Source organism: Panicum hallii, chromosome 1 (assembly GCF_002211085.1).
Source record: "Panicum hallii strain FIL2 chromosome 1, PHallii_v3.1, whole genome shotgun sequence".
Lineage (NCBI taxonomy): Eukaryota > Viridiplantae > Streptophyta > Magnoliopsida > Poales > Poaceae > Panicum > Panicum hallii.
Window position 1 is genome coordinate 43965260 of NC_038042.1, and position 140997 is coordinate 44106256.

The 140997-nt window shown below is 45.9% G+C and overlaps 10 protein-coding genes, 1 long non-coding RNA gene and 3 pseudogenes across 18 annotated transcripts; 6 read left to right on the top strand and 8 right to left on the bottom strand.

The window, feature by feature from the left end:
- Positions 1-4718: 4718 nt before the first annotated feature.
- On the bottom strand, positions 4719-6943 carry LOC112874940. Its single transcript, XR_003225070.1, has 4 exons — positions 6727-6943; positions 6427-6479; positions 5467-5757; positions 4719-4851 (listed from the first exon to the last, which is right to left on the bottom strand). It is a non-coding gene; the product is annotated as an uncharacterized LOC112874940 (long non-coding RNA).
- Positions 6944-13029: 6086 nt separating this feature from the next.
- Positions 13030-16363, top strand: LOC112873351 (PLASMODESMATA CALLOSE-BINDING PROTEIN 3-like). 2 transcript variants are annotated; one of them, XM_025936326.1, is made up of 3 exons: positions 13030-13556; positions 14873-14906; positions 15923-16363. In XM_025936326.1, the coding sequence occupies exons 1-3, from the start codon at positions 13214-13216 to the stop codon at positions 16116-16118; spliced, it is 573 nt and encodes a 190-aa protein (XP_025792111.1). In that variant the 5' UTR covers positions 13030-13213; the 3' UTR covers positions 16119-16363. The 2 variants fall into 2 exon arrangements, with proteins under 2 accessions (XP_025792111.1, XP_025792115.1); XM_025936330.1 differs by having other exon boundaries at positions 13030-13560; positions 15923-16117.
- A 1039-nt stretch (positions 16364-17402) lies between these two features.
- LOC112892277 (60S ribosomal protein L35-2) lies at positions 17403-19565 on the top strand. The gene is made up of 4 exons (XM_025959435.1): positions 17403-17522; positions 17624-17759; positions 17870-18026; positions 19257-19565. The coding sequence occupies exons 1-4, from the start codon at positions 17519-17521 to the stop codon at positions 19329-19331; spliced, it is 372 nt and encodes a 123-aa protein (XP_025815220.1). The 5' UTR covers positions 17403-17518; the 3' UTR covers positions 19332-19565.
- Positions 19566-20227: 662 nt separating this feature from the next.
- Positions 20228-26332, bottom strand: LOC112892837 (putative disease resistance RPP13-like protein 3). Its single transcript, XM_025959950.1, has 3 exons — positions 25186-26332; positions 20602-22578; positions 20228-20510 (listed from the first exon to the last, which is right to left on the bottom strand). Exons 1-2 carry the CDS (start codon positions 26022-26024, stop codon positions 20622-20624), a joined length of 2796 nt encoding a protein of 931 aa, XP_025815735.1. The 5' UTR covers positions 26025-26332; the 3' UTR covers positions 20228-20510; positions 20602-20621.
- A 13504-nt stretch (positions 26333-39836) lies between these two features.
- LOC112897196 lies at positions 39837-41926 on the bottom strand. Its single transcript, XM_025965443.1, has 3 exons — positions 41796-41926; positions 40415-41335; positions 39837-40211 (listed from the first exon to the last, which is right to left on the bottom strand). Exons 2-3 carry the CDS (start codon positions 41333-41335, stop codon positions 39837-39839), a joined length of 1296 nt encoding a protein of 431 aa, XP_025821228.1. The 5' UTR covers positions 41796-41926.
- Positions 41927-50358: 8432 nt separating this feature from the next.
- On the bottom strand, positions 50359-56343 carry LOC112882784 (3-oxoacyl-[acyl-carrier-protein] reductase 4-like). Of its 3 annotated transcripts, XR_003226709.1 has the most exons (13): positions 56053-56341; positions 55143-55285; positions 54865-54918; positions 52413-52493; positions 52262-52307; positions 52085-52179; positions 51980-52012; positions 51742-51876; positions 51565-51658; positions 51321-51403; positions 51196-51224; positions 51021-51090; positions 50686-50823 (listed from the first exon to the last, which is right to left on the bottom strand). XR_003226709.1 is itself a non-coding variant. In XM_025947933.1 (12 exons), exons 1-12 carry the CDS (start codon positions 56198-56200, stop codon positions 50667-50669), a joined length of 1098 nt encoding a protein of 365 aa, XP_025803718.1. In that variant the 5' UTR covers positions 56201-56343; the 3' UTR covers positions 50359-50666. The 3 variants fall into 3 exon arrangements, 2 of the variants coding, with proteins under 2 accessions (XP_025803718.1, XP_025803726.1); XM_025947933.1 differs by lacking the exon at positions 51021-51090 and having other exon boundaries at positions 50359-50823; positions 56053-56343; XM_025947941.1 differs by lacking the exon at positions 50686-50823 and having other exon boundaries at positions 50907-51090.
- A 2839-nt stretch (positions 56344-59182) lies between these two features.
- LOC112882801 lies at positions 59183-61926 on the top strand (annotated as a pseudogene).
- Positions 61927-63690: 1764 nt separating this feature from the next.
- On the bottom strand, positions 63691-67340 carry LOC112897206 (annotated as a pseudogene).
- An 836-nt stretch (positions 67341-68176) lies between these two features.
- LOC112898792 (leucine aminopeptidase 2, chloroplastic-like) lies at positions 68177-71414 on the bottom strand. 2 transcript variants are annotated; one of them, XM_025967083.1, is made up of 10 exons: positions 71184-71414; positions 70580-70991; positions 70288-70504; positions 69965-70216; positions 69756-69882; positions 69562-69657; positions 69256-69333; positions 69012-69072; positions 68680-68873; positions 68177-68574 (listed from the first exon to the last, which is right to left on the bottom strand). In XM_025967083.1, exons 1-10 carry the CDS (start codon positions 71250-71252, stop codon positions 68443-68445), a joined length of 1638 nt encoding a protein of 545 aa, XP_025822868.1. In that variant the 5' UTR covers positions 71253-71414; the 3' UTR covers positions 68177-68442. The 2 variants fall into 2 exon arrangements, with proteins under 2 accessions (XP_025822868.1, XP_025822877.1); XM_025967092.1 differs by having other exon boundaries at positions 68178-68574; positions 69965-70190; positions 70310-70504.
- Positions 71415-80482: 9068 nt separating this feature from the next.
- LOC112893795 lies at positions 80483-84210 on the top strand. The gene is made up of 6 exons (XM_025961296.1): positions 80483-81066; positions 81179-81368; positions 81465-81545; positions 82713-82820; positions 82901-83170; positions 83486-84210. The coding sequence occupies exons 1-6, from the start codon at positions 80552-80554 to the stop codon at positions 83579-83581; spliced, it is 1260 nt and encodes a 419-aa protein (XP_025817081.1). The 5' UTR covers positions 80483-80551; the 3' UTR covers positions 83582-84210.
- A 350-nt stretch (positions 84211-84560) lies between these two features.
- LOC112897215 lies at positions 84561-86099 on the top strand. Its single transcript, XM_025965466.1, has 2 exons — positions 84561-84882; positions 85379-86099. Exons 1-2 carry the CDS (start codon positions 84561-84563, stop codon positions 85954-85956), a joined length of 900 nt encoding a protein of 299 aa, XP_025821251.1. The 3' UTR covers positions 85957-86099.
- Positions 86100-98740: 12641 nt separating this feature from the next.
- On the top strand, positions 98741-101996 carry LOC112880786 (annotated as a pseudogene).
- Positions 101997-102937: 941 nt separating this feature from the next.
- On the bottom strand, positions 102938-106127 carry LOC112900519. Of its 4 annotated transcripts, none has more exons than XM_025969386.1 (5): positions 105617-105787; positions 105369-105420; positions 104910-105019; positions 104710-104820; positions 102938-104631 (listed from the first exon to the last, which is right to left on the bottom strand). In XM_025969386.1, exons 1-5 carry the CDS (start codon positions 105749-105751, stop codon positions 104596-104598), a joined length of 444 nt encoding a protein of 147 aa, XP_025825171.1. In that variant the 5' UTR covers positions 105752-105787; the 3' UTR covers positions 102938-104595. The 4 variants fall into 4 exon arrangements, 3 of the variants coding, with proteins under 3 accessions (XP_025825171.1, XP_025825168.1, XP_025825163.1); XM_025969383.1 differs by having other exon boundaries at positions 102938-103411; positions 104667-104820; XM_025969378.1 differs by having other exon boundaries at positions 102938-104820; positions 105617-106127.
- LOC112897225 (FBD-associated F-box protein At5g18780-like) lies at positions 105909-106651 on the bottom strand. Its single transcript, XM_025965477.1, is given in 2 exon segments — positions 105909-106272; positions 106274-106651. Coding segments are annotated over 2 exon segments (519 nt in total). The 3' UTR covers positions 105909-106131.
- Between the last annotated feature and the right edge of the window lie 34346 nt (positions 106652-140997).

Sequence of the window (140997 nt, forward strand, 5' to 3'; positions counted from 1 at the left end):
CTGTTGGGTTACCATTTATTGTTTCGATCCATTTTTGAAATATGAGAAGAATTGCACCAATTCATTCCTACTGAACATGCAAAAACAATGAATTGGTATATGAGGGAACATATGTGTCCGAGAATGCTGCAATGGTCTTGATCATGTGCTGAGATTCGTTCGATTTGGTTGTTCATGTGCTGAGATTTGAGATACTAGGGCGTGCTCAGGATATGGATCTATTTGTAGAGGAGTCAACATATGTGTTCGATTTGGTCTTGAACTTGTTTTATTTGTTCCACGGACTTTGAACGTGATCTCTTTTTTTTTTTCTTGGAGTCAACACTGCTCATGTGCTTATAGGTCATGCCGAAGGTTTTTCTCAAACCAAATTGGTAAGATGTCTTAGATATTCAAGGCAGCAAATAATAGCTCAAAACAGAGGCAATGGTTCATGCTGACATGTTGAGATTCCAGCCATAGGTATGGCTAGTGTCCCCTTTGTTAATGCTACTATTTTAAAGTACATTTCCTCTAACCTCAACTGTATGAGTAAAGCACATTTCATCTTAGGACCACTGTCGATGCACGTAGCTTCACAGGATTTATTATTTTCCCTTTTCTTTTTTGTCGACCTTGCTAAGCTGCAAGAACATGATAAAACCATTTTTGCAGAACCAACCAATCTAGAGATTGGCTCCTATCTTTTGTTTCTCTCTATTTTGTGCTCTGATGGTCTAATACTCTAATGTCTTTCTAATTGCAAGATCTTATCTGGGTTAGAGACCTTGCTTGCGTGTTGGTAGACAAAATGCATGGCCTCTTGGTTACACTGAACAATTCATACTTGCGATGAAATATTTGATTTTTTTTTGTTGGTTCACTACACATGTGGTGTATTTGATTTTTTTTTTTTTTGCTAGTACACTACACAGGTGCCAGATTTTTTTCATAGTGATGAGTTATATGTTATATCCTAGCTAAACCTTTTGAATTGTTTCAAAACAAGAAGCTTTACAGTTCATCGGTATGTATTGTCTAATCATTTGTTTTGAAAACTTCATCTTAATGGCCTTGTCCTGTACAACAACCATACAACTTGCATAAGATATGTGTCGGGTATCACTATATTGTAAATTGAAGAATTCTCACATCAATATCTTCTTTTTTTTCCTTCCCTTCATTTTTTCTCATTTTCTCAGATGAGATAAGTTAATATTGTTTTCAGCAGGTAATGGGTGTTTCTATTACCCAAACACACAGGACTTTGAAGTGCACTACCTCGCTAGCATCTTGAGGGTAAGTATGCTCAAACACTCAAGCTCCTAGTTGACAGTTTGACATATCAATAAGTCTGATAACTATGAAGTTTCATATTTACAGTGCATATACTTGTACCATCAACACCATGATATGATATTATTCAGATACTATTGATTAGAATAAATGCTACTTCACTGTTGCCAATGGGTCTAGAGGATAGAGTTTCTAACTATGCTGCAAGTTTTTTTTTTGCTTAATGTTTCAAAATCTTGATTGCTCTATCACTTTCCATTGCTGTTTGTGGATGCAATGTTGTTTTGGGGCTACTTCCTTTTTAGGTTCATTCAGTATAGATGCCGGCTGCTGCTTATTTTTGTTATCCAATAGATTCAGCATAAGACTGAGTCTTTCTATTGAGCATCTCAATTATAGTTTACACTGGAGTCTAAGAGTTGCATCTTTGCATGTCTTTCTTATTGGAGTCAGCGATGCAATCTGACCTGGAATAGAATGGAACTCTCAAGCTTTCAACATGCCAGAGTCCTATGATAGGAGATGTTGGCCACATGATCTCTTCTTATTTTGTATTTGGATTTAACTGAACATTTGCTCAGTCCGAATTCTGAACCTCTTTCCTTGACTGCTTGCTTGGTGGATTCAATTCTATGATGTAACGATTTTTGTATATTGTATATATAGAGGAAGGAATGGAGGAGAACTATATTAGTACCGATCTTCAAGAACAAGGGTGATGTTCAAAGTTGTACTAACTACCGGGGGATTAAGCTGACGAGCCATACGATGAAGCTTTGGGAGAGGGTTATCGAGCATCGTCTAAGAAGATTGACAAGGGTGACCCAAAACCAGTTTGGGTTCATGCCTGGGAGGTCGACCATGGAGGCGATTTTCTTAGTACGACAGTTGATGGAGAGATATAGAGAGGAGAAGAAGGACTTACACATGGTCTTTATTGATCTAGAGAAGGCGTATGACAAAGTACCGAGAGACGTCATGTGGTGGGCCTTGGTAAAACACAACGTCCCAACTAAGTATATTACCCTCATCAAGGATATGTACAAGGATGCGATGACTTGTGTTCGAACATGTGATGGCGATACCAGTGACTTTCCAATTAAAATAGGACTACATCAGGGGTCAGCATTGAGCCCTTATCTATTTGCTTTGGTGATGGATGAGGTTACAAGGGACATACAGGGTGATATCCCTTGGTGTATGCTCTTTGCTGATGATGTGGTGCTAGTTGACGAGAGTAAGGCAGGGGTTAATATGAAGTTAGAGCTGTGGAGACACACGTTAGAGTCGAGGGGTTTCAGGTTGAGTAGGACCAAGATCGACTAGGCATGAGGATGGGGGCGTTAGCCTCGAAGGTCAAGTGGTGGCCAAGAAGGATATTTTTCGGTATCTAGGATCAATGCTTCAGAAAGATGGAGACATTGATGAAGATGTTAGACATAGAATTTCAGCTGGTTGGTTGAAGTGGCGGCAGGCTTCGGGCGTCCTCTGTGATAAGAAGGTGCCCAGAGGCTAAAAGGTAAGTTCTATAGGACGGCGATTCGTCCGGCGATGTTATACGGTGCCGAATGTTGGCCTACAAAAAGACGACATGTCCAGCAACTGAGTGTAGCAGAGATGCGTATGCTGCGTTGGTTCTGCGGGCATACAAGAAGGGATAGAGTCCGGAACGAAGAGATTCGAGATAGGGTCGGGGTGACACCTATCGAGGAGAAGTTGATCCAACATCGGTTGAGATGGTTTGGACATGTACAACGGAGGCCTCCCGAGGCGCCGGTGCGTAGTGGAGTTTTAAAGCGGGGCGATAATGTTAAGAGAGGTAGAGGTAGACCTAGACTAACTTGGGACGAGACGGTTAAGAGAGACCTTAAGGAGTGGAATATCGCTAAGGAATTAGCTATGGATAGGAACGCTTGGAGATTAGCAATTAACGTATCTGAACCGTGATCTTTGTTACTTTTTGTTTAACTCCTAACTCTTTCTTTAGCTTGTGCCTTTTTGTGTTTCTTATTCTTGTTTTCTGTGGGTTTTATCTCTAGCCTACCCCAACTTGCTTGGGACAAAAGGCTAAGTTGTTGTTATTGTATATATAGAGGAAGGAACTGTGATGATGTATACGTGACATTTCGTGTCCTTTTTTCTTTTTTTTTTTGTTTTTCATTTTCAACACCAGAGACGGGGACATTGGAGACACGTCACTGATGAGGATCATCAGCGACGCATTTTGGTGAAACCTATCACTGATGAGGGTCTCAGTGACGCGTATTTAGCTATCCATGTCACTAATTAGTCTCATTAGTGATGGTGATTTCCGTGTCACTCATGTCTTTGACATCAGTGACGAAAATTTTGTGACGTGAGGATTTACCGTCACTAATTAACTTCTAGAGCCGTCACTAATTATCCATTCTGGTGTAGTGCTATGCCATTCACACATTGGCCACTGCTGAGCTCAAATTTTTCCTGGGTTGGGATGTCCTTATCGGCAACATACCTGCACATATTGGGACAATCGATCATAAACTTTTCCCTTTTAGCACACGTTCATATGTCTAGTACCACCACATGCGTCTAGTACAGGCACATATGCCATGCCGTACTCGTTCACACGCGCCATACGCCATATGTCCACGTCCCTGGCACGCACACGCTCGTGTAACGGTGAAGGTCTAGTTGTAACGCGCCAGTTCTAAATATAGCTTAGTTGTATCGCACGCTGAGTAAAACATGCATTCGCACCAACTCCGCTTACACTTTCATCCTCGCTTCGCGTAAAAGTGTTAACCCAGAGGTTTAAATGCACTTGGCACTTGGGTTTATATATTAGTGAACCTCATCCTCAGCCAATATTATCCTCAACTAGCAAGGTGGGACACATATACCATGCCACTCATACATGGACCACTGCGTTGCTCCATCATCGTAACAAAAGGACAACAAAGGAGCTTCTTTAGGCAGTCGTTGACAACAGTACACGGTAAAGAATATCCCATATGATTCATTATTTATGTTTCGCTCATACATTGGAATTCATATGATGACAGATGGGTAACGCATAGTGTCTGTCGTGCACTACTCGTACCCGCACTAGTAGTAACTAAGGTTTCGTGTAGTTCAAGAGTGAAACAAAACATAGGAAGAACGACGACACAAGGACACAAGCTGTAGCCCAGGCGGTGAGCTTCCCCGAAATTGCTTCCATATGCTCGATCCGGGCGCAGAGCTCGCTCAGCATCTCGGCAATTTCTGTCGTGTTGCCAATTCCGGGTCGAACACCCGTCATCGTTGATGGCGTATTGTTCGCCTTTAGGCTGTGACCCATACCATCCTCGCAATCTGGAGTCTGTCAAAAGCGGCATATATAGCTTCATCCATCAGTTCCCCAAGCATAATCATCGGTCACTTTAGTTATCAGCATAGGCACAAGAAAGCATTAGACTCGCCTTGAGTTTGTGGCGGTTATGGAGACATGGAGGAGGATTATCATTCATTGTAATTGAGCTGTATGCATCCCCGCGTTCTGTGAAGAAGGATCCTCCAACGCGGATGCCTTTGTCAGGCCTACACGGCGGCAAACTGCAGGCATAAATCCCCTAGCCAGTCAGTATTCATGTTTCTTCAGCCAATGAAAATCTTCTAGCCCCTTCCATATTCCAGTAGTACTCAGCCGCAAAAAAGAATGTACTACTACTAGTAGAGTACTACTAGTCATGCGTAATTATCATCATTCCTAAACTTAAAACAATTTCTTTTATGCTGCACCACCCAAAATGTTAAGTGGCGCCATCTAGTTGAGGGCCTAGTACTAGTAGAGTATATGCCAATTAAGTTACAAAAGCTTTAAGTTCAGTTTTTAATGAGATGTCGGAGCTAGGTCCATTTGCCCTCTTCTAAGTGTTGAATGTCCCAAATAGATTTTTTAGTACGTCAACATCAAAAGTTGCAGTTTGAAATCTATAGTTTCAATCATGTGAAAACTAAAACTTTTCAAAATGCCCGATTTATTCTGTGATTTCTATCAAACTAATGTAAATTGGCATCTAATTCCAGTGTGCAGTACAAACATAATTTATTATTTTATACTTAAAATTTAGTACCAAAATAATTTCGAGAAAATTTATGTCAAAACGAGGAAATATAATAAATAGCTTCAAAAGTAGAGGGACTAGTAGTTTCGGAACTCCACAATACCTTATGGCCTATGGGGTCTTGTCCTCATCGGGCGTCCCGGGGCCCTTAGCCCGCAGCTTCCTTCTTGCTCCAGCATTCATGTCAAACCTCACGATATTAAGCAAGTAGCAAAATAGATGATACAATGTAATTATTACTTGACTTCATGTCTACAAAACTAGCGCCCTCATTTCACCAAGGGAAACAAGCTGAGTGTAGGTTTCTTACGATGGAATGGTCTACTTAGGTAAGTTTGATTCCTCAGTTTGGGGGCTCGCTAAGATCTTTATATATAGGGATATGATTGTGTACCTGTATTCATATGGATTGATAGTGTGAGCCAGAAATAGTTGTAGATAGCACCCAAGTAATGTGAAATAAGAAGAGTGAGAAACATCCAGCAGCTTAATTTAGGAAATCACGGGTAGGTATTCGAAGATCCATCGGTAAAATTTGGCATAACTCATAATTTGATTTGCACTGAAATAATTCTTTGTTTGTTATGTTTTAGGCCAATTTTCTGGAGGTCGCATGATGAGCAGCAAGGTTGTCCCAACTATTGAGTATTGACCAATGAGCATCATCAAGGTTGTCCCAAGTAATCATCATGTTTTTCGTATTGCATGCCATATTATGGCTATTTGACATGTATCTGTGTCACAGTGTGCAGTGTGCGTGCCTTGTGTTTCGACTAGTTTTATACTGGCGTAACAACGGTCATGAGGTGACTGAAGCCGGCGAGCAGAAATTAGCCATAGCTCCATGTTCTTTTTCCTTCTTTTATGATGCCACAGTTCTGTCGTCCTTGAATTTAGTTGAGTTGGTATGTTCATTGTTTGTTTCTCAAAATAGATAATTGGTTGTTTCGTTTTGCAAAAAAAAAAGATTGTTTATTTGGGCTATAAAAGTTTGCATTTATATTACAAAAAAAATCATATTATGCTAACAAGTTTTTTTTTCTCGAGGAACAATTTAACTGACCTTGCATCTGAATTTGAATGGTTGCTAAATAATAGCAGTGCTTCTTCCGAGTCCTGTAACAAGATAATGATCTTAAACAGGAATATGACTAGATAGAATATGCAATGGCGCTAAACACAGATTATTAGTTTGAGTAGTAAATACCAATTGCATATTCGACAAAAAAACACGATATGTATTTTCATGGCGATAACGTAATTTAATTAATTTTGCTCTGCATATATCCCACATATATATAGTGTGTGAGCGTGCGAGAGAAAAATCACAGGCCTTTTCATACGGGAGGCATGCAGCTTGTACCTTTGATGGTGTAAATGCACCACCATCAGGGAAGGTAGGTTTCGCAGGACGGGCGCCGTGGACATGGCTCACAAGGGGGATTAGCAACAGGTACGAGTCGATGTCGTCCGCCACATCGCGGAGCTGGCCGGCGTGCCTTCCGCCCATCAGGAAGCGGCACGCGGCGGCGCTGCCCTGGCAGGCGACGACAACTCGCTGCGCCTGGCGGAGGGTCTTTTCCAGCGCCACCAGCGGGCGCCTCGTCTCCAAATGCTGCATAACAGCCGACCCCTGCAGCTGCCGCAGGAGCTCGCCGACCATCTCGGCACGCTCGGCCAGCCTCCGGCACAGCCGCCGGTTCCTGCGCGCCGTCTGCGCTGCCTGCACGATCGCTGCAACGAGGCGGAACGCCTCAGCCGCACCAGGCATGTGGGCGGCGGGGCGGCGCTAGCCACACCAGTCAGATTATTGCTCCGATCCACTAATTACAAGATCAAACATCTCTGGTGCTCTTCAAAGATGCATTGCTCCAGTGCGACGTCCTTGCCTACATATATTTGTACTGCGGCTAGCCAGCTACTGCCACAGCAAGGCTCTGACAACTGACATCGCCAATTGGCAATAGTTAACAAACTGTGACGATGAGCGCCCTTAATAATTGTACTTTCTCTAATATGTTGCTGAGACGACAACTGAACCACTAGGAAATTTCATGGATGAAGCAAGAGTGCAGCCGGTCAACCCGATTAGGTACGGTGTGGCTTATAAACAGCAGGCTCCTCGGTCAACTGCTTAGAGCCAATCAGAGATGTGCCGTATTTGGCATACGGTAGCATCTTGATTTCCTCACAAGAATATAATGGCGACCAATTATTAGATGTAAACTATTGTTATTAGAAGAAAAAGGTCTATTTTACTTCCCTCACCAATTCACTTCGTCCGCTTAACTCCTTAGCAAAATTTAGGCTCGATTTACTCCCCGAACAATTCCAATTGGTCCAATCTATCCCCTAATGATATTTCTCTTTTTTGTTTCTCCACATACAAGTTGAATTTTAAGTTCAAATTTTGCGAATGGATAGATAACATGATTTATGTTAAAAAAATAGATTAAGAACTTTTTATGATTATTTTCATAGTCCAGGAAGATTTAATACGAAATGGATCATAGAGATAAATTCTGCATGAAAAATATTTATGAAAAATTATAATATATTTTTCTAGCATCAGGAACCATATTACAAGTCATGTTGCAAAATTTGAAGTTAAAATTTTACTTGTACATGGAGAAATAAAAAAAACTCAGTAGGATTAGATTATTGAACCAATTGAAATAGTTTAGGAGAATAAATTGAGCCTAAATTTTATTTCGGGGATAACGTGGATCAATCGCAGCTTTCAAGCCACTTAAGTTGCCCGTTGCCAAGCTTAAAAGAATCTTGCGCATGCACTTTTCCAACTCATTGACCCGAGAGACCTAGGATGTGTTTAGTTCGTGAGATGGGACAGGTCGCAAAGGGATGATCAATTACATTTTTCATTGTGGTTTGTTTGGGGGGCTAGTGGAATGGGACGGTCCTGAAATGGAATGAATATCCCCTCGAGATCCTGGGACGACATGGCCGCCCAAAATGGGTACACCAACACCTCACACATGCATAGCATGACGCGTATGTTCCCTCGAGGGCGGGTAAGCGAGCGGTGTGGCTGCATGAGCACGAGCAGCGGCGGGCGAGGCGCGGACTGCTGCTGGCAAGCGGTGTGGGCTGTGGGCTATGCCTGAGCGGCATGGCGAACTGAGGAGCTCTTGAGCACCACACCGGCAAGCGAGGAGAAGGACAACATGATCTCCTGGGCATGGCAAATACTGAAGGAACTATGAGGTGTCACGCAAGTGAGCAACATGTAACTCACAAAGGCACCTTATGTAGTGCCTCTGCAAAACCAGCTAAGCTGGTTTAACAAACTAATCAGGCCGAGTTTTGTTAGGTCCCCTGATGAAACACTAAAGAACGCTCGACATACGGGCAGTGGCGGAGCCAGCATTTTTTACAGGGTATGCCGGAACAAAATTTTCATATGCAATTCAGTAAAATGCATATATAGTTTTGTAAATAATTCGGCAAAAATTCAGTAAATAGCATATAAAGTCTTGCATTCAACAATACGTGCGAAAGTTGCATACATTAGAATAAAATATGGTCTAGGAAAGTGCGAAAGATGCATAAACAAGCTTACACATACCAAAAGACTATGTCTTCTTATTTGACCTACGCTTCCTCAAGTCCATGAAAGTTTGAATTATGTCTTCTTCATCTACTTCAAAGAAAAAGTCCTTCTGTGACAAGACAATCATCCAAAAGACTATCACCCATCTTGTTTCTCAATTTAGATTTCACAAAAGTCAATGCAGAGAATACCCTTTCAACACTTGCTGTTGCCACCGGTAAAAGCAATACCAATTTGAGAAGCAAGTACACAACATCATACACCTTATGTTTTTTTTCAACAAGCTTAACTGAGAGATCAACAAGATTGTGTAGGTCTTTGAAGTCATCATCTTCTCTTAGGACATCAATAAAATTGTCAAGTTGGAAGTCCAGTTTTAGCAAGTCAGTGCTTGATAGAACTCAGCTAGTCTACGTACCTTTTGTGCATCAAATGAAGCAAATGAGTTGGAAGGATCGAAGGCTGCCATACAAGAAAGCAACTCCATATTAACTTCATCAAACCGACTAGCAAGCTCTATGCTAATTTGATCAATGACCCTAATATATATTGCTCTTCTAAAGTGGTCATCATTATTTTGGTCATGAACAAACCGAACAGATCTTCCAAAAGGCACATAATTACCCTCCATAGCAGGAACTTGGACACCATGCTTGTTGCAAAATAAAATGACCCTATCAAGAAATTGATCCCAACCATGATTCCTTAAGTGTTCTATTCTTTTCTTTGCCGCTTTAACAAGTGTGATTGCATTAAGAATATCTTGCTCCTTTCTTTGCAAACACTCTGACAAATCATTTGTGTATCCAAGAATAGTAAACATTAAGTGTAAACAAAAAACAAAGTCAAATGACTCAAATGCACCAAGCATGGTATATATCTTTGTCCAATCAGCTCTAACAGTAGTATCCTCTCCAAGAGTGAAAAGAACTTCACGGATTATAGGATACATAGCAATGATGTTGCATACAGCTTTGTAATGAGAGCTCCACCGAGTGTCTCCGGGACTAGCCAACCCCATCTCTTGATTTAATCCACTTCCAGTTTCAAGTTCACCACAATCAAGTGCTCTCATGAGATTCTCAATCCTAGCATCTCGAAGCATGCCGTGACGCTTACAAGAGACTCCAACAATATTCAGCAAGAGAGACACTTGATCAAAAAACCAAACACAGTCATTATTTCCCTTGGTAACAGCAACAAGAACTAGTTGGAGTTGATGTGCAAAGCAATGGATATAATAGGCAGAAGGTGACTCTTGCATAATCAATGTTTTCAGCCCTTTAATATCTCCTCTCATGTTGCTAGCCCCATCAAAACCTTGATGGGGCTAGCAACACTGAATAATCTGTTTTTGTATCATTGGGCTAGTCAAAGTGCAATTACTTGGAGCATTGTTTAGAACATGCTTGTTCACCTCTTCACTATGTGCAGCAACAAATTTCAAAAGTTCAATGAAGTTACCTCTATTGCTAGACTCTGCACTTTCATCATGTTCACGAAATGCTAATCCTTGATGCAAAAGAAACTTCAAACATCGAAGTGAATAAGTCAGCCTTTTCTTATACAGATAACGATCCTCAGCACTCCACTTCTCAATTTTATCATCAATTGCTACATTAGGATTCAGAAAACCAAAGTATTTCTCTTGGGCTGCCTTATGTGCCTTAGAACGTGCATGTTTCAAAAGTGCATTCTCTCCTATATTCTAGTTTTTCCAACCTTTCACAGTAAATGCATCAGTTCCCTTTCCCTTACTTTCTTTGTTTTTGAACAAGTAGCATACAAAGCAAAACACAACATCTTTCTTGACACTATATTCAACCCAAGGAAAATTGTGAAACCACACAAAATTGAAATGACGTTATCTATCTCCAATCCACCTTTTTGGGAACTCATGTGCATATGGCTGAAATTGACCTCTAAGAATATATGCTCTTCAAATTGCATCATGATTATTAGCATGGAAACTTGCAATGGGTTGTCTTTCACCTGGATCATTTGGAAGACGACTCACATCATAAGTTGGTGGAGCCGATGGTGGTAGCGGTGGTGGCGGTGGAGGTGGTGTAGGATTCACAATTTCTTCAATTACTCTCTCTTCCTCTTGCTCTTGAGTTGCCTCCGGATGTGGTGGCGGTGGAGGTGGCATAGGATTCACATTTTCTTCAATTACTCTCTCTTGTTCTTGAGTTGCTTCCGGAGGTGGCATAGGATTCACATTTTGCCTCTTTGCTGCATGCTTTCGAAAAAGAGATGCAATATCTCCATCTCTCTTCATAATTCAATCACTCTACAATCAAATTTCAAAATTTATAGTGCATCATCCATCAAGTCGTTAACTCGTTATACTAATTAAAAAAGGCCACATCATGTTATAAATTAAGCAATCAAACTATTGGAATCGAAGTTAGGGATTAGCACATTTGTACTGCACAACTAAAATATAATCGAGCAAACTAACAAGACTACAAGAGTTCCTCTAATTGTAATCCTAGTCGCAAGACTGCAAGAGTAACAAAGTTGTACCAGTGTGGCGTCTGCAGACTGCAGGAGGCGGCCAGGACTCAGGAGGCGCGGAGGTGGAGGCGGAGGCCGTCTGGCATCTCACGTCTGCAGGATCCAGCGCCAGCGCGGCAGTGCAGCGCTGGCTGCGGGCTGCCAACACCCAACGGCCGGGCGGCCGGCTGCAGCCTGCAGCGTCTGGCCAAGCGGAGGCGGAGGCGCCGAGGCGCGGAGCTTGGCGTCGTTGGCGAGTAGGCGAGGGCGGGCGCGAGCCGCGAGGCCGTCGAGGCGCGGTGGGACGCGGTGCTGGACCTGGACTACTGGTGGCGGCGGCTGCGGCGCTGGATTGCTGGAAGACCTGCGCCTGGCGGTTGGCCAATGGCCATTGACGAGTGCCTTGGTGCCCTACTGCTGCCAGGTCCTTGCCTCCTTGGTGCTCCTTGGTGGGCTGGCCGGCTGGGCCGCTGGGGACTGGGGTGGTCCTTGGTGGGCTGGGCCTTAGGGTATGCCACGGCCCACCTGGACCACCCTGCAGCTCCGCCACTGCATACGGGGGTGGGGGAGAAGAGAACGCACCTTAATTTATTCTAGGCTCGCCAAGCCACCTAGGACACCCTCAATCTCGGTGGAGACAAAAAGCAGGAACAAAGGTTTAGGGCTCGGAAAAGTTTAGTGCGGATGAAAACATAGCACGCAAAGAAATAAAAATGTATTTTTTTTTATCTTGGATATTCATCTCTCTCGTTTGAAATCCAAACAGAGAGCTATGCATGAAAATACAATTTGTGATTTACATTATTACCTGCTGGTTTCCCTAGCCATACTTTTTTGTTGTCAACATATGTCCCCTGCTTTTTTAGCAAATCTTGAATGCCAAAAAAAATACTCTTTTGGATCAAAACTTTCTAAGGATGATGATGATCAATAAATCGACCACATGTTGCTTCCAAGGGCAATAAAGTATTATTTGCCAAGGTTTCCTTGTTTGCATTGGTCTCCATGCCACTTACTGCTTTTGTGTTGACCTCGCTCATACCATTTCTACTTGTCGCTTCATAGATCCTTGCTTGAGCATCCGTTGTAGCCTTCTTTTATGAGTGTGAGATAAATCTTAGGGACGCAATCTCAGCTGTACATATTTAGATAGTACCATGCTAAGCCCGAGATGGTAGAGATGCAAAGCTGCAGACAGGAAAACAAATGGAGAAACAAGATAATTATCTAATCGTTGGATCAAGATTTAGCAATCGAACAGGCCGTTGAGGTTTAGCAGCTCCCTTAATTTTCAAGCATTTGAAGTGAAATTCCTCCAAATTTCAAAATAGAAAAGATTGGTTCTCCAAAGTTAGGGATGTTTGGTGCCCTAAGTTTAGAATTGGACTTTGAAGTAGATGTGTAGAGAGGATTTATTTGCATGTGATAGTTTTCCCGAATGTGACTTTCTCTCTCCATGTTGGGCTGAAACAAACATGACACCCGCAACAAAAAGGAGGAAAGGCAGCCATACATAATCCAATTCAGCCCAACCCGACCCGACGTCCACCCGTCCACGCAAAGGAAAACCACACGAAGGCAAAAAAGAAAGCAGCTTGTGGAAGGAAGGAGCGGGAGAAGGAGATCCTCCCTGCCGGCTGCCGCCCCCACGGCCACGCCTCTTTCCCATATCCCCACACACGCCCATCGCCCTCCCTCGCACATTCCCTTCTCACCACCTTTGTTTCCTCCCCCCGACCGCCGGCCGTTCCCTACGTTCCGTCCCCTCGGCTCCCACCACATGCTGCGGCGGCGCGGGCGCCTCCCCGCGGCACCGTGGCTCGTCGCCGTGACGCTTTCGGCGCTGCTGCTCGCGGCGGCGCGGCCGGCGGTGGGCGCGGCGGCGTGGTGCATCGCGCGGAGCGGGGCGTCGGAGAAGGCGCTGCAGTCGGCGCTGGACTACGCGTGCGGCCCCGCGGGGGGCGCCGACTGCGCGCCCATCCAGGCCAGCGGCCTCTGCTACCTGCCCAACACCCTCGCCGCGCACGCCTCCTACGCCTTCAACTCCATCTTCCAGCGCTCCCGCGCCGCGCCGGGGGCCTGCGACTTCGCCGGCACCGCCACCGTCACGCTCACCGACCCCAGTCAGTACGCTACGCTTAACCAACCTTACTTTGCCCCGTGTTCATGTTCTTCACTGTGCGGCGCTTCCTGTTGCCGTATCAATCCGTCTCCGTCCCTTTAGCTTTTGCTTTTGTGTTCGGTCTTGGAGTCCTCTGCCTCTTTTGCTTTGCGCAACCATACTCTGATAAACTGCCGGCCAGTTGCTTTTCTTTTTAGGGCTTTTGATGAGTTAATTTGTTTATTTCTCACGTAATTCTTTTCATTCATGTGGCTAATTACTACTAGTTTTTCTTCACTACCTTTTTCTTCCGTTCATATGAGAATAGCATCGGTTCCAGTTTTAGAGGTGCATAATATAAGTATACTGGATACCTTGTGCGGAACGACAGTAAGGAGATGATGAAAGTTGTATTGCTACACTAATGGGAACAGCATTGACATTGTCAATAACCTGTAGATTGGCCTTTTTCGTGTAGCCCATGGCGTGGGTGAGAGCATTGCTGTGAACCCAAATAAGTAAAAACTTCATGCTAAACAGAGAGTGTTTTGTTTCATCTGAGATGTGTTTGGGTTGAGGTAACACATGAAAGTGCATAGAACTGCTGTGCACACTGTACTGAACGTGAGACAAATGTAATTTGGGCACACTGAAGTAGTGCTATGTTCAACTGTTCAAGGACTCACTTGCAAGAGGATAAAAGAAGTATGCACCGTAAATTGTACATAATATTCATTAGGATTCACCTATCTTTTATTGTGGTATATTTGTTATAGTTGGTCTCACTTCCACGTTAGAGGACTTGCAGTGCACCGATTTCTAATAATATATACTTCCATCATGTACATATATATGCTATGTGAATGTGTTTTTGTAGTCATTTGGCTCCTGACTAATGTTTTTCTTGAAAAGAACTTTTCACCGAAAATGTATCCAACTAAATGTAATTCCATCTTGCTCTAAAATACGAAATCTACAAGACGTGCAAAAGGGGATATGACCATCAGATGAGTTAATATATAGCTTGATTCTACATAAAAAAAACGACTTTGCACACATCTCATAGGTGTCTATAGTATGTACATTTATTTATCTTTATTTAAATGCTGTTTTATGTTCATATGTTATTCTCATTTTTTAATGTTAAACCAAAGTTTATTTAGATATATTGGACTTGTGGTTGTATGGCATGTAACCATTATGTGCATTAATGCAGCTAGTTGAACCCTTCTTTGTCTCCTCCCGTCCCAGCTTTTAGTGACGCATTCAACAATATCTTCTCACAAATCTATAAGTATGTGCGGTATCAACTTATTCAGTTTGTTTTTTGCATTTCAGGTTATGGATCATGCACCTACCCTTCATCTCCAAGGTGAATGCATTACATAATACTAGCCTCTATTCCAAAAAGTGCAGAAATAATTCAGGCAATGTGGAACTTCTAGTTATATACATAACTTCATTGATTCACTAGATAACTTATTTTATCTTGTAGAAATTCAATACACCTAAAGTAAATAGGCATGTAGCGTATAAAATCACGAAAGATAATTCACAGGATGGCAGCATCATTCATTTCTGCAGAAGGTTTTAATCCTTCAAAGTATCTGTATTTTGCACCAACCAACTCTTCAACCTGTATTATACTTGGAAATGTCTGCTTAATTTTAAGGAATAGGTTCATCGGCAAGCATAGCACTACTACTACTAATGAATAAACGTGAATTTCAGTGGAAGAAATGGCCATAAATTGTTGGGAGAGAATGATTTGTGCTCTTGTGTCCAATAAATAGTGGCTACATTATATTTGTAGGTTGTTGTCTTACAGATGGATGTAGAATTTGTTATGATACTAAGCAGTAAACATTAGGATATCGTCCAATAAGGACTGATTGCCCTCCCAAGAATCTGTTATGATGCTAAAAAAATGATTTCTTCGATGGCATTAATAGATCAGTTGTTCATGCAAAAGAGAAATAAAAATGAACAAACTACAGAGCATGGATCATGTTTTCATGGTTGTTTTCGTTTCAATTCGGTCCTCGAGACAGATGTCGCTCAACTAGGTAATTGGTCTCTAACAATGTACTCATCATCAATGGCATTACAAAATAAGCTATTAAAATAGATAGATAAATTGTTTGGAGCCTTTCAATGAAGTGTCGATGGCGGGGTGAATCTTGAACCCTTTTATCTACATTAATCGAGAGTTGACAAAAATCTGGATGCGATTTATGTAGCTCTGTGTTTTAATTTTATTTGTCTGATGAACAATTAAATACTTTGTGTATCTCTTTCAGTTTATTATATATGATTTATACATCAGAAGTTATACCGTCATTTCTTGATCAGAATCATATTGTTCATGATGGTAATTGTTGTTTGCAGCACTGCCGGGCAATCAGGAACACCAGGCTCAGCATCCTCCACTCCGAGCTCCACGTTTAAGTCACCACCAGGCACTGGAGGATTGAGCCCACCTGATGTCGATTCGACAGACTCCTATGCTGAAACTCCACCTGCCGCATCCTTCTTGTCTCTTGCTCTGTCCTGTTTCATGTACATGTTCTTGCAGTTGTGGTGATGCAGCCCACCTGATCTAGTTAGAGTGTTAAACTCTGTAGAGCATTGCCATGTTGCATTTGCATCATGATGTAAGAGACACCACAACAGTTTTGTTTCAGGGTTGGTTGGTGGTAGCGGTTGTAACCTGCCTTTCAAGTGGAAGGCAAGAGTGCCGGTCAGTTGGATTCTCTCAACCTATTATGATTCTTTTTTTCCTCGGGGTTCTGATTCTGTTTGTCATAGCTGTTAATTTCCTTTTGCCAATTTCTGTTTCAAAAGTGGATTAGTTTGTCTTCTGAAGTTTTAGGAAAATAGAATTATATTACTAGGAAACTTTGAATGCAAGAGGTTAGTTGAATTGAGACAAAGGACGATGATGACAATGACGTTGGCGGAAAAGCATCAGTGAGACGGATGCGCGGTAGGGTTTGTGTCCTAAATCCTGCCAGAAGACTAGGTTGACAAGGCTCTCCATCGAGCCACCATGACAAGGCAATGGCGCATGAGGCTACTACAGCGAGACACCTTGGGGAAAAGGGCCGACGATGACAAAAGGTCGAAGAAGACCCATCTAACAGTCATGGAATTTGAATGCTTGGGTGCATAGTAGATTGACAAGAAGCTTAGCCAGAAATGAGTTCGATCTGTTCAAGAAAAGATTCCATTTGAGACCCAATGGTAATATATGAACACAACAAAATCTACTATGCATGTGCTAGATTTTGGCTGACTATCAGTTTATGACTAAAAGTTGATTTCATTCAAAAATCTAGCTGAAGTTACAAAATTTTATTTGAAAGTGAATTTCCAAAATGAGAGTTGACTTTTCACTCAAAAGATATTTTCTTCAAAAAATAAGTAAAATCATTTGATACTTGTAACTGAAAATCCAATACATTTTCAGCCGAAGTTCAGATTATGTTACAAACCTTTTTGTTTTCGGTTTCGAGATCTTAAAAAGGAGGGGGGCACAGGGTACTTCTGTGACATGCTCATGGGGTCGAAGCATAAGAGGCACAACTGGGCCGTGAGGATCACACTTCCTAGCAAGGAGGCATGTTTTAATTTGCACGCTGCTTCTGCTGCAGCAGCTCATGGGGAACTAGACTATCATACATGCCCTCTCAATTGCCAAAATTGAAGAACAAAACGTTGTCTGAAAAGGAAAAACAAAGAACAAATCGTAATAAGCTCGCCAAAGCGGCAAAGCCCAACCATGTCTTCATGAGCCCAACTAGGCCCACCCAGCCCATCGCGCGCGGTTCAGCCTAGGGTTTCCCCTCTCCACAGCGTTCCGCCCCATTCTCCTCCCTCTGTTATATATATTCCTTCTCCGCCGCCACCCGTCCTCTTCCCTTCGCGCATCGCTCCACCCCACCCCGCCGCCGCCGCTTCGCCGCCGCAACCGCCACCGTCGCCATGGGTAAGCCCCCGCCATTAGTCCACTCATCAAAGGAGTTATCCATCCTCCCTTGTCTTCTTGCGGATCTGACGCCGCTGCTGTTGTGTGGCGTTGAATTGCAGCCCGGATCAAGGTGCACGAGCTCCGGGGGAAGAACAAGGCGGAGCTGCAGGCGCAGCTCAAGGAGCTCAAGTCCGAGCTCTCCCTCCTCCGCGTCGCCAAGGTCACCGGCGGAGCACCCAACAAGCTCTCCAAGATGTGCGTACCTGCAATCTGTCTTCTCTCCCTGCTCGGCCTTTCTGCCTTTCTCTGCTCTTGGGCTGAGCTGAAGTGAATCGGATTGAACCCGGTTCGTTTGGATTTTGCAGCAAGGTGGTGCGCACCTCGATCGCGCGCGTGCTGACGGTGATCTCGCAGAAGCAGAAGGCGGCGCTGCGGGAGGCGTACAAGAAGAAGAAGCTGCTCCCCCTCGACCTCCGCCCCAAGAAGACCCGTGCCATCCGCCGGCGCCTCACCAAGCACCAGGTATACACATCATCCTACTACGATACCACCATATTGTCACTGCAACTCCTAGGTATTCACTAGTGTTAGGTAGCGTTTTAATTGAAAATACTTGAGATGTTTCTGTTAGAACGTTCGGCCTAACATCATGACAAGTGAAATGGGATGGAACCGAGCCTTTACTACCCAAATGACTGTTATTTCCATGATGTTGTTTCCAATGCCCGATTTGATTAGCTTGTTTCAATAGGTGATATTATAAAATTGTGTTGCTTCCTTGCTGGAGGCATCATTGACTGGCTGACTGGTGATGCCTTTTGTTTATTTGCTTTCCTGAGCTGGTAGCTGGTGTTGTAGCAGTGAAATCTTCTTCATAATGCAATTTAAGAGAATGAATTTGGTTTGTTGCTTGGAGTTGTGATCTCAGTAATCTCTGCTCTTTCGATGCGCACAATCACATCACTGCTGACTCATAATGCTACTAAGGCCCTGTTCGTTTCCTACCCTCTAAACTTTAGACCCATCACATCAAAGAGAATCTTGCTATTTAGAAGTATTAAATAAAATCTGTTTATAAAACTTTTTGCACAGCTGGGTGCTAATTCGCGAGACAAATTTAATGAGACTAATTAATCCATAATCTGCCACAGTGATGCTACAGCAATCATCCACTAATCATGGACTAATATACGTCATTAGATTCGTCTCGCGAATTAGCACTGGGGTTCTGCAATTAGTTTTGTAATTAGACTTTATTTAATACTTCTAAATGACAAGATTCTCTTTGATGTGACCCCTCTAAAATTTAGACCCCAGGAAACGAACACACCCTAAGTTTTGGTGGTCGATGATCGTTTTTCCTTGGTTCTTTTGAGATATTGTAGTATGTTTTTGCTTGCTGGAATGTTCGTTGATTACAGTATGATTCAGAGTTGATGCTGGGTTTGCTGTATGAAATTATCTTGTTGATAGCTTGAGTGTCTACAAGTATTAGCCAGCTGTGTTTTGACAATCATTTTTCAAAGTTGATGTTTTGGCAGTGTGATATGTGAGCAAGTGACAATTGAAACACTATCCTGTTTATAATGTGGCACTGAAATGCCAATCTGATTGGTACTGTTACCATAAAATTTAAAATCATACTTGTGGTTGTCCTTTGTATCTGAAATTGCTTGCCATATTTCTTCCGAGTGATTTCTCTTTTGTTATTAAATTATAGATGCCTGAAATTTTGCGCTGTCTGTCCTGCAGCTTTCTCTGAAGACGGAGAGGGAAAAGAAGCGTGAGAAGTACTTCCCCATGAGGAAGTATGCTATCAAGGCCTAGGTCAGAACTGTGAGATGCTGTGCCTAGCATATCATCGGCTGTTTCTTTGCCTAGGAAGTGTTTTAAGTTTTGATTTGTATGGACCTTTGCTATGGGTTGAAAGTACGGTACATTTCCTCTGTTACCTCAAATACCTAGATGGGTTCAAGGGGCAATTCGTATTGGCACTGGAACCTTGCATGTTTGGTGTGAAATGTCCTGTCTACAGTGATGCTGAAGGATGATTTTTGCGTAGGCCTGCTGGACGCATTATGGCAGATTTTCTCTTCTCTGGTTTTACAAATCACGGTACTCTTACAAACCAGGGAGCATCTCCAACAATGCCCAATACAAACTCCTAGAATCCGAGTTTGCAAACTAACATGAATAGCCTGGCTCCAACATTAGCCTAATCCAGTTCCCAATTCTCCCGCACGTCCAAAAACGACGGTCTCTCGAGCCAGGTTTCCGCCACCGATGGTGCACTCCCAATCGTGAAAATTAACGGAGGAAATATACTCCTGCCTCTAGGCCACACCCATGCGCGCCAATTTTTGTTGCACGACGCTCCTGCCGAAGACAGCTATGCCGCCGGCCGGCCGCAGAAGCTGTCCCTGCCTTCGTTCGCCGAGTCCATGCCCAGGCCCAACAACGGCTTTTGTCTCCCTCTCCGGCAGAGCGTTGGCACGCCAAACTCGCTCGTCTATCCTGGGCAGATCAGGACTGGCGCACTACACTCTTGGAGATGCTCAGTAGTCACGCAGGCAGCAGCATCCCTTGCACTGTCTGTTACAAACCACTTCGGAATCACAGCAGCGTCAAGTTTAGGCAAGTCATACGATAGGACTTTGACAAGTCATAGATTCCTTTTAGTTTCAACTTTAGTGATATCTCCATGTAACTTGTCGACAATTCAGTTGACAGATAGCTGAAAGCTAACATATATTACCAGGCATGATTTACAAAAGTGAACTTACAAACAGGGACCACAATGGATGGCAGAGGTTGAAAATTAAAAACAACATTTGCAGTACTTTCGATCAAGCACAGGAGTAATCCATTTGACCGAAACAATATATGTAAATTAAAAGAAAGCGAGCAAGAAAGCTCTGCGAATGGCAACCAGCGTCCCGCTCCAACGCAGCATTGGTTTTGCCCTCGGCAGCTGTGATCCCTTGCGGCAGAGCTAATGTTGAACAGCTGCACACATGTAATGTCAGAGTCAGGTTAGTCAGATTCATGGAAGACGGAAAAACGTATTCAAGAAGATTTTAGGAATTCGGGTTTGTACCTTGAGAGAGAAGTCTGTGGTCACTGAAGGCCGTATCTCCCCTGAGTGCACATGATGTCGACGCGAGGGCGGTTCGGGTGCAAGCCGATGGCGTCCCTCAGGGCGGACACCGCGGCAGTTCTGCCGGAATCCTCGGTGGCCGCCGGCGCGCCCAAGCCCCCAATAGAAGCATTGACCTCCTCGAGTCCCGACAAGTGCTCGACGCCGGCGAGAGCGTTGCCGCACCACCCTCCCTGCTCCGCCGTCGCTCCGTCGGCGTTGAATTCCAGCTTGAGCTTCTGGAGGCTGGGCATCGCCCCCGCCTCGAAGGTGAGGCACAGCGCCCTGCAGGTGACTATGAGGTGCTTCAGGGCGGGGAACCCTGCGGCGGTGATGACGGTGCTCTCTCTGGGGGCGCCCCGGATCGACAGGTCGAGGCGGACAAGGGCGGGCAGCCCAGCGAGGACGGCGACGCCGTCCCTGGACAGCTCCCCGACGCCGAGCTCCAAGCTGTACAGCTTCTGCAGGCAGCCAATCCACTGGGGAACCCCGGGGAACCACGCCCAGCGGGACCAGGCCGTGAGATAGAGCCTGCAGTCGCCGTGCTCCGGGAGCGAGGAGCACAGGACGTCGACGCGCGCCTCCTCCGCTTCAGCGAAGCACGAGTCTAATGGGAGACGAACGTACAGGTCTTTCAGGTTGCTGAGATGCCGGAGCCCGGTGATGGTGTCCAGCGAGTTCTCCTCCAGAACAAAGGATGCTAGGGAGCGTAGGCACTTCATGGCCCCGATGCCGTGTGGCAGGCTAGTCATGTGCGGCAGGATGCTGAGGACAGACAAGCAGGGAAGCTGAGCAACGTCCGAGGGCAAGTCAATGCCTGATTGGAAGACCGGCCTGGCACCAGATACTTCAAGTGTCTCCAAATGTTGCAGCGCTCGAATTTGAGTTGGGAGCTCAAGCCTAACTTCGCTCCGGATCTTTATATACCGCAGTTGAAACAGCTTGCACATCGCCGTGAGGTCGATTGCCTGATCTTCTTCCTCGCCCGGAGTGGAAGGAATAAACTCGAGGATCAGCACCCGGATAAACTTGAACTTGGACACTGGTGGGACATGGCCCGGGCTGGAGCCCCCCCAGGTTGAAAAAGTTCGAACTTTTGACGGATCAATGCCCACCGCTGGCATTGGCAACGTCCGAGGCCTTCCAGCATCGGAGTGGTGGAACAGCCGGCGGATGTTGTGGGTGGATCCCCTGATCCTGATCCCCTGCGAATTATTTTCTACCACGGTGAGGAAATTCTCCTCTGCAGAGTACTTACGGATGATAAGATCAAGCATCATGTCGTGCACTCTGCAGGACAGAATGTCGCCATTATAGTCAATCGTTACTGGTTGAATCATGCTTCTGTTTACCAGCTCCTTGAAGCAGCTGCCTGCGACGCCGATGGCCTCCAGAAAACCTTCAGCTACCCATTGCCTGACCAGATCATCCCTCCAGACCACAGAATCTTCTGGATATGCGCCAAGATACAGAAAGCATGTCTTGAGATGAGGAGGAAGGTTTTTGTAGCTGAGGTTTAGAATTTGTCTCATCACCTCCAACCGATCTGTGCCGACATTTGAACCTATGGAATTCTGCACATACTCCCAATCTTCCTTCACTTTGTTTGCTTGGCTAGCTAAAAGGCTAGAGATAACAATAATGGCAAGTGGCATGCCACCACATTTCCTTAGAATTTGAGACGAAACTTCTTTCAGTTCACCAGGGCATGCGCCTTCGGAGTCAAATATTCTATGAAAAAATAGTCTTCTCGAAGCTTCTTCATCCAGAGGTTTCATCTTATAGACGTATTCATGGCGATAGTTGCAACATGTAGCCGCTACACTCCAATCTCGTGTAGTTGTTATAACTCTACTGCCTTGATTGTTGTCCGGAAATGCACAGCTAATAAACTCCCATACAAGTGGATCCCATATATCATCGATTATAATGAAGTACCTAGAAAGTGTAACAATACTCGTTAAATCATATATATATAGAGAGAGAGACAGAGATATGCTCTCCTTCCTTTTTAGTAATCATGGAAGAAATAAGAGAAACATTCGCACAGCTTTTTTTTGGGGACCAATATTGTAATGGTTCACTAAATCGATGATTACCCCTAGATATTTGGAGTCAAATATTTGGTTGATTTAACAATACCAGAGATCATGTCAACTGAAACAAGTCATGAATAAATTTATGCAATATTAAAAAAAGTACCCCTTCACCGCAAAATAAGTGTTCATTTAGCATTCAGATTTTATCTTACAAAATATTATTTTAGCTTGTAGTGTGATCCATCTAATTAAATTAATCCCAAATATCAAGAAAATTATATATAGAGAAGTGTATGGAGCCAATCAAATGCTTAGTAGACACTACTTGTTTAGTTCCAATGCACATGCCATTTATTGAGGAACTAAAGTACCAAATAAATAACACGATTTTCAATCGCAATTGCTATAAGTAACTAAGGATAACATGATCATTTCTCACTATTCGTAATGTATGTAGAATTGTTTTTAAAAAAACAGTCTTTTTTGGATGAAAAGAGAAGTTATTATTAATCCAAGGTAATATATTTTGTATCTGTCATAGTCGGTAACATCTTATTAAAAAGGTAAAACAGGAGTTTGGGCACAAAAGAGAAGAAAAGATAAAACACAGGGTCCAGCCATTGCAGTAGACGATGCAAGCAGCAATCTCCTTAGGTCAGGCCCAAAACAACCGGTAGTCTCAACTTAAAAAAGCCAACGCCCGACCCGTGTCTTCCTCAAGCTCCTCTCCACGGTACTACACATCGTACGCAGTAGGAAGGATGACAAGGCCAGCGCCCGGTAGCTTGGAAATCTGGAGGGGAGCCACCAGGCTGGACGAGGAGAGGAGCTTGCAGAGTGGAGCCAGAGGAGGACAGCTTGTGGAGCCGAAGGAGGTGATTTGGAGGACGGGAGGGAGACTGGAAGCAGGGGAGTGGGAAGGGGTGGGGAGTGGTGGACAGCTGGCTGGTGACTAGATGGGAGACGGTCGTCGTTAGTGGGAGAGGGGAGCTAGGGCAGCGGACGTGGGCACGGTACGTATGGATACGATCATTCAAGGCTACATCGGAAGCTAAGGTGAGATATGAGACATGAAGATTTTGTAGTTTAGGGTTTAATAAGATTGACCTTAACTGGACTGCCCTTTAATCGAGACTTGCTGCATCGGTACTACTAGCCGAGGGAGCTACCCAAGCATAACATGAGCCATCATGGGTCATGTCGCGTGCCGTGCTTCAAGACCAAAATAGCGGGCTACATATTGGTCCAAGGGCTCATGCCTTGTGGCCAACTATAGGGTCAAGCCACTAGTTTTCTGGTCCCACCTATCTCTCTCCTCGTACTAATATGTGCTTCCAACTATCTTATATTGGAAGAAATTAGATGGAAAATTTTAAAGAAATTAGATGGAGAATTTTAGGGGATTGATTCTCCACCTAGCTCTCTCATACTAAGATCCGGTTCCAACTATCCTATATTGGAAGAAATTGGAGGAGATGGAGAGTTTTAGGGGATTTACTCTCCATGATCCCATCTCGTACTATGCTCCCTCCAATTCCATATTATATACTATCTCCATCTTAAAATATAGCTATTTCTAGAATTCAAATTTTATCTCATAATATAGGCTACTTTTGAGTTCCCAAGTAGATATTTTTTATAAGAGGTCCAAAATATTTCTCCTTATATGTAAATTAATTATGGCTTGCAGATCTGCATGCAAGCTAAATAGAAAAGTTATAATTATTCTCTTAATTAGTGCATGATAACTAAATAAGGGTAATACAGACTTTTACTCTAAAAACTCTAGAAGTAGCTATATTAGGGACAGAGGGAGTACATTATTTGTCCCTGTTTTACGCGTTTGTTTCACATAAATTATATGTTGAGATTGCTCGTCCATAAGCTTTTATTTCCATCCCTTTGAACATTATGTATAGCCGGCCGGCCGAGATTTATTTTCTTCCAGGTGCCCCCAAAATACTATGCTATGCCTATAATTTTTGTGGTCGAAATGCCGCCTGGAAGGAACTGATGAGGAAGTGAGGAGGAGACAGGGACGAGGAAGACGGACGGAGACAGGGGAGATTATGGAAGGGGAGGAGGAAGGTGACAGGAAACAAGCATCAGCATTAGGAGCTTAGAAAACTATCAATGATGCAGGCTCACGTCGGGTTCGACGACTGCGTTGTACCAATACCTCTTTCAGTAGTGGAACCTACGTACCCATCCGGATTTATTCAAGTTCTCAACTTGGGTGTTCAGACGTGGATTTATTCAAGTCCTCGACTTGCGACATATTTATCTACGTACAGTAAGTAGGGTAACTTCATCAATGTCAAAATTTGATAACTAGTACTATTGGTGTTCATAGGAGTAGAACGTTGATATTTCGTATTAGAAAACAAACATTCACTAAGAGCAAGAGCAAAGTACAATATAAAATCCGTTGAGATTTTTTTTAAGAACGTGCTTTGGCACATATTTAATATTAAGAGAAAGGATAAAGTACGTTGAGATCAAGTACCTCTTGTGAAGCAGATAGCTCTTAAGTTCTTCGATTAGTTCGCTGACGTTGCAGATGCGATGTTGTGATGGCCCCTTCACTTCTGATAGAATCATGGTAAGAATCTTGATGATATCAGGGCTTTGGGACACCTGCACGGTCACCTGGCAGTCAAACTGCCCTCTCAGCTCTCGGCGCACCTCGCAGGCGAGAGTAGTTTTGCCGAGCCCCCCAAACCCCACAATTGAGACCACCTTGAGCTTCTTCCCGATCTCTCCTTCGTCAGCGAGCAGTTTAGTGATTTCCTCCCTTGGTCCATCGATGCCGACAAGGTTCCCCTCCATCCTACTGAGAGCGGGCAGCCGAGGGTCGATGGCCACCGCGGCGGACGCAGTGCCAGCCGAGTAGCTGGCTCCTTCGTAGATGTACCTGCTGCGCCTCTTGCTCACGTCGTCGACGCGAACCTTCAGCTGCCGGATCTTGTCGGCGATGCCGTGGCGAGCCCCTAGCGTCTTGAGTTTGGAGAAGTTCTTGTGGAAGAAGCCCACGTCGGGGCGCTTGTTGCCGTCGTCGTGCTCGACGCGGTGCAGGAAATCGTCGACGCAGTCCTCGACGTCGTAGAAGAGGTCCCTGATCTGGTTCTGCCATTCCTTCTTAAGGACGTCGGGGTCGTCCTCGACGGCGAGCTTCTGGAGCACAGCGTTCATGCTCCTCAGCTCCTCCTGCAGGGAGATGATCTCTTTGCGCACGCTCTTGAGCTGGGCGTACTCCTTCTCCACCAAGGCTGCGAGCTTGCCGAGGAGGGGTCTCAGCACCCCCGTCGCAACGCTCACCATGGCATGCTCCATCATGGGATGCATGCCGTGGTTAATTTGTGCGCGTTAGAGCGTATGGTTCTTGGTGTGTATGTGCAGCAATAGAAGAGGGGAGTGCCGGCAGAGCTATGGATAGATGAAGAAGGTTGCGATGAGAGTACTGCGAGGTGTGCATCTGTGCGGCAGGAGCGTTAACACAAAGTGACAGAGTTGCTTGCTATATAACACTAGCTCCTAGCAAAGAGCTGGGTAATTTATATTTAGAGGCTAAGATCAAACAACAAACTTCAGCAAAATCCCTACTGTGTAGTCGTTATTTTTCAGAGACCTCCAAATTTCTCCCCACACCCCAGGGCTGGGGGGCTCCTAAAGCCCGCATCCACGGGTATTTTGGCGCGGAAGGAAAAAATCCCTACGCCTGCATCCCGCAAATCCCTACGCCTGCATCCCGCGCGTGGCTGTTCGCTCATCTCGAGCAAGCGAACAGCCATTTTTACAACTGAGATGTAACATGAATTCATCCAATATAGGTAGCACATGCCACTAAAACACATTTCACCAAATTCCGCCATGTCGCGACGGCATGGCGGCAGCATCGCTCTGCCCTGCTCTGGCGTGGCTACGACCAATCATGGAGCGCGCTCCCGTCACCCGGTGCGTCGGGGCGACACGCCCGGTGCGCCCGTGCATGCCAGCAAGCAGGTGGCGCCACCAATGTCAGCGGCGGCACTGCGTGTTGGCGTGTTCCGGCAATGGGGCGTCACGCGCGGGTGGAGTTAATTGAGTCCTTATCCAGAGAGTGGTTTTTTTATTCCACCCTTATTCAGAGAGTTAATTTAGTCCATATTCAGAGAGTTAATTTAGTTCTTATTCAGTTAATTGGCATGTTCCACCAAGTTATCGGTCTGCTGGAGCATGATTTTTTTATTCCACCCTTCAAATTCCAAATTTAAGATACTTATTCAAAGAGTCTGCCGGAGTATCTTACCGTCACTATATTAATGTGACAGATCTCATCCTCCACCCTTCAAATTCCAAATTTAAGATACTTATTCAGAGAGTCTGCTGGAGTATCTTACCGTCACTGTATCTTACTTATTCAGATAAACACCTCCAAGAGAATTTACTACTCCTCCATAATCCCTCCTTGAGCTAATCCTTTAGCTAATTCTTTAGTTAGATAAACACCAGTGCACTAACGGCTAGTTTTTAGAACTCGGATATTTATACCCCATCAGCCCCTCCTTTAGTTAATGTGAATTTTAGTTAATGTGAATGTGAAGGGGATGATACTTCTTCTTAAATTAAAAAAAAAGAGTTGCGAATTAATATGGAGGCACGACCCCATTAACTCTCCTGAATAAGGCTTTCTTTAGACTCCAGCAGGCGTAGTATCGAGGAGGGATTGGGGAGGAGTTTATGTCCCAAATTAAATCATGCCGATACATCCAGGCTCCAACCTGTAGCACAGCAGTGTGATTAGGATGGCTCAACAAGATTGCGCGTCTTCGATCATAGCTAGTCTCGCCGCGTTGCACACCTGCTCACTCGTTTTCAGTGACATCTCGGTGCATTGTATAGTCACGCAGGTCAGGTCAGGACAGGGCTCGTGCGAGATCCCTTCGTTCTGATGTGCATTGTATCTGGACGAAACACAGCTGAAAAAGGACAGGCGCGTACCATCACTACCGGACGCGGCTGATTTGCCGAGTGCCCCAGGCACTCGGCAAAGACGTAAAGGCACTCGGCAAACATTTTGCCGAGAGCCCCACTCGGCAAAGGGCTCTCGGGGAAGCCGGGGTCGGCAAAGGATACTTTGCCGAGAGCTTCTCCTCGGGCTCTCGGCAAAATGTTTACCGAGAGCCAAAAGCGGCCCTCGGCAAAGAAAAGTAGCCGTCACGGCGCGCCACCGTGGACGGATCCTTTGCCGAGTGTCGCCGTCAGACTCTCGGCAAAGGACCGCGTCAACGCCCACCCTGGACGCCTTCTTTGCCGAGAGCCCGGTCAATAGCACTCGGCAAAGAGGGCATCCAGAGCTACCCCCAGCGGCTCTCGGCAAAGAGGCAGGATTATATTATGCAGTAACAATCAGGCCTGAGAGTGCCTGGCGGACAGTCCGCCAGGTCTGGCGGACTGTCCGCCAGGCACTCTCAGGCCTGATTGTTCCCGCGAAAACTAGTGACGTCAAGAATTAATCCAATATGGGGCTCAAACTTTGTAGGCACATTCACTGTAGCCAAGTATATCACAAAGTACACAATGAACAATCAAAGTACATGCATTCAGTCTAGCTAAGTCTCAATTGCAAATAACTCCATCATCTATGCCGAAGGTGGCTAGTTGTTCTGGTTGGTCTGATTTGGAGAAATATACGGATCATTGGAGGCCGCCGACTGATTCTGCAACATATAGATGAAATGTATGAGTGAAACGACAAAATAAACGACATATTGAACATTGCATACTCACTGAAGTAGAAAACGGATCGGTGGGTGGTCTAGGTGGGGTGACGAAGGGAGGTGGCGGAGGTAGACCCGTCGCTGCGCCAAGACTCTGAATGTACGCGAACATGCTCGCCATCCTCTGTCGGTCAGCCTCCCGCTCGGCCTCCATCTCCGCCCTCATCCTTGCCTCCAACTCCATACGTTCTCTCCTCTCTTCTTGCAGCTGAGCCTGCAAAATTTTTACCCCAATTTTACAATAATACAAAAGCTAAGTTATGTAATATAATAGATAAAAAACGTATGAACAAGCAACAACCTGGAGTGCCTGGACTTGGCTCGTCGAACTGTCCGGACGAGGTCGGATGCCTGCGCTCGAGCTCGTTTGCCGTGCTTTTATCTGAGATAGAGTCGGAGTAGAAGAGGAGTCGATCGCGCCGTCGCAAATCCAGTACCGTCCATGCTTCTTTCCTCCTCCGACCTTCATGACAATTTCAGCGTCAAGATCCTCCTGGGTCGGATCGTACTCTTGGCCGTGCACCTCCCTCGCCATCGATGTGTACTCATTGAGGCGAGTATAGATGCTCGGGTTGCTGTACGCCTCGGGCCCGTCCTCCGCGTTGTAGCTGACGCTGGATGTCGCTTTACCCTTGTGGGATAGAGCATACGCCATGAATTTGTTGCACTGCTGCCCTCCATGTGCCGCCGACTGCGAGAAACAAGATGATGAGAAATCATGCATAGTTGAATAACCACAAAACAAGTAAAGTCGCGTACCCATGCTTGGGCGTACTCGGTCAGGTTACGGTTGCCTTGGTGGTGTGGCACACCGGCCATAGTCAGACGGTGCTCACGACGCTCCTGGTGCACAGCGTTCCAGTCGTCGGATAACCACTTAGCAACTATCTGCTGCCAGCACTCAGGAAAGTGGGCACACCAATGAGGAACCATCTACATGACATCAAGTAGAAGACATATTAGTAGAGGACATTAAGCCAACTTAATGGTCAAATAAATCAAATTTTGGTATTTACCTGCAAGTACTGCTCCTCAGTCAACGTCATAGTTCTTGCTTGCGCCTTGGTGACCTTCTGTCCAAGGACGACGGCGTGGTAGTTGATGATTGACTGGAGGCGCTGCTCGTAGAACATGTCGGTAACGAGCTTTTTGCAGCGATACTCGGCAACCACATCCGCCTGCGCGTCCATCCCGGCCTGTAGTCTGTAGAAATCCTGCAATAAACACGATATCATTATTTCAATCATATTCTCAAGGATGTGCAACGAATGCGATATATTGATCACTTACCCAAAGCTCGCCCTTCACTCGCTCAGCCAAGTTGGGCCACTGTCTGCCGGCAACATCCTGCATGTCGGGGACGGCCCGGTAGTGCTCCCACGTATAGGCCGGACATGGCTCTCCGGCCAACGTGACCAGGCCAGGGAAGTGATCCCTAACCAGAAGACCCAAGATGCCATTCACATGGCGTCTGTGAGCACCAACGGGCCTCTCCACAACTATCCAGTTCCTGCACAGGTGATTGACAAAAAATTTTAATTTCTACCACAAAATTGAAATTATACCGTGAACATGTACTGAAAACATGTAAATTTACTTACTTATCCCCTTGGGGAGCTATGATCGGGCGTTTTGCTTCAGGAATCGGTCGCTGGGGGAGACTCGCCGGACCTCGCTGGTAGACGGTTGACGAAGCAGAGGCCTCCGTGCCCTCCTCGTCCGCCTGCTCGTCGTCCCCTGGCCCCTCCTGGTGGACCACCTGGTCCGCCTGCTCGTCCTCCCCTCTGGGAGCGCCTGCTCCTCCTCCGGGAGCGCCTGCTCCTCCTCCTCCGGCGGCACCTCCTCCTCCGGGAGGCACCTCCTCCTCCGGGAGCGCATGCTCCTCCTCCGGCGCCGCCTGTGTCATCGCCCTCCTGCCACTCCCCTCCTCCTCTTGTAAGACGGTCCCTCAGCCGCCCCGGACGTCGGCTCACTGCTCCCCCCCGAAAACCTCTTGTGAAGGGCCGCTACACTCTTCTTCATCCCGCGGCCCACCATCTCTGGTGAATCCCCTGCAAATAAAAGAAAATTAATTAGTACAGATAAATATATAACACATACTTAGATAAATACATAAAGAAATAGAACATAATTACATAAGAATTATGTGGATGAAGAGAGATAGAGGAGCTTCATCCAAGATAAACACATAAAGAAAACCGAGTTGTGTTATGTGGATGAATAGAGATAGAGGAGCTTCATCCAAGAGGTATAGGGGGTTTTGGACAGCCTCCCACGGACATAAGACGATGGGCCCACGAAGAGATACTTTGGATGAAAGAAAAATGATCAGTTCTGCTGGCTGATCCCGAGCTGTCCTGGCGGACTGTCCGCCAGTCCTGGCGGACAGTCCGCCAGGACCTCTCAGCCAGCCAAAAAACCTTCTTTAATTCCAAGGGCTATATAATACATACTTAGATAAATACATGAAGAAAATAGAACATCAATACGTAATAATATAGTCTTACATTGACTAAAAATATTCATCGTAGTCGGGATTAGCTGGATCATAGTCCTCATCATCACTATCAATCATGTCGTAACCAATAAGATCAGAAGACTCGGTGTCTTCATTTGCATTGTCTACTTGTAGTCGTTCTAGCATGTGTAAATCCTTAACGCTCTGCACCTCTTCCTCCTCCCCCGCATCATCAACTGCTTCAACTTCCATTTCGTTTGCCTCGATTAATTCTATCTCGAATCGCCCTTGTAGCCCCTCTTCTTGAAAGAACTCTCCGTCATATATGTTTGGATCTAAGTTGTAATCATCATCGTTAGGGACAGGTACTCTACCGTGCGGTGATGTCTTGTACACAATATACCAACCCTTAAGATGCTCTTTGCTTTCACACGCATATGGGAGATAATAAACTTGTATAGCCTGTTGAGCAACAACATAGACATCGTCTATGGTCATGACTGAATCCTGTCGAATTTCGACTAGCCCAACATTAGAATGCGTCCGTCTCATTGCTTGAGGGTCAAACCAATGACATTTGAATATCACGGGATTAAGTCGTTTCGAACCATAGTAGCTGAGTTCGTATATTTCTTCAATTCTTCCATAATACTCAATCCCATCAAGGCCGGGAGTAAACACCCCAGAATTTGTGGTCTTTCGATTGGGTCGACAATCCACGTGACTGCTTGTACAAAAACGATATCCATTCACGTCATAACCAGAATATGACTTGACCTTATATCCAAAGCCACCGGCCACCTGTCTCAACTCGGCACTCAAGGTCGCATCGCTAACGCCCTGCAAGTTCAAGTACGATTGGACAAACTAAGTAAAAACAACTTAGAGTGAAAAGCTAAGTACGGGCTAGATTGGACCGTACCTTCTGTTTGAACCAAGAAATAAAATTGGGTGATCCATTTCCTACACCTTGTTTGAGCAGGGTATCTAATTCCTGCTCCGTGATATCCCTTGATTGACGCCAGAATTCTTGAATAAATTGTTGCATGTACGGTGTCACCTCGTCAAGGTTGGTCAACACATACAGCATGATCCGACACCACTCTTGATGACTCAACCTCTTGGTGGTCGAACCACTTGCAGTTCCAAGCTGACCTTGAAAAAGGCTGAGTCTCGAGTCATTTTCGCTAGCATTGTAACGAGCCGGTGGATTATGCACACTAGGTAGGTTGTCACCATAGTATACTGATGTAAAGTTCGACACCTCCTCCAGAATGTATGCCTCGGCAATGGAACCCTCAATTTTGCTTTTATTTCCACATTTCTTTCGGATAACCTTTAGGCATCTTTCAATTGGATAGCACCACCGACCCTGCACGGGACCCCCCATTCGTGCCTCATACGGGAGATGCAATATCATATGCTCCATCGGATTAAAGAATCCGGGTGGAAAGATCTTCTCCAACTTACATAACAACACTGGTGCGATTCTTTCCAAGTCTGCAACTAAGGTCCGTGACAACTCCTTTGCACAAAGTGTGCGGAAGAAGTAGCTCAACTCTGCAAGTACCAGCCAGACATGCTCAGGGACATAACCTCGAACCATCGCTGGAAGAAGCCGCTCAATCCATATGTGGTAGTCATGACTCTTCATACCTAAGACTCGCAAAGTAGACAAGTTGACTCCTCTACTCAGATTAGCTGCATAGCCATCAGGGAACATCAACGCCTTGATCCATTGTAGTACTTCTATCCTTTGGGGCTTGCTCAAGACATAATCGGCCTTAGGCCTTCTCCATGTCTTTCCTCGTGCAGGAGGCCTCATTTCTAAGTTTGGTCTGTCACACAATATTGCTAGATCCAACCTAGCCTTAACATTGTCCTTTGTCTTCGTGGGAATATCCATGATTGTTGCCCAAAGTGCTTCAGCAACATTCTTTTCAGTGTGCATCACATCAATGTTGTGTGGAAGGAGCAGGTCGTCATAGTACGGGAGCCGAGTCAAGCCCGACTTATGAGTCCACATATGTTGCTCACTATATCCCACAAAGCCACCCTCTGGATTGATCAAGAGACCATCTATCTGCTGACGAATCTCGGCACTAGTCCTCATCGGACTTGCGAGGTCTGTCACTGTAACACCTTTTGTAAAGTTTTTGATGTCTCGTCTGAATGGATGGTCAAGAGGTAGGAACTGTCGATGTTTGTCGAACGCAACATACTTACCACCCTTCTGCAACCAAAGGAACCTAAGACGTTCCTTGCATACCGGACATGGGAATTTGCCGTGAACACACCACCCGCAGAAGACCCCATACGCCAGAAAATCGTGCAGAGAGTATTGATACCAAACATGCATCTTGAAGTTGGTCTTTGTGGCCCGATCATATGTCCATACCCCTTCCTCCCAAGCATGGACCAATTCATCAATCAGCGGCTCCATGAACACACCCATATTTTTCCCCGGGTGTCCAGGAATAATCAACGATAACAACACGTTCTGTCGTTGGAATGCTATGCCTGGGGGGAGATTGAGGGGAATCAGAAACACGGGCCAACATGTGTATGTGGCAGCCATCGCTCCATACGGATTGAATCCATCAGTTGCCAGCGCAATACGAACATTACGAGCCTCACTGGCTTTGTCCCGATGAATGCTATCAAAGTAGGTCCATGCTTCACCATCTGATGCATGTACCATCTTGTGAGGATTGTATCGTTTCCCTTTCTTATGCCATGTCATCTGTTTCGCGGATTCCTCAGTCATGTACAGCCGTTGGATCCTCGGTATGGCCGGCAGGTGACGTAGGATTGTCACGGGGATATCAAGCTGCCTCTTGTTGCCATCACCAGAGTCAACCTCCAGAAACCTAGAGGATTTACACTTCGGACAGTACTTTTCTTCCGCGTATTCTTTCCTGAACAGGACACATCCGTTCGGACAGGCATGTATCTTGTCATACGGCATCTTGAGTGCACGAAGAAGTTTCTGTGACTCGTACATACTCTTTGGCAGGATGTGACCCTCTGGAAGCAGGCTGCCAATAACTGTCACTATACCATCAAAGGTGTCTCTGCTCAGGCTGTACCGCGACTTCAACGCCATTACTCGTCCAATGGCATCCAGCTGAGAAACTTTTGTATGTCCGTGAAGGGGTTTCTGTGCTGAGGCAAACATATCGTAAAACGCCTTTGCGGACCCCTCAGGCTCCTCCTCTACAAGTTCTTCAGCAACGTGTGCCTCATGATAGTCATCTAACATGTCCACTACACCAGCCTCAGCATCACAATCCTCGACACGTGGTCTCACCACGTCCTCTCTCCTACGATGGCCTTCACCATGATGGATCCACCGGGTATAGTTTGGCGTAAATCCATTAAGGAAGAGATGTTCCCCCATGACATCCTGTGTTTGTCTTTTCCTGTTAGCACACTTGCTGCATGGACAGAAAATTCTAGCCGCTCCTTTAGCATTCTCGCCCCACGCCTGTTCCAAGAATTCATTGGTGTTCTTAATCCACTCAGGGCTGACATCTCTCTTACTACGGTGACCAGTGTACATCCACCTACGGTCCTCCATCCTCTACTATAGACAACGAAAACTAGTTAATATCAATTATATATGATCAGATCTGCTGGCTGACCCCGAGATGTCCTGGCGGACTGTCCGCCAGGACTGGCGGACAGTCCGCCAGGACCTGTCAGCCAGCCAAAAAACCTTTAGAGCACCTGAGTCGAGCACTAAAGTAATAGGAGCACTTTAGTCGAGCACCACCACACGGTATACCACAATTCAGGCAATGACAAGAATACAATTAAAGTGTAAGATCTAAACAAGTAATACAAGCATCCATTGTCTATACTAGCATCCATCATATAAATAAAAATCATTTCATTCTCTATATCATAAAAAGGATTTTATAGAAAGGCTTGGAAAGGTAGGATTGCGGCCGTGGGTCATAAAAGGTTAGCTTACCGGTTAGCTCGGTGCGGCGAGCTGGGCGGCGGGCGGGCGGCGTGGGCGGCGGGCGGGCGCGGCGGCGTGGGCGTGGGCGTGGGGGCGCGCGTGCGGCGTGGGCGTGGGCGGCGGGCGCGGCGCGGGCGCGGCGTGGGCGTGGGCGGCGGGCCGGCGCGGGCGTGGGCGTGGGCGGCGTGGGCGGGCGTGGCGGCGTGGGCGTGGGCGGCGGGCGCGGCGCGGGCGCGGCGTGGGCGGCGTGGCGGCGGGCGCGGCGCGGCGGCGTGGGCGTGGGCGTGGGGGCGGGCGCGGCGTGGGCGTGGGCGGGCGGCGGGCGCGGCGCGGGCGGGCGCGGCGGCGTGGGCGGCGGCGCGGCGGCGTGGGCGTGGCCGTGGCGGGCGGGCGCGGCGGCGTGGGCGTGGGCGGCGGGCGGGGCGTGGGCGGCGGGCGGGGCGGGCGGGGCGTGGGCGGCGGCGAGGGCGGGCGGGGCGTGGGCGCGGGCGAGGGCGGGCGGGGGCGTGGGCGGCGGGCGCGGGCGGCGTGGGCGGCGGGCGAGGGCGGGCGGGGGCGTGGGCGGCGGGCGAGGCGGGCGGGCGGGCGGGGGCGTGGCGGGGGCGTGGGCGGCGGCGCGGGCGGCGTGGGCGGCGGGCGAGGGCGGGCGGGCGGGCGCGGCGGGCAGCGGGCGGCGGCGGGCGGCGGCAGTGGGCGTGGGCGGCGGCGGCGGGCGTGCGTGGGCAGGCGTGCGGTGGGCGGGCGAGATAAACAGCGCTTGTTTGCCGAGTGCCCTAGATCTGGCGCTCGGCAAAACCCCATGTTTGCCGAGTGCCTCCGATCCGCGGCACTCGGCAAAGCCCCGCCCCCGGCCCCGCTATCTTTGATTGAGCCGCCGCCCCCGCCCCCGGGCCCGCTGCGCCGCCGCCGCTCCCCGCCCCGCGCCCCGCCCGCGTTCCCGGCCGCCGCCCGCGCCCGCGCCGCGCGCCGCCCGCCCGCGCCCCCGCCCGCCGCCGCCACGCCCACGCCCCCGCCGCGCCCCCGCCCCCCGCCCGCGCCCCCGCCCCCCGCCGCCCCCGCCCCCGCCCCCGGGCCCGCTGCGCCGCCGCCGCTCCCCCGCGCCCCCGCCCCCGGCCGCCCGCGCCCCGCCCCCGCCCGCGCCCCCGCCCCCGCCCGCGCCCCCGCCCCGCGCCCGCGCCCCCGCCCCGCGCCCCCGCCCCCCGCCCGCGCCCCCGCCCGCGTTCCCGGCCGCTCCCCCGCCCGCCGCCGCCCACGCCCGCGCCCCCGCCCGCGTTCCCGGCCGCCCACGCCCGCCGCCCGCGCCCCCGCCCGCGTTCCCGGCCGCCCACGCCCGCCGCCGCCCGCACGCGCCCCCGCCCGCCGCCGCCCCGCCCCCGCCCGTCCCGCGCCCCCGCCGCCCGCGCCCGCGCCGCCCCCGCCCCCCCCCCGCCGCGCCGCACGCGCCCCCGCCGCCCGCGCCCGCGCCGCCCCCGCCGCCCCCGCCGCGCCGCCGCCGCTCCCCCGCCCGCGTTCCCGGCCGCCGCCCGTGCCCCCGCCACCGCCCCCGCCCGCGCCCCCGCCCCCGCCCCCGCCCGGCCCGCGCCGCGGCCCCACCCGGCCCGCACCCCCGCCCGCGTTCCCGGCCGCCGCCCGCGCCGCCGCCGCTCTCCCGCCCCGCGGCCCCGGCCGGCGCCCCCGCCGCAGCCGTGCCCCCGGCCTACGCCCCCGCCGCCGCCGCCCCGCCCCCGGCGTGTGCTGAGAATGTCTGCCTCTAACTTTTCAATGTAGTTGCACACAAGTCATTCATTTTAAAGATCTCGCTACTTGTTTCTCCATTACCACTCGCATCCCACCTTATGCATGTTGATTTCAGGTTGATTATCTAAAAAGGATGATCCAGCAAGAAGCTATATTATTCAGTGAATGATTGGTAACCAAGGCATGTTGATTTTTTTTAATAATCTCCCTATTTTCTCTTTGCTTGATTAGAAGTAACGAAAGAACGGGTGGAGACAAACACAGTATTATGCTGTAACAATCAGAACTGAGAGGGCCTGGCGGACTGTCCGCCAGTCCTGGCGGACTGTCCGCCAGTACCCCTCAGTTCTGACTGACCGCTATTTCTTTGTGCTGTGCAGAGAGTGCTTGTTGTCTGTTACCTTTGGCTGTCATATGCAATTGATATTATTCTCGGCTATGTATTTAGAAAATAAGACATCTCTTTTTTTGTGCATTGATCCATAATGTATATGGATTTTATTTCCTTCTTGGCAGGACTTCGTTCCATCAGTTTCAACAACTAGCCATTGTATGTCCGGTTCAGTGTCAACTGAGGAATCGTGTTCGCCTGTACCGCCGCTCTCAGCTCGAAGGCCCAGTCCAACACAGGTTTGTTTTAGTTGAATTGAGGTGTTCCAAAGTTAATCGGTCCAGTTGGCTTGATTCATGGCGCGACTAAATCAAATATCCAACAAGTTTTTGCATACAAATTTCCCAATGACTTATTGACTCATTCTTTCAGGTGAACACCCGGTCGAAAAGAAGCTCACCTGCAAGGGTTAAGGAAAACACCCAGTCGGAATCATGTGGAAGCTCACCTGCAAGGTTTAGTTGTCCTTATAATTTGTATACGAAATTATTTGCACATTTCCAAATAGTTCTGACGCAAGTTTTTTTTAATATTATTAAGTGGACCGATAGAGCTGGAGTATGAAATGTAAGTTTGTCTGCATCCTTATAATTATTTTTGAACAGGAAAGTCAAAAGTAAACTGGATTACAAATTGTAGGTTTCCAACTGATCCGATGGACACGCGAAAAAGAATCCTTCTTTCTTTGCATAACATAAAGTTTGCGGGTAGTAACGATCAGTGGAGAGCTACTGATCCTGATGTACTGGAAAAAGTTGCACGAACTCTACAAGTTGTGAGTTGCAACTTGAGTATCGATGATATAAAAGAACATGTTACTGCATTGGAAAATGATGTCAAACTCCATTTGGTAAGCATTGCAATCCATATCATAATCCGAAACTTAGCTTAATCTTAATACCCTTGTGTGTAATCCACAAGTTTTTTTTTTGGTTTATGCAGGCGGGTGAGCACTATATTTCAGAGCATTGGCTCACATATGCAGCAGTGTTTGACTACGTTACGCCTGACTATGTCGTCGAGACCCCGCCGGCAACTCTTGTAGACAATGATAATGTAGCCAATGAGCCTAATCCCAGAAAGAAGATGAAGATGAAGATGACATGCAACGCAGAGTCCACCAGCAGTGGCAAGTCAGATTCAAGCTTTGGTGAACGTTTTTCAAACCTGATGGAAGAAAAAGAATTTGCCGCACAACTCTTCATGGGTCGACTGAGTATGGAAAATTGTTGTGACAAAGCTATGAGGTGTGGTTTCAAAGGCAAAGAACTTCGTTCTGTTATAAATTTATGCAGGTTAAATTGGGAGCAGCGTCAGATATTCTTGAAACTTGAAGATTCTGAAGCAAGGGACTATGCCTTAGAAGCTATTTACGGGTTTGTCCCGCCGCCACCACCTCCGCTGCCGCCGCCGACCCAGTGAGTTGTATGAACGTTTCCAAACTTGTATGGACTGTATATGTTCATTTATGCTGGCTCGGGACATTTGAACTTGTATGAACTTTGTATGAATTTGTATGGACTTGTATGAGTATTGTCATGTATGAAATGTGTGTAATGTGTATTGTCATATATATATATAAACTGCATGTGATGTCCGTTGTGATATATATACATATATATATATATATGTATATATATATTATTGGACTGGATACGAGAAAAAAATAGTCATAACTTTGTCACGTGAGCATCCAATTGGCAAGCAAGTTGCACAACACAACATCACACTCTCTATCCAGTCAATGAATAAATATTGTGATAATAAAGCCATAAATGGAGCAGCCCTTTACCCAAAAGCTCTCACGCACAGGAAGCATCTAGCTAACGCGACGTCGATGGAAAAACATGAGCATCTTGGTCGCTGCGGCAGTTCCTGCTGCCCGCGTGCGCGGGGTGCCTGGACGTCCATGGCTACTGAGGCTAAGAAATTTGGACTCCTCATTTGCTGATCAGCCAAAGCGATCACAATGGCTTAAAAAGTGATAACAATCGCTTAAATCTTGCTTGGATCTTGCTCCTTCGGCAAAGCTGGTGAATCTCTTGGGAAAGAACTTGAATCTTGCTTGGATCTTGCTCAAACCCAACCCTAGACTAAGGATTTGGAGTGGGGAAGCTAGGGTTTCACTTTGGGGATTTTTGGAGTGCTTAGAAGGTGCTTGAGGCTAAGCTTATGCAGTTTGGCAGGGTGGATTTCCCGTTGGGGTCGAAGGGATATATACAGAGCCTCACTAAAAACTAGTTTTTAAGTGTCCTGGCGGACTGTCCGCCAGGACTGGCGGACAGTCCGCCAGGACCACTCGGGTTTGCATTTTTCTGTTCAAGGCATGGGTTCCGGATTGGGTTTATTTGTGTTCTACCACACACTTTCCACATCCCCTTTGATAGTACGGTATACCTAGACTAAAGAAAATATAAAACAAAGAATTATCTTCGCTTGAACCACATTTCTTGAACTGGTACCGTTCTCCAATTTTAACGAATCGTCGGGTTTGCATTTTTCTGTTCAAGGCATGGGTTGGCTTCATTTCGTAATGAGCAAACCAAATAAAGTCAAAGCATCATGATGAGATAAAACCAAGATAATGTAATATCACATGATTTCACAAACATAGAAAAGCAATAAGATCACAACCATGCAAACATCATCCATAAAAAGAAATTAGAAATTACAAGCCAACTTAGTTCAAATAGGATACAAGCCAAGTCTCACATAGATCCAAAGTCGCACAACGACTCTAAAGGATGGAAAGATAAGAATGCTAGGAATGCTAGGATACAATCTTCTCCCCCTTTGGCATCAAACACCAAAAAGAGAAAAGACAAATGGAAGCCCGGAGCAGTAATCACTCATCATCCTCATCATCATCATCATCATCATCAGCACCTACATCATAATGCTCCCACGCAGCTGGAAAGTCCCTAGGAGGAGAAGGCGGAAACGAGGGCCAATCCGTCTCCTCAATGCCAAGGTGGCGCTCAATCCTGTTGATACTCTGCTGATTTGCCTGAGCGTGAGCACGAACTACATCGTTGGTGTTGCGGCATACTTTGAAGAGAGCTTTCAAGCCAGAAATAAAGGCATTGCCTTTCCTGCGAGGACGAGTCCTAGAAGAGGAAGGCATCGCCGAGGTGGAGGGCATATCCATAGTGGGCTGGGGTGGAGAGTGAGCTGATGGGGGAGACTCGCCCTCTGGTGGAAACTCTTGCTCCTTGGGAGGCTGTGGGCAGTATGGGGCATGGACCGCATCATATCCAAACTCCATTCCAGTCACGGCATTAATCATCCTTTGAATGTATGGAGCATAGATAACTGGATTACTGCCATGATGGAGCATGTACCTCAACTCCGTCCAGAAAAAGTGAAAGACACTAAAGGGCGGGTGATCAAAGTCCATAGCTAGAAGAAGGTTCTTGACCGTACCATGAATCTTGGTGCGATCACCCTCTTGGGAGTCAAGGTCTCCCGGAATAGCCTGTTCATGATCTCCATATATGGACGTAGTCCATGAGTCGTCGCTATATCCGGATCCTCATCCCGATAGAGAGTCATAAGAGCTTCATCCGTTGGATTGATGTCATCGTGAATTTCCATCTCATCTAGAGTGTCATCAAGCTTAAGGATAGTAGCAAATTGCTTGTATGAAACCCAGAAGGCGCGCCCTTGAAGATTGAAGTGAATAAAGGAATTCTTGCCCTCACCTTCAAACCAAGCAGTGGAGCAAAATTGAGCAACCAACTCATTGTTCCAATCTTGATTGAGGGCCAAGAATTCATAGAGGTGTTTCCTCTCACATTCACGTATGACCAAGTCAAAGGTTGGATTATTTTTCTCACTCATTTCATCCCAATTGATGTACTTGGAGACGGTGATAGCATTCTTCTTCTCAATAAAGACGGATATGTACCAATCAGCTTGAAATTTGCTCCAAAACCTCCTATCCGTGATGTACTTCTCATAATCATAAGGATTTTCCTTTCTTTCCTTAAATGCAGCACCTCTTTGCTTTGTGGTGTAATCCACTCGCTTCACTCCAGGGTCACCGAAGTTGATCCTTGTGTACTCCGGTCTGTGCATGATGTACTTCCGGTAGGGTTGGAGTGGAGGGTACTCATCAAAGATAGGAACCTCCTCTTGAGGCACATCACCTTGTGGTTGAGCAGCTCTTTGGTAGCTACGCCTGGGTGCCGCATGGCTAGGACCGCCCATTTGCCCAGCTCGACTCATTGAAATTTTGGGCGTTGGCTTCCTTTTGCGCTTAGGTGGAGGAACGACTTCAATTTCATCGGAATCGGAGTTGGAGACGGGATCATGCAAGAACTTGGTCCTCCTCTCATGCACCATCTGTACATGTATAGGAAGTATACAGCTTGATTAGAAGTAATGAAAGAACGGGTGGATACAAACAAAGGATTATGCAGTAAAAATAAAGACTGAGAGGTCCTGGCGGACAGTCCGCCAGTACTGGCGGACTGTCCGCCAGGACCTCTCGGTTTTGAATGTTCCCGCGAAAACATGTGATGTCAAGAATTAATCCAATGGGGATCAAACTTTGTAGGCACATTGTAGATGATAATGGAAGCCTAGACTTAAATTTTGAACAACAATGAGTGGATAGATTGGGAGATCGACTTGAATAAAGGTTTAGGTTATGAAATGAACATGAACATGTGAACTAAAGATTTAGCCATCCATTCTTCAAGATTTTCAAGGAATAGCATCCTCTACCTAGCAGGAAACAATAGCTAAAAGCATTTCTCAAGATATGCATCGAGTAGAGAGATCGATGGAGGATTGCATATACCTTGTTCTTGCCCTAGGATGAATGGAAGTGCTTCCAAAGGATTGGAAACGAGGGGAGAAGGTTCTTGCAGCCTGTGGAGGGGCTCCTTCGCCGTGGACCTTGCGGAGGAACCGAATCCTTGGCTCCACGGACAATGGGGGGCAATGGGGGTGTTGTCCGTGGGGAAGGAAGAGAGAGTGAGAGGGGCTAGTTGTGTTATGTGGATGAAGAGAGATAGAGGAGCTTCATCCAAGAGGTGTAGAGGGTTTTGGACAGCCTCCCACGGACATAACACGATGGGCCCACGACGAGATAGTTGGATGGAAGAAAAATGATAAGTTCTGCTGCCTGACCCCGAGAGGTCCTGGCGGACTGTCCGCCAGTACTGGCGGACAGTCCGCCAGGACCTCTCAGCCAGCCAAAAAAATATTTTATTTGCCGAGTGTCGGTCAGCTGACACTCGGCAAACACACCCTTTGCCGAGTGTTAAAAATGTAGCACTCGGCAAAGATAACGTCGTTTAGGGTTTAGGGTTTACGGTATCTGTTTGCCGAGTGTATCTGTTTGCCGAGGGTTAGGCTCTCGGCAAATATTATGTTTGCCGAGTGGTATTTTTTGCCGAGAGCGACACTCGGCAAATAAAATGTTTGCCGAGTGCCCGAAATCTAGCTCTCGGCAAACCTTTCCACCCTCGGCAAATCGGGCCTCTCCGGTAGTGCATGTTCGTCGATGAGCCAGAGACTGATGGGATATTAACATGGTGCGCGGCTATTATGATTCGGTGCGAGTCATAATAGTGCCAGTCATAGTATGCCATCGGCTGACGAGTTGAAAAACAAGAAGTACTGCAAATGGCACAATTCCAACTCTTATAATACGAATAAGTGCAAAGTTTTTCACAGAAGATCTAGTCGGCTATTGAGCAAGGTAGAAAAAGAATTTGTCATATTAGCAGTGCACATTGTTTCAGGGACGAGTTCTCGCTCGAGATGGCCTCCCTGTGGTGCGGCCCCGCCTGCCACCATGTTAATGTGACAGATCTCATCCTCCAACCCTCCTCTGTCTCTGGAGTATCTTTGTGTCTCTATGTTAATGCGACAGATCTCATCCTCCACCCTCCCTTGGTCTCTCCCTGAAGGATCCGAAGTATCTTTCGGTCACCATGTTAATATTTTGGCGGTCACCAAAATATTTTGGTATTGAAAATGGAATGGTAATTTGCTAGAGCACCACCTATCACAAAAATGATAGTTTTTGGTATTGATAAGAGAGATAAGTAATCTGCTGGAGATGCTCTTAGGTTCATGCTGCACACAGGAGAAATCTTAAAGAATAAAACATATTGTTTTATAGAGCAATAAAAGACTAGTAAGCACAAATACAGAAAGGATCTTTGGTTCTGCATATTTGCCCTAGTCAGTATTAGGTCCGAGACTACTGTGGACATTAGTTCCGGATCCAAAAGTTAGGGGCATAGAGAAGACTTTAGTCCCAATTCGTAGCTCCGTCCTGAATTTAGTGCACTCCTTTTAGTTCTGGGTGAAGCCACCACCGGGATAAATAACATTTGTCCCGGTGGTTGGCTCCACCGGGGACTAAAAGAAGTGTATTAATCCCGGGTGGAGACAACCACCGGGACAAAACTGCAACACTTTTTTTTACACGCGTCTCCTTTTACTTATCTCTCTCCTCTCGATCTCCGCCACAAAGTCTAGGCCATCCACTCTTTCTTGGCTGCCTTATCCTCTTTCCTCTCCTCTCCCTCTCCCTCTCCCTCTCTTTTCTTCCTCTAGCTTGGGGATGAGATTGACTATGATGCCAGCCAGTGGCGGCGCGGCCGGGTGGAGCTGCGGTGGCTCGGGCCTGTGGCGAGCTACGCCTATGGAGCAAGGCGGCTGTTCGAGCCTGCGGCGAGCACGGCGGTTCCGGCTTGAGGCAAGCAGCGAGCGGCGGCGGTTCAGGCGGGCTGGCGCACGGTGGCTCGGCCAGAACCCGGTGCAGGCGGCGGCGCGGGCAGGGCCGGCGACCGAGTGGCCTGGGGCAGGACCAGCGTGCGGTGGCTCGACCGTGAGCGCATGGAGGTGGAGATTCATAGTTTTTTTCTTGATTTTTCTGTTGATGGAATTGTTCTGAGCTAATGTGTTTGGAGGAATTTGGGAAAGATTGAATACGGTTAATTTGTGGATTGATGCTGGCTTAATTGTTGTAATTGAATAGGGAATTTGCTGGCGTTGAGATTGATTGGGGAATTTGAGAAAGGCTCGCTGTGTAGGATGAGGACGAGATAGAAGAAGAGGGCGCTGGCCAGCAGCGGCTAAGCCAGCAAGCTATTAGGGTCCCACGCTTTTTTTATTTGCGAAATGTTATCGGTCCAGGTCGGTACATGACCCGTGACTAAAAACACTCTTTAGTCCCAGTTGCCTGACGTGGGACTAAAGGCCGGTACATTTAGTCCCAGATTGACGGTCCGATTGAAAAACCGAGACAACAAGGGTTTCCCAACCAGAACAAATCAAGAATTCTATACTAGTGAAGGTATGATCATTAGACCATTCTCAGCAGAAGATTTTATGGGATGGGTTCCATAACTATACCACATCATCTAAACTAATTTTGGTTGATGAACGAAACTATACCTTCAATCCGTAGTTTCATAGGCAAGTCACATATATTAATTGTGAGGCACCCGATTGGATGAAATTAAATGAAATGAACCCTTGTAGCTCCCAATGGATGTTTCAATACATGTTTTATTTGTCTTAGAAATAGTGTACACCTAGTTTCCATGATGAAACTTATTTCTTCTTCCTTCTCATCAGTACTCTGTCGTATCATCACATTTGCTAATATGACATATCATTTAATAAGGATGAAACATCCACCAAAATAGCGTTGGTATATTATCTTACATAGCGAAAAAGGTACAAGCTGTGAGATGTCGATCACTACAGAATGGAAATGGTACGATAAAGATCATAAATAAGATCATAAATTCATCGAGAACAACCTCAAGTTATACTCCTTCCTTTCCAAATTATTGATCGTTTTGACTTTTCTAGATATATAGCAAGATACATAGCATTTTCTATGCGCCTACATATACGCTATGTCCAGATATATAGAAAAATTATGTATAAAAAAAACAACCCCGATATTCGGTTTCGGTGGAGGATCGAGTATCTGTCTTTTGCTTTTTATAACTCCAAGAGATAGGATTGGCTCCAAAGAAAACAACATAAGTTGAAGTGGAAGTTAGATCATTAGGATCACCAGCCCAATCGGCATCTACAACCTATAATTTAGAGTGGAGGGAGTCTAGCACTACTATATCCGCCTTATCACGGCTGGGTCGAAACTCTGTTCACCGCCAGTTTGGGAGACGCTGATCTGGATCAGCTGTGATGGAGTCGGTCATCACCAACGGTGAAACTCGGCTATACCAACGGTGATAACCTTTTCAGAAAATCTGTAAAAAAATTATAATAATGGTAACAAAATTTTATCCAAAATAGCTACCACATGATTAACCGTGGATGTGAAATGTGCATCCATAGTGATTGGTACCCGCAAACCTCATAAGTCGCATGACAAGTGAATGGATATTATTTTTTTATTGTCTTTTCTAAAGTCTATATTAATTTTTAGACGCTAAAATAATCTCAAATGAAAATGTTGCTAGCTACAAACTATTAGATCTCATCGAGCATTACAACACTGATGTTGGTCTTTTTTTTATGTAAGATCATTTGATAGGTCTAAGAATTTATATAGAATATTAGGTATATAAACAGTTTTAAATGAAAACGTTATCAACTATAAACTTTTAGATATTGTCGAGCTCTATAATTTTATATAAAGTTTGTCTTCATCCGATTTCGTATGAGAATGTTATAATTTTTTCGTGCGAATTGTATGTCTTCAATTTAGAAAGGGGTAGTGATTTTTAGTGTTTGGTTATCACCGTTTGCAGCGATGACTATTTCAACTTCACTACCGTTTTGTATCTTAAACTATCAGCCCAAAACCAAGAGAGTTGGCCCAACCAGGCACACACCCGGAGGAAATCCTGCTACACCCCAAAAGCTAGCCCAAGAGGTGAGAGACTCACCCCACTTTTTATGTTGGTTCAACTCTCCCCCCACAACCAATGTGGGACTAATCCACACAATCTCCCCTGTTACACATTGGTGCCCCTAAGCACTGACCGGGCCCACACCACAGTCCACCAGTGACCGGCTCCACACACGAGCACATATGGGCCTCACACCCGCGGTCCACCACTGACCGGCTCGACACACGAGCACACACGGGCCTCACACCCACGGTTCACTGGGCTTCGGGCCTACACCACCCAAGTGTGCACGGACACAAAAACAAGAGAGTTGGCCCAACCAGGCACACACCCGGAGGAAATCCTGCTACACCCCAAAAGCTAGCCCAAGAGGTGAGAGACTCCCCCCACTTTTTATGTTGGTTCAACTCTCCCCCCACAACCAATGTGGGACTAATCCCAACATAAACTAGTGGTGACAGGGACTTTCAATGCTAGTTCCAACTGTCATTACAGCCACCTACTCTTGTACCAGCGGTAAAAGTCTATCAAAGCCAGTTTGAGCTAAACTAGTGCTGAAGGGATGTTAAGGATGTCCAAATCTGGAGTAGTGTAATATGAAGTTAAAGGTTATTGCTCTTGAACTATCTGCACTATTCATCATGTTTAAGAATCTACGTGTGTCACTTGCTTCCAATAAGATTGCCCATAGTCTCGATAGCCATCTTCACCTTTTAACCTATAATTGAATTAGGACATATAGAAGGAACCATCATGGTCTTGATACATGTGGCTCAACAATCCTTTTGCTCAACCAGTTTAAAATTTGCTAGAAACTGTCCATCATGGTATTTCTTGTAATTCTCTGTATCTCTGACGGCAAATTCAGATTATGTTGGATGCTTTTGCTCTGGCAAATAATATGTTGGAGAACTTTGAGTTAAGAACGACCGTACCCTTGAGCTGGATATTCTGTCGAAAACAAGTGGCCATGCTGTTCATGATCTGCGAATTAAATGTAAAACTTGATAACAGGGAATAGCCATGACCATGCAGGTAAAACAAGTTCATTATAAGTTGTCATCAATGGATCAGGATTCCTTGGTGGAACCTACCCACCTGGTTCGAGTTCTCGACTCGGCACGGATGTTCGTATTTTTCTAGATTTATTACAGGATTTAACCGGCGCTATTTTTCAGTGGTAGACGACGTGCCTGTCGATAGCGAGGCGATTGTGGTGACTTCATCAATCTCGAGAATCTGCCGGCTCAGCCTCTCGAAGCATATGGGTAGGGTGCGTGCGTCTATTTGCAGGGTGAGTGTGCGTGCGTGTACGTGAAGGTATACATCCAAACTGGCCGACTCAGGGCTGTGGTCCATTCGGTTGAAGCGCAGGTAGGAAGGAAAATTCAAACCCTCAGATGGAATGATAGCTACCCCAGCAGCATAAGTCATCATGTTGCTGTCAATAATGAATTAGGAATACAAGTTGCGGTTTGAATGAATAAAATTCCAAACCTAATAACGCGGAATCTGGACTGTATTGACCAAATGCGCAGAGGATCAGTAGTTATCTTGTCTATTCGTCGAAAAACAAGGTACATTTGTCACAGTCATGGCGTGGGCACTAGTCGGCCTGAGTGGTCCAAAGAAAACAAAAGGACAAACAAAAGACAAGCTTACAACATGATGTGGATACATATATTATTGTTGCGATTACTAGAAGTATAGGAAAGCGTACAACAGTTAGATTTTTTGTGGTGGAATCTGTATATCGGGTTTTGAACCTTCCACTTAACGTAGGTGCTTGTATTTAACTTTTCTAGAAATTAAATTAATGGTGCTGTAACAGAAAGTGAGACGACACACGTATGTGACTTTTCTCATTCTTAAAATCTGGCAACTTAGTCTATCGAATGTACTTTATAAAGATAAGGTATGTGTGTGTAAGCGTCTTTGTCGACACCAGTATTTCGCTAAAGAAAAAGGAAGCACGCGGAAGCAAAGGCGTCGTTGTTGTCTTGTCGACTACCTCTCTTTTGACTATGCGATCTGCAGCAGCCACAAAATACTTAGCCGTGTGTTTTGCTTTTCCCCTTGGCCCTTGCGCCACTTCCACAATGCAACTTGTTGTCTTTTGCATTTGCCTAGATACTAAAACCCCCACATTTAATTTGTGAAGAAAATCATTAATTGCCACTCGAAAGGAACTGGACTGGCGATTGATATATCTCTATTTACGAAAGCTGCATCAAAAGAGATCCAGGCAGCGTGGCCACGTCACGGTCCGATTCCTGATCACTTTGCGAAAAATCCCTCGATCTTTATAAAAATCAACCCGCAGTCCAGCCTTCTCTCTCAAATAATTTTGCGAAAAAGCTCTCAACTTTTCCCAAAGTCGACCCACAATCCAACCTTCCAGGTTTAGGAAAATTTGCAAATAAAACCTTAAGTTTTGTTGAATCAACCCGCCATTCTGTTCCTCTCTCAGCAAAGTTTTTAGAAAAACCCTCGCATTTCAATTAAATCAAACCACAACCTGTTACATTCGTTATTTCTACACGAGCAACATTATACGTACAATTTGAACACCAAATCGCGTTGGAATCAAAATTTATTCAATATAAAACTTGATCTAAAATTCAAAAACTACAACTTTATTATAGAGTAAATTTTAAAATTCAAAACTTTCGCAATTCGTTTGCATAAATACTTCCATACGATCCGTTGTATCTAAAATTTGGACACCAAAACATCTTCAAATCAAAAAATAATCAATACAAAAGTTGCTTAGAATTTTAAAATCTACATCTTTACTATATAGTAAAAATTTTAAATTCAAAACGCTTCTAAAAAAACTCAAAATTTTAAAGCTACATAACAAAATTGTAAATTCAAAATATTTTCCTAATTTGTTCAACATAACATCTTAATTTGCTAAAAATATAATATTGTGCTATCGTTCTTCTATAGCTTCTCATGCGACCTCCACAATAACGCGACATATTTTAATATAACCACTACTTTCTTAAAAAACATCACGTGTATTAATTGTCTCATGATTTCGCAAACACATTAAGTATCCGTGCTCCATCCTCCCTATTAAATTATTTTACCCCTTTTTTTACCATAATAAATGCAACAACAAATCTCATACCTCCATTTCGATACTAAAATAATATACTACTTAAATAATATAATAGCGTCACAACAATAGAATGCTCAAAATATATACCAAATGCAACAGCGGGCAAACCATGACACCTATGCGAAAATAAAGAAATGATGAATTTATCTTAACTACGTTGCTTAAATTTTTTTTTACATTCACCTGTATACAACTACTAACATGAACGAACTAAAGTCCGCATCAACTGCAATACTACGACGCAGGATACGGACCCCACGCGGCAAAGCCACGGGTCTTTCTAGTATAGACTGAACTGGATGTCATTTCATGATAGAACGAGGAACCTTTTCCTGGCACAGGAGTCATCACCAAGTCCACCCTAATCAATTCCATCCCCTCGTCCAAGTAGCACAACTAGTCATGAAAGGTGCTCTCCGCCCGCCGGGCCGTAACGTGCGTCAAGTCGTCTTACTGAAATAACAGGTTGATCGTTACTTTGTCGTGTTACCAAGCATTTGCAAATGTCGGAAGACGAAGTAGTGGAGCGCACCCATTTTTTGGCATCCTATTTCTTTATATGTTTGGTTGATTGGTTCAGGGATAAGGGAAATTTTTAGACTAGATAATCTAAGGGCCGAGCTTTAATCTTACATAATTTTAAGCTAAAAATATATAAAGGTCAAATTGAATTGTGAAGAGAGCATTATGATCATGATCCGTTACCACGCTCTTAAAATGGATTCAATAATATTCCCATATGATCCGAGATGATCCCTTCCCTTGGAAACTTGAGGCTGGGATGGGCTCGCCGCATTTGCACGCCATCCATCCTCCGTCTCACGCGCTTGGATTCACGAGCAAGTGCCATGGCTGAGCGGTGGAGTGCCTAGTTTGATGAATGGGGTTGTGAATCACATTCTCATTTCTTAGACTTTTGTTTAGTTGGTTCGAGGAATAAAATGGATTGATAAAGTGATCACATGGTTAGCTTAACAATTAGGAATGGGTTCATCCTATGAAAAATTATCGGAGAAACTTATGATGGACCATTCAATTCCAGATGAGGTGATTGCTGAAACCAAACAATTAATTAGTTTGTGTCAAGCTAGAGTGTTCGTAATTTGAAGTAATAACTGTTTGTGCAGCACGATCTACTTGCATTCTACTTCCTCTGTTCCAAATTGTAGATAGTTTTGGCTTTCTTAGATTTATAGTATTTGTTATATATCTAGATATAATGTATATCTAGGTGTATAGCAAAATCTATGAATTTAGAAAAATTAAAACAACCTACATTTTGATACGGAGAAAGTATGTTGCTTTTCTAAATGCCAACTTAATACGTCTGTTCTAAACTAAGCTAATCTTGCGTGCTATTTGGTCATCTACTGTGCACAATTAAATTAGAAACCCCAGTAATCGTAGGATAAAACCATAGTCCAACAAAAAACTGGACCATGTTATGCAACAAGGTTGAGCACTTGGACTGAAGCACCAGTAGACTCAATCACTCAATGTGCAGTCGGCTACAACAGTTAGATCCCTCTTGCATGGTCTTTCTTGATCAATTAGTCGAAAAGAGGATTTCCCACGTCTATGCTCGATTCAGATCATCCCATGTTACCGCACCGCTCCTGCACCTTGTTTGGCTTCACCTTGTTGCTTGATAAGCCTGCTTGGACAAGGTGCTGGAGCTTCCTCGTTGTTTGGTTCATCCCATGTGAGCCGGACGGTGCGAAACCAGGGCGGATGACAGAGCCTCGAGCGCTTCCTTGGGAGGGCGATAAACAGGAAGCCTCGTCATCTCATACTTCCGGGTCCACAGAAATTTTCCGAGCCAGCGATCTTTGTTCAGATCCAACCCCGTTCTTGCACAGATTCAAATTTCAATCTCGTCAGGCTAACAGTCTGAATAGAACTAAAATACGGGTAGAGTGCAGAAAGCAGAAACTGAGGGGCAGGGCAAAAGAGGACCGAGCTCTTCTGGGTATGAATTAGGAGCATGCCAATGTCAGATGGACATGGACCAAAACGTGGCTGGAAGCAATCGCTCAGAAAGGAATACCTGCAAATCTCTTACATTTCTATCTCCATATTGTCCCACTCTCCCTATAAACTAGATACTAGAAAAATTGCTGCACAGAAAACAAATCGCCCTTTTAAAAGAGGACACATCAAAACTGTTGATTACAGTTTTTTTTTAACAAATGATAGGACGGGTGGGTTTGCCAAAGCCTTACATTACCATCCCACCATCGATGGTGAGGACCTGCACATGACACCACAAGATAAAAGGAGTTCAGTAAGAAGACTTCAAAGTTCAAAGAACCAAGAAAACAAAAAATACACACAGCTGTAACCAGACCTGTCCAGTGATGTAGCTTGCAGCAGGGCTGAGGGCTAAGAATTCCACCAGACCTGCTACATCCTCTGGCCTACCGTATCTCCCTGAAAATTCATGCATGGCAATTAGTGGCAGGAGGGTATATAATAAGGCTTTATCTCAATAATTTCCAATATTCACGAAAATGCTACCCAATTCATCCATTCAAATTAGGCACTTAAGAATATTTACAGCTGAGGATGCCAATGCCAAAGAAACTGCATACCTAAGGGAATATTTGACAGAATTTTCTTCTCGAGCTCTTCTCCAAGTTCAGCAGTCATATCTGATGCAATAAAACCAGGAGCAATAACATTTGCCTGAACAGAAATGTGCATAAATATTTCAGCAACTGGGAAATTGGATAAAAGCTTTGAGTTAATGAATCAAAAGATATTCTCACATTAATATTCCGGCTTGCATATTCCCTAGCAACTGTTTTTGTGAACCCAATAACTCCAGCCTTAGCAGCAGCGTAATTAGCTTGTCCAGCATTGCCAGTTAGACCAACAACTGATGCTATGTTGATAATTCTTCCCTGCATTGTGATGTAAAAAATGAGAGGCTGGTATAGGTAAAATATATGCATTAATGGAAAACAGAAATAGCATAACAATTTGATGAAGCAAAACATCCCATACCTTCTTTTTCTTCATCATTACTTTTGTTGCAGCCTGCAAAGAACATATTGCCGTGAGAAGGACAAAATAATTGTGGTAGCAAAATGGGGAGAATGGGATAAGTACCTGTGTGCAAAGGAAAACACCTGTAAGATTCAGATCAATTACATCTTGCCACTGTGATTTCTTCATCCTCATCAACAATGTGTCCCGTGTGATTCCTGGAATAAGTTTAGTATTTCAATTGTTGTAAGTGAAACAAATTGGAACAATTACAGAAGGCAAAAATGCATTCATCGGTACCTGCATTATTTACCAGTACATCAATTGTTCCCCATGTGTCAACTGCCTGGAAGATTTACACATGTATCTATGTTAGAATTGAAAAGTAGAATAAGTGAATAACTGAAGTAAAACTTAGCAAATCGGTTTATCTCAAGTTAACTCAACTTACTGTTTTTATCATAGATTCAACGTCAGCTTCTTTGGAAACATCTCCGCCAAAGGTAATGGCCTCGCCTCCAGATGCTTCAATCTGTAAAACAGAGGAATATCAGTATCTGCTTGGATACAGTTCCATGCAGAATAAGACAAGACATGAACAACAAAGGCAAAATCTGGACCTCTAAAATACCCTGAAGTGTCTTTGCCCTTTGAGCATATTTCTTGACGAACACTTAAAAGACCAACAGATGTCAAGCCACAGTTTATTAAACTTATTAGGGGCATTTGTGTTTCTGTCCCTACTTTGCAATGCAATTGAAATTTTGCCCTCGTTTTTTCCAACTTTGTGATTTTGCCCTTACTGACAATTCAACGCGATTTTGCCCCTAGTCAACGGTCAAAACAGGGGGGGTAATATTGCGTTGCCTAGGGGTAAAATCGTGTTAACTTGTGAATAGTAAGGGCAAAATTACAATTGCACTGTAAAGTAGGGGCAAGAACACCAATTTCTCAATTTATTATCTCATGTCAACACCTAAAAAGATATTTAGGTATAATCTGCAGTTCAAACAGAAAAATTACCCATTTTTTTTCATTCGTTCTCCATACAGGCAGTCTTCTCCTAGGCGCCTAGCACTAGTCTGATATCAGCTGCACTAAGCAACTGGTCCGAAATTACGAGGCTAGCAGATAGGCAACACCTAGGCAGGGGCTAGGCGACCACCTAGGGGACATTGATTATAACTCATAAACTAAACGCATTGTACGTATTTCTGAAACATAACCTTAGGTGGAACGTTATTCATAGTGGAGTGGATGCTGAGGCATAAGCACTGAAAAATGGTGGCCTAGATAAAATATAACTGCTTAGATAGTTAGATGACATTGTAATCTTAAACAAGTATATTGGACATGGGTGCCCTAAATATAACTTCGTCTTAATGAAATGACACGCAGCTCTCCTGCTCATTAGATAAATAAATATAACTTGTAGAACACCAGTAGGCTTGTGCGAAATACACAATTTTTAGTGGTACACAACGTGTGTGTTAGTGGGCTATTGCTCATCAAGTTAACTCATCTACAGATATGTTACAAATAACCTACCATGTAGAAATAGAGAAGAATACAAGCAGTGAAGTGTCCATTAATTCATTTACCAGTTACCACATTAATGTTGCTAAAAGTATAACCAACACTCAGTGGCGGACCCAGGATTTGAAACTAGGGTAGTCCTGATCAAAAATTTCAAAGCGCAAAGGACCCAGGATTTGAAACTAGGGTAGTCCTGATCAAAAATTTCAAAGCGCAATGCTGTATAATCTAATTGCAATTCAATAAAAATACAGTATATAATAACTAAATTTACAATAAACATAGTTAAAAGGAAATTAAGACAGGGCAGAGAGAAAAAGAACAATATACACAAGTGGATTTTGCCATTGTTGCCTTGCTGATTGCAATTGGGCGATGGGGATTAATTGCCGAATGCCCCTGACGCGTGCCATACTACTGCAGTGGCAATGCTGCGCGTTGGGGAGCATTGCTCGGAGCAGGAGCCAGCAGGCGGCGACGCCGTGGTGGGAGGCGACGAGCGGCGTCACGGTGGCCCACGGCAGCCTGGTCCTGCAGCCAGCACGTCCGCGCAAGGCACAGGCGCTCGACTGCTGCGGCGGCCGGCAGATGGAGCCGCCAGTAGGGTGCTACCGCGCTAGACGGGGGGCAATCTCTGCCAGCTGGTGGAGCTGGGGAGGGGAGGACGATCTCTGCCGGCTGGTGGAGCTGGGGAGGGGAGGGCGATCTCTGCCGGCTGGTGAAGCCACCATGGGAGGCTAGGGCCGGGGGCACCGGGGAGGGGAGGGTGCCCGGCGCGGTTGGCGGTGTGGGCGAGCGGCGCACATGCATCTGCGTCGGGCGGAGGCGAGGGTGGTATGCGGCTGCTGGGTGGAGGCACCAGGCGTGAGGAGCTCAAGTTGGGCTAGGGATAGTTTGTTGGGCCCATTTTTTCAGTTTGGGCTATGAATTTTGAGTATTAAAAAACTTTTGGGCCAAAATTTAGGGTAGTCCTGGGCCTATCTGGACTACCCTTTGGGCCCGCCACTGCCAACACTCATATATCGGATAAATTTATTTCATGATGAAAAGTTTTTAAAGATATTCTTAGAGAAAAATACAAAAGATAATTCAGGATGAATAAGAAAAAAACTTCAATCAAAATCCACAAATTTTGACTGGTTCAGAAGAAGCTTAGCAGGAAATGTAATTTATCAATCACAATATATGGTTAATTTAGATGGTAGCCTGGTAAAATTTAGTTTAAGCACAGCAGCATTTTCTTACTCTTCCAATCTGTTCTCTCCATTTTATTCTTGTCTTACAGGCCTTACCTGAGGAGGAAAAGGAAAGAAAAATAAAGGAAACCGGTTTCCTTGTGTATGAGGCCACTTGCCATTGAAGATTACCTCCTTGGAAACTTCTTCAGCCTCCTTTGAAGATCGGGCATAATTCACCAAGACCTGCAGTTGTTAATCATAGTTTTGTAAAACTCAGAAGATTAAACTTTTATCCATAATGCATAATGCATTAAATTGATAATCTTGCAGCCTACCCTAGCAGTGGCAAACTGGCCACTGCGGAATCAGATGAGCTTAGTCTAGTTATATGCAGTTTATTAAGAGAAGCTAGTATACATTTGATAGAATTTGTATAGATGTATGAGCCGATTATGTAAACTGCTAACCTTGCAACCTGCTTTTCCAAGAGCTAATGCAGTGGCTTTTCCGATTCCCCTTGAAGCACCAGTAACAATAACGACAGGAGCTTCCAACTTTGTAGCATCTGGTACAACAGCTTGCTCAGCAGCCGCGACATGAGTTGTTACACCTGTAAATACCATATACTTAGTAAAATAAAAGAATGTATCAATTATTTTGTTGGTTTACAGGAGTTCAAATGGTGTCATGAATTTTGTTGGTTTACAGGAGTTCAAATGGTGTCATGATCAAAGGACAGTTCTCTTTATCAATCACAAGGCTAGGACATCACATATGCCAAATTCAGATAAGTCCACCAAAGTTTAGATATACCATATACAAACCCTGAGGCATGAACAGTTTTTTGCACCAATTTTACTAAGAAAAGGGGGCAAAAAGGAGGACTGGTTGAGAACCTATGATGCTGGATTTCAAGTTAAAATTCAGCATACACATGGAGTGGCCTGGGAACAAGACCTCAGAGATAGACCTACTGCTAAGCAACTTGGCAAATAGCACCTAGTGACAAGCTAAAAAATTACCGCCAAAGCCCATAACCTTTCTAAACCAGGGATTAGAAATTGGTTTTTCTAGCACTTAAAAAGTTGACAAGATATAGTAAGCATAAAAACAAAATTTCTTCGTCAGCACACACAGCATATATACGCCAATGCAATTACCTGGAAAGCACGGATTCCCACCAAAGCGTTCAGATAATCATCAATCGCCCAACCAAATTTCCATTTCAATCACATAAAGTAAAACTGGATCGCTACCATTCCGATATTAATTGACCGCAACCTTTCGAACGAGAACCTCAAACCCCACAAATCGAACTATCGAAACATGTTTACTAGCACCAACCCACAGAGCACAGATGCCGTCAGCACGCCGTACCGGAGAGCGCGACGGCGCGGGAGCCGGGGCCCGAACGGAGCGCGGGGGCGGCGAAGCTGACGAGGCCCCGGCGCGCCGGCGACACAGAGAGGGCCGCCGGTGAGGCGAGCGCGGCGGCGGCGGTACTGGCGGCGGCAGCGGCGGCCATGAGGGATCGGAGTCGGGGGGAGGAGAGGGTGCGGATGGGGAGGCGGCGGGGCGCCAGCGAGATAGCCGTTTATAGAGAGGATGTCGTTGGGGTTTGGCAGGTTTGGTGTGACTGCGTGCGGTTTGCTTCGGAAGCTCCGATGGCGACGGGGGCAATGGATGCGCTTCGCGCGGATGCAACAAGAATCGACGATGGATGGAGGATCATGGGAAGATGAGGTTGATTGCCTACAAGATGGAGAACATTCTTAGGTCAGTTTTGTCATGTCACATACTGTTTCCAAATTCTAGAAACATAAGCCTGTTACGACTTATTTTCAACTTGTCATGATTTTTATCAGAAATGTATTTTAAGTGTTCGTGATCTAATTTTATACTCTCTCCGTTTCAAGTTTCAAATTATTAGTTGTTTTAATTTTTCTACATGTATAATTTTTACTATGCATCTAGATATGTATGATATCTAGGTGTATAATAGCAAAATTGATGTATCTAAAAAGTCAAAACGACTGATAATTTAAAACGAAGAGAGCAGCTCACAAGTATAATCACAACTAACATAATTTATCACACTTAACATATCATAGCTCACAAGACTTAACATCTCATAGCTCACAAGAATCTACATAATACACACCATTGATACAATGTTAGAAGCCAAGTAAACATAATACTTGGTGAGTAAATAATATGTATTATTTGATAATTAAATAGGAAACAAGCAACTTATCCAAGGTAAAACATTATTTAGATTATGCGGGTGATTAATTGTCCATTGATGTAAATTGTCATCTCATTATCCTAGAGCAAATTTAAAAAAAGTATATATATTGATAAATTTTTCACAAATAAAATTGCATAGTTAGATATTTTATCATAAAACTATAAATTAAATAAAATTCATCGTGTGCAGCTTTATAATCACAAAACTACATATTTAACGTCATTAGTTTAATATAACTACTGATTTTGAGTGTCTCTCTTGGGGAAATCCAGCTAGCCACTGGATTATAGGGATATGGATGTGCTGAGCTCGGAGGCAATAGCTACAATGGTAGAAGTTGTACATCCATGGTTGCTAGTGATTGTACATTTTTTAACCTTGTAATGGCGTGTGCGTCTCGAATATACATAGCATATAAGAATCGATAAATGAACCAACCGTTGCGCTTTTTCATCCGAAATCAAAGCAAGCATCGTACCCTGCTTAGACCTACGGCGTGCAAGGACATATAAAATAGGAGGTGTTTTTTCACGATGGTAAGTTATAGGATTTCTTTAGGACAATAGCGAGTTCTTAAAATCCACTCCACCAATATGGAGTGCATATACTTGGGTGACTTTTTAAGTTCTTTTAGCGCTCTGAGAAGAATAAAAGATAAGGGTATGTTGTATATTATTTTTATAGATTTTGTTGGTCTAGTGTTAGGTTAGACTTTCTATTGTTGCATCTCTGATGAGCATATTGCCTTCTGAAAATAGAGAATTTTATACTTATTTCTTAGAAATTCTATTCTACTTGTTGTTGCAGGAATACTCTACAAAGATTATTTGAGTTATTGCAGCATATTTATAATCTAAACTCTAAATCTCTTTGTCTTTTATCGTCCCTCTGTTTATCTTATTGTTCATATTTGTGTAGTGCCATAGTGCATTCATATGATCCATATATTAGTAATTGGTATAGAGTTTATGTATTTTTTTAATATTTTTTTTCCATTTTCTATTCCAAGATCTAGTAAGCAATAAATATCATATTGCAGTCTGATTTTTTTGTTGCAATCAGAAGTAGTTACTGACGTATGCTATAGTGAAGGGACGAAGGGACCGCCAAATTGCACGATGTTGGTACAACAAAGAATCATTCTACTTTGTTTATAGCCACATTTATGGCTATTTAGGAGGTCAACAATTTTGTAGTGACACTCAAGTTGTACTAGAGTGGAGGGTTGTGTATGGTGATTTGTGTTTTGAGACGTTTTGAGTTCCATGAGAGTGTGTTGGTTCATCTTCATCCTTATTATAAGAATGAGGAGTGAGTATTGTTATATGGTCATAAGAATGAGCATGTTTATAACATTTCTTTTTGTCATCAAGAAGAATTATCCTTCATGATACCATCTCTCTGATAGAAAATATTCACCAATAATGGATCGTAGAGAAATATAGAAGAAAGAGAATGGAGATCAAAGAAATAAGAAATGGGGACACTCACAAAATTAGGGTTAGGGGCTTGTGGTTTCATGTTATTTAGAGGATTTAGTGACTGTTGAGGCTAGAGGGAAAGCCAAAAACTCTTTAATGCCACTCGTGGTAATGAAGGCCGGATGGGTGGCATCGGGCGATAGGGATGACGAAGACGAAGTCACTTGAACAAATATGAGGTGGTGTTAGGGATAAGATTATCACAAGCCCTCTTGCTATATCTCCGTCAACCGAACATCAAGGATGATATTGAATCATGTGTTTCATTGCATTACATTTACGATCCACCTTTCATACAAAACAAAGTTACATCATCATCACTAAGAAGTCAGCACAATTCTATGCCTTGGCCATGTTCAGGGTTAGGCACATAAAGAGTTCTTCATTGCCTTAAATTGTCATGAGTGGAAGCACTGCTCTTTATAGATACCATCTGTATGGGAACTCTGCTCTAATTTTGTAGTATAGCTTATTTGGTTAGATTTTTTATTGAAATCTATCCATAACTTTATCAATCTTGTTATCTATCAATCTAGTCTCTCTAAAGCATTCATATGGAAAGGTGTGCAATTTGTGTATTCAAAGATGCGAGTGCATACGTGTGGGTAAAATTTTTTGGAAAGGAAATAATACCTGTGTAAGTAGGATTTTCAACCTCTTTCTGGGGGAAAGGAATTTTCATCTTCAAATAAAATCCAAAAGGCTGATGGGCCTTGGCAATACAAATGACCGGCGCGTAAGGATGGGCCTGGGCCATCTTTTCATTTCATCCTACATGGGCAGCGGGCGGTTCCAACACAGCAGCAGTGAGCTGCTCGGCTGAGCTCGTCCGCCGTCACCGCCGGCGTCCGTCCTCCTCCCGTGTCGCCGGCGAATCCAGTCATCCATCGAGGTGCGTTTCGCTGGTTTGACTTGTTCTTTGTGGTGGGGCGACATTCCTTCTCTTCTAATGAGCTCGGAGCTGAATCCTTTTTTGTTTTTGGGCGCGGACAGCAATGGCCTAGAATCCGAATCGTCGAAGATGGATGCCGCGCCGCCGCGGCAGAGGCCGCGTCTTCCGTTGCCGGGCGCGGCGGCGGATGTCCTGGAATCCCTCCCTTCGGAGCTCCTCAACGCCATCCTCTCCCGCCTTCCCCTCCGCGACGCCGTCCGCACCTCAGCCCTCGCCCGCGCCTGGCGCCGCCGCTGGGAGTCCGTCCCCTCCCTCAAGTTCAAATGGGACGAGAGCGCGAACCCCGGCGCCGTCACCGGCGTCCTCCGGCGCTACTCATACCCCGTCCGCGAGTTCCGCCACTCAGCCGTCGGGGAGGCGTCGTTCCGCCACTCCGACCGCTGGATCCGCCTCCTGGAGCTCAAGGGGGTCCAAACCCTCCAGCTTGATTTCCACCGATCACATGGAGGTTCGGTCCACACGCTGCATCCTAGCCGCGAGCTCACATTTCTCTATCTCCGAGGCTGCGATATCCCAACCACGGCCCCAGGCTTCACAGGACCCCCAAATCTAACCTCTCTACACCTAAGCTATGTCGGTTTTCCAGAAGGCGCGAGGGAGTTGGAGTTGTTAATTGCTACATGACCTACATCCCCAATGCTTGAAGCACTGTCTCTTACGCTGTTGTGGCTTCCTTATAGCGATGACGGGAATGATCATTGGGTTATTCAGGCTCCCAAACTTCGTTTCTTTTCTATAGCTGACCTTTTTTATTATGGGTGGAGGATTAGTGATCTCCCATCCCTTGAGCAAGTCCGAATCGAGTGTCCCTTTGACCAAGATTTCGTCAAGCATATGGCAGGGTTGGCTCGGGCCAGGTCCCTCCACGTGCAAATACAGGTAAAGTGTTTTCTTCAGTTTGACGAAACATCTTTTCTGCTATTGCGAGGTTTTATATGATGATTAGTAATCACCACTCAAATTGTGAGGTTATATGCACAAGTTTGATTCCCTGCAAATGAATTCCAACGTTAATTTAAACATAGATGTCTTACTTTCACATATAGTTGAGCCAGTCTAAGTTAACTCTGACTTGGATTGTCCAGAATCCATATGGTCCAAAGTCCAAACAGATTTCCATGCTACTGCTTGTGCTGTGGAGCAAAATAATGCATCCGATGGAGTTGCGAGCGCAGAGGGTTTTAAACTGGTAGTCTCAAGTCTCAACCTAGCAGAACTTTAAATACACAGAGACAAGCAAGTTCCCTTAGCGAATGTATTGTGGGCACAACACTCCATTCCATCTTAAGTGCTAGACATTTTTAGACTCAATTACCAAAAGGAACAATAAAAAACCATAAATATTCTGATCATATGTTACGACTTTTCCAAGGACCTATAGGGCAGTCTCACATTGTGCTCCCAAACTTGGTTGAGAACCCGCTCCCAATTCCCATACATCGGACATGTCCCATGGAAAAAAAGAAATTGCACACACTCTCTGCTCTCATCACTCTCCTCTCTGTTCCCCTTCTGGCTCCCTGAGCACATTGGCAATTGAGATGCCACCGTGGGTCAAAGGGGCGCAACTGTAGTTGGAAGCCGTGCGTGGATGTGGAGGCTGCTGCCTGATTGTTTGGTCTCACCGTTAACATGGTCTTTCTTTTGGCAACTGAATAATTCCATGGATGTTTGTTATATGATTTAAATTGCTATGATTATCTCATGGACAAAACATGTAACTATACGAAATAAGAGATCAAGACAAAATACTTTTCATCACCTATGTCTTGGTTTTGTAGTCTAACAGTTTATCTATATTTCAGGTAGAGGATGATAACATTCTGGAGGGACTCTCCTGCCCCTTCAATGATCTGAAGCGTTTAACACTGGATACAAGCCTGAGCCTATTGTCTAGTGTTTTATCCGTATTCTGTCTGCTCAGGAATGCTCCTAAACTTGAAGATTTGTATATTGAGGTAGTTTGAAGTGGTAGTTTGAAAAGCTAATGGTACATTTTTTTAACTTCATTTGTATGCAAGCCTATATAATTTCTCATCTTTGCTGCAGGTCAATGATGTATATTCTGAGCGTGATGAAGTTGAGATTGACTTTCTGAATGCACAATGGACTGGTGATTTGCTCTCCAAACTCATACGTGCTGATGTGGTTGATACGATGTGCACGCTAAGTGAGATGAATTTTATCAAGTTGTATTGTCCAAGGCAAGACGGCTTGAAGAATTCCATGTCTGTATTGCTGAAGACTGTTCAAAATCCAATGAAGCGGTTACAGAGTTGGTAAAATATAGGAGAGCTTCTCCACGAGCCAAGGTCTTCTTCAAATGCATGTCAGATGATTAACCTTTGGAGCATTTTGGGAAATTTGAAGTTGTAAACTTCAGCTTATATGCTCTAGAAGGGCGTGAGTGAGTTAAGCCGTGAGCTCTGTGAACACCGTGAACAATGTAGAACTTAGTTTTTCAGGTGTAAAGTTTCCTTGGACTCTTTTGGCTTAAAACTCATGAAATGTATCTGGGATTGCAATAGAAGCAAACAGTGTGATAATCTATCAGTATTTCTAGATCTTAATGCAGGCCCTTCCCCTTTCTTATTTAGAGGAACTAATTTTGAATTTTTTTAGGACCTGATTTATTTTGAGACAATGATTTTTTATTTCCCAATTGCATAGGTACCATGCACCAAAAGAGCAGGGGATGGTGCACATTCTCAAGTGGTAGATGGGAATGCCTATACAAATACTCTATATTTCTCAAAATATAACTAAGTTTAGAGTTGTCCCTAGTCAAATATTTTTATGTTTGATCAATAATAACTCTAAAAATAACTTATTTCAAAATACAACTATGTTTAACCTTAGTCAAATATTTTTAAGTTCGACCAATCATACCTCTTAAAACTATTTTATTTCAAATAGAAAAACTACATGTTTTGATGGTTTCATAATGAAACTACTAACATCATCTATATGTCGATAGCCTCTATAGTTTTTCTCTTTTTTTTTTTTGCAATTCTTAGTCAACGTCAGGAAGATTTGACTTAGAGTGAACCTAAATGTAGCTATATTTTATGACAATACTGAGTAAGATTTAGAGGAAAAGGAATAGACCGAGCCTATCGAAACTGACATTGCCTCGCCAATTATTGTGCTCCACTTTTCATCATTTATTGTTCTGCAGTGGCAAATTATTAACCAGTTTTATTCAGAATTCTAATTTTGTTTTCTTAAGAGTACCCGTACATGTCCTAGTCCAATTGACGAAAGAAAAAGCTATGCTACTTTGGGTGATTTCTTCCCTTAAACAACATGGAGAGCAGCGTGTCATTTCATTTAGAAGAAGAAAAGAATGCACGGGAGAGAGGCCCACTCCTAATCACACATAACACACGTCAAAACTTAATCAGCACAAAACACTCTGAAATGTCCACTTCTCGCCAAAAAAAAGAAGTAAAAATGACCACGACAACAACCCAAACCTCATACTACGAGTCCGGGGGTGAGCGACCGATGGAGTAGCTCGTCGAGTGCTGAAGCTCCAGCCAAACAACATAAGCGACTCTCATTAGGCACCATCTGTAGCACTGTTTGAACGTATAGCCAGAGGCGGAGCCAGGATTTCGACTTAGAGGGGCTAACAAACTAAATCTTATGGTTATCCTTAAGAACTAATAGTCTAAATTGACAATATAATTAGCACCTCGGACAATGATAAACTTAGCTTCCGTAATATAAGAATTAAGGATTCAAGATTGGTCGGGGTACACGTCGTCATGGCCGCTCCTTGAATGCTTCATGCTTTTTGTGTTTTTATTTACATGTCGTATTAGGTTTGTTCTAAGTCAAATTTGATCAACTTTGGCCAAATTTATAGAAAATATAATAACATTTACAGTACCAAATTTGTTTTATTAAATACATCATGAAGTATACATTGAAAGTTGGATAGCATAGTTGTTGTATATTTTTCTATAAATTTGATCAAAATTGGCTAGCTTTAATTTAGAACAAACCTAATACGATACGATGTAAATAAAAACGGAGGGTAGGCATGGCTGCTCGGATCACTCGATTTTTCATTTTGCTGCGATTCTTTATCTGTCATCGTTACCAACTTGGCCAGCGCGGTGCTCCGGGGTGCCAGAGATTCTACGTTTTACAAATGTCTCTATTTTGCTTGAAGAAACTGGATTTTTTTATACAGTAGTAAATTTTTCTCGTATCTGCATCATGTGAATGCTACGTCTTTCCATACAGACTTGTTCTGTATATGTTGCTAGCTAGTTTATCATCAGCTTGCGAGGAACATGCCATGTTCTGTGCAATCCAAATCCATATAAACAAAATGTCCCTTTTAAGGACACCTTAAAACTGTGGAGTACACAGTTATCTGGGAGAATAAAGGAACAAAAGGGGCAAAACCGCAAAACTGAAGCCTGACGAGTTTACCAAGCCTTACATTACCATCCCTCCATCGATGACAAGGACCTGCATATGAACACAAAAAGATACAGGAGTCCAGCAAGAGTACGGCAACATTCAAGAACCAAGCAAACAGAACCTGCATACAAACTGTAACATCACCTGTCCAGTGATGTAGCTTGCAGCAGGGCTGAGGGCTAAGAATTCCACCAGGCCAGCAACCTCCTCTGGACGGCCGTATCTCCCTGGATATTTAGATCAAGTGGGTGATATACTGAGTCAATATTTAAAGAAAATTCCACTTATCACAAAAGATGAAAAGAATCATCTTCATGTTAGCACCACTAACTAAAATTTTCGAAAACACCACACAGGAACATATCATAGAAAGGATATGCATCTATTCCAATATCGAAGAGATCCAACTCATACAAACAAATCAATCCAATCAGTCACCAATTTTGGTCTCCAATTTTCAAATTCACTGGAAATCTCAGTTTGAAACTTAACTTAATTCAGGCCAAGGGTTCAATGTTTCATGTTTTTTCTTTGGGCCCTTCAGAAAGTTGCTGTCCTAGGAACCAAATACTAGTTTAGGCAGTAAAGTAGGTCTTACCCTGGATGCTTAAATATGGTCAAACCTGTGCAAGGTGTTAGCAGTCAATGACCCATAGCCATGTCGCAAAGGATAGCAATTATTATATTATTAATTTATTATCATATGTAAAATCGCAAATTTGACTGATCCGGAACATCTTGACCATCTATTCACCAGATCTAACCCAGCGCCTATATATTTAAACTAAGTGCTCCATTATTACCATACATTTTAATATATAACGTTCCAGATAAATAAGTCAGTTAGCATTAATTCCACATGTACATCGACTAGTATCATGAAATAATTCAAACATATGGGCTAGCACATGTGGTCAAAAGGAGTAAAAAACAGTAAAGAGAAACTAAACACATTGAAATTAGCTATTAGAGAATATTTGGTTACAGCTGAGGATGCAACATGCAAGTGCAGGAGTAATTGCATACCTAAGGGGATAGTTGTCAGAATTTTCTTCTCTATTGCATCTCCAAGTTCCGCAGTCAGAGCTGATGTAACAAATCCAGGAACAATTACATTTTCCTGAATAGATATCTCCAGAAATATTTCAGCGACGGGAAGACTGGATAAAAGTTTGAGTTGATAAATCAAAAGATGTGCTCACGTTAATATTTCTGCTGGCATATTCCCTAGCAACTGTTTTAGTGAACCCAATAACCCCAGCCTTTGCAGCAGCGTAATTAGCTTGTCCAACATTACCAGTTAGACCAATAACTGGTGCTATGTTGATAATTCTTCCCTTCATTGTTATATTAAAATGAGTGGCTGGTGTACAAAGTGAAATACATGCATATTAAGTAAAACAGGAAGCAAATGTCAATTTGATGAAAAACAAATCCCATACCTTTTTCTTCTTCACCATTATTTTTGTTGCAGCCTGCAATGAATATGTTGCACTGACATGGGCAAAATAATCGTGGTAGCAAGATGGGGTGTGGAGGAAGGAAAGTACCTGTGTACAAAGGAAGACTCCTGTAAGATTCAGATCAATTACGTCTTGCCACTGTGATTTCTTCATTGTCATCAACAATGTGTCCCATGTTATTCCTGTTATCAGTTTTGTACTCCTTTTATTGGAAGCGAAACAAGTTGGAACAGTTTAAAACATAAAAAAGGCATTTGGCAGTACCTGCATTATTTACGAGTACATCAATTATTCCCCATGTATCAACAGTCTGGAAGAACACATGTATCTTTGTCAGAATTGAGGTAAGAACGAACAAATTGGTTACTCATAAGTTAACTTAAATTACTGTTGTTATCATAGATTCCACATCAGCTTCTTTGGAAACATCTCCTCCAAAGATAATGGCCTGGCCTCCAGATGCTTCAATCTGTAAAATATAGGAATATCGGTATCTGCTTGGATAGTCAGATATAGTCTAACGCAGGATAAGACGGACATGAACTAAGCAAAATTTTGTGCGGCATCTGAATAATGACCTGTTCTTTTATTCATTGTCCGTATAAGCAGTTTTATATCTTACCTAGCAGCCTAGCACTAATCTGATGGTATACCAGCACCTAGCAGCCAACCACCTTATATAAGCCGTGAAATGTCCATTTGTTCAGTTACCAAATTAAAGTTGATATTAGTCTTTCAAACAAAATTGATACTACAAGTAGTATATCAACGCTCTTATATCAAATATATTTATTTCCAGATGAAGAAATTTGAATTATTTGCTCAGATAAAAATGGAAAAGAAAATTAAGGATGGATCAATTAAGACCTCATTCAAAATTCACCAGAGTAGATTGGAAAAGAAACTTAGCAAGAAATTTGATAAATCAATCAGGAATTCAGAATATATGGTTAGTTTAGATTTTTTTTTTAGATTAAGGATGAATGTCTACAGCCGAGGTCTTACAAACCTAGCATTTAAGCTGCCAACGGACGCTCAACAACGACACCAATCTCAGCAAATAAGCTGCCAATAAAAGCCCACAACGACACCAAGCTGTTAACATATCATCATGTTATTACTTTAGATGGTTAATTTAGATGGTACCCTGAAAAAAAAATAATTTAACATATCATCAAGTTATTGCTTTTTCAATCCTTTTACACCACTTATTCTTGTCCTACGGGCATTGCTTGGGGACAAAAAACAAAAGTACTAATGCAAAGGAACTAGTCATTGAAGCTTACCTCCTTGGATACCTCTTCAGCCTCCTTTGATGATCGGGAATAATTCACCAAGACCTGCAATGGAATCACCTTTTTGTAAATTTTGGAGACTAAACTTTTATCCAAGATGAACAGTGGTCCTTTTTATTTGATAATCTCGCAGCCTGTTCTATCAATGGCCATTTTGGGAATCAGAGATGAGCTTAGTCAAGGTCAACAAAGTTTAAGACAAGCACCATATACATTTGAGAGAACTTCTGTAGATGCAGAAGCACATAGCTTAAACTGATAACCTTGCAGCGTGCTTTTCCAAGAGCCAAGGCGGTGGCTTTTCCAATTCCCCTCGAAGCACCAGTAACAACAACGACAGGGGCTTCACACTTTGTAGCATCTTGTACAACCGATTGCTCAACAGCCCGAGACACGAGTCCTTACACCTGTAAGTACCATTTACTTAGTATAAAATAAAATAAAGTAACAATTATTTTGTTGGTTAACAAAAGGAGTTTTTTTTTGCGAGGAACAAAAGGAATTAAAACTGCCTCACGATCAAACTACAGTTAAGAAATCGAACTATCGAAGCATGTTACTAGCACGGTAGCACCAAGCCACAAAGCCGAGTACCGGAGAGCGCGACGGCGCGGCGCGGGTGCCGGGGCCGGACCGGAGCGACGGGGCGGCGAAGCTGGCGAGGCCCCGGCGCGTCAGCGACGCGGAGAGGGCCGCCGGGGAGGCGAGCGCGGCGGCGGCGGCGGCGGCCATGAGGGATCGGCCTCGGGGGAAGGAGAGGAGGAGGCGAGGCGCCAGTGAGGTAGCCATTGCCGTTTATAGAGGACGGCGTTGGGGTTTGGGTTTGGCATGTTTGGCGTGCGGCGCGCGTGCTTCTGCTTGCGGTTTGATTTGGACGCTCCGATGGCGACTGGGTGATGGATGGCGTCGAGGATGGATGGATGGTCATGGGAAAAGAGAGCACGATTGCCTGCGAGATGCAAAAAATTCTCCTATTTTGATTTGAATTTGAGAGGGGAGTTTTGTCACAATATTGTCTAGAATAAGATTTATCTCACTTTTATTTTCTTATTTTCAACACGCACTAGCGAGGATTGATGTGCAAATTATGAAGATGGTGAAGTCACTAACCGTAGTAAAAAAAAAGGCATGTAGCTGACCTCCATGGTGAACTGGCTAAGTTTTTTTTTCTGTGTAGACGCTCACACACGCGCGCACACACTCACATGTATAAATACACGTAAGTAATCCTACCTCTATTAGCACCTCCGAGAGATAGATACTCGAGATCAATAAAGTCACCATAGTCATCTCGCCAACCCGGATAGATAGGTTCCACCGTAAAGAATCTTACGAGCTGAGCTACACTCAGTTCGCGTGAGCTGACTAAGATTATTGTAGTAACTACCAGAAACAAGCTTAAATTTGTTGACAATCATAATTCTAGTCTAAGATTATTGCGGTAACTACCCAAAAACAAGCTTAAATTTGTTGACAATCATAATTCCAGTATGCACTTTCAAATGAGTTTAGCGGCCAAGAGTGAAAATAGTACCTGTCTAACCAATAACTAACATTACACGATTTATAGAGATATGTGGTTTGTAGGCAAGTATGTACTCCCTTCGTTAAAAGGTAATTCATGTTTATCTTCAATATAATCTTGGATGAATAATATACTTATAAAATCCAGTTATATAAGACAAATTTAGCTTCCATGTTACATCATTAGCGTAAGGTGCCTTCGCTTATTCTTATGCACTATCATACTACGCCCTGTTTGGACCTGCAGCTTACAAATACAAATAAAATGAGAGTAGTAGCCTAGTAAATAAAAGGAACAGTGGACACCACCGCATCCATTTTGTCCCTGCTTAATTCCTCCAATGTGGAGCATTACTGAAGGATTTCTTCAGGACGACGAGTTCTTGAGAACCCACTCCACCAAGGTGGCGACTCCGAAACCGGTAGCCCCCCGCTTCTTGTGGCTCCATACCGTGCCTGCAATGTCGATGTGCATCCACTGGACCTTCTCGTCAACAAACTGCAACACCCAAGCAGGTGCGCATCAGCGCCGCCATTAGTACAAAATAACTACCATACTACTCGCTACTCGTTAGTAAGATTCGTAGAGCTGTACAGCACGTACCTGTTTGAGGAACAATGCAGCAGTGATAGCACCTCCCTTGGGCTGCATAGGGCCGGTGTTGAGCATATCAGCGATGCCGGACTTCATGTCCTCCCAGTAGCTCTCCTCCATGGGCAGCCTCCAGAACTTCTCCCCGGAAACCTCAGAGGCGCCCACAAATTCCTCGGCTAGCTCGTCGCTTGGTGTGAAGATCCCTGTTTGTGGAAGACGTTAATCTCCTTTGGGTATACAGATGGTGGTCTGGAACTCATAATATATAGTTAATTGGCGGAGAGGAGCATCGTGAGATGAAAATGATGATGAGAGGATTCTGGCCGGCCAAGCTTAATTACCAGCAATGCTAGGCCCAAGTGCAACACGCATGGCGCCGGTCAGTGTTGCCAGATCAATAATCTGAAGAACGAGATTGCAATGAGTCAAGTGCATTGATAGGTTGCAAAGTTGCAAGCATAGAACAAAGTTGCCAGGTCAATATATAGTCGCCAGCAGGATCACTAGGACTTCAGGAGCTCGTATAGCAATTAGCAACTGACATGATGTATAGAAGAACATCCAAAATGATAATTAACTCATTACCTTGTCGACACCTTGATTACAAGCATACACCAAAGCATCAGCAAGTGTAAGCCTTCCCTCTGCATCAGTGTTATCTACCTGCAAGTGTAAGCATACACCAATGATAATTTACATTTATATATGAAGACAAATACGTACTACAAACCAGGGAAAATGATCAATGGACCATGCATAGAAACTAGCAATTAATCATCTTGGAACAAGCAGGATATATGGTTATGCAACTAGATCACTATCATACTATGCTCTTGGATCATCTGGACTCTGATATTTTGATTTCAAACACACTAGAAGAAACGTATTTACCTCGACTGTCTTCCCGTTAGAAGCAGTCACGATGTCACCAGGTCTCATGCCTGTGCCACTAATCATATTTTCACAGGCAGCAGCTATAAAATGGACCTGTCAGAAGGGAATAAAATATTAGCAAATACTAATAAACACTAAAACATACTGTAGACGACAACCAAGCCCAACAGTAACTAATTAATCCGAAGTACCTCTACTCCAGGAGGCTTGATCTGGCCCAAAGCTTTCGCTGCACCAAACACAGCCGCAGAGCCTCCCATGTCCCATTTCATAAGCTCAATTCTGGCGACCGGTACGGCCTTAATGTTGTAGCCACCACTGGGGGGCATAGATCAATGAACCAATCAATCATATGAACAAGTAACCTTTTATTTTTATTTCTGAAAGTAGTACTGCAAACCTGTCAAAAGTTAGACCTTTCCCAACAATAGCCAGCTTTCTCTTGACACTACCACCGGTGGGTTTGTAACACAAGTGGATGAAGTGAGGAGGGTTGGCAGATGCCGCGGCAACCGCCAAGTAGGCGCCCATCTTCAACTCTCTGCATTTCTCCGCATCTAATATTGTAGCTGTGAGAACATCGCTATAAGTCGATGCGATCTTCGACGCCTCCTCCGCGAGAGCAGCTGAAATGGTCAGGGACGAACAAGGACTGTGACAATAAAACAGATACTACCACAAAGGATGCACTACCCTTAATGTTAACTGGAAATTCAGGCTTACTACTGCTGACTGCTGTACTGACCAGGGGTAAGGACATTGGCAGGCGAGTTCACAAGGTCCCTCCCAAGTATGACGCCCGAGGAAACATGGTTGGCATGCTTCAGTTTCTGATCCACCTCCGGACCAGAGCCCAACCCAATGAGGTCTACTTGTTTCAGATGCACCTTTTTCCATTCAGACTTGTATCTGGTGTCCTCGTGCAATCCCAGCACGGTTCCTGCTTGCACTCAAACAGGCAAAAATTAATTCCATCCCAGCAGCATCAACATTCCCGGAGCATTGATCAAAGTACCTGAAGCGATTGTTGCGGCAGCGTGCAGCTTGAACTCTCCTTGGATCACACAGGGGGAGGCAAGAACGATGGCGGCGCTGGTAGCCTTGGCGGCCTTGGCGACGGACGCGACTGACTCGCCGAGGCCCTGCAGGCAACCGGCGTTGTGGGCGACGGAGCCGATCAGAGCCACCCTCTTGAACGCCTGCCCCTGGACGCGGAGCACCACCGACTGCCCGGGTTTGCCGGTGAAATCCTCCTCCGCCGCAGCGGTCGACAGGAGGCCGCCGAGCTGCCCGTCCAGCCTCTTCAGGACGGCGTTCTCGAACTTGGGGTCCGGGGCTCCGGACTGCAGATCCTTCTCGGTGACCGCAACGGCGAGAATGTCCCCGTTCCAGCCGGAGAACTCGACGTCCTTAGCGGCAAAAGTGACCTGCAAGAAAGCAGGAACAAGAGGAGTGCGCAAGCAGGCTGAGCTTACTGAATCTCGCGCGAAGCGTCTAGGCAAATCGATAAGATTAAAAGGAAAAGGAAGATGATCTTTGTTTAGCAGAGCAGTTTACGAATGATTAACGTTTCACAGCAAGGTGAGAGTGAGACCTGATCACAGAAACAGGCGGCGCACCTGAGGCGGGTCGACGGCGTTGGGCCTGGTGAGGCCGAGAGTGGGGGCGGCGGCGGCGGTGTCACCCATCGTCGGAGCGGGCGCGCAGGAGGAGAGGGGTGTGTGTGTCGGACTGCCTGGGGGCGCGCACCGAGAGCGAAGCGAGGACTGCGCCGGGTCAGTTAGGGGCGGCGAAGACGACCCTGCTGCTGCTCGATCACTCGCTGAGTGTGGTGGACTTCCCTCGCTACAAGACGGGGGCGAGGCTTCAATTCTTCTTTGTTTTAGAAAAAAACATTGACGAGGAAGGCATGGTCTCCCATTATCTGGCGGGCAATCCGTTCAGCGTCGGGGCCCACTACGGCGTTTCCCGTTGCAGACCTGAGAACCGAGCTATGGGAGTGCGTTGTTTACACTAGTTTTTTCTACGAAACGCACGAAACTACCGATCGCATTAGACAAAGTAGGGGGGTAAGCACAACAGGAGAAAAGCTACTTCAAGCGTCAGCGCTGACGACACTGAAACCTACTAACGTCGCTACGGCTTCGCTTGGCATGGCTCCACCCAAAACAGCTTCACTAATAAGCTGAATCTGATGAAGCCAAAAAATTAGCTTTACATGTCTTCTAATTCATTTTAGTACGAGCTTATAAAATAGCTTCACGCTATAGTATTTCGATTTGCATGAAATAGGTGAAGCTGAAGCTAAAATAAGCTATGCTAAAAGGAGCGTACAACTAAAGTAGCTCCAAGAGCTAGGTTGTATGACCTTTTTTTAAACATATCAGGCAAGTGAGGGAATGACTGTATTAAAAAGAAAAAGTTCTAATTAGGCAGTACAATAACCAACAGCTTAATATTTTATACCATGCTTGTTCAGTTGTACCGAAATATGATACAAATACATGTAAACCTATTGTTGAAGCGGAAACATGGCGCGTCAAATACCGAGCATGTCACGTGCAGTGCGCAGGGACGCGTCTTGCGTCACCGCTGGGCAGACCGGTCAAACCGGTATCGCCGGGGCAGCCTGACGAGGATCCAACGAACGCCCACCCGAGAAGGACCCGTCGAAGTAGGCGCACCTTGCAGTGTTCTAGGGTCGGCAGGCCACCTAGAACCTCTTTAAATGCCATCGAGATGAAGGAAGAACAACAGATTAGGACTGGAAGAGCTAGGGTTCGAAAAAAGGCAAAAGAAAAAAGATAAAAGATTGTGTTTTGATCAATTGGATGCCCTCATTCAGTCGTAACCCTTTATATTTATAGGGAGGGGAGGTCTTACTCTATTAGAGTCGAAACTCGTACAAATCTCATATTAAAATACAACTCCTAACTCAGACTATATGGCTAGGACCATTTGCCGGTCCACCAACCGGTCTGACATGCTATTCCTGGGTCAAATCTTTCTGATTCCTGAGTCAAATCTTTCTGAAGTCATAGCTCTCTCATCCGAATTTTAAATCGGACGTTCTATATATGTATTTTGATCGCCTTGACGAGGCAACGGTGAAGACAGATTTACACTTTAACAAAGTCACCTACCCGATCAAACCAGTATGGCCAGTTGTGCCAATTTTAGTCATCAACACCTATTATGCAAATTCACTTCATTGCTGTCAATTCATCAATTAGTGCGACCTAGAATAGGAAGCAAAAATAAGAACGAGATACTACATGAAGCAGCAAACGATCAGCAAACTGTCAATCAGATTTGTGCTCCAAGCATTCGTGACACCTAAGGAAGAATCTGAGCTTCACGTAGAACACATTCAGGGACTGATTTAGGGGGAGAGGGAGGGGCTCTAGCACCAAGAACTCCATTGGAATCAAAGGAGGAGGAAGCAAGTGCCCCTAAGTATAAATCTTAACTACCACTGAACACCTTAATCCATGGTCCATGTCGGGTGCTTTCTATGGATAAAGTATAGAAGTGCATTACATGAAGATCATTCTGTTTTTATGAAACAGAACACAATGGAGAAGTCCGGTTCAAATCCGTTAGTCGGCTTTTTTCTCTATCGATGTTCCATAAATGAGAATTTCTCTTTTTCTCTAAATTAAATGGGGAAGACAGGGCTAAGAGCGGAAGATATATGCAATTAATAAAAAAACTCTACATGTGAGCTTATATATACAAAATTCCTCTCTCAAGCACATAGAACTTAATTCATACCATATATCCAAGGGGAACACTTAATTGTAATGTGCAGATTGTTTATTGAGGAATAAAGAGCAGAAGCTCCTATTACATCTTGTATACATATATCTACTTTATGTTTGTATCTATCCTATGAGATAAGTGGGTGGGGATCCAATAGCTAATTCTGCGTTCCCCAAAATAAGAGGCCTCTGAGAAACCTTGAGTCTTTATTCAGTTTTTCTTACCTGGAGTCTTTATTCATTTTTTCTTACTTATGGTTGTATTGCGAAGTTATTACCTTAAAATGCAGAATAAACACGGTCCACCTGCTTGCCCTATATTTTCTTCTCATTAGTTGCATCAAGGTGATAAATCCTATAAAGACAGCATGCATAAAATAAATACGAGACTACATGACAATGTGTATAAACCACTTTTTTTTCCTACTTGATGTATTTTGGTAAATTAAGAGAAGACGAGTAGAAGGAAATATTCTTTCTAAAATAGCTAGCTATAGTTTATATGCTACCCCTCTTACTCAAAATACATATTATTTGGGATATTGGCACAGTCTACTGGGTGAACCTTTCACCAATAATTTATATAAAAAGTATAATATTTTCAATAATCATAATTAAATATATTTAAAATACTTTTAGGGTAAATCTTATAATATCTACTTATGCTATTGCTATTTGTAGAAAAATTATATCAATGTAGAAGGTAAAAAATAAGTTTGACCGGTAGGAATCCTAGAACAACCAATAATTTGAACCAAAGGAAGTTGCTATAGCTATTAGTAACCCTAATGCAAAGAAACAATCAAATTTCTAAATATCACTCCACAAGTTATTGGTCATGGTTTCACTTGAATTTTGACAACTGTAATGTATTGTAGATTGTATAGTTGTTGCTGGAGTTGTACTGTTGGATTGGTTTGTTGGGCCGTTTTTGTGTGCCTCTTTAGTTTAGTTTCTTTCATCTCCTCAATAAGTCAACTATGAGTCTGTCTATTCAGAAAGAATGTTGGTCGCCAGATTTCTCAAATTATCCTATTGCTAATTTGCCACGATAGAAGGTTAAGGTTTCTATTGTAGGCCGTCTATCTAAATTTTGGGGGTTAATTTTGGTGTTGATGATTGTAATTGAGAAGTACTAGATTTGGGTGACTTTAAGATTTTAAGTGTGATATATCTGAGAAGAATAGAAGGCAAGGGGATGTTGTATATTATTTTTTTCATATTCTATTGGTCCGATTTTATGTTAGACTTTATATTACTGCATATATGATGAGCACATTGCTAAAATTTATGATGCATTTTTTCCTTAAATTTCAACCTTCTAAAATTGAGAATTAAATTCTTGTTTCTTAGACATTCTAGAGGATCAATTTTATGTTATTGAGGCATATTATTGTTGTCTTGTATTTGTAATATAAACCTAAATCATTTTTATTTGTTATTGCCTCTATATTTGTCTTATTGTTCATTTTGTGTAGTGCCACAGTGCATTCATATCATCAATACATTGTATAGAGTTTATGCATTTGTTTATGCATTTTATTATGTTCCATTATTCCTTTTTCTAGTCCATGATCTAAGTAGTAATAAATGTCATAGTACAGTTTGATTCTTTTGTTACAATAAGCTCCCTCCATTGCAAATCATATGTCATTTTGGATTTATAGATATGTATATGGTCTTTACTATTAATCATAACAAATATCTAGGTGAATAGTATAAACTATATGCATCGAAAAGTCAAAACAACATATAATTTGGAATGGAGCAGTATGTCTTACTAAATTAATTATAGTGAAGGGATGGTTATAGTTACCACCAAATTGTACGATGTTGTTACATGAAAGAATCAATCTACTTTGTTTACAAGTACTAGTTTATATTTATTTAAATATGAATATGTACCTACCCATCTTTGGCTTCTGAACGAGAAGGGTAAGGTGTAACATTCCGGACTTTTTCGGAATGTTATGAGATGCGAAAATCATGATTTTCAAAAAAATTTATGCAAGTGCTATAGGTAGATCCAATATAAGGTTGATCTCTCTTTCCCTCTCAAAATTCCTAGGAAAATAAAACCAAAAATAATTGAAGGACAATGTTGTTAGCATGAAATGTTTGGAGTTATTCGAGTTTCTTCGAATTTGCTTGTTTAAGATTATTTGAATTTATTTGGTTTTGATTGAAACTGAGTGGGATTCAAACCTGAAGTGTGCCATTCGAATTTAAATTGAAAAGCTAACTAACCTGACCATAGACCTACCCTAGCCGAAGACCAAACCCTAGACCTACCCTAGCCCAAACCAGCCCAGCCTAGCTGGCCGAGCGGCCAAAGGCCAAGCCCGGCCTGCTAACGGCCCACAACCCCTGCGCCCCCGACCTGGCCCGCTTGCAGCCTTGCTCTGCCACACCGCCTACACACCGCCACCCTCCCGCACGGCCCGTTAGCGTAGCCCAACCCAGCGCCTCGCGCTGGCCAGCTGCTCAAGCCAGCCCGCGATCCCGCTGGCCTTATCCCTCCTCCACCACCTGAGCTACTGATGGCTGGGACGCATCCGTCAGCTTTCTCCCTCAACTTCAGCCGCTCCGCCCCGCTCCTCTCCGCCTTGCCTCTGCCCCGCTCTGCTCGCATCAGCGTTGCGCCACACCTACGCCGCGCCTCCCCCGCTCCACGACAAGCAGCACAACTGCCTGCGCGCCCTTTTCCACTTGGCCTTGGCAGCCCCACGACCGAGTCCCTGCGAAACCCTAGCCACGCACGGCCGGATGCACGCCACGTGTCCCAGCCCGCACGCAAAGGTCCGCTGGCCATCCACGCACCCCGACCCCGCGAAACCCTAGCTAGCCGCCTACAAAAGCCCCCAACCGTCGGACCCGAAACCCTAGCCACCTTTGGGGTTTTCCCCTTGTCTGCCACCGCTACCTGAGAGGGAGAAGAACAAGAGGACGAGAAGGAGAAGGCAGGAGGAGGAGGAGAAGGAGGGAGGCACAAGGAGGAGACGCTGCCACCGGAGCCTGCGGATGCCGCCGCCGCCACACCGAGTAGAAGGAGAACGCCGCCACCAAGTCTGCGCCTGATCGATGACCTCTTCGTAGCCGCGCAGCAGTGCACCGCCTCGATGCACCTGCACCACCTCACCACGGCCTCGCCTTGTTCCTCCCCAATCCGACCGGTAGGCCACCATTCCCGATGCCCCTTTCACCTCCTTGCTGCCGGTGTGCTACGGTGAACCCACAGTAACACGGCCCTAGTTTCCCCGTCCCTCGTTCTTCTTGCAGGAGCCTTGCCGTCGCACTTTTGCAGACACGATGTCGCTGCGGCCCGGCTCGCCGGAGCACTGCACACATCACGGCTGTGTTGCGACCTCGGCTCTATCGAGGACCCGCACACGCGCTCGCCTTAGCTACCGTAAACGAGCCGGCCCGCAAGGCCAAGTCTTGGTCTTGCTACGTCGCGCTGACTGCTTCACCCCTGCCTCGTCTTGCCATTCCTCCGCCAGAGCCGAACCCCGCTGCCGTCCAAGCTTGTTGGCGTCGCGTCGCGGCCCTGGAACGCTAGACCGCTGCAAGCACGCACGTGTGCACCCTAAAACTAGCCGCAATATCCCGCCTTTGGCCCTGCCTTGCCTCGCAGCCACCTCATCGGGACTAGGCCACCGTCACGATCACCATGCATGCTGCCACGGCGTCGCGCGCGTGTCACGCCAGCCCTCTCGGGCATTCCATCGAACACCCTGGGCACACCCGCCCACACAGACACACCAAACCCAGACACAAACACACGCACGTGATCCGCACTGGATCGTAGCAGCCACACTTGATCCACCCTAAGGCTGACGAACAGGACCCAGCTGCCAGAGTGGGGATGGAGTTGACACGTGGGCCAGCCTTGCTAGCAAGGAGAAGGAGGAAGAAAGGGACCAGGCCGAGATGTACGGCCCAACGATCGAGCCGAGCCAACCTACGTCGCCGAGCCGGCCTGTTAGCGCAAGCCGGCCTAGCTAGCCGTGACCCTAGCTAGCCTTCCAAGCCACAGCCAGCCTAGCCCAGCAAGCTGAGCCAAGGAGTTGGGCCACTGAGCCGGCCAACGATTTTCGACCCATGACCCCGAGCCAACATCCCGTGTTTCTTTTTGTTTTTCTTAGCTGAAACATGGGCCCCACTTGTCAGCCTCCGGGTGAGGCTGACTAGTGGGACCGCTTACACGTGGACTCGAGACCTCGACCGTTGACCGGTCAGCGTTGACCGGTCAACGCTGACGTTAGCAAGGCCCACTACTGATGTCAGACCCACCTGCTGACGTCACACTCATGCCACGTGGCATGCCTTGGTGCTGACACGTGGCGCTGGCTATGTGCTTTTCTTTTTCAAAATCCTTTTAATAATTTTAGAAATAGATTTAAGCTTAGAAAATTCATAATAAATAACCGCGCTCCCTAAAATTATAAAACCAGTTTCATAATTCTTCTAAAAATATTAACTACCCGTTAGAGTAGGTTTTGGTGTGATTTGGATCTTATTTGCATATGTTTTGTGCATTTTTGCAGTTTGGTCCCGTACATCGACGAGGAGCCAATCGACGTCTCGGACGACCAGAAGACCTAGGAGGCTCAGGAAGACTATGACAAGATGTCAGGTTCATGCCCATCTATGATCTGAATATCTATTAGGCATTTCTTGTTAGATATACTATTGCTTCATGTTCAGCTACTATGAGATGAACCTGCATAGCCTCTTTATTTACCTGAACTCCTTGCTTTTCTATACTTGATATATATATGAGATACCTTGCTACACTTTGCGTGGGTATGTGTGGGAATGGATGGATAGTCTTGGCGTGAGTGGAGATACACTTCCGAGGAGTTGGTGAATAGGGCCTTTAGCAGGGAGCGAGCGAACTTAACTCGATCTTCAGATCGAGGGTTTGGAGTGTGTGTCTTGGCACACTCCACAGAGCACCTGTGGCGGGTGCAAGTTTCGTGGATACATGGTTGAGGAGTTGGAGGCACCTGTAATGGTGCAGTAGCGGACCATTGCGGTGGATACGCATGTAACGAAGATGCTCGCTTCAACAATTGAGGACCGGGTGAGAGTAACTATGACTTATGGGACTATGCTAAGCGTGCACACCACTTAGGCCACCTCCAGAGCTGTTGACGACATCGTCAGCTGACCTGGAGGGGAGAGACAATAAACAAAGGAAAAATGAATTCCTGAACTCCGGCCACCTCACTCACCGCTCCGGGAAGCATGCCAGCAGCTAGCGGTGAGTTACTCTCTTCGCCGGCTCAGAGAAAACTAGCGACGTCGGCGGCCGTTGGAAGAGGCCTTACCCATTATACGGGTGGGCCCGGTCCGAGGCTAGCAAGTGCGGTACCAAGCAGGTAGGAGGATTAAGTATCGGTGCAGAGGGAGGAGGTGCTGACCTCACATTTCCCGAGATGCAAGGGAGGCTTCACAGCCCCAGGATGACCTCTTGCGGAAGGATGTGCCCAAGACTCGGGAAGGCCGGATGGTACCGAGGCTACTAGTTTCTATGTCAGAAGACTGGTGTCTCGTCGTTCAGTTGGGTCACTCCTAGCCGGCTTCAATTTGAGTGGGTCCAGGTGTACAACCCCTGCAGGGTGAAAACTATACGTATAGCCACATTCTCGGTCATGGACAACCATACTCTTCTGTTGCTCTTATTAGTTAGTGTTGCTCTTGATTTCTACCTCCCTCTAGTGATGACTTCCTGCCTGGGGCAGCTGAGGTGCGAAGAGTGGAAGTTCTCGCACCGACTTGGTGGTTTTGCAAGGTGTGTGTTGAATCGGGGGGTTCGGGATGCTGGAATGGCCCGAATTCAGAGTTTGGGTGAGGATATATCTTATGATGCTGCTTGCATAGGAAACTCCAGCTTTCCTCCTTGATTTTCGATATACCTTTAGTATAGACCACTTTAAAACTTGTATACGGATGGTGACGTGAACCTATCCTATTCCTTAGGGATAGATCGGTAAATGCAGGATCTGACCCGAAGTTTGATCCTAACTTTGAAGAATGGTGAGACGATGGCTCGTGCTTCACCCAAGTTTGCCTGTGGAGGAGATTTCAGAAGATGAAGAATGGTTCAGAAGTCTAGTTATCGGTTTTCGCTTCATGTTTATTCGAGTTAGCCCAAGAGCTTCTAGTGGGACCGTACTACAATCCTTTGGATTATGTAATAAATAAACTCATGTATTGACTTTTCGCAATGTATGATTATGATATTTATCTGGAATGAGTTTTGTATGTAATAGCGTTTGATTCAGGTACTATCACAAAGGTACGGTGAGTCGGATTTCCAAAAATGGAAACCCGGTTGATTTCATAAGGGATGTGCTATGCACCTGAAAATTGGGTGCCTACTATAATATTTCTAGGTTCTAGGTTTTCTTTCATTGTTGTGTTTTTATTTATACTTGCATATCATATGATTGGGGCATTTACTATGAGCACATTGGAGTTCAACAATTTGTAGATACACTCAAGCAATACTAAAGAGGAGCTGTGAATAGTGATTTGTGTTGCAAGATGTTGATTTATATGGGAGCGTGGTAGTTCGTCCTCGTAGTAAAAAAATGAGTATTGTTATAAGATGTGAAGTGGGAGCACTGTACGTTTGTACGGCGGTTTAGTCTATTTGTAACCGCTACACTATAGCTAGCTCTTTCCGTTTAATCACCCATTTAATCTATTTAAATGACCGTTCGGTCCAAATAAAACGCTAAATGATAGGTGCCCCACCGTATATCTTAGGATAATATGGAGTAAGAGTGCATGTTTATAATATTACTTTAGGTTATTAAGAAGTATTATATTCGTGATATCATCTTTAGACTTGTTCGAATATAAAATATTGATTATAATGTAACTTTTAATTGTCGAGGGAATATTTTTCCAGCTGCACCAATGTTAATTCCATTTGCAACAGCATATAGCGCAAGGTATCATAAACTCACATATTTAGTGAAATAATGAAGGAATTCCAAAAGTGTTTTCAAATAAAAACTTTAGAGGCACAGCAGGCGAATATGTGACGTTAGGTGCAGTTACAAGAATGTAAAAGGTTCATCAGTATTAAGTGTACGGCAAAACTGAATTTTTTTTTGCCAATAAAGCCAAAGCGGCCAAGCGTCCTTCGTATTCCACCAACTTCCGTTTCCCCTTCTCCCCCCGCCCGCTCCAAAACCTCTTCGCCGGCGGCCATGGCGTACCTCCCGCCCCACAAGCGCCACCCCAGCTCCACCGCATCCGCGCCCACCCCGAATCCGCCCCCTCCGTCCCTCTCCTCCTCCCTCCGCTCGCTCTCCCTCTCCTCCCCGCGCGGCCGCGGCCGTGGCGCCGGCGGGCGCCACTCGCGCCCTTCCAACAAGATCATCCACGCCGCCGGCTGCGTATCCCGCTGGTCCACCCTCCCGCCCTTCTCCTCTGGCCCCGAAGACGGCGACGACGAGGAGCCCACCCTCCGCCTCGAGCCCTTCCCCTGCGACCCCATCGAGCGCAAGACTGGCGCCAAGCCCCTCGCCCTCGTCGCCTCCGCCCCAGGACAAGGCTCCTCCGGCTCCACGGTGGCCGCGGTCACCGCCATCGCCGAGAGGTTCTTGCCCGACCTCCTCGCCGCCGCGGAGAGGGCCAAGGCGAGCTACGTGTCCAATGAGGAAGAGTTGGTGAAGCTGAGTCTCGTGGCCAGGGTGGGAAAGGTGCTCTTCCAGTCCCAGCCGTGAGTCCTCTCTTCATTTGCTCATCCCACTTACCATTTCTTGGACCTGTGCTTTGCGCCATCTTATGATGAATGCTGAATGCAACGACTTGCTGTGGATGATGTCTTGCAGAGGTGGATCGCCCGTCTCCTTGGACACACTACGCAAGGCCGCGAAATCAGGGGAATATGGTTCCAAGAGCCAGTTGCATAAATCGTTCTACACGAATGTGCCTGGTGAGTATCTGAATGATATGGAGCTATCCGTGGTGAAGAGGATGGGGCTGGAGTTTGATTCGTCCAAGGAGCACTATCATGTGAAGGTTTATTGTCCTACAACGCTCCAATGCGATATGAACTATGATTTATTTTGGGTTCAGATAAGTAAATGGATTTTGGGGTCTGCAATTTTGCCACAGGTGTTTGACAAGCACCAAAGTGACTCTACAATATCTTGCAAATGCACCGTGGAAGAAGATGGGAGCCTTGTTATCCATAAGGTGAGCTTATCATGAATCATTGTATCATGCCCTTTGCATTTGCACCTTGTTTGGTTGCTTTGCAGCTCATTTCAACGACTTCAGCTACTTGTTTGCTTCATCAGCTTTGAGCCAATGGCATGTCTTGATTTTTGTCTAAAATAAATAAAATGTGTTGATTGATGTCATCAATTTATTAGTATAACTGCTGGCTCTAATAACTTGTGAATCCTGATGATACTACACGTTTGATATTTTTTAGCACTTGATGATTAGGCACGTCTAATCACATAAGTTGCTGGTATATAAATCATGATTTTGGCTTGTTCCCATAACTCAACTGTAGCTATTCTAAATATTGATATCATGTTCTATACAAAAAATTGATTTCTGACACATTATGAAATGCAATGCATGTTTGCTTTAGACACTGTTATGGATCATTTACTTCTATAGCATTGAAAGTCTATAGTCTCCCCTTGTGTTACTTGAATTATTTTGCTGATGACTCTTTAATGAGCTGTGGGTCTGTCCAAGCTTGTAGATCATTTAGTAGCAAACTGCCGTGCATTACTTTATATCTAGTAGTTAGATTGTGAAAGGTCTGGAGTTGTACATTGTGCTTTACAAAAAAGGGTTTATGCTGCTTTCTTGGAAGCTGCGAGTCAACTGCTTTCTTGGAAGCTGCGAGTCAACCACATCTCTTGTCATTATTTAGGATTGCCATAGATCAAAATTTTCTTCATCAGCCTGTTTGCTCTGAATTTTGATGTTCTTTTTTCTGTTAATTTAAAACCAGGAGTGCCAAATCGAACTCAACCTGACTAACCTTATTTATTGAAAGAACGAAGATTCTCTGTATTTTCCTGTTTCATGACCACATGCTAGCAAAGAATTGAAGGCAGCTATATTACTGAAAACTAACCACCTTATATTTAATTTTTTGTGATTGCAAGTTGCAACTCATTTCCCCCAAATGAATGCTATTGCATGTTGTATTTATTGCAGTATATAGATGAAAAAAATTAGAGAATTTTTATGTTACCTGGTACAGGGGTAGTTAATAAGATTAAAGGATGGGTATACTCTGCATACATGGGACCTTTTATTTTCTTCAAATTCATTTCAATCAGTTACTCAAACCACACTTCAGCTTGTGATTCCTCAGCGCTGACACCTTTTGTGCAGGTTGAATGGAATCAGGTACGGCACTTGGTGGAAGACATTTCCTGTCTTTTCAAAGGTCTTGATCTAAGGCTGATGTTATGTACAAAAAGGATCCTGAAAACCCCAGATGTAAGTTCTTGTTAAGAACACCTTAATCCTTTATTTTAAGATCCATTATATTTGTCAGACTCATCTGATGACACTTGCAGTCTGAAGTGGAAAATGCTTTAAAGAGCTTGGTGTCTTCTGCTGTTATTGATCCTGATGTGAAAGGGGGACTTAGATGGCCACTCGGGAAAGAGTCCATTGGTGAGAGGTTCAGCATAGTTGGGGTGTGGCACACGAACTATAAGGCTTTCAGAAATGAAACCCTGAGGCTCAAGTTGAGGCATGCTGACCGATTTGATCACCGGAGCTCAACTGGTGAAGTTTCCAATGAAGTTACCTTCAAACTAGTCGGCATGTCTCGTAGACTGGAGGTTAGTAAAATCTACTCCAAAGATAGTTGCATTTTACTTTTCCGCGACAAATCTGTGTTTGCTATGCTCGTTTCGCTTTGGTGCCTACAACCTTATTATCTATGTCGCAATCTAATTGAAAAGAGTGTAAACTGCCTGGTTTGAATCTCTTCTGCATCATGTTTTTGTAGTATCCCCTTTTGCTAACATTGTGGTACTCCTAGTTTTTGTCGTGTTATCACAGCCTCTAGTCGGTAATGCAGCTTTAGCTGTCATCAACCAGTTTGACACTGCAGTAATCTGCACACTGATCATGCCATTTTCTTGTTTTCTCAGGATGTTGATCCAGATGAAGCCTCTCTGAAGGAGATGTTGGAGTCTGCGGTTAAAATGGTCTGGGACAATGCTTTGAACTACAAGATTGCGCCTTGAGCACAGCGGCTATGTTGACAAGTAAATGGTTCGATGGTGAAGCTTGACTGTGTCTTGGAGCTCCAACGGGGGTTGATTTCTTTCAGCCCTTCTGTATATATATATATATATATCTTTCGTTCATGGTATGTGACGTTGGCACCCGATTAGGAATGCTACTTGTGAGTTGCAACTTCAGACCCCTGATTCAAGCTTGGCCCTACGATGGGGTTGATAGTTGCATCGCGTGTCGACTGGTTGCTTGCACCATGTCATGTGATTGGTATCGGCAAGTCATGAATCTCCACCGTGTTTTCCCCACCTCGGTTACAAGGAAGATGCGCTTGTGCTCATAGTTCACCCACATGCGAGCATGCATCCTGTCAAATACCTAGATGGCTTTAGTTGGTCACGTCACGCGGAAAGAACAACCTCGCCTTGTAAGAGAGCTCGTAGGCACCATGGAGCCCTATGGGCCCACCTGTCGTTGTAGAGCACACCTGTCGTTGTAGATCTTGCAAAATCCAGCGAGCTCCAGGGATTGGCAAGGATGAGACACGAGAAGCAACAGAAAAAGGGCGGGGGATGGTAAGCGTCGTTGTAACACAGCATCGGATTTTTCTTTTAATCCTTGCCTGTGTGGTTTGCTACTGCTTACTGTAGACACTTCTTCTATTTTTCTTTAGTTAACTTTGACCGAGTTTATAGAAAAATATGGCAACAACTATACTACCCAATGTATACGCTATTAATGTATATTTTAGATGGACTCAATGAAATACATTTGGTACTGTAAATAAATAAAAATAGAGGGAGTACATTGGAGCATAGTATTTTGCGTCGGACACTCGCATTTGCGCGCCAAAACGTGGCCGTAAAAAATGTAATATAAACTAAGAGCCTGTAGTTGGCAGTGAGAACCACACCATCACACAGATCAGCAAGATCTCCAAGAGACCCTGTGCCATGTCAAGCCCAAGCCCCCAAGCAACCCGGGACGATGTGTTCCATGCGCAGCTGTGACTGTGATATAGAGAACTGGCAGCGCGTGGTCAAAGCTGAACGAACCATTGGTCGGCACGCTCGGAACCCTCGACCGACGCCCACCATTTGCTCGACGAAATGCCAAAGAGGGCTGCTGCGACGAGCCGGTAACCGCATCGTCCGCCGGGTGCTCGATGGAATGATCGGCGTGGAGGGACAAACCGCCACAGACCTCCGCCAGCAGGCCGGCCTCGCACCCGCCCGTCGCACGCTGCGTGCGCCCTCCTGTAAAGGCCACAAGCGCGTCCCTTGTCTTCCACCGCCGATTCAAGTTTCTGGTATGCTCGGGCTCCAAATGCAGTGCACCCCCGTCACTATCCTCTCCGCAACATGCTACTCTGTCTCATGCACAAAAGCGTCTTTCTTTCCCTCTCGCTCTGTAAAACTTTAGCTAGGTTTGGTTACTGCAGGATTTATTATTAGTCCCGTCACATTGGATGTTTAGATGCTAATTAGAAGTATTAAATATAGATTAATAATAAAACAAATTCTATAACCCCTAGGTAGCATCACTAAGCAACAAGTGGATAACTAACAAAGGAGAAACCTAGTCAGCTGCTCCTCCGTTCTACTTTTTCTACAACCTAGTTGTGAATATAATAGAAAAACAATGGGCACATAGAGGACCATCGCTTAAATTTAAGACGTGTTGATCTTGTCCACTAGTCCCCAATCAGGATATGCATCTGGGAGGGAGCCTTGCCTTTTTCTAGTTTTCTGCACTGTGTTATACCTTTCTTCAATCTTCCAAAAATCCAACCATGGCTGCTGCAGCTGCAGCTTTTGCAGGAAAAGGTATTGCAACTTCAGTCATCTCCTATATCATCAACAAGGCCTTTGACTACCTGAAGGATAAGAAGAAAGACGCGGGATTGAAAAGTACCAAGAAAAGGCTGGAGGAACTAGTTCCTCAGATCCAAGCTGTGTTTGACGCTGTCGACGAAGATCAGATCAGTTATCAAAGTGGGGCACTAGATGCATGGCGGTGGCAGCTTAGAGATGCCGTTGAGGAAGCTGAGGATGCTCTTGATGAGCTAGAATATTACAAGCTTGAGGAAAAGGTGAAAATGCGAGATAACAAGGTGAGTGGCTCTTTTCATGAGTTCAAGGGCAGGGTTGTCCAGCAATTTAATCATGCATTCACCACTGGGTCGCTGAAGAGGTTGAAAAGTGCTGTCAAAACATTAGATGATGCTGTTTCTGGTGTGGATCGTTTTCTCCATGTTCTCAATCATATTGATAACAATAAGATGAAGAATCACAGACAAGTGGTGGATTTCAGGAACCGGCGCGAAACAAGCTCACTGCCTCCCAGCATGGTACTTGCAGAGAGGAGGAGAGGAAAGTTTTAGTTGACTGGTTGACCAAGGCTGAAAACAGTGCACCTGAACAAATTTTCAACAATATCTCTATATTTTCTATAGTTGGGATAGGTGGATTGGGGAAGACAACACTTGCACAAGTTATATGCAATGATAACGATGTGATAGGGTATTTTGATTTGATAATCTGGGCCTGTGTTTCTTTTGAATTTGATGTTGAAAGATTAATGAGAAAGATCCTTCAAGAGGTAACTGGTGAAAAAATAAACATTGAGGGCCTAAGTTCTCTTCACAAGGTCCTCAAGGAAAAACTGAGTTCCAAAACATTCCTCCTTGTACTGGATGATGTGTGGAATGATCATAGTGTCGAGGATTGGGATAATTTGGTACGTCCATTGAGATATGGGAAGAAAGGAAGTAAGATCTTGATGACAACTCGAATGCAATCAGTAGCTGATCTTGCTGCAAGAGCAACGCAGGAAGAAGGCCAGTTTATGAGATTGAGTGGACTAGAAGAAACTAACCTTCTTGTTATGTTGAACAGTCATGCATTTTTCGGAGTCAATCCTGATGATTACAGAAATCTGCAGCAGATCAGCAAGCAAATGGCCGGCAAACTCTGTGGTTCTCCACTGGCAGCAAAAGTTCTAGGTGGATTGTTGAACAGCAAAAGGGACAGTAGCACTTGGAACAGAATTTTGGCAACAAATATTAATAATACAGAACAGGGTAAGGAAGGGATCATGATGGTGCTAAGGTTAAGTTATCAACATCTACAAACTCATTTGCAGGCATGTTTCAAGTACTGCAGCTTATTTCATAAAGACTATGAGTTCACAAAGAAAGAGTTGGTGTACTTATGGATGGGCTCAGGACTAATCCAATATGTAGCGGATGACATGATGCCCGAGGGTTCGTCGAAAAAAAAACATGATGCCCGAGGATGTTGGAATGGAGTATTTGGATACATTAACCATGAAATCCTTTTTCGACATTGTTATCGCCATAATCTGGACGGGTCAAAAGTGGGACATGGAGCAAGATGGGCCTAGAAGACAGTTACGATAAGCTTGCGAATCGGACCTTGTGCGGGTGATTGGGGCCAGAAAGGCCGTGTAAATTTAGATATAGGCAGTTAAGATTCGTGTCGTGTTTGGTTAGGGTTAGTTAAGGAGGACAAGTCTACGGACTATAAATATGTACCATGAATAAACAAGAGACAGAATCATTCATCAACAACTCTCGGCGCATCGCCTCCCCTATTCTAGGATTTTCATCGGGTAAGTGCCATGCGGCCCCGATCACGCTCTGCGTGATCGGGGTAGCATTACCCTTGCTCGTCTGTTTATGTGTTGCTCGTTCTGAAGCCTTGTAGATGGCGAGTTGTAGATGGCGAGTAGCATTAGTTATCTTAGCACGTATAAAGTAATGTTATCCTTTTTGTGTCTTAATCATGTTCTGTTCGTTGCTCTCGTGTGCTTAATCGTCGTGTTCGATCACAGATGCGATGGTTGCATCTTGTTTTGTCTTTATCAGTAGATCCGATCTGTTATGGCTAGTTTCTGTTTATTTGGAGATTTAGTTCAATATGTGCATGATTAGGCCTTGCAAACGAGTTGAACGTTCCGGCAGTATGCTTTAGTATCGGCTTGTGGCTTGAATAGAGGTTGATTTAGGGATCGGCTTTTTGGTTGTTTCTATGATCTCTGTTTGGGTTGTTTGTTCCGATGCTTTTGTGTATTTGTTAGGCTCAGTCACGTGTAGGATGTTCCGATCGTGCAGTGAGGGCTTAGTTATCGTGGGTTGGATTAGATTGATATTTATGAAGCAAGATTTATTTTGATAAACATATATATATTGCATGTTCCAAAGATCCGATCCGGTATTGATGCAATCGGCTTTCTATAGCCGATACCGGGGAGGAGGTGATGAGCCGATCACGGCTCGGACTAATCTTTACATGTGTCTGTGCATACAGAGGTTTGACACGTCACACCTTCCTGATCAGGTGTAGGATCAGGTGGCACGCCTAGCAACTTCAAGCCAGGGTGCGCGCCGGATCGCTGGGCCGTTGACCGAGGGACCGGGGCCCACCAGTCGTCCCGGAAGCCTCCCGGCTCCTCGTGTTGCCTGTCACTGCTCGCCGGCGGGTTTTGACCGACAACACATTCTGGCACGCCCAGTGGGACGACTTCATCGACTTCGTCATCATCATCGACACCATCTTCATCGACTTCATCATCGTCGATGACTTCGTCAATCGCGGACGGCGGAATGGCAAGAGACGATCTGATTACTTACGAGGAGCTCTCTGCCGAATATAAGCAGAGATATGACGAAATCAAGTCTCAATTTGAAGCCGACCTCATCGGCTCTTTTGAAAGGACTCGCAACCACGGTGTTAGGTGGAGAGGGTTTTCACCCGAAGGTGCTCTTGACGGAGTAGATCTTTCTACCCCATCTGAAGATCGTACCAGAGCTCTGCGGCAGGAAGTAAATTATGCGGTGGTTTATTTATTGCACCGGCATTCTGAAAGTTTGGTTAATGCTTTCGAACGCGTAGCTTTGCGAGTGGTCCAAGAAATTATGAAGCATCAGCATTCTCCAACTGGGCCTACCTTGGGAAGTCATAAGGGAGAATTGCCGTTCCAGACCAGACATCCATTGCCTTATGCGCTCACAGCTGCGGAATCACATGGTGCTCCAGCTTATGTGGTTTATAAAGTGGGAGGTGACCCCATGGATCACCAGTTCTTCAGCGAGCCACCCAAGGAAATCCCACCTGGCTACATGTGTGCATACATACCGGACAGCAATAACCCGGTACATTCCGCACAAAAAGTAGTTGGAGGGATTTCTGGAGCCGACGCAGACAAGCAAGCATGGCTAGCAACTTATGCTACCGGGCCGAGTCACGACAGTATGCACTCGGCCCCTGGGTTACAAACAGCGGAGCAAATCAGCGCCATTCTGAGGGATCAGTTTGGCATATTACCAAAGAGGAGAGCGATCGGCTATACTAAGCCGTATCCAAGTGATTATGATTTAATCCCATTGCCGCCCAAGTATCGGCTCCCTGAGTTTACCAAATTTAGTGGGGCAGAAGGTTCTAGTTGTATCAAACATGTGAGCCGATATTTGGCACAATTGGGTATGATCTCCGTATCGGATCCGTTGCGAGTAAGGTTCTTCTCGCAATCGCTCACAGGACCGGCCTTTGGATAGTATACGTCATTAGGTCCTGACTCTATCCGTACCTGGAAGCAGCTGGAAGAACAATTCCATATTCAGTATGATTCAGAAGCTGCAGAGGCGGGAATTGCCGATCTGGCGCAGGTACTACAGAAGCGTGGAGAGACCGTGGCAGAGTTCGTTCGACGCTTCAGGGAGATGAAAAACAGATGTTATTCAACACGGATCTCTGTAAAGGAAGCTGTTGAATTGGCATCATTAGGATTATTGAAGCCGATCAGAGATCTGGCTTTTCAATTGGAATTTACTTCTTTGGCGCATCTAGTCCAGAAGTTGACGACGCACGAGCAGCGTCACCCTGAGCTGTACCAAGAAAAATTTAAGCGTCAAGTGGCGCTAGCTGATACAGAAGAGGCCGATGACTCCGGGGAAGAAATGGAAGTATCAGTTGCAGAATGGGCTCGCGGCGCAAATCCCGTACCGTGCAAGTGGGTGAAGCAAACTGGGCCTGCAAAGGGGTTTGACTTTGATGTGGGTAAAGTCGAATAAATTTTCAACTTATTATTAAAAGAAAAGCAGTTGAAGTTTCCAGAAGGACACAAACCTCCCACGACGCAGGAGTTAAAAGGAAGATCATATTGTAAATGGCATGACTCCTTTACCCACAGCACGAGTAATTGCAAGGAGCTCCGTCGGCAAATCCAATCGGCTATTGAGTAGGGCTGATTGATCCTAGGCCAGACCGCCATGAAGGTTGATACTCAACCTTTCCCTGGTGTGAACATGGTAGAAAATTACAACCGGTCTGCAAGGCGACAACTGGACTTCGCGCTTGGCATCAACATGGTGGGGGTGGCATTACGCCGCCAGGTCAAGAACAGAGAAGCTGATCCCAGCGATCGGCCCCAAAAAGAGAAGAAAGAGTATGTCACAGAAGAACAAGTAAGGTATGTGAGGAATCAACGGCCAACTTCTTCTGATCTTCTCAGGAAATATGAATACCAGTACCAGCAGCGCCTCCAGCGGGAATCTGAGGAAGAAGAATATGAGCGTCGCACTGGAAAGCGCCTGAGGAAGCACGAAGATGCCCGTGATCATTAGCACTACCCGTTCTTCAGGTACTGTTGGGATTCAGGTATGAGCCGGCTGCGTACTATCAGGGATTGCCCAGAGTGTGGACCAATGAAGACAGAAGCAAGGGATTTAGTTTTCCGGCGGTTAGGACCTGCTCCAACCCGGCAAGAGCGTGTTCGATCACCACGAAGGGAAGATGAAGAGGAAAATAGGTATCATCGTCCACGTTGGTGCCCTGATGGACTTAATCGTTCCCAGAAGCGCAGGGTGCACCGGCTGCGTAGCTTGGAGGAAGCCGAGGCCAAGTATATCGAGACCTTAAGAAAAGCGCGACCAGATCTGGCAGAACAAGTCCATTATGTGCAGGAGAAGGAGTCGCGCCCTTCCGGGAAGGAATGGCGGCCCAAGTCAATAAAAGCCGATAAGAAGGTATCGGCTGATACACACATGGTTTTTGTACTTCCTGCAGAGTTCCATGCTCGGACCCAGGAGGAGCCATCGGTAGCCCAGCTTGATTTGGGACCACGGCCGGTGATATTCGAAAAGCCACAAGCCAAGAACTACAAACACCTGAAGGCTTTGTATCTTAAAGGGTATATTAATGGTCAGCCCGTTAATAAGATGCTGGTGGATACGGGAGCGGCAGTTAACATCATGCCGTATTCAGTTCTGAACCATTTGGGGTGGTCCACCGGAGACCTGATCAAGACTAATGTCACGCTAAGTGACTTTAATGGGCAGACTTCAGAAGCTCAAGGCATCCTCAGTGTAGACCTCACCATTGGAAACAAGACCGTCCTGACCTCATTCTTCGTCGTCAACAGCAAAAGTACTTACAATGTTTTACTTGGCAGGGACTGGATTCACACTAACTGTTGCATCCCCTCTACAATGCATCAATGTTTGATCCAGTGGGATGGAGACGAGGTGGAAGTGGTCCAGGCAGACGACTCGATTGAAATTTCGCATGCTGCCATGAGCATCTGGGATGCGGAAGATCAAGAGCCGATTTCAGGGATGAGCTTAGAAGGGTATGATCGCATCGAGGCTACAAAAAACGGAGTAAGGCTGGTCTTATCCACCGGCCTTACAGAATAAAGGAGCCGCACAAAACGGGACATTACAGCAGAGTTATGATGACCGATTCTTGCAATCGGCCCCAAAAATTGAAGTTTTGATGTCAAGTATTTTACATAGTTGTTATGGGATGGCCAGCGCTGGCAGCCGGCCTTATTCTTTTCGTAAAATCTTGGAAAATAATGGGATGCGTGGAGCGGCCGATCTTAACGATCGGCCGGAATTCTTTTTACTATCTTCCTTTTCCATCTGCAGTATTGATCTAACGGAGGATGGGAAGCTAGGATATGGTTTCACATCGGCTGACGAACTTGAGGAGATAAATATTGGTCCTGGGGATAAGCCACGACCAACGTTTATAAGTAGGAAGTTGCACCCAACCCTACGAGAGCCGATGATAACTTTGCTGAAGGGATATGCCGATTGCTTCGCCTGGGATTACACAGAGATGCCTGGGCTGGATAGGAGTATAGTTGAGCATCGGCTCCCTCTTAAGAGTGGATTTCGACCAGTCCAACAGCGGGCACGGCAGATGAAAGCCGAAGTCCTGGTTGAAGTAAAGAAAGAAGTGGAGAAGATGTTAGAAGCTGGATTTATCAGGGCTTACAGATACGCTGAATGGATCTCCAGCATTGTGCCCGTACAGAAGAAGGATGGCCGATGGCGGGTGTGTGTGGATTTCAGGGATCTCAATAGAGCCACTCCGAAGGATGAATACCCAATGCCTATTGCAGAGACGTTAATCAATGCTGCTGCCGGCCACAAAATTTTAAGTTTCATGGATGGTAATGCAGGTTACAATCAGATTTTCATGGCCCCTGAAGATATACACAAAACTGTGTTCAGAGTGCCTGGAGCGGTGGGCCTGTTCGAGTATGTGGTTATGACCTTCGGTTTGAAAAATGCTGGTGCTACGTATCAGTGTGCCATTAACCACATTTTTCATGATTTGATCGGCAACCTGGTGGAAATTTATATCGATGACGTCGTGGTAAAGTCAGCATCGGTCGAGGGACATCTGGATGATTTACGGCAGGTTCTGAAACGAACTAGAAAGTTCGGGCTCAGGATGAATCCGAAAAAGTGCGCCTTTGGTGTGTCAGCCGGGCAGTTTTTGAGCTTTCTGGTTCATGAAAGAGGAATAGAGATTGGCCTGAAAAGTCAGGAAGCTGTACGCACTATGGTGCCACCCACTACCGAGAAGGAGCTCCAGCAACTTATTGGCAAGATTAACTTCGTCAGGAGGTTTATTTCTAATCTATCTGGGCGGATTGAACCCTTTATGGAGTTAGTGAAAATCAAAACCAATGAAGAATTCCGCTGGGGGGCAGAACAACAACGGGCATTCGAAGAAATTAAAGAATATTTGTTGAGACCGCCTGTGTTGGTGCCACCACAACAAGATAGGTCATTTTACATATATTTGTCAGTCGGCGACACCTCTATTGCTTCAGTGGTAGTACAACTATATGATGGCAAGGAGAGGGTGGTATTTTATCTCAGCAGGAGGATGTTGGATGCAGAAACAAGGTACCCCGATATGGAGAAACTTTGTCTTTGCTTATTTTTTACATGCACCAAGCTTCGCCATATCCTGCTATCGGCTGAGGTAATCATCATTTGCAAATCGGATGTTATAAAGCATATGTTATCGGCTCCTGTATTGAAAGGCCGATTGGGAAAATGGATGTTTGCATTATCAGAGTTCGATATCCGATATCAACCCGCAAAAGCAGTGAAAGGGTAGGCGTTAGCGGATCTCATTGCTGAGAGGATCAATACCAGTATAGCAGCGCTTTCTGTACGAGCCTGGGCTATGTACTTCGACGGATCGGTTTGTGGAGACGGATGTGGCATCGGCATCCTGCTGGTATCGCCTCGGGGGGCAACGTATTCTTTCTCGATCAGATTATCTACTACCTATACCAACAACCTTGCAGAATACGAGGCGGTGCATAAAGGCATGGAATTGCTTCTGGAGGCCGGAGCTGAAGCGGTAGAAGTCTTCGGGGATTCAAAATTGGTAATCTCCCAACTCACGGAAGAATACAGGTGTGAAAGCGAGCTACTATTTCCATTGTGGGTGCAATGCCAGGAACTAATAGCCCAATTCAGGTATATAAATTTTTATTGGATACCTAGAGCTCGGAATGCAGAGGCTAATGATCTGGCGCAACTGGCTTCAGGATACAAAACCGATGGAACACATCATCAGGTGTACTTACTGGACCAGGGAGATTGGAGAGCCGATATCTTCAATTACTTGAAGGATTCGGCTCAGGGGGCACCCAAGAGGATACGGTACAAAGCCATGAGGTATGTTCTGATAGGGGATGATATGTTTTACAGGACCTTGGAGGGGTTGTTGCTTAAATGTTTGGGGCCGGTCGAATCCAATCGGCTCCTGCATGAAGTCCACGAAGGAACGTGTGGGGCTCATCAGTCGGCTCACAAGATGAAATGGCTAGTTAGGCAATCAGGGTACTATTGGCCCACCATGCTTGAAGATTGTTTTAAGTATTATAAAGGATGTCAAGCATGTCAGAGGTTCGGAAAGATCCAGATGGTGCAAGCGTCCGTGATGAACCCCATCATTAAACCATGGCCGTTCAAAGGCTGGGGTATGGATATGATCGGTAAAATTAATCCTCCATCTAGCAAGGGTCATCAGTTCATTTTAGCTATCACAGATTATTTCACCAAATGGGTGGAAGCGGTTCCAATGAAATCGGTGGCATCTAAAGATGTTATTCAGTTCGTCAAGGAACACGTCATTCACAGATTTGGGATCCCACAGACCATTACAACAGATGGCGGTTCCGTTTTTATTTCAGAAGAATTCAAGAAGTTTGCCGCTGATATGGGTATCAAGCTGATTAGATCATCTCCATATTATGCTCAGGCAAATGGACAAGCTGAAGCGTCCAATCAGAGCCTTATCAAATTGATTAAGAGGAAGATTGATGAATACCCCAGACGCTGGCACGAGGTCTTGTCAAAAGCATTGTGGGCATACCGTATATCTTGTCATGGGGCGACAAAAACTTCCCCTTATCACTTGGTCTACGGGCAGGAAGCCGTGTTACCGTGGGAAATTACGGCCGGGTCAAGACGCGTAGAATTTCAGAATGACTTATCTACGGAAGAATATGCTACCCTGATGAGTGACAATATGAAGGACCTCACGGAGCTCAGGCTATGGTCGCTAGAGAAGATTAAGGAGAATAAGGCTAAAGTAGCCCGTGTATATAATAAAAGGGTCAAACCGAAGGAATTTCAAGTAGGAGACTTGGTCTGGGAAGCAGTATTACCATTAGGAACTAAGGACGCGGCATACGGCAAGTGGTCCCCAAACTGCCACGGGCCATACAGGGTTGACCGGGTCCTACCTGGGAATGCGTACATGCTTGAAGAATTGGATGGCGTCAAGTTTCCAGTGGCAGTCAACGGCCAACATCTTAAGAAATACTTCCCAAGTATGTGGGCCGACGAACAGTAAAGCCGATGGTACCCATCAGGCAATAAGCCGATATGACCAGTAAGCTAAGAAAGGTGACACGGGCCAAGCCGATGGCGTTTCGGCAAGACAAGAAATGAAAAAGGAGGCCGATGAGTATGATCGGCTCATACGTTAACAAAAGGCATTAGAACAGCCGGTGTAAAACCATCGACTTTAGAAGTTTTTGTAGCAATTAATCACCACAGGTTATCAAATAGCCGATGTATAACCATCGACTCCAGGGTCACGACATGAAAATACAGAGTTCATCTTGGGCAGGTTTTTTGGAGGAAATCATTGATGGCAGCAATGGCGTCGAGATGGATGCGGTCAACTTCAGCAATCACCACTTCGTCCTCTTCGTCCGCCCCCGGCACCACTTGTTTGCTCAGGCCGCTCAGCTCGGCCAGGTCCGTCTTCAGCTCGGCGGTCAAGGCTGCTGCCTCCTGCTTGGAACCCGCAATAAGATTCTTCTCTTCCTGAATGCGCTGCTTGGTAGCCCGGACTTTAGCCTCGAGGTCTTCTAGTTCTCTCTCCAGGAGATGAAGCCGCTGGACAGAGGCAGACGTGTCAGCCTTGGCGTCGAGTGCAGCTTTCTTCTTGTTAACTGACTGGCACATCTCGGCGATGATAGTCCTTAAGAGCGATTGAGAGCGCCGAGTCTCGATCCTATGGCGAGCCTCTGCCACCTTTGCTCGGAATGAAGGAAGGTATCCGGCCGGCAAAAGCTTGACCTGAAGGCTCATAGGGAGCTAGGACTTGACCTCATCAAGGATCTGTTTCACCGCGCTGGAATCCTGGATCAAGGCGTCGATCGGACCCGACAGAAGATTCTTCATGCGGAGAAGTTGATTGGCAGTGCTGGTCAAGTCCAGGGGAGGGTCATCGGCTTCCAATATGGCCGACCCGATTGAGGCAGGATCGAACGCGAGGAGCTCTGAAAGATCCAGATTCTGGAGGAAAAGAGGGTGAGCAAGGCACTGCGGAAAAAGACCGAAGTAATTACAAGGAATAAGGCATACCTGTCCCGAGAGGGAGGTGGCGATAGCCGATGAAGGAATGATCGGCTCCCGAGGGCGCGTCCCTTCAGAAGGATGAACGGTGACGGTAGAGGCCAGAGGAGCCACGTCTCCAGAAGAAGAAGCAATAGCCGATGAGATAGCGGTCGGCTCTGCTGGGGCAACAGCCAATGAGATAGCGGTCGGCTCTGCTGGATGTGTCTCTCGCGCAGGGAGGTCGGCAGTGGCAGAGGCGGTGGATGGTCCTTCCAGAGAGGGGCTAACAAGGGATGCCGTCACGACCGGCTCCTGCGTACCTGGCGAAGTAGCCGGGACGTCAGTCGATGCAGAAGGACCCTCCAGGACTGCCGCATCAGGATCATGAAGGGTAATCAAAGCTCTAATGGGCACGTCCACATCCTCTGGCATCTCCAAAGCTAAGCCCTGTTGGCGCGGGGGTTCTTCCCCACTAGAGACATCCACAACAACAGGCTGCAGGGGGAAGAAGGGTGCGGTAAGAAGATATCGGAAGCCTGAAAAAACCCCAAGAAAACAAGATTGCCGAGGAAGGAGTCATTTAACCGCGCAGTAAATTTTACGGTTGCTGCATTAAATTAATGGGGGTCGAAGTTTACCTTCAGACCGAAGACGGCGGCGGCAGTGTTCGAAGATTCCACCATCGTGAGTCTTGAATCGAGATCTTGGAGAATAGATCTAGGGTGGGCGGCGCAAGATCGTATGTGCGTTTCAAGGATCAGAGGAGGATTCTGCGGCTAGAGTTTATGAGCAAAAGAAGTTCGGAGTTAGCCTGGATCCCAGAATCTCCAGAGATCTGTTTTGGATTTGTGGTCCGGCAGAGGGTAAAGTAAATTGGAAAGTTATTTCGGATCCGGACTGGTACACTCTAAGGCCGATGCGTTGCCATCGGCTCTTGAGCAGATTGTTATGTGCAAGAAATTTACTGATGCAAAAGAGGATTCTATTCACAGCAAAGCAGCAAGTACAAAAGAAGAGCTAACTGCTCCTTGAAACAAACTAATGGTGGTGCTACAACCTACCACCAGTACACGCCAGTAGTCTTGCGGCGCTTGACCGGCGGAGCAACGCTAGCACCACTATCATCACTACTGTTGTCGCTGCTGTCATCTTGCCCGCTGCTGTTGCTGGTGAAGCCGTCATCGTCTTCGGCTTCTTCGGTGTCGTCGGAAGCTTCGTCCGATGACCTGCCAAGGAGGAAGTTACCTGCCATCGGATCTTCTTCGGAGGAAAAGGAATCGACTCTTTCTTCCGAGGAGGAGAAGTCTTCCCCCCAAGATGCATCATCTTCGTCTTCCTCCAACTCGGCTCCGAAGAGGAGTGCAAGATCCTCACCATCGGTCAGGGATTTATCATCCTCTGACTGGGAAGGAAAATCCCATTCTTCTGCATCCCAATGCAGGGGGGCACGGACTTCGTAAGCAGCTATCGGATCGTATTCTGGAGTTGGCTCTCGGGAGGTTTCGGATTCAAAAGAAATGACGGAGGAGGCAGAAGAAGAAGAAGCCATGACAAGAGAAAAGAAGAAGCGCAATGGTTAATGGCTGTGAGAGAAAGATGATTGGGGAAGATGCCGGGGTAAGTTTATAAGGGAAAACACAGAGGTGAAGTAAATCGGCACCGTAACAGTTCCCTAGGAGACTGATACAGAGCAGTCACATCTGCTGGAAGTCGAAAGGGCGTGGCTGTATGGATCGGAAGCCGAAGGGTCAAGGCGATTTTAAAATAGGTGATTTCGGAATTACCATTGCCGAAACCAGGGGGGCATGTGTTATCGCCATAATCTGGACGGGCCAAAAGTGGGCCATGGAGCAAGATGGGCCTAGAAGACAGTTACGATAAGCTTGCGAATCGGACCTTGTGCGGGTGATTAGGGCCAGAAAGGCCGTGTAAATTTAGATATAGGCAGTTAAGATTCGTGTCGTGTTTGGTTAGGGTTAGTTAAGGAGGAGAAGTCTATGGACTATAAATATGTACCATGAATAAACAAGAGACAGAATCATTCATCAACAACTCTCGGCGCATCACCTCCCCTATTCTAGGGTTTTCATCGGGTAAGTGCCATGCGGCCCGATCACGCTCTGCGTGATCGGGGTAGCATTACCCTTGCTCGTCTGTTTATGTGTTGCTCGTTCTGAAGCCTTGTAGATGGCGAGTAGCATTAGTTATCTTAGCACGCATAGAGTAATGTTATCCTTTTTGTGTCTTAATCATGTTCTGTTCGTTGCTCTCGTGTGCTTAATCGTCGTGTTCGATCACAGATGCGATGGTTGCATCTTGTTTTGTCTTTATCAGTAGATCCGATCTGTTATGGCTAGTTTCTGTTTATTTGGAGATTTAGTTCAATATGTGCATGATTAGGCCTTGCAAACGAGTTGAACGTTCCGGCAGTATGCTTTAGTATCGGCTTGTGGCTTGAATAGAGGTTGATTTAGGGATCGGCTTTTTGGTTGTTTCTATGATCTCTGTTTGGGTTGTTTGTTCCGATGCTTTTGTATATTTGTTAGGCTCAGTCACGTGTAGGATGTTCCGATCGTGCAGTGAGGGCTTAGTTATCGTGGGTTGGATTAGATTGATATTTATGAAGCAAAATTTATTTTGATAAACATATATATATATATTGCCTGTTCCAAAGATCCGATCCGGTATTGATGCAATCGGCTTTCTATAGCTGATACCGGGGAGGGGGTGATGAGCCGATCACGGCTCGGACTAATCTTTACATGTGTCTGTGCATACAGAGGTTTGACACGTCACACCTTCCTGATCAGGTGTAGGATCAGGTAGCACGCCTAGCATCTTCAAGCCAGGGTGCGCGCCGGATCGCTGGGCCGTTGACCGAGGGACCGGGGCCCACCAGCTGTCCCGGAAGCCTCCCGGCTCCTCGTGTTGCCTGTCACTGCTCGCCGGCGGATTTTGACCGACAACGGACATCAAATTGAGGCCTCGTTCTCGTCGTGCTATAAAATGCAACTTGTTTGATGAATATTATGAAGAAAAATATGTCATGCATGATCTTCTTCATGAATTGGCACGTTCTGCTTCAGTAAATGAATGTGTCAGAATTGATAGAAAATTTTCTGGGATGGTACCAAAGACCATTAGACACATGTACATTGAACTTATGAGTCCTACTGTTGTTGAACAGATCTCTCAAGTAAAGAAACTGCGCACCCTTATCATGCAGTTTCAAGACCAAGATCAGGCAGGGGAAGAACTCATACTCCGTAAAGTGCTGAGTGTGGCAAAAAGCTTACGAGTGTTGTCCCTAATCACAAACTCTACCTGCAAGTTGCCTAATACAGTTAATGCTATGGTGCACCTTCGCTACTTGTCTGTCATATGGGGTCGAAAAAACATGAAACAGTTCTCCTGGTTCCCACAGTCTGTATACAAGCTATACCACCTTGAAATAATGAAGTTTGATAACCCACAACTTACAGTTCCTGTAAAAGGAGAAATGGAGGGATCCTGCAATCTGGTCAATTTACGTCATTTACAGTTATCATATGGCATAATGGCAATGATTCCTGATGTAGGAAAGCTGACTTCTCTATGTTTGCTTTATGGTTTCCGCATCCAACAGCAGAGGGGTTACACTATTGGCGAACTCAAGAATCTTAAGAACATCTGCCACTTGCATATTTCAGGTCTTGACAAGGTAAACAGCACAGAGGAGGCTACTGAAGTCATGTTGGATCAGAAAGAGAAACTATCTGCAGTCACATTTAGTTGGTCTCCACGCCCTGAAGACTTACTAAATCTTGGCTCAAACTCGTCTGATTCATGTGACCCAAGCAAAGCTGAGCAGATTCTTGACAAACTTCAACCCCATCCCAACATTTGTAAATTGAAGATTCAAGGATATCCTGGTTCTCGATCTCCATGTTGGTTGGAAAGTCTCAAACTCATCAATTTGACATATCTCTGTCTGTGTGATTGTAAAGTCCTGCAGCGTCTTCCACCTATTGGGCAGTTACCTTCTCTTCAATATCTTTACATAAGTAACATGGAATCAGTCAACCGCGTGGATTCTTCATTTTATGGGAGTGAGAAACCTTATGGACTACAATCCCTTAAGGTACTTGAGATCGAAGATATGCCAAGTTGCACTGAATGGGTTGGATTGGATGATGTGAACTTATTTCCTAGGCTTGACACACTAATAGTGCGCAACTGTGAAAGGTTAAGACGTGTACCAAGTGTACCTATCAGTATCCAACATGTTGAAATCCATTTTACTGACCTGCGGGATATGCCACCATTGTCCGTGACCTCCAATACAAGTTCATCATCATCACCGGCCATGTCTCTTTCAAGTTAGTGATTTCCCGCTGCCCAGATCTGGCAACTTTGTGGCAGGGTTACTCTCTTACTGCTCTTGAGGAATTGTCCATCCAACAATGTGCGAGTCTTTCATGCCTGCAAGAAGATTTCTTTTGTTCACTTTCTACCCTGAAGACCTTTGAAATAGTGAAGTGCCCAAATTTGATAACAGGAGAGATCAGATTGCCCCCTACGTTACGATCGTTCACTTTAGGATGGTGCAGCACTGCTGAATCGCCACTGTTCAAATCCTTGCTCGGCCTCAAATCTCTGAAACGGTTGTATTTAGATGGTTGTGCAATGCTGTCACTTCCTTCAGACGTATTTGCATGCTTGACAGGGCTAACTGATATTATGTTTATTGGTTGCGCAATGACATCCTTACCCTCCACAGCAGCCTTTGCAGGATTGACGAGTCTTGAAAATCTAGCCATCTGGGATTGCAAAGATCTAGCATCACTTGATGGAATTCAGGGGCTCCCTTCACTCACGTTGTTGACAATCAGTGGTTGCAACAGACTTGTTGAAGACATGTTTGTTCAGTCAGTAGAGAGTGCTGATTTATCTGGCTGTACCTTGGAGCTCCGTGAGCTTGATATTGACCACCCATCTCTCTTACTCAAAGATCCATTGCAAAGCATAACCAGTGTAAAGAGGTTTCGAGTTTCTGGTGGTCCTGAGCTAACACTTTTACCTGAGGAATGGCTTCTGCGCAACTGTCAAGCTCTTGAAGAGATAGTAGTGACCAATGCTTCTGGTTTGCAATGTTTACCCCAAGAGATGGCAAGTCTGATCTCCCTGGAGTCATTGCAGATATTCAATATTCAAACGCTTCCAGATATGCCTGCATCTCTGAGTAATCTACGCATCCACAACTGCCACTCTAATCTCAAGGAGCGGTACAAAAAGAACGGAGGTCCTGATTGGGGCAAGGTTGCATATATTCACGATGTGGATATTTCCTAATATGTGGTACATAATATTAGTATGTCACAAATGGGATCTGCTAAAAAACGCTTGTCTGCGTCCATTGCTCCATTTGCACTGCGGCACTTCCGATGACATGCATCTGCTGGTACGTCATGGAACTCTACAGTTCTCTATCACACTTGTCCGTTTACTTTTTGAATTGTGATTAATATATTAGCAGACTAGATGTGTATTTGCTTTTTTCGTATCCATGGACCATTGCATTATATGCTCAATGTTGACAAATCTAGCTGCCAATGTCAAAACGTTGCAAGTCATTTTTTTAGGGCAGTTTCAAGTCATAATTAAGTATACCTTTTAGTTTAACTGTGACTAGCTGCATAGTTAATCTCAATTATGTTTACTGGTTAAATTATCCAATTAACTCCTCCTACAGTGCCACCGCCATTTCTGTTTTGCACCTGGATTATCGAAATAAGTGTAAACTGAAGTTAAGCGCACATTTTTCAGCTTCTAAAACCGTCAGATGTTTGTGCCTTGCAGGAGCTTTCATTGAATGCACATGCTTGGCTTAGGTTCCAGGTATACCTGAAGGCAGTCAGTTGTCTGTCCATCTTTAGCATCCATCTTGTACCTCAATTTGTGAACTTACGTGCAAAAGAGCATAAGATTCAGTATCCAGTTGACACAATAGAAGAACCATCAAGAGCAAAGCCGACTTAGTTCAAGGTATAAAATGTGAAAGTTGTCAATATTGAACAGACAAGTGTTCATGATCTTGAGATTAGGGAAAAAAAATGAAATATGATATTAGATAAGTAGCTGGTACAGACCGTACAGTTAAGAGTAACTGAGGTGGAAAATGAGAATAGCAAAAGGCCTTTTTTCTGAATGATGTGATACGAGGGGAATGCAGAATCTGTTTGGTTGAAGAAGTAGATCAGAGTTCTCGTTATCCGTATGTTGTGTTTTTATGAACTGACAGCTTGTGCTTTTGATATAATATAAACTGTTCGGTAAAAGGTGTTGCTGTGAACTCCCATGTTAACTGCATGAGTAGACACTACCACACCAAATTGATTTCGCTCGCCACCAGCTGATACCTTAAGCCCCAGATTGATTGGAAGCATGTGAGCAAAAGCACGAAGATCGGTTCAGATACTAATTGAATCCATTTGGATTCAACCGCGCAAGGTGCCTTTCTGCTATATTCGATTAAATTTGGCATCATGATTCATATGAGAAGAGTGCCCCAGAAGAATGTCACCACAGGTGTATGGATCCACCCATGTCACTTCTTTTGCAACGGTTTTTTTCTGACTTCAGCTTGTTTCCATGGTGTATTTTTGAATGGATGAATATCTTGGTTGTGTTGTAGTTCTGTGCTCTTTAGATCGTCTGGATCAGCCAAGTTTAAAGGGAAGGGAATTCGATTCCAGATAGCGATACACCACCAAACATCAAAAATAAAGATTTGCCTAAAATTTGGCTCTCCTGCAACTTTGGTGGAGTAATAACAAAATGACATATTTCTTAAATGACATATTAAGATCTCTGTGAGCTTAATATCGCCAATCCATCACCCTTACTCAAAGAAACATTAGGAAACATAATCACCGAGAAGGGGTTTCAAATTTCTGATGATGGTCCTCAACTGAGACTTTTACCTGACAACAATGTTCTGCGCAACAACCTGACCAAGCCCCCATAACCATGGTGGGTGAACGTGTACTGGCCAGCAGGGACATTGCCATGCGGGGAAGACAACAGACGGAGATATACAAGGACAAAAAATGCAAGGAGATGAACTTAGAGCGTTTTTTTCAAGGAGGCTGTGATCAAATGAGGTGTGAATTCGCTCACAGAAATTACGACAGGGTTGCCTCAACAATTCAACATGTGTATTTCTTTTTTTGGTCGAACTACATTTGTAAAATCATGAGCTTCTTAGTCCTTTAATCATGTGATTGTAATAGTACTCACCCAGCATTACTGCAGATTCAATCCTAGCATCACAGGAACTGGGCTCAGCAAGGAGAAGATATATGATACCGGGTTCCTTCTCAAATTGCACTGGACATGGACGCCACCTCGAGTGAGCTAACCAGTGATCTGGGGAAGAAGGCAGCGAAGGCAATAGCAAGGTAAACCAGGTACAGCTAAATGATCGAAACAACTAATTACCGACTCCTAAGTGTTCCTACAGCTACGATTGAAACTAAGAATCAGAGATAAAAGACATCCTTAGTTGGCAGCAACGATCCTTCCCTGATGGAGCTTTGCATTGTATCTTGCATAATATGCTAAGTGGTACCAGATCCATCTTCAGACAAAACTCCATGTTGATCAAAAACTGCACAAATACGAAAAGAACAATAAATTGCTAAGGAGTGCCATCTGAGAAATGAGAAAAACTTCACAAGGGAACTTGAGATATAGGAATAGGCTTCAGCCATTTGAATTTCACTTGATCAAACAGAAGATTAGCTACTTATTTATTCCAGCACTGGGTGGATGTTCTACCAAAGTGGAGCTGCAGAAGAAACCCTATTTATGATTAATCACCCCCCATTCAGAACATATGATGTTTTGGACGTCTGCTGGCTTTCATTGTCACCTTCTAGCTTCTAACTGAAATACTGAATATGTAAGCACAAAATTGAAAATTGTAAGAATATTATATTTTGCAAATATATTTCATAGCATGCACTATGATATCATTTACACATGACCATTTCAAAGAAAAAAATTATACATAGATGCTGAAAATTGTAAAGTTTGGCTGCACGCTTTTCAGTAGTATAGCACGAGTTCACCAGCAGAGGGATCTGACCAATTTCCACTACAAAGAACCATGACAAGAACATCAAGCTACATGTCTTGTTATGATAATCATATAGCCCTGTTACAGAATTTTAGCTAGTGATACAGGAGTGCAAGACCAGGTAAACAAAATAAGTCAAATAATGTTCGAAATGTGGAAAGATGAAAGACCAAATCAAATGACTGAACACACATCACCAAAACTTTTAAGTCAGTGACACTAATGTTATTATGTGATAGCAATGGAAACCTGGAATAACAAGAGCAACTAAGAAGAATTCATGGAGACATCGTTTACTAGTTCCCACAGGACAAATAGAGGATTCAATAACAAATATACCAATGGTAGTACACTGCTGCATATGTAACTATGTAGTACACTGCTACATAGATACAAGGGCATTTGATTGCCCATATAAAATCTAACTTGTGAAAGTACCATTTACCATTATAGTACTATAATGCATGCAACTCGGACAGTTTGGAACTGTTTGACAAGCTAGCATATCGTGTTACCACTTTAAATTATTAACAGACCCATTTATGCTATGGTTCAGAACTAATTGGCAAGTCAGATGTACGTGTTATAAATTATTTTAAACACTTCAACTGATTTTGTTTTTCTTATTTTCGTCCACCAAATGTATTAAAGAGTTACATTTCTCCCAGGTGGTCCCAACATTTACTCTTTTCCAAATGAACTTAGAAGTTTCTTCATTGCTTGCTTTCTTTCCGCCATGTGAAAGAAAACTGCAGAAATATAGAATATGTGAGCAGTGACTTACTTATGCCAAGTTTACGCAGAAACTTCAAAACATTGAGAACCACCTCATCAACCACTTCACATTTGACTTCAATTATCTGAAGGAATTCTGATATAGCAGCTGATAACTCTTCCGGATCAGGGCTTCCTTTCATTTCCTCTACATATTTAGGCACCTACAGTAAAATGAACCAATTTGATAAGATCAATCAACAGTGTACAATGATTCTAAAATTCAAGAGCTGGATATTTATAGAATGTATACCTCCAAAAATAGCTGAAGAGTGAGCTTCTCCAGAACTGGAGAATGTTCAAGAATACATGCAAGTGCATGTAAACTATCAGGCTCAGACCAGTATTTGTTGAGTAACAAAGGGTGTGTTCGTTTCCCTGCCTCTAAATTTTAGAGGGGTCACATCAAAGAGAATCTTGTCATTTAGAAGTATTAAATAAAGTCTAATTACAAAACTAATTGCAGAACCCCAGGTCTAATTCGCGAGACGAATCTAATGAGGTATATTAATCCATGATTAGTGGATGATTACTGTAGCATCACTGTGGCAAATTATGGATTATTTAGGCTCATTAAATTTGTCTCGCGAATTAACACCCATCTGTTAAAAAAAATTTATAAAAAGATTTTATTTAATACTTCTAAATGATAAGATTCTCTTTGATGTGATGGGTCTAAAATTTAGAGGGGAGGAAACGAACACCCCCAAAGTCTTCAACTTGCTAAACGTTGGGCAGCATCTCAAGTCCCTTTTGAAAATATACTGGACAAAGTGCAAGCAGAGAAGATGAAATACTAGCATGACAATTGAAAGCCATAAAAATACTAGTTGGCAACGCAAGCACAAAAGCAAAGGCCAGTCTAGGTGACATTTCTCAATAACCTACAACAATATAGATAATGCAGAAGATATAATGAGATGAATATAACAAAGGTAAAAGACAAGAGTCCAGGTATACCATTACAGGATAAGAAAACAATGTCAATTTCTTAGCTTCTGATAAACCTTTTAGAAGCACGCAACTGTCATGGCCATTGGCACTGTTATCATGTTTGTCACAAAGACTTGCAATCACGATCCCAATAGTTTGCATGCCATTGTTCACACTGGTCCAAACATAACTCAGGTATTCTGACAAATGCTTCCACTAATGATGCCATGGTCTCAAGCACAGGAGTCCACCCATAAACTTCATCTAAACGCAGTGAGGCAAGATTCGGAGCACAAATATGAGTGCGGAAAGAATCATAAAACCCGGAAATGGACTGAGTGATGCTCAGATGTTTAATTGAATCGGACAAAATCTTCTGGACCAACGAGAATTCACATTTGTTGAACTCTAGATGTTCCAAGACCGGGAAGCTTGAGAAATCAGGGAAACTGCTGTAGACCCCAACACCGTGAAGCTCTAGCCTTGTAAGATGCTTGGAGACGAGAGGCAAGCCGTCTAGCTTAGGCAAGGCGTGGAAACTCTCAAAAGTCATTGTGCAAACGGAGCCTGAGAACCCGGGCTTTGCACTTCACAGCATGACGGAACCAGCTGTTCAAGCTGGGCAATTCTTCATCGCTGAACCCCAATAAATTGAGCTCGAACGTGTCGAGAGGTGTGCCTCCGTCGGGAGAGAAGCAGGTAGTCCACGAACTCCCGGAGCTCCTTCACGGACCCCAGGAACTTGCCGTCTCCGCCGACGATGCGGAGGGCCTTGGCGAACTTCCAGAGGTCGCGCCAGCGCCGGGCCAGCACGCAGGTCCGGACGGCATCCTGAGCCGGCAGGAAGCCGAGGATGTCCTCGAGGACGCCGTCCGGAAGGGCGCCGATGCGGTCGCCGCCCCTCCCCGGAGCGGCGGCCGGGGCTTCATGTGCTCTTTCTTTCCTGGAGTTCGTTGAGCTCCGCGGCTCCGCGCACGAGACTGGATAGTAGAGGGGCACTGCAATCCCCGTGGCGGGGAGCGGTCGGTTTGTACCGCAAGTTCTTGCATTCTTATCCGCCATATCTGCTCCTAGGGTCCGCCAACCCAATATGCAGGGTCTGGGTGTCCTCGATCTTCGTGATCGGAGATAGCGACATGCGTAAGATGGAACTTGGTCGGGGGATCTCGGTCCGAGCCGTGGTACAGATCCAGTCCCCGATCATCTTCTAGGTTGAGGTCATAAGCCATACTTTTTCCGACCGGCCGTTTGGTGGGATCATAGGTTTGGGCGGCCTGGACGAAGCTGCGGCCAATAAAGGTGGATGTTCGCTCCGGGTGCTATATTTTGGCTAGTCTGAATGTAAGCAGGAGACGGGTCCGCGGGGACCCTGGGTCCCTGGACTCATCAGAGGCCCCTAGGCGGCTTTACAATTTGTTTAATCGTGAATGCGTTTTTTCTAACCGCGCCGTGTTTTAGCTCTAAGTGAGTAGTCGCATCGTTATGTCCAAGTCGCAGGGAGGCACAGCGTGCGATGGGTTACCCTTTACGACCATTGGTCAATCGGGGATTGCTTTTGTCTGTCCGCGAAATGCAAATGCGGCAGCGGCCGTCTGCTCTCAACACAGAATCGGAGGCCTGTCCAAGGTGGCGTGGGTGTTCAGTCAGCGGTAGATGGACTGCTCGCCATCGTCCCTGCCAAGGCGTCCTTGAGGGAGGGGGTGCAAGAAGAAGACTTGAGAGGAAGATGTTCTTCCCAGTGTTTCCGTACTTGGAGCAGCCCTCCCAAGGTTACCAGCGTTACCCCCTAGTGGTGGTAACGGGTTTTTCGTAACTTGTAACGGCCGTGGACTGACTGTACTTTGTAATACTTATTCGCCAGAAATAAGGCGCGTTTACCCCGGGGTGTATTATATTTGCCGCGCCCGTCCGTGAGTCCGGTCAGGGGCTGGAATTTTTTCATCTTTTCCAAGTGGAAATGCGGTGCCCTGACTCGCCGCACCTTTGCTACGAAGGAGAGCGGTCGGCTCGACGGCGTCGTGTGCGTATATGCATGGAGGTGGCCCCATCCGCGGTCTCTGTAACCGGAGGGGTTTAACCGGCGTCACTTGCCTCGATGGCTCGAGTGACGGGCTTGGTGAGCTCCTAATAGGTGTGCCTAGGTAAAATTTCGGACATCCAAGTGGAATCCAGGTCCGTCGATCGTGACGGGGTCGGCATAGCCTGCAGGTGGCATTCCACTGCTCAGCGACCCGCCTCCCGGCAGATGTCCGAGTCGTCCGACCAACTCAGGTGTCCCGTTGGCCTCTCCTCGGTGGAGATTCTGTGGGCATGGCTCGAGGTCCGGATCGGATGAGAAGGTTGAGATGACCCGGCTTGCTGCTTGAGCAGATCGGGCAAGGGGCGCTGGGGCTCATCTGCATTTTCTCCCCTGGCTCTGTTTGATGCGAGGCGGCCTCGAGTACTCTGTGGACCGGCCCTCGAATCTTGGTTGGTCGGGTTCCCGAATCGGAATCCATTAGCACACTTTTATCGTCCGCGCCATTTTTATTTTAGAAGTTTTAATGTTTTTCGTGAATCGAACGATTAAATGCGATTATTGACTAGGGATGTGGGGCATTGAAGCTTACCCGGGAGGATGGTGCGTTGCCCCATTTTTCGTGCCCGTGTCGCGGTCGTGGTGGGCCACCGACTAGCTCCACGAACTCGAGAGAGCTTGGTACCGGTCACGACAGCGATTGCGGAGGCAGCCACCACAAAGTGGGTGAAGGAAGCTCACCACACGGAGAGGGAAACGGCCTTGGGCAGCAGCGGCAACGGCGTTTAAGAAACAGAAGCCAGGTCGAGTGCCGCCCCGACTGCGCTGGCCCTTAGCTAGGGGGCTCCTCCGGTTGACCCTGCAGCGCGGCCCCTTCTGTCCACGTCGTCGGCCAACACGGACGGGGTGCCGCAATAAAAACCATTTGTCGCGTAGTTAGCTTTCATTTCTAGAGCAGTTTGTGTAGGGGTCTTGAAGGGCCCTCGAGTGAACGATCTAAGTGCTTGTAATCGTTTTCGTTTTATGGTTTTTGGGAAGCTGGTCCCGCCCGTATCCCTTTGTTTCCTGGAGTGATTTCTATCTTCGCACTTTTCCTTTCAAATATGCTCGTTAACCGTAGGCTGCAGCGTGTAGCTGGGGCTGGCCCGAATGGTTTCAGCTATTAGTTCACCGTAGGTTGTGACGAGGATTTGGTAGGTCTGATGGCCCAACAAACATCACTTAGGTTGCGTCGAGAGAACGGGTCGCCCTTTCGCTTGGGCAAAAAAAGTTGCCTTTTTGTGCGTGATTTACAAAAAGGAGAGAGGGGGTAGCAATGCGTGAAGCGTCCCCCCATCAGGGAAGACTTAAAAGTGTTACTTTATCAGTCCCAGGAGGCTGATAACACTTTTATTACATCAGATGGTACATCACCGTACAACTCTTCGCGGTAATGGGCAGTGAAGCGCCACTATCGCGAGGATTACAACAAAAACCCATACTACTACACTAACTATGAACAGGGGATCATCAGAGTCTTGCGCCATGCGGAGCTCCAACGGTGACCTCACCCACAGGCAAGACTGGGTGCAGGACGGGACCCTACTCGTCGTTCTCGGGGATGTAGTCGGGATCCTCCACTGTAAAGTAAGAACGGGGTGAGTACAAACGTACTCAGCAAGTCCAATCACACCGCGAGGGGGTTATAACAGAATTTAAATGCACAGGATAATCCAAGGGTAAAGTTACGGTTCTTTTGCGGAAACACAATTATATGCAAGGGTTCGTTTCAAAAGCACTTTTCAAAATAAGTTTTCAAGTATCAAAGAACACACGATGTTGATCCACACGGATCCAAGTTTCAAACCGCTACCGGACTCCCCGTCCGCCGTAGCGCACGGCACAACCGCCGGGTACTTTCCAAACAACTCACACCAGCTCAACCATTCCCAGAGAGAAACACTAGTTATGTGACCACACCGTAACTTGCCCAATACCGTGGGCACGGCTATTCGAATAGATTTTAACTCTGCAGAGGTGTGCAACTTTACCCACAGGTGGGGTACCACAGCACGAACACCTTAGTGCCGGTGCAGATCCCATCGAAGCCCTTACCCACCTTAGCTAGACCTGACTAGCCACCACGGGATCTATCAAGGGGTCATTCGACCTAACACCGAGGTTTGACCGGGGCATAAGTCACACAGGGCTTATCCCGTTTCCTTGATCACCCGTTGCTCCCAGCTCTCCTGATGGCTATCAGACTAACTAGTGGGGTTAGGCCAAGCCGTTGCCCATACAACGGTCAAGTGGTTTGCACGACAGGAAGCTAGGTGAGACGACACATCAACTCGGTCCTTAGGGGTGACAAGATGGATATCTCCCTTCCACGCTCAACCACTCAGGTACGAGCACACCAACGGCATTTCACACAGAAATGCCATCCATCCCGTCTGACTCACTTTTCAAAACCATATTTTATCCCTTCCCACACACACGCGTTTTCTTTATAAAATCAGGTGGTCAAGGTATGGTTATCACGACAGGGGTGGCTATCCTATCATGTTTACGGCACGCAAAACCATGCAGTTTTATAAAACAGGCCACTGGGTTGTATTTATAAAAACTAGGATAAAAATATGCATCAAAGGGCGGAATTGAACTTGCCATCGTCAAGTCGAGGTATATTAATCCATGATTAGTGGATGATTACTGTAGCATCACTGTGGCAAATTATGGATTATTTAGGCTCATTAAATTTGTCTCGCGAATTAACACCCATCTGTTAAAAAAAATTTATAAAAAGATTTTATTTAATACTTCTAAATGATAAGATTCTCTTTGATGTGATGGGTATAAAATTTAGAGGGGAGGAAACGAACACCCCCAAAGTCCTCAACTTGCTAAACGTTGGGCAGCATCTCAAGTCCCTTTTGAAAATATACTGGACAAAGTGCAAGCAGAGAAGATGAAATACTAGCATGACAATTGAAAGCCATAAAAATACTAGTTGGCAACGCAAGCACAAAAGCAAAGGCCAGTCTAGGTGACATTTCTCAATAACCTACAACAATATAGATAATGCAGAAGATATAATGAGATGAATATAACAAAGGTAAAAGACAAGAGTCCAGGTATACCATTACAGGATAAGAAAACAATGTCAATTTCTTAGCTTCTGATAAACCTTTTAGAAGCACGCAACTGTCATGGCCATTGGCACTGTTATCATGTTTGTCACAAAGACGTGCAATCACAATCCCAATAGTTTGCATGCCATTGTTCACACTGGTCCAAACATAACTCAGGTATTCTGACAAATGCTTCCACTAATGATGCCATGGTCTCAAGCACAGGAGTCCACCCATAAACTTCATTTAAACGCAGTGAGGCAAGATTCGGAGCACAAATATGAGTGCGGAAAGAATCATAAAACCCGGAAATGGACTGAGTGATGCTCAGATGTTTAATTGAATCGGACAAAATCTTCTGGACCAACGAGAGTTCACATTTGTTGAACTCTAGATGTTCCAAGACCGGGAAGCTTGAGAAATCAGGGAAACTGCTGTAGACCCCAACACCGTGAAGCTCTAGCCTTGTAAGATGCTTGGAGACGAGAGGCAAGCCGTCTAGCTTAGGCAAGGCGTGGAAACTCTCAAAAGTCATTGTGCAAACGGAGCCTGAGAACCCGGGCTTTGCACTTCACAGCATGACGGAACCAGCTGTTCAAGCTGGGCAATTCTTCATCGCTGAACCCCAATAAATTGAGCTCGAACGTGTCGAGAGGTGTGCCTCCGTCGGGAGAGAAGCAGGTAGTCCACGAACTCCCGGAGCTCCTTCACGGACCCCAGGAACTTGCCGTCTCCGCCGACGACGCGGAGGGCCTTGGCGAACTTCCAGAGGTCGCGCCAGCGCCGGGCCAGCACGCAGGTCCGGACGGCATCCTGAGCCGGCAGGAAGCCGAGGATGTCCTCGAGGACGCCGTCCGGAAGGGCGCCGATGCGGTCGCCGCCCCTCCCCGGAGCGGCGGCCGGGGCTTCATGTGCTCTTTCTTTCCTGGAGTTCGTTGAGCTCCGCGGCTCCGCGCACGAGACTGGATAGTAGAGGGGCACTGCAATCCCCGTGGCGGGGAGCGGTCGGTTTGTACCGCAAGTTCTTGCATTCTTATCCGCCATATCTGCTCCTAGGGTCCGCCAACCCAATATGCAGGGTCTGGGTGTCCTCGATCTTCGTGATCGGAGATAGCGACATGCGTAAGATGGAACTTGGTCGGGGGATCTCGGTCCGAGCCGTGGTACAGATCCAGTCCCCGATCATCTTCTAGGTTGAGGTCATAAGCCATACTTTTTCCGACCGGCCGTTTGGTGGGATCATAGGTTTGGGCGGCCTGGACGAAGCTGCGGCCAATAAAGGTGGATGTTCGCTCCGGGTGCTATATTTTGGCTAGTCTGAATGTAAGCAGGAGACGGGTCCGCGGGGACCCTGGGTCCCTGGACTCATCAGAGGCCCCTAGGCGGCTTTACAATTTGTTTAATCGTGAATGCGTTTTTTCTAACCACGCCGTGTTTTAGCTCTAAGTGAGTAGTCGCATCGTTATGTCCAAGTCGCAGGGAGGCACAGCGTGCGATGGGTTACCCTTTACGACCATTGGTCAATCGGGGATTGCTTTTGTCTGTCCGCGAAATGCAAATGCGGCAGCGGCCGTCTGCTCTCAACACAGAATCGGAGGCCTGTCCAAGGTGGCGTGGGTGTTCAGTCAGCGGTAGATGGACTGCTCGCCATCGTCCCTGCCAAGGCGTCCTTGAGGGAGGGGGTGCAAGAAGAAGACTTGAGAGGAAGATGTTCTTCCCAGTGTTTCCGTACTTGGAGCAGCCCTCCCAAGGTTACCAGCGTTACCCCCTAGTGGTGGTAACGGGTTTTTCGTAACTTGTAACGGCCGTGGACTGACTGTACTTTGTAATACTTATTCGCCAGAAATAAGGCGCGTTTACCCCGGGGTGTATTATATTTGCCGCGCCCGTCCGTGAGTCCGGTCAGGGGCTGGAATTTTTTCATCTTTTCCAAGTGGAAATGCGGTGCCCTGACTCGCCGCACCTTTGCTACGAAGGAGAGCGGTCGGCTCGACGGCGTCGTGTGCGTATATGCATGGAGGTGGCCCCATCCGCGGTCTCTGTAACCGGAGGGGTTTAACCGGCGTCACTTGCCTCGATGGCTCGAGTGACGGGCTTGGTGAGCTCCTAATAGGTGTGCCTAGGTAAAATTTCGGACATCCAAGTGGAATCCAGGTCCGTCGATCGTGACGGGGTCGGCATAGCCTGCAGGTGGCATTCCACTGCTCAGCGACCCGCCTCCCGGCAGATGTCCGAGTCGTCCGACCGACTCAGGTGTCCCGTTGGCCTCTCCTCGGTGGAGATTCTGTGGGCATGGCTCGAGGTCCGGATCGGATGAGAAGGTTGAGATGACCCGGCTTGCTGCTTGAGCAGATCGGGCAAGGGGCGCTGGGGCTCATCTGCATTTTCTCCCCTGGCTCTGTTTGATGCGAGGCGGCCTCGAGTACTCTGTGGACCGGCCTTCGAATCTTGGTTGGTCGGGTTCCCGAATCGGAATCCATTAGCACACTTTTATCGTCCGCGCCATTTTTATTTTAGAAGTTTTAATGTTTTTCGTGAATCGAACGATTAAATGCGATTATTGACTAGGGATGTGGGGCATTGAAGCTTACCCGGGAGGATGGTGCGTTGCCCCACTTTTCGTGCCCGTGTCGCGGTCGTGGTGGGCCACCGACTAGCTCCACGAACTCGAGAGAGCTTGGTACCGGTCACGACAGCGATTGCGGAGGCAGCCACCACAAAGTGGGTGAAGGAAGCTCACCACACGGAGAGGGAAACGGCCTTGGGCAGCAGCGGCAACGGCGTTTAAGAAACAGAAGCCAGGTCGAGTGCCGCCCCGACTGCGCTGGCCCTTAGCTAGGGGGCTCCTCCGGTTGACCCTGCAGCGCGGCCCCTTCTGTCCACGTCGTCGGCCAACACGGACGGGGTGCCGCAATAAAAACCATTTGTCGCGTAGTTAGCTTTCATTTCTAGAGCAGTTTGTGTAGGGGTCTTGAAGGGCCCTCGAGTGAACGATCTAAGTGCTTGTAATCGTTTTCGTTTTATGGTTTTTGGGAAGCTGGTCCCGCCCGTATCCCTTTGTTTCCTGGAGTGATTTCTATCTTCGCACTTTTCCTTTCAAATATGCTCGTTAACCGTAGGCTGCAGCGTGTAGCTGGGGCTGGCCCGAATGGTTTCAGCTATTAGTTCACCGTAGGTTGTGACGAGGATTTGGTAGGTCTGATGGCCCAACAAACATCACTTAGGTTGCGTCGAGAGAACGGGTCGCCCTTTCGCTTGGGCAAAAAAAGTTGCCTTTTTGTGCGTGATTTACAAAAAGGAGAGAGGGGGTAGCAATGCGTGAAGCGTCCCCCCATCAGGGAAGACTTAAAAGTGTTACTTTATCAGTCCCAGGAGGCTGATAACACTTTTATTACATCAGATGGTACATCACCGTACAACTCTTCGCGGTAATGGGCAGTGAAGCGCCACTATCGCGAGGATTACAACAAAAACCCATACTACTACACTAACTATGAACAGGGGATCATCAGAGTCTTGCGCCATGCGGAGCTCCAACGGTGACCTCACCCACAGGCAAGACTGGGTGCAGGACGGGACCCTACTCGTCGTTCTCGGGGATGTAGTCGGGATCCTCCACTGTAAAGTAAGAACGGGGTGAGTACAAACGTACTCAGCAAGTCCAATCACACCGCGAGGGGGGTTATAACAGAATTTAAATGCACAGGATAATCCAAGGGTAAAGTTACGGTTCTTTTGCGGAAACACAATTATATGCAAGGGTTCGTTTCAAAAGCACTTTTCAAAATAAGTTTTCAAGTATCAAAGAACACACGATGTTGATCCACACGGATCCAAGTTTCAAACCGCTACCGGACTCCCCGTCCGCCGTAGCGCACGGCACAACCGCCGGGTACTTTCCAAACAACTCACACCAGCTCAACCATTCCCAGAGAGAAACACTAGTTATGTGACCACACCGTAACTTGCCCAATACCGTGGGCACGGCTATTCGAATAGATTTTAACTCTGCAGAGGTGTGCAACTTTACCCACAGGTGGGGTACCACAGCACGAACACCTTAGTGCCGGTGCAGATCCCATCGAAGCCCTTACCCACCTTAGCTAGACCTGACTAGCCACCACGGGATCTATCAAGGGGTCATTCGACCTAACACCGAGGTTTGACCGGGGCATAAGTCACACAGGGCTTATCCCGTTTCCTTGATCACCCGTTGCTCCCAGCTCTCCTGATGGCTATCAGACTAACTAGTGGGGTTAGGCCAAGCCGTTGCCCATACAACGGTCAAGTGGTTTGCACGACAGGAAGCTAGGTGAGACGACACATCAACTCGGTCCTTAGGGGTGACAAGATGGATATCTCCCTTCCACGCTCAACCACTCAGGTACGAGCACACCAACGGCATTTCACACAGAAATGCCATCCATCCCGTCTGACTCACTTTTCAAAACCATATTTTATCCCTTCCCACACACACGCGTTTTCTTTATAAAATCAGGTGGTCAAGGTATGGTTATCACGACAGGGGTGGCTATCCTACCATGTTTACGGCACGCAAAACCATGCAATTTTATAAAACAGGCCACTGGGTTGTATTTATAAAAACTAGGATAAAAATATGCATCAAAGGGCGGAATTGAACTTGCCATCGTCAAGTCCTTGCGGGAAGTCCTGATCGAAGCACTGTCCTTCGGGTTCGGGGTCGCAGAACTGGTCCTCAGTTGCTCGGTCGCAGTCGGAAACCTCGTCGTTCACTCCGTGTCCTACGACGCAAACAAACAGACACACGATCAAGCGAAAGAACTAAAAGCTTTTATCGTTGAGCTTGAATCGGAAATAATTTAGTTACGGAGTTAGGGATGATATTTTTGGGTGGTTTCTTAATGGCATGACTAAAACTATACTAGAAAGGGCGTGGTAAAGTTTCGGGTCGATCGGAGGTCGTTTCGCACATAAAATGACGCGCTAAAGGAGGGGTTTAGGATTTAAACAGGGTCCAGGGGCTCATTTGTAAGTTTCTCTAAAAAGGAGAGGGCTTATTTGTAAATCCTAGAAATATTAGGGGCAGTGAAAAGTGTGGGGGACCTATTTGAAAATAAGTTTACATGGTGGAGGGGTTTGGTTTGAAAGGGAATAGCAACCATGGGCTTTTCTGCAAAATTTACAAAGGTGGGAGGGTTCTTAACCGAATGGGGAAAAGAGGAGGGGGCTAAGGGCAAACTGCCCTTCTTCTTCCTCCCCTCACCACGTGAAGCGTCCCCTCATCCGAGGAGACTTAAATGTGGTATACAAATCAGTCCCAGGAGGCTGATACACATTTATTACATCAGATGGTACATTACCGTACAAACCTCCGAGGAGGCGGGCACTCGATACAGACGATAACTAGTAGTAAAATAGCTATGGTAATACACCAAAGCGTGACCCACGCGGGATCCAACTCGGGCTCAGAGTAACACGCTAGCAGAAGCATCTTGCGGAGGGCCAACACCACAGGCAGAGTTGGGCGCGGACACAACCCTTATTCGTCGTTTCCGATCACGTAGTCCGGGTCTTCCTCTGAGAAAACCACATATATATATAGGGTGAGTACAAAGGTACTCAACAAGTCCAACCACACCCGCGGAGGGGGTGATAACAGAGATCATGCAGGTTATATCAAGGGTGGGGTTAGGGTTTATTTGCGATAAAGCAAGATTTTACACATGCAAGGGTTTATTTAATAAAAGCACTTTCTCAAAACATTTTTATAGTAATCGAATCTTAAGTAGTGTTGATCCTGCACGAAGGAACCAAGTTTTAGTGTCATCGGACTCGGCGTCCACAGTAGCTTACTACGCAACTGCCGAATACTTTCAAAACAACCTATGTCACAAAACCAATCATCCCGAAGCATCTATTGAAGTGACCATGCCGTAACGCGCCCAATACCGTGGACACGGCTATTCGAATAGATTTTTACACTCTGCAGAGGTTGTACACTTTACCCACAAGTAGGGTACCGCGCTACGAACACCTTAATGTCGCGGCGGATCCTAACAAAGCCATTACCCACCTTAGCTGAATCTAACTAGCCAACACGGAAGCTACCATGGGGTTAGTGACCCATCCATGAAGTCATAACCGGAATATTACTCACACCGATCGTATCCCTTCTCCATGGTCTCCCGTTGCTCACCCGCTCTCCTTTTTGGCTAGTAGAACAACTAGTGGGGTTTATGCTAAGCCGTTGCCCACACAACGGTCGAGTGGTTGTACGATAAATTAGTTAGGCAAGATGACACCCCAGTTCATCCTTATACCGACCAGACGGACATCTCCCGACCGTGCTCAACCACAAAGGTAACAAGCACACTAGCGGCATTTCACACAGAAAACGCCCTCCATCTCGTCGGATTAAATCTCTCTTTTATTTTCCCAAAAATCCCGTTTTAGCTTTTAAAACACTCGTACCCTTACTTTTGGTAAAGCACTTGTGGTCGTGGTTCAAAATATAATAAAGGGAATAACAGGTATTAGGCATCTCTAGCAGTAGTTTGCGTCGAGCAGAGTAATCCTAGGTCATCAAGGAGTAGTCGTAGCAATCAAAGGGTGGCTATCCAACCATGTCTTGCAATAAAACGATGCATTTTATAAAACAGGCCAACAGGTTGTATTTATAAATCTAGGATAAATATGCGTCAAAGGATGGGATTGGACTTGCCATTCACAAAGCCTTCCGGGAAGTCCTGATCGAGGTACTGTCCTTCTGGCTCACAGCACTGGTTCTCGGACTCTTGCTCGTAGCACTGCTCGTCGACGGGCTCTCCCTCGGTCGCCTCGTGATCTACGGCGCACATAAACAACATTCAATAAAGAAAAGAGGTAAAGGTTTTATCTACAAGCCCGAATCGGAAATAACTTAAGAAATAATGGTAGAAATAATATTTTCGGGGGATTTCTTGATGGCACGGCCGTCATTATGCTAGAAATGCCGTGGTAAAGTTTCAGGGCAAACGGGGGATTTTTGGCGCATAAAATAATAGGCCGAACGGGGTTTTAGGGAAGGAAATAGGGCCTGAGGACCTATTTGTGATTTCTGTCGGGGAGAGGAGGGCTTGATTGTAATTTCTAGAAATACTCAGGGTACTCTAAAAAGGGTCAGGGACCTATCCATAAATATCTTGTGCAGTGGAGGGGTTCATTTACTAAATAGGATGAGTAGGGGGGGTTATTTGGGAAGAGGGTTTAAGGGGAGGTGTGGTTCTTTAGGGAATAGGCAAAAGGGCAGGGGGCTCAGGGCAATTGTGCCTTTCTTCTTCCTCTCGTTACCAGAACAGAGGAGGGGAGGAAACAGGGGCCGGCGGCGCCACCAAATCCGGCGGCCCTAGGGCACGGCGGCAGGGGAGCAAGGCCGGGGAGGGGCTGGGGGTTGCAGGGGGGGTTTGTGGCGGTGGAGAGGCGCGTCGCGGGGGGTATTTGTATGCCGGCGAGGGGCTGGAAGGAGGGAGGCGCGGTGGAGGCCGGTGGTGGCAGTAATGGAGGTGGGGCGGCGGTGGTACGGGGTGCCGCTGCGCAGGGCGGCCGGTGGCGCTGGTCGTCGCTGCGCAGGGCGGGGGTTGGCGCGTAGCGGGGAGGGACGGCCTGGGGGCGTGCGGCGCAGGAGCAAGCGGCCAGTGGCGCGACGACGCGCGGCAGCCGGCTCTGCTCGGTGCCGTGACCGGCAGGGGCAGCGCGAGCGCCAAGACGGCACGGCGGGGTACGGTGTGCGCAGAGGAGGGTGTAGGATCAAGAACACCGACTAGAGGGGGGGTGAATAGGCGGTTTAAAACTAAAACTCACAACACTAGAGAAAATTTAATTAGTAACACAAGAGAGTCCTATGTCATGCTACTACAATCTCTAAAAGGTTTGCAACCTAGGGTGACAAGATACAATTCAAGCTCTAATAAATTAAATTGCTCAAAGTAAAACAAAGATAAAAAGAGCAAGAGAGACAACCAAGCTTGACACACAAATTTATCCCGTGGTGTCGATGACTTGCCGGTCACCCCTAATCCACGTTGAGGTGGATTCCAAGAATTAACCGCTCCTCTATCAAGAACCTCTTGATCTTGAGCCGGCTAGAAGCAAGGAACCACTCCACACCTCGATTTCACTAGAGTTGCTCTTCACCACTCCGGCAAGGTGAGCACAAAACCTCTCACAACCGAAATCGGGGCTTCTCAACAATCCCCTTCAAGAAGCTCCACGAAATCACCTTCTCCAAGCCGTCTAGGGAGCGGCAACTCCCAAGAGTAACAAGTCAATGATCCTTGCTTGAAGATTCCCTAGTGCCACAAAGCTCAAACTCTAAATGCAATGCACTAGGAAGCACTCTCACTCTCAAAAATGCAAATCCTTAGCAAGTGTGTGAGAGAGAGGGATGTCTTAGCCCTAGAGAGTCAAGAATGCTATCCAAATGGCCAAGAGAAACACCCAAGAGCCGGGCAAAGGGTATATATAGACATCCCATCAAAAACTAGCCGTTACAGTCTTTTCTGCGAGATCGCGGACCGTCCGGTTTCAAAAACCGGACCGTCCGCAGTTATAAACCAGAGAGTCAGAGAGCATTTAATGCGTGTCAGAACTAGCCGTTACAGCCCCGGCGGACCGTCCGCCCCCAACCAGCGGACCGTCCGCAGTTAAGAGTTCCACAACTCCAGAGACATGAGGGTCTCTGGAACACTCCTGGAATTAGCCTGCGGACCGTCCGCCACCAAGGGGCGGACCGTCCGCCGTTCAACCTAGAGGAACAAGCAGAGACAACAATGTTTCTGGATCAATTTATCAGAGTGCCTGCGGACCGTCCGCACCACAGAAGCGGACCGTCCGCGGGCCACACAAATTAGACAGACCAGAGAACATCCTTTCTGGAACGAGAAAGAGTTACAGTGGCGGACCGTCCGCTCAGGAGGACCGGACCGTCCGCCAGCCACCAGATAAACCCTCTAAGCCTTTCTGGAACGGTAGCGGACCGTCCGCACCCAAGGGGCGGACCGTCCGCTCTTGAGCAGTCAGCACTCAAATATGTTCTTTTTCAAAACCCGGCAAAGCGTAGTTAGCCCTCATGCATGCATTAGATATTTTGAGCAAAATGGCACTAGAGACCTGTCAAGCACGAGTACATGACCCCTCTTGATAGTACGGCTATCTATCCAACAAATCCGGTCACTTATCATCCACTAAGCACCTTGTGACCGGTAAAATTCAAAAGACCCTATTTTATACCTTTGCCATGAGCCCAAACTTTTCTCATCGTCTCCAGAAATCCACACGTTCGCAAATAACTCTCATTCATCCGTGGATCAACCTATACTCATTTTCTCAAAAAGAATTGTTAATCCACAAACCGTTGTCATTAATTACCAAAACACGAATTAGGGGCCTAGATGCTTTCAATCTCCCCCTTTTTGGTAATTGATGACAACACTAAGTTTTGGAGTGATAAAAGTGTTCAAGTCAACTTCATACGCTAGGCATAAAGAGAACTTGAAATTGAACTTTGGAAAAACTTACTCATTTTTCTTGAAAATTTCAGAATATGTATGAATAAGTTCACTAAGTTCAATGAGTAGAGAGAACTCCCCCTTGATGTGTGCATATAAATTTGAATGAATATCCAGAGCACACATATTTATATATGAGCATTTTGACGGAGTTTTCCCTACAAGTGGAAATCGAGGCATACAAGATACACAATATATATGACATGAATTTTAGCTTGATTACCATAGCCTCACAACCACAAGATGAACATAAGTAAATAGAAGTAGCGTACATCAACATAGTTCATCACAAATAACAAGCCAAATCCATGCAAGATATAAAACATAAGTCCATCCAATAAAGTTCAACACAAAATAAGATATGAGTGGCAAACGGAAGCGAAAAGCGAATGAGTTCCATGAGAAATCCATGAGCTCCCCCTAGATCAAAGCACTCCAAAGCTCCTTCTCCCCCTTTGGCATCAATTTCCAGAAAGATCAATCCATCGGCGGCGGAGGAGGTGGTGGTGGGTAGAACGGCTGGTGTGGGTAAAAATCTGGAGGCGGCACTGGAGCCGGGAACACTGAGTAGAAGTGGTCAGAAAACCCAGTGAAGGCTATGCTGAAGGTATCAAAGCGCTACTCTAAATCCTGCTGCCTATGCTCAAGCTGCTCAAACTGCTCAGACGAAGGCAAATCCTCAAAGCGCGCGTCAAGAGCGGCTATATCTGAGTGTAAGTTCTCCTGAACCCCCTGCATCTGAGCCATCATGGGCTGGAACATCTGCTGCTGCATGTTCTGGAAGTTGAGGTCCATCTGACTCTGCATCTGACTAGTCAACCCAGCAATCTGAGAGGATAGGCTCTCCTGCATAGATGCAAAGTAAGGATCAAAGTAGCCAGCTGGAGGAGCCCACTGCGGCTGTACTGGAGAGTGCGGTGGTGGCATGCCATGCTGTGCTGCAGCTGCTCCTATGTGAGCATCATCGTCACTATCATCATCACCACCATGCCCCTGTGCTTCAGCATCTCCAGGGAAAGGAGTCAACGGCCTCATAAGAAAAGCATGGTCATTCTTGAATGGCCGAAAGGGAGTATGCTTGCACTCACAAACACCTCTAAATGATGTCTTCTCTTTGATGATGGACATGATGTATGGAGCAAAGTATAAGTTCATTTCCATATTAAGCCTTAAATCTGCCAGCTGATCCATGATGAGAGCAATGACATCAATCCTATTCCCATTCATGATATGAGAAATCACATTCCAATAGAGCCCTCTAACTTTGTCCTTGTTGCCACTCTTAGGCATGAATGTGACTCTTGCAATTTTATTGATCACTGCAGGATGATGCCTCAGACCCTGAGTCCCCCCAAAGGTTCTGGCTATACCAAGATGTGCAGGCTCATAATACATGGGGTAGTCATTCTCATCTAGAGGATTTTCTAAGATGACATTCATGCTTTGCTCACTAGTGATGAAATTATAGTCCAACTGATTTGCTGCAGCAAACTGAGCAAAGGTGGCAAAATATGTCCTCTTCCCAGTGGACCATCTAAATATACCAGCTACCATGTCAATCTCTAGAGTGGCATAGAACTGGCGTATGACGGTTTCATTCCAATCACATCTATGTTGCAGAAAATTAGCTAACCCCATTTCCTCAAATCTATCCACTAGGTCAGTCATGACAGGATGTGATCGCATATACCCCAGGTCAATAGTTTGATGTTTGAACACAGTTTTCTTAACTAGATGACCGAAGTAAGCATCTTGTTGTACCTTGGTGCTGAAAAAGAGGATGTTGGTGTCACGAGGCATGGCGAACTGATTCACTGCTCTAGCATTTGCATAGCTTTCAGCAGTCCACTGTCGGCTAGGAAGATCTAGCCCCATCAAAGCAGTAATATCATCTTCAGAATCCTCTAAGTCCTCCTCTGAAGATTCATCACCAACACCACCCACTGAGGATGCTGCAGCCATCTCACTAGGATGAGGATCATAGTCCGAGTCATCTGAATTATCACCATCCCTTTGCCTCTTTGATGTTCCAGCCTTCTTGATTTTTGAGGTGAAAGCTTTGAAAATTTTCCGAGGTGGCCTGGGATCAAGAATTGACCATAAGAACAATTACAAAAGGAAGAAATCCAATCCATAATCATACAAGTCAATTTTGATTATTTCTGAAAAATTTGCCACCGGCGGACCGTCCGCGTGACACAGGCGGACCGTCCGCTTCCAGACGCGGACCGTCCGCCTACTAACAGCGGACCGTCCGCGACGCATCTGTTCAGCACATGAACACAGCAGTCGCCCCAACTTTGATCCATCCACATTTTGAGTTTAGATACAAATCCACCAACCGAATTAATACTACACCATCTCCTCATCACTAGGAACAAAGTGCCCCAACTATTTGCAAGAATCCATGGCCCAAAAATAGATCGGAGCAACTAACCCTAACTCTTTCCAATGAGTAAATCCAAGAATAAGAGTTAGGGATTCATCGAAATACCGAGAGGACATGATGAAGAATCACAAGAAGAGTCCGGGGATGTGCTCGGACTGTCCGCGAATCACGCCAAAAATCCTTGACCTTGAAGTCTTCCCCACGTGCTTGAGAGAGAAAGAGAGAGGGCTTTTGGAGAGGATGACTCGGGTTGGTGAGAGGAGAGAAAGAAACAGCCCAATATAAGGCAACACTGGTCGGCCCCATCTTTCTGTCAAGTGGCGGACCGTCCGCTATTTCCAGGCGGACCGTCCGCTTCAAAATTTTGTTGTTGACATCAGTTCTGCAGAGCGTTTGGTGATCAGTCCAGATGACCCGCGGACCGTCCGCATCTTACAGGCGGACCGTCCGCTTCAAAACACTGTGGCCCAAAATAACATTGCAGTCCCTCTGGTGATCGTTTCACATGACCTGCGGACCGTCCGCCAGTTACACGCGGACCGTCCGCTTCATAACTTCTGCGGCCCAAAACAAGTTGCAGTGTCTCTGTTGAACTAACCTCATAAACCGCGGACCGTCCGCCTCTTACCCGCGGACCGTCCGCTGAACCAAATTTCAATCTGTTCAGTATTCAGCCAATTTTCACAATTCCAACTTCAATATGGGATCATTGCTCATATAAAAATCGAAAAATTTCAAATCTTGCATGAAAACCTTCCAAACTCTCATATGAGCAAGTTATAACAAGAATTCGAAAATAAATCGAGTGAAATCATGAAAAGTCATAAACGGCTCAAAAAATCCCACAAAAATTCAGAAAATTGAAACAAAGAAAACATGGAAGAACCATATGTCACATGTGCTAGTTTTCAAGCCACATTTGAGAAGTCAATGATGTTCAACTCATTTCTCAACTTGCAAAACCGAGATTCATCCAAGGGCTTAGTGAATATATCGGCTAATTGATCATCCGTGCCAATACCATCAATCTTGATATCGCCCTTGTTCACATGGTCTCTAAGAAAATGATGACGGATATCAATATGCTTGGTTCTTGAATGTTGAACCGGATTAGTAGCAATCTTCACGGCACTTTCATTATCACACAACAAGAGAATTTCATCAAATTTCACACCATAGTCAAGAAGAGTTTGCTTCATCCATAACAATTGTGCACAACAACTTCCGGCCGAAATATATTCCGCTTCGACGGTTGAGAGAGCCACGGAATTTTGTTTCTTTGAAGACCAAGAGACAAGCGATCTTCCAAGAAATTGACAACCACCGGAAGTGCTCTTCCTATCAACCTTGCACCCCGCATAGTCCGAATCCGAGAATCCAACCAAATCAAAGTGAGCGCCCTTAGGATACCATAAACCAATATTAGGAGTATATTTCAAGTATCTCAAAATCCTTTTGACGGCGGTCAAATGACATTCTCTAGGTGCGGCTTGAAATCGTGCACACATGCAAACACTAAACATGATATCGGGCCTAGATGCGGTCAAATAAAGCAAGCTACCAATCATAGAGCGGTAAAGCTTTTGGTCAACCGGGTTACCTCCCTCATCTAGGTCGAGATGCCCATTGGTAGCCATAGGAGTCTTGATTGGTTTTGCATCTTCCATACCAAATTTCTTCAAGATATCCTTTACATATTTTGATTGACACACAAAGGTGCCTTCCTTGAGTTGCTTGATTTGAAGTCCAAGAAAGAAACTCAATTCACCGATCATGGACATTTCAAATTCCCTAGACATCATTTCACCAAATTCCTCACAAAAACTTGGGTTAGTTGAGCCAAAGATAATATCATCAACATAAATTTGACAAACAAACAAATCCTTACCAATGGTTTTAGTGAACAAGGTAGTGTCAACCTTACCAATTTTGAATCCCTTGGAAATAAGAAAATCTCTCAATCTTTCATACCAAGCTCGTGGAGCTTGCTTCAAACCATAAAGAGCTTTAGAGAGCTTATATACATGATTTGGTTTCTTGGGATCTTCAAAACCGGGAGGTTGCTCAACAAAACAAGTTCACTAATTTTGCCATTTAAGAAAGCACTTTTCACATCCATTTGAAAAAGTTTTATGTTGTGAGAACAAGCATAAGCTAATAAGATTCTAATAGCTTCTAGTCTAGCAACGGGGGCAAAAGTTTCACCGAAATCCAAACCTTCGACTTGAGTGAAGCCTTGAGCCACCAATCTTGCCTTGTTTCTCACAACCAATCCATCTTCATTTTGCTTGTTTCTAAAAACCCATTTAGTGCCAATGACATTATAATTTCTAGGCCTCTCAACTAAATCCCAAACTTGATTCCGGGTGAAATTGTTTAATTCTTCATGCATAGCATTCACCCAATCCGGATCTCTCAATGCATCATCTACACGGTTAGGTTCAAGAAAAGATACAAAGGAATAATGTTCACAAAATGAAGCGATGCGAGATCGAGTTTGGACACCCTTACTAATATCACCCATGATTTGATCCACGGGGTGATCCTTTGCAAGAATATGATGAGTCCTTTGAGGAACAACGGGTTCTTGAGTTGATGGGGAAGTTGCACTTGAAGAACCAACTTGATCTTGTACTTGAGGATCATCATTACTAGAATCTTGTACAACTTGTTGTGCTTGATCATTTGAGATAGAAGTTGAAGGATTAACTCTAATAGAGATAGAATGACCATCATCACCTTCATCTTCTTCTCTTGGTCTAACATCACCAATTGACATATTTTTCATAGCATTTCTTAAGCCATCACTTCTCACATCATCAAGATTTTCTTGTTCACTATGAGACCCATTTGTTTCATCAAATTCAACATCATATGCTTCTTCAACAATGCCATGCGTTTTATTGTAGACCCGATAAGCCTTGCTACAAGATGAATACCCAAGAAGAAAACCCTCATCACATTTGCTTTGGAACTTTGATAACCGAGTTCCCTTCTTGAGAATATAGCATTTGCAACCAAATACTCTAAAATATGATATATTTGGTTTCCTTCCAATGAGCAACTCATATGGGGTCTTGTTATGGAATCTATGGCAATACAATCTATTAGATGCATGACATGCCGTGTTGATAGCTTCGGCCCAAAAACTATCGGAAACATTGTATTCGGAGAGCATTGATCTTGCCATATCAATCAAGGTTCTATTTTTCCGCTCAACAAGACCATTTTGTTCCGGAGTATATTTGGTTGAAAATTCATGTTTGATTCCTTTCTCATCACACCATTCTTCAACTCTTGTATTTTTAAATTCACTTCCGTTATCACTCCTCACTTTCTTCACCTTGAGTTCAAATTCATTTTCGGCCCTTGTCAAGAATTTCTTGAATATATCATAAGTATCGGCCTTGTCATGAAGAAAGAAAACCCAAGTATACCTTGAGTAATCATCCACTACAACAAGACAATAGCAATTTCCACCAATACTTCTATATGTTGTAGGACCAAATAAATCAATATGCAATAATTCCAATGGTCTTTCGGTTGACATGACACTCTTAGAGGGATGACCATTTGCAACTTGCTTTCCGGCTTGACATGCACTACATAATTTATCTTTCTCAAACTTTACATTCTTCAAGCCAACTACTAAATCATGCTTTATAAGACGGTTGAGTTGTTTCATGCCAACATGACCAAGTCTTCTATGCCATAACCAACCCAAAGATGATTGAGTGAACAAACATGTAGACAAGTTTGCCTCTTTAGTAGCAAAATCCACAAGATATACATCCTCATATCTAAACCCCGTAAAGATGTGATTTAGTCCATCCAAGCTAGTCACTACAACATCATCTTTAGTAAAACTACACTTATATCCAAAATCACAAAGTTGAGTGACCGCTAAGAGATTAAACTTGAGAGAATCCACCAATAAAACATTTGAAAGAGAATGGTCACTTGAGATTGAAATCGTACCAACACCTTTGACTTTGCCTCGGCTATTGTCACCAAAGATGATATCACTATAGCCATCCACATTCTCATTTAGAGAGGAGAACATCATTGGATCTCCGGTCATGTGTTGAGTGCATCCACTATCAAGCACCCAATGTCTTCCTCCGGACTTGTAATTTACCTACAACAAAGAGACAACTCTTTAGGTACCCAAACTTTCTTGGGTCCTTGAACGTTAGTGACCAAGACTTTTGGCACCCAAATGGCATTCTTTTTAGCACCATCTATAGGTATTCCAACAAATTTTGCACTAACATTGCCATTTGAATTTCTCATAAGAATGTAACTAGAATCAAAGGATATGACTTTCATGTTGGTGCAATTCTTCTCAACATGACCAACCTTCTTGCATTTTTCACAATATGACTTACCACTACTCTTCACAAAAGTGGTTTTGGTGTGCACAAAAGCCTTCTTCCCTTTCTTAGAAATATATCCAACACCTTGCTTGTTCAAAGTGAACTTTTGACTTGCCCAACAATGATTAAACATGGCTCTACTATCATAGCACTTTCTCAAATCATTAGTCAAGCAAGTAACCTCTTTCTTTAACAAATCATTTTCCATAATAAGAGATTCATTGCAAGATGAGTCATCAATTTTGGTGCAAGAGGAACTAGTTGAACTAGAATCGCAAGGTTTATCATCAATTAAGTCACAACTCACACCAATGCTCATGTTGCTTTTCTTTCATGATTAAGTAGGCATTGTGAGCTTCCTCAAGCTTCTCATGAGTTTTTTTGAGATTCTCATGTGAAGTCTTTAGCTCCTCATAGGAATCTTGAAGAGAAGTAAATTTCAACTTCAATTCCTTTAACTTTGCCTTTTCTTTAGTCATGAATTCATCGGCATCATTTAGCATTTCAACAAGATCATCATATGAAGTTCATCAAGTTCATCATCTTGTTGTACCTTTGCACCACCCTTTGCCATAAGACAATGTGGTGTAGAGAAGAGTGATGGAGCCTCCTTGATGGCGATCCCGGCAACTCCCTTGGATGGCTTGTCATCATCATCATCATCATCATCATCGGAGATTGCATCGGAATCCCACTCAACAAAATAAGCTTGACCATTCTTCTTCTTCTTGATGAACTTCTTCTTCTTCTTTTCATCATTTTTCTTGTCCTTCTTGTCATTTTTCTTGTTTGGACAATTGACACTAATATGACCCATTTCACCACATTGAAAGCATGTCTTGTTCACAAAAGGATTTTTCTTGATGATTGACCTTTCTTGCCAAAGTTCTTCTTGTTCATCATTCTATTGAATCTCTTGACAAAGAGAGCCATCTCTTCATCCGATTCTTCTTCTTGACACTCACTTTCTTCTTCCTTTTTGCTATCTTGAGCTTTGAATGCCACACTTTTCTTTTTCATATCAATTTCTCCCCCATGAGCTTCATCTTGAGATTTCTTGAACATGTCTGAGTGGAACCTCTCCCAATATTTGTGTAGGAGTTGCGGTCTTCACATTTGACCTTACAAGCAAGGTCACAATTGTATCATATCTCTCCGGAAGGCATCTAAGAAATTTGTGGTTGAAATCCGCATCCGGTACCTCAAATCCAAGTCCCTTGAGGTCATTCACAATGTCATTTAGCCGGTTGAACATCTCGGCTATACTCTCATCCTTCTTCATGGTAAATTCACTAAAATTGCCCTTAAGCAAATATAACTTGGCCTCTTTCACACTTGATGTGCCCTCATGAATTTCCATGAGCTTTTCCCATATGTCATGTGCATTTGTGAGACTCTTGACTCTATTAAATTCGGTCACACCAAGGGCACTAAAGAGCACATTGACCCCTTGATCATTGAGTATCTCATTTTCCTCTTCTAGGGGTGACAAATTTTTTGAATCTAAAATGACATATCCATCATTTACCACTCTCCATAGCTTTCTACTCATGGCTTTGATATGAGCCGACATCCTAGTCTTCCAATAATCATAATTATTTCCATCAAAAGAACGGTGGCTTCCCAACATGAATTTCCATTATCACTAGTCATTGTTCTACTCCAAGATGGTTAAATCCGCAATTAATGGAGTACTTAGCTCTGGTACCACTTGTAGGATCAAGAACACGACTAGAGGGGGGTGAATAGGCGGTTTAAAACTAAAATCACAACACTAGAGAAAATTTAATTAGTAACACAAGAGAGTCCTATGTCATGCTACTACAATCTCTAAAAGGTTTGCAACCTAGGGTGACAAGATACAATTCAAGCTCTAATAAATTAAATTGCTCAAAGTAAAACAAAGATAAAAAGAGCAAGAGAGACAACCAAGCTTGACACACAAATTTATCCCGTGGTGTCGATGACTTGCCGGGTCACCCCTAATCCACGTTGAGGTGGATTCCAAGAATTAACCGCTCCTCTATCAAGAACCTCTTAATCTTGAGCCGGCTAGAAGCAAGGAACCACTCCACACCTCGATTTCACTAGAGTTGCTCTTCACCACTCCGGCAAGGTGAGCACAAAACCTCTCACAACCGAAATCGGGGCTTCTCAACAATCCCCTTCAAGAAGCTCCACGAAATCACCTTCTCCAAGCCTTAGGGAGCGGCAACTCCCAAGAGTAACAAGTCATGATCCTTGCTTGAAGATTCCCTAGTGCACAAAGCTCAAACTCTAAATGCAATGCACTAGGAAGCACTCTCACTCTCAAAATGCAATCCTTAGCAAGTGTGTGAGAGAGGGATGTCTTAGCCCCTAGAGAGTCAAGAATGCTGTCCAAATGGCCAAGAGAAACACCAAGAGCCGGGCAAAGGGTATATATAGACATCCATCAAAAACTAGCCGTTACAGTCTTTTCTGCGAGATCGCGGACCGCCGGTTTAAAAACCGGACCGTCCGCAGTTATAACCAGAGAGTCAGAGAGCATTAATGCGTGTCAGAACTAGCGTTACAGCCCCGGCGGACCGTCCGCCCCACCAGCGACCGTCCGCAGTTAGATTCACAACTCCAGAACATGAGGGTCTCTGGAACACTCCTGGAATTAGCCTGCGGACCGGTCCGCCACCAAGGGGCGGACCGTCCGCCGTTCAACCTAGAGGAACAAGCAGAGACAACAATGTTTCTGGATCAATTTATCAGAGTGCCTGCGGACCGTCCGCACCACAGAAGCGGACCGTCCGCGGGCCACACAAATTAGACAGACCAGAGAACATCCTTTCTGGAACGAGAAAGAGTTACAGTGGCGGACCGTCCGCCAGGAGGACCGGACCGTCCGCCAGCCACCAGATAAACCCTCTAAGCCTTTCTGGAACGGTAGCGGACCGTCCGCACCCAAGGGGCGGACCGTCCGCTCTTGAGCAGTCAGCACTCAAATATGTTCTTTTTCAAAACCCGGCAAAGCGTAGTTAGCCCTCATGCATGCATTAGATATTTTGAGCAAAATGGCACTAGAGACCTGTCAAGCACGAGTACATGACCCCTCTTGATAGTACGGCTATCTATCCAACAAATCCGGTCACTTATCATCCACTAAGCACCTTGTGACCGGTAAAATTCAAAAAGACCCTATTTTATACCTTTGCCTTGAGCCCAAACTTTTCTCATCGTCTCCAGAAATCCACACGTTCGCAAATAACTCTCATTCATCCGTGGATCAACCTATACTCATTTTCTCAAAAAGAATTGTTAATCCACAAACCGTTGTCATTAATTACCAAAACACGAATTAGGGGCCTAGATGCTTTCAGAGGGGCCTGGTTAGGCCGGCCCTGTGGCGTCGTCAATGGAGGGAGGGTGGTGACCGGCGCAGCTCTGCTCGGAGCTGTGCTGCGTACGCAGGGGAGCGAGGGAGCAGGAAGCAGGAACAGAGGAAGGAGAAAGGAGAAAAGAAGAGGAAAAGGGTAGGGGGAAAAGAAAAGGAGGGAGGGGTCCTGCGTCGGCGGGATTCGCGGCGAGGTCGCGCGCGTGCGACGCGACGCGTGAGGTGAAAGAGCTGCGTCGGCGGGATTTGCGGTGACGGTCGCGAGTGCGGAGTTGAGCACGCGGCATGTCGCGGGGATCGAGGAAAAGAGAAGGGCTGGCGGTCAATGTCGGCTGTCAGACGGCGAAAGGTCGAGGGATGTTTTGAGCGGTAAGGGTTTAGGAACGATCCGACCCTGACGACGGAAAAGTTTTGAAACTTATTTTTAGCGAGCGATTTGTACTGTGATTTAAATAGGGTAAAACGCGGGCGTTACAAACCTACCCCACTTAAAATGAATCTCGTCCTCGAGATTCGGCTGGTTCCTAAATAGATGGGGAAACTCTTTCTTAAGGGCATCTTCGCGTTCCCATGTAGCTTCTTCTATCCCATGTCTGCTCCACTGAACTCTGCAGATCCGTACTTCAGAGTTTCTTGTTCTTTTTACGACAGTGTCCAAAATCTTGACAGGTACTTCCTGGTACCGAAGATCTTTCTGTAAAGCTATTTCTTCTTCCGTCACCCGTTCTCTTTCGGGTACCCTCAGGCATCTTCTCAGTTGGGATACATGGAACACTGGGTGTATATCGGACATTCCTTCTGGTAGTTCTAGACGGTATGCTACAGCTCCGATTCTCTTCAGTACTTGGTAAGGTCCGATGTACCGAGGGGCTAGTTTCCCATGTACTTGAAATCTCCGAGTCCCTCGAATAGGCGAAACCTTGAGATAGACGAAGTCTCCTGGATTGAAGCTTACTTCTCGTCTCTTCTTGTCTGAGTAACTCTTCTGTCGGGATTGGGCGGCCTTCAGTTTCTCTCTAATTTCGGCCACTCTTTCTTCCGCTTCTTTTATGAGTGCGGGTCCAACTAGGGCACGCTCTCCAACTTCTGACCACATCAGGGGGGTCGTGCACTTTCTCCCATAGAGAGCTTCAAATGGTGACATGCCCAAGCTTGCTTGATAACCATTGTTGTACGAAAACTCAGCGTACGGTAAGCTTTGCTCCCAATCTTTACCATAAGTAAGGACACATGCTCTTAGCATATCCTCCATAATCTGGTTCACCCTTTCTGTTTGACCGTCGGTCTGTGGGTGATAAGCTGAACTGAAGTCCAACTTGGTGCCCATGGCCTTGTGCAAACTTTTCCAAAATCTAGAGGTGAATTGGGTTCCTCTATCCGAAACAATTCTGCTAGGCACGCCATGCAGCTTTACTATGTTGTCCACATAGAGCCGTGCTAGCTTTTCTCCACCATAATTGGTCCGTACAGGTAGGAAATGAGCGACTTTTGTGAGCCGGTCCACTATCACCATATGGAGTCATGTCCCTTCTGTGTCTTGGGTAAACCCACTACAAAATCCATTCCTATCTCATCCCATTTCCAAACCGGGATGGGTAAGGGTTGTAACAATCCTGCTGGCTTCTGATGTTCAGCCTTGATCCTTTGACAAGTATCACAATGGGCGACGAATCTTGCAATATCTGCTTTCATTCCACTCCACCAATACTTTTGCCTTATATCTACATACATCTTGGTGGATCCTGGGTGGATGGAATATGCTGAGTTGTGGGCCTCGTCCATAATAGTCTGTCGGAACTCTCCTTCCTTAGGTACGCAAATTCTATCCTTGTACCATAAGGTTCCTTTGTCATCCACTCTGAAATCCGGTGCCTTGTTTTCTCCCGTATGCATGCGGATTCTCATCAAGTCCTTATCCGAACCTTGGGCCTTTCTGATCTGATCCTCCAAAGTAGGTTGAACACTCAACTTGTGTCTGGAACCCTGGGGAACGATGTGCACATTTAATTGTGCCATCTCTTCTTGAAGGTGGGTATTCTTAGGTCCATAAGGTTTTCGGCTTAAGGCATCTGCTACCACGTTTGCTTTGCCAGGATGGTAATGAATTACCACATTATAATCCTTAACTAGTTCTAACCACCTTCTTTGTCTTAAATTCAATTCTGGCTGGGTGAAGATGTATTTTAAGCTCTATGGTCCGTGTAGATCTCACACCTATTCCCAATCAGATAGTGTCTCCATATCTTGAGGGCATGTACTACGGCTGCCAATTCCAAGTCATGGGTCGGGTAATTCTGCTCATGAGGCTTGAGTTGTCGGGAGGCATATGCCACTACTTTCCCACCTTGCATAAGGACACATCCTAATCCTTGACGGGATGCATCACAATAAATGATAAAGTCCTTTGGATGTCTGGCAGGGTTAGTACCGGGGCGGTTGTCAGTCTTCTCTTTAACTCCTGGAAGCTTCTCTCACATGACTCGGTCCAGGTGAACTTCTTCTCTTTCTTGAGTAGCTCTGTCATGGGTCGGGCTATCTTGGAGAATCCTTCAATAAATCTCCGGTAATATCCAGCTAAACCGAGAAAGCTTCTGATTTCACCACATTGGTTGGCTGCTGCCAATTGGAGACCGCTTCGACTTTCTCGGGATCCACTGCTACTCCTTCTGCAGTCAAGATATGACCGAGAAATGCTACTTTCTCAAGCCAAAATTCACACTTGCTGAACTTGGCATAGAGCTTGTGCGCTCTCAACCTTTCTAGAACTCGTAGGTGCTGCTCATGTTCGTCGACACTCTTGGAGTAAATAAGTATGTCGTCAATGAAAACTACGACAAACTTATCTAACTCTTCCATAAACACCTTATTCATGAGGTTCATGAAGTAAGCGGGTGCATTGGTGAGTCCAAAGGACATCACGGTAAACTCATATTGCCCATAGCGGGTGACGAAAGCCGTCTTTGGAATATCACTTCCCTTAATCTTGAGCTGGTGATATCCCGACCTCAGGTCTATCTTGGAGAAATACTTGGCTCCCTTCAACTGATCAAAGAGGTCATCAATCCTGGGAAGGGGGTATTTATTCTTGATGGTGACTTCATTCAGTGCGCGATAATCCACGCACATCCTCATGCTTCCGTCCTTCTTCTTGACAAACAAGACCGGAGCTCCCCATGGTGATGAGCTTGGTCTAATAAAACCACTTTGTTGTAACTCTTCCAGTTGTCTCTTTAGTTCTGCCAATTCTGAAGCTGCCATCCTATAGGGCCTCTTAGCTATAGGAGAGGTTCCAGGGACAAGGTCAATGACAAATTCTATATCCCTATCTGGCGGCATCCCCGGAAGTTCTTCTGGAAAAACATCTAAGTATTCCTTTACTACTGGAACTTCTTCCAAAAGTTTAGCTTCCATGCTAAAAACCATTGGGTCTGGTCCACTTCCCCGAGTGTGGCAGGTTACTTGTACTCCTTCTGGGTTGGTTAGGTGTACCACCTTGTCAGCACAGCTTATAAGGCCATTGTGCAGGCTTAGCCAATCCATTCCAAGGATCACATCTATGCCTTTAGACTTAAGTACTACTAGGTCTGCTAGGAACTCTACCCCACTTAAGATGATCCTTACCCTAGAACAACCCAGCCGGCACTTAATGTCACCTCCGGGCGTTCGGGTTAATAGGGGTGTCTTAAGTAGCACTGTAGGTATATTGTGTTTTTCCACAAAACTTGAGGATACGAATGAGTGTGATGCTCCGGAATCAAACAATATTGTTGCCAAAACTGAGCTGACTAGGAACTCACCGAGCACTACGCCCTGAGCGTCCTGAGCCTCCTGGGTGTTGATGTGGTTGATGCGGGCTCGTCCGAAGGACTGCTGGGGCGGTCCCATCTGCTGGTTGTTGTTGCCGGTATTGTTATTGCGGATGGGTACACGATTGGCTCCTGATAAGGCTGGCCTTGGTCCATTCACTGAGTTGGAGAGGGCTGGTGCCGCCGGCTTGTTATTGGCATATGGGCAATTGGCAATGAAGTGTCCTGTCTCACGGCAGTTGTAGCATGCTCGGGGATTGCTGCTGGCAGTAACTTGGCTTGTATTACTCTGTGGGACCTTCATGGTGCTCTGGCTCTTGAACTGTCTTTGCTGGGTGTTGGGGGCTTGAGAGCCAGTGGCTTGTGGCTGGGTTCTATATTGCATAGGGGCTTGGGACTTGGTCACTGGAGGGCCAAAGTGCCTTGGTTTCTGGAAACGGTCCTGCTGACGAGCTTTGGCTTCTAGGAACTTACGCTTATTGTCTCTCTTTTCCTCGGCCATGGCTCTTTCAGTGATGATAGCCATATTCATCAGTGTGTTGAAGTCTGGGTAGATGCATGGGGAAAGCAGCTTCTTAAGTTCGGTGTTTAAACCCTTTCTGAACATATCCTGCTTCTTTTCATCCTTGTCTACTTCTTCCGGTGCATAGCGGGCTAGTTCTATGAACTGGTATGTGTACTCTTCAACCGACTTGTTGCCTTGCTGCAGCTCACGGAACTCGTCTGCCTTGCGCTTCATGGTGGCTGCTGGGATGTGATAGCGACGGAATTCATCCACAAACTCGTTCCAAGTAATAGTGGAGGCATCCTGCGCAGCTGCACAGTAGTTTTCCCACCAAGCTAAAGCAGTTCCAGTGAGCTGGTGAGCAGCTAAACGGACCTTGTCACGGTCTCCATGCTCAAATGGTTCGAGTTTCCTCTTGATAACGCGCAGCCAGTCGTCTGCGTCCAAGGGGTTGTAGGATCCTGCAAAGGTGGGTGGCTTGGTCCTCAGAAAGGCCGTTAGTTTGTCATTTGTATTCTGCTCCCGGGGCCTTGGGTTGGTGACGACATTGGTCAAAGCTTGCAGTAGGAGGTTCTGGTTGTTCAATACTTGCACCAGGTCAATGGCCGGTGGTGGTGGGGCATGTCGTGCTCCTACTTGGCTTTCTCCTCCCTGCTGGCTCACTTCCTGATCTTCCTGATCTTCCTGGTCGGGGGCTTGTCCTTGCACACCCTGTTGCCCCTCCGCACTTGGAGTGGCATGTGCCTGCCTTTGGAAGGCCCTGATATTACGCCTGGTGGCCATCTGCACATTGGGCAAAAACCCTTATGAGACTTGGCCTTGGTAGTAAGGGATGTTTTATTTTTGAAAAGGCAGACTTTATTTACTACCGGCAATCACACAGGCTAACAAGCAACAAGTGCAAATAGTTTTATTTATTACGCTGGGGTACAACACTTGGGTGGGTACAGCTGGAATACGCACTACACGATCGGGTACAAAAGGCACAACAGATGGGTAGGCACGACTCTAAACTCGGGGCCGGGACGGCTTCTCCCCTGGGGCACCTCTAAGGCATACTAATCACGGGGCGAGTCGTCTTCCGGGGCGGAGTGCACTTCCAGTGGAATGAGTAGCTCTTCCTCGTCGTCTTCGAGGATCCCATTTACCTGGGGTCGCTCGACGGCTCCTCCTCCTGTGGCTGCAGCTGTCCCTTCGGTACCCTCGGGTGGAGCTTGCGGGGTCCTAAAAAGTCCTCCCCATCCCGTGATAGGTGTTCCGATTAGGACTTGGGTTTCCCCGATTGCCGGGACGGGTGTTCCGCCGTTGGTCCACTCTTGCATGCGCCGGTCCTGGATCTGCCTGAGGCTTTCCTGAGCGACGGCTTCGCTACTTATAGCAGCCGCGGTCCTTGCTTCAGCTTGAGCTACCCGGATTTGGTGCATCCTCACTGCAAGCTCGGCTTGCTCAGCCCGGTGGGTTTGCTCCCTTAAGATTTGGGTTTGCTCGTCAAAGAGCTTGTCCAGGGAGACGAGGTATGCGACCACATGGTACAAAAGTTCTTCGTGTTGGCGGCGCCGTTCCAGGTTCCTCATGCGGGCCTGCCAGACTTGCGTCCTGATGACCGGAGGAAAGAGCCTCATTGGTGTGGGAATGAGGTGCTCTTCGAAGATCCGGCACAGGTAACGGAGAGCTTTCCTGATGGCCAAGGGATAGGCATCCTGATGTTGGAATCCCGTGGCAGTCACTCGCCATGGTTCGATGTCGGGGTGGCGGGTACTTCTGGCGATGGAGAGAACCACCCTACAGCGACGAGTACCGAGGTATTCGTACTCCCTGCTGTAGTACCTTGGGCGCTCGGTAATACCGAGGCGTTCCAGGGAGTTGATTAAAAGGCGGGGAAAACCAGGTTCCTCATGGCAAATGCCCTGGGTCCACCCATTCTCAGCCATCTGAAAATAAGGACAGGGTAAACAATCTGGCATAGGTGCAAAGAAAGTAGATAATATTTATTATTACAACAGGGGTGGTACAGTTTTCATGGGCACGTGGTCATTAGGGTAAGGTTCTAGCTCGGAATGCTAATTCATGGGAACTCTTCCTCGATCATGATAGGGCGCTTCTTTATTGGGAGGCTTCGATCTTCGGTCTGTGTGCCTTTATCCCAGTGGGTTTCCATGGGTTCTTCTTCTTCTTCTTCTTCCTCTATCCATCCACCTATTCCGTTGCGGTTCTTGTATTCTTGCATCTGGGCTTGGAGGGCGGCTAAGGAATATTCGGCGCTGGCGGCCCTTGCCCGTTGTTCCTCCAGCTCCTGGGTTAACTTTTCGATCCCGTGGATTAGCTCCCTTAGTTGGGCCGTCTGTTCGCGGTAGAGTGCATCCAAGCCGGTAAGGTAGATGGATAGGTGGGACACCGTATCTTCTAGGTCTTCTTCTTCTCGTCCAAGTCCTCTTATCCGGGCAATCCAAGTGCGTCCCCTTCTCTCAGCGGGTGGGAAAAATCCCATTGGGGTCCGCTGAAGGTGGTGCCTGTAAAGCACACGCAGCCGTCGCAGGGCTTTACGGGCGGCCTTTCGGTAGGTGTCGGGGAAGCGGAAACCCACGGTGGAGATGAACCAAGGGTCCACATCAGGGTAGCGGGCGCTTTTCTCCACAAAAACCATTATGTCGCACCGAAGGGTGCCCCCGGAGATGTATTCACGGTAGGCATACTCGGGTGGTTCCATAACCCCAACGCGTTCCAGGCTGAGCAATAATAATTTAGGAAGGCCAGGCTCTGCGTGGCAGATTCCGTTGATCCATCCATTGTCAGCCATCTGGAACAGGGCAAAAACCAGTGGTGAGTGTTTGTGCAGGAAATACCTAATTCAAAACAAGTCCTATGGTTTAAAAGGGGTTTCGCTCTTAGGGTCACGTCCTACGGCCAACCTACGGCTCTAATACCACCTGAAGCGTCCCCTCATCCGAGGAGACTTAAATGTGGTATACAAATCAGTCCCAGGAGGCTGATACACATTTATTACATCAGATGGTACATTACCGTACAAACCTCCGAGGAGGCGGGCACTTGATACAGACGATAACTAGTAGTAAAATAGCTATGGTAATACACCAAAGCGTGACCCACGCGGGATCCAACTCGGGCTCAGAGTAACACGCTAGCAGAAGCATCTTGCGGAGGGCCAACACCACAGGCAGAGTTGGGCGCGGACACAACCCTTATTCGTCGTTTCCGATCACGTAGTCCGGGTCTTCCTCTGAGAAAACCACATATATATATAGGGTGAGTACAAAGGTACTCAGCAAGTCCAATCCCATCCTTTGATGCATATTTATCCTAGATTTATAAATACAACCTGTTGGCCTGTTTTATAAAATGCATCGTTTTATTGCAAGACATGGTTGGATAGCCACCCTTTGATTGCTACGACTACTCCTTGATGACCTAGGGTTGCTCTGCTAGACGCTAACTACTGCTAGAGATGCCTAATACCTGTTATTCCCTTTATTATATTTTGAACCACGACCACAAGTGCTTTACCAAAAATAAGGGTACGAGTGTTTCAAAAGCTAAAACGGGATTTTGGGAAAATAAAAGAGAGATATAATCCGACGAGATGGAGGGCGTTTTCTGTGTGAAATGCCGCTAGTATGCTTGTTACCTTTGTGGTTGAGCATGGTCGGGAGATGTCCGTCTGGTCAGTATAAGGATGAACTGGGGTGTCATCTTGCCTAACTCATTTATCGTACAACCACTCGACCGTTGTGTGGGCAACGGCTTAGCATAAACCCCACTAGTTGTTCTACTAGCCAAAAAGGAGAGCCGGTGAGTAACGGGAGACCATGGAGAAGGGATACGATCTGTGTGAGTGATAATCCGGTTATGACTTCATGGGTCATTAATCCCGTGGTAGCCTCCGCGTTGGCTAGTTAGATTCAGCTAAGGTGGGTAATGGCTTTGTTAGGATCCGCCGCGACACTAAGGTGTTCGTAGCGCGGTACCCTACTTGTGGGTAAAGTGTACAACCTCTGCAGAGTGTAAAAATCTATTCGAATAGCCGTGTCCACGGTATTGGGCGCGTTACGGCATGGTCACTTCAATAGATGCTTCGGGATGATTGGTTTTGTGACATAGGTTGTTTTGAAAGTATTCGGCAGTTGCGCAGTAAGCTACTGTGGACGCCGAGTCCGATGACACTAAAACTTGGTTCCTTCGTGCAGGATCAACACTACTTAAGATTCGATTACTATAAAAATGTTTTGAGAAAGTGCTTTTATTAAATAAACCCTTGCATGTGTAAAATCTTGCTTTATCGCAAATAAACCCTAACCCCACCCTTGATATAACCTGCATGATCTCTGTTATCACCCCCTCCGCGGGTGTGGTTGGACTTGTTGAGTACCTTTGTACTCACCCTATATATATATGTGGTTTTCTCAGAGGAAGACCCGGACTACGTGATCGGAAACGACGAATAAGGGTTGTGTCCGCGCCCAACTCTGCCTGTGGTGTTGGCCCTCCGCAAGATGCTTCTGCTAGCGTGTTACTCTGAGCCCGAGTTGGATCCCGCGTGGGTCACGCTTTGGTGTATTACCATAGCTATTTTACTACTAGTTATCGTCTGTATCGAGTGCCCGCCTCCTCGGAGGTTTGTACGGTAATGTACCATCTGATGTAATAAATGTGTATCAGCCTCCTGGGACTGATTTGTATACCACATTTAAGTCTCCTCGGATGAGGGGACGCTTCACCACGTGAAACAGAGGAGGGATGGGGAGGGCTCGGCCGGCCCCCAAATCCGGCGGCCCTAGGGCCTAATCGGCTCGGGCGTGTGGGGGAAAAGGGAGAGGAGGAAGAGGGGGTTCCATTTTGGGGCTCACCTCGGGCGGGGGCTGCGCGAGGCGGCGGGCCGGCGTGGGGCAGGCGGCGGCGGCCGTGCGGCTCAGGTGGCGGTGGTCTGGGCGCGGGAGAGGAGGTAGGCAGGGGCGGCACGGCTTGTGGGGAGCGAGGGGCTGCGGCCGGGCCTATTTATAGGCGGCCGGCGGTGGGGGAAAGGGGTGGCCGGCGGAGCGGCTCCACGGGCGGCCATTAATGGCGCCCGTGGCTTGCGGCGGGGGCGCGGCGAGGCCGGGCGTGCACGTGGGGGGGGGGGGGCCGGGCTGGCACTGCGCAGCACAGGGGGCGGCGCGGGCGGCAAGGCGGGGCGCGGCAGCGGCACAGCGGCGGGGGCGCGGCGAGGCCGGGGCGCCAGCGGTGGTGGCGTGCGCGAGCGCGTCGCGGCCGTGCGCGTGCGCGTGCGCGCGCGGTTCGGCGGCGCGGCCGTGTACGGCGGCGTGCGCGCACAGGGGGCGGGTGGCGTGCGTGCACAGGAGGGAGGTGGCGTGCGGGTGGCCGGGTGGTGGTGGGGCTCGGGAGCAGGGGAACAGGGAGGAAGAAAGGAGAAGGGAGGAGGAAAAAGGAAAAGAATAGAGGAAAAGGAAAAGGAAAAAAAAGAAAAAGAATAGGAAAAGGAGAGAAAGAGGGAGAGAAAAACAATGGGGAGAAAAGAAAGGAAAAAGGGAAAGAAAAGACGCGCGCGCCGGCGGAATTCACGGCGGCGACCGCGCGGCGAAACTCGCGGCGGTGACCGCGGCCGGTCGGCCACGCGCGCGCGGCGCTCGCGCGCGGAACGATGGAAAAGATGGCGTGACTGCGGTTGGATTCGGTTGCCGGTTTCGGGTCTCGGAAAGGTTAGGGTTTCGGGGAGTTAAGGGTTTCGGCGAAACGAAGAATTTAGCGCGAAATTTTCGGGCGAAAATTTTCAGGGTGTTACAAACCTACCCCACTTAAAATGAATCTCGTCCTCGAGATTCGGCTGGCTTCTAAACAGGTGGGGAAACTCCTTCTTCAGAGCATCTTCGAGTTCCCAAGTTGCTTCTTCCACTCCATGCTTGCTCCACTGAACTCTGCAAATCCGCACTTCGGAGTTCCTTGTCCTTCTGGTGACAGTGTCCAAAATTTTTACCGGTATTTCCTGGTATCGCAGATCCGGCTGTAGGTCTATTGCTTCTATTGGCACGTGTTCCTCCTCGGGTACTCTCAAACACCTTCTTAATTGCGAGACATGAAATACCGGGTGCACGTCCGACATCTCTTCCGGCAGTTGCAACCGATATGCTACGGCTCCGACTTTCTTTAGGACTTGGTACGGCCCGATGTATCGAGGGGCTAATTTTCCTTGCACTTGAAATCTTCGCGTCCCTCGAATAGGTGAGACCTTGAGATAAACAAACTCGCCTGGGTTAAAACTTATTTCTCGCCTTTTCTTGTCCGCGTAGTTCCTTTGCCGGGAC

Coding starts and splice junctions, on each gene's coding strand:
- LOC112873351 (XM_025936326.1), top strand. CDS start 13,214: ATGCTGCGGCGGCGCGGGCGCCTCCCCGCGGCACCGTGGCTCGTCGCC. Junction 13,557..14,872: donor CGTCACGCTCACCGACCCCA/GTCAGTACGCTA, acceptor TTTGCATTTCAG/GTTATGGATCATGCACCTAC. Junction 14,907..15,922: donor ACCTACCCTTCATCTCCAAG/GTGAATGCATTA, acceptor TGTTGTTTGCAG/CACTGCCGGGCAATCAGGAA.
- LOC112892277 (XM_025959435.1), top strand. Junction 17,760..17,869: donor CCCAACAAGCTCTCCAAGAT/GTGCGTACCTGC, acceptor TGGATTTTGCAG/CAAGGTGGTGCGCACCTCGA. Junction 18,027..19,256: donor GGCGCCTCACCAAGCACCAG/GTATACACATCA, acceptor TCTGTCCTGCAG/CTTTCTCTGAAGACGGAGAG.
- LOC112892837 (XM_025959950.1), bottom strand. CDS start 26,024: ATGCATCCCATGATGGAGCATGCCATGGTGAGCGTTGCGACGGGGGTG. Junction 22,579..25,185: donor AGCTATCTGCTTCACAAGAG/GTACTTGATCTC, acceptor TACACTTTCTAG/GTACTTCATTATAATCGATG.
- LOC112897196 (XM_025965443.1), bottom strand. CDS start 41,335: ATGGTGCATGAGAGGAGGACCAAGTTCTTGCATGATCCCGTCTCCAAC. Junction 40,212..40,414: donor TGATCGCACCAAGATTCATG/GTACGGTCAAGA, acceptor TACTGCCCACAG/CCTCCCAAGGAGCAAGAGTT.
- LOC112882784 (XM_025947933.1), bottom strand. CDS start 56,200: ATGGCCGCCGCTGCCGCCGCCAGTACCGCCGCCGCCGCGCTCGCCTCA. Junction 51,659..51,741: donor ATGCAAGCCGGAATATTAAT/GTGAGAATATCT, acceptor ATTTCTGTTCAG/GCAAATGTTATTGCTCCTGG. Junction 50,824..51,195: donor ATCGATGGTGGGATGGTAAT/GTAAGGCTTTGG, acceptor AATCTGTGCAAG/AACGGGGTTGGATCTGAACA.
- LOC112898792 (XM_025967083.1), bottom strand. CDS start 71,252: ATGGGTGACACCGCCGCCGCCGCCCCCACTCTCGGCCTCACCAGGCCC. Junction 70,992..71,183: donor ACGCCGTCGACCCGCCTCAG/GTGCGCCGCCTG, acceptor GCTTTCTTGCAG/GTCACTTTTGCCGCTAAGGA. Junction 70,217..70,287: donor CAGTACAGCAGTCAGCAGTA/GTAAGCCTGAAT, acceptor TTATTGTCACAG/TCCTTGTTCGTCCCTGACCA.
- LOC112893795 (XM_025961296.1), top strand. CDS start 80,552: ATGGCGTACCTCCCGCCCCACAAGCGCCACCCCAGCTCCACCGCATCC. Junction 81,369..81,464: donor AGGAGCACTATCATGTGAAG/GTTTATTGTCCT, acceptor ATTTTGCCACAG/GTGTTTGACAAGCACCAAAG. Junction 83,171..83,485: donor GCATGTCTCGTAGACTGGAG/GTTAGTAAAATC, acceptor TTGTTTTCTCAG/GATGTTGATCCAGATGAAGC.
- LOC112897215 (XM_025965466.1), top strand. CDS start 84,561: ATGTGTTCCATGCGCAGCTGTGACTGTGATATAGAGAACTGGCAGCGC. Junction 84,883..85,378: donor ACCGCCGATTCAAGTTTCTG/GTATGCTCGGGC, acceptor TGGCTGCTGCAG/CTGCAGCTTTTGCAGGAAAA.
- LOC112900519 (XM_025969378.1), bottom strand. CDS start 105,751: ATGCAAACTATTGGGATCGTGATTGCAAGTCTTTGTGACAAACATGAT. Junction 105,421..105,616: donor TGTTTTCTTATCCTGTAATG/GTATACCTGGAC, acceptor CACTTTGTCCAG/TATATTTTCAAAAGGGACTT. Junction 104,821..104,909: donor CTCTTCAGCTATTTTTGGAG/GTATACATTCTA, acceptor ATTTTACTGTAG/GTGCCTAAATATGTAGAGGA.